At 38.8% G+C, this 126,162-nt stretch overlaps 1 protein-coding gene and 1 pseudogene across 1 annotated transcript; both read left to right on the top strand.

The window, feature by feature from the left end:
- LOC138148513 (uncharacterized) overlaps positions 1-25,702 on the top strand; it is a 26,771-nt pseudogene extending 1,069 nt beyond the window's left edge.
- Positions 25,703-44,446: 18,744 nt separating this feature from the next.
- On the top strand, positions 44,447-125,951 carry ARIH1 (ariadne RBR E3 ubiquitin protein ligase 1). Its single transcript, XM_069071236.1, has 14 exons — positions 44,447-44,842; positions 87,139-87,206; positions 96,718-96,862; positions 102,186-102,278; positions 102,732-102,787; positions 108,430-108,496; positions 110,358-110,464; positions 113,206-113,248; positions 114,459-114,530; positions 116,381-116,511; positions 116,914-116,971; positions 119,196-119,456; positions 121,623-121,735; positions 122,809-125,951. The coding sequence occupies exons 1-14, from the start codon at positions 44,471-44,473 to the stop codon at positions 122,891-122,893; spliced, it is 1,671 nt and encodes a 556-aa protein (XP_068927337.1). The 5' UTR covers positions 44,447-44,470; the 3' UTR covers positions 122,894-125,951.
- Positions 125,952-126,162: the final 211 nt, after the last annotated feature.

The following is a 126,162-nucleotide window of genomic DNA, read 5'->3' as shown; positions in this document are numbered from 1 at the left end:
GTAGGTGGCTTAAAGTGTACAAATAAGGTCAATCCTGCCTCCACCCTTCACTGTCCCTTTATTCCCTGACCTGGACTGCCTACTGCCTTTGCCGGGTTTACTGTTTAGCTTTGGCCTAGTTTCTCCTTCTCTCTTTAACTTCTCAGGCAATATCCAAATCTCCAGGATCTTGGGCCTCATCTCCGTCATCAGCATCAACACCATCATCTGTTTCTACACCTTCTTCACAATTCTATGGAAAAAGCCTATTTGGACCTGGGTGTGGTCAACATCTTCTTCATGTCTGGTAGCAATGCTCCCCAGCAAGGCCATTGTTGGGCAATATGGAAAAGTTAGACAAATGCCATGGTTTATTTTTCTAGCACCCTTCCTGTTCTATACTCTTTTCCCTCCTTTCAGTATCCTCTTTCACGGCCCTGGAGTCTGGAGGACCTGAGTTCAAATCCAGCCTCAGACGCTTAACACTTACTAGCCGTGTGACCTTGGACAAGTCACTAAACCCCAACTGCCTTTCCAAAAAGCAAAATAAGTAAATTTTAGGGGCGGCTAGGTGGCACAGTGAATACAGCACCGACCTTGGAGTCTGGAGGACCAGAATCCTCTTTCAGACAGCTTCTTCCCTGCTCCCACCCAGCTGTCCACAACTCTCCAAAAGCCTGTGTCCTCACTGGAAGGGATAAAGGAGAATCTTGGAGAGGGAATCATCAACCCAAAGGAATGAATTTATCTTTTTTAACATTATTATTATTAAATGAATTTCTAAAGGTTTCAGAACTTCAGTCCTCCTTGACTAGACTAGTAATAGATATGCTACAGGGAGGGAAATTTTCCTGACAACTCTCAAATCAGGATTTGAGTTACTCTGACCATGTGCAGCTTCAGCCTTAGATGTCTCACATCAGGGCTCTGGCCCTTCTTGATCTCCTATCTTGGTCCCCTGGTGGTTCTTCCCAGTGGTACTCAGATAGGGCTGGGCGTGAAAGGAAAGCAGGAGGACAGCTCCTGGGGAAAGAGGAATGTTAAGGTCATTCTGCAATGTCTCTGTCCCTGGTCCCAGGCACCTGCCTCCTCTTCAGCCTTGTTATGTTCGTCATGCACATTTTAATGTGTACACCAGGCATTAGATGGAGATGAAATACCTGTGAACCTCTCAGCTCACTTGGGGGTGGAGCTTCCTCTACCTGCTGGCTGGTGAGTTAGCCCTCTCTGCAGTGTAAAAGAGGGAAGGTCCCCATTCTGGGGAGACACAAAGTTCCAAGCCAGAGATAGGAGAGTATTCAGTCTCCTGTATCCTCCTCTAATACAGATAAAGTTTTGTGATTTGAAAACACTACAAATCACATCTATTCTTATGGCTCTTGTCTTTGAAACAATTCCTATTAAAATTACCTCATCTGGGTCAGGGCTAAAGTTTTAGAGAAAAGTTAATGTCTAGCTCCTTCCTAATTCTTTTGTCTTGCCAGAAAGGAGAAATTATCCTTTAACAACATCTATTCATTCAGTTAATTTTTTTTTTTTGCTATCATTGTTAATAATATCCAACATAAGTACTTCCTATGGGCAAGGCACCTGACACAAAATTAAATTTGATGATCCCTATAATTCCCACCTGTGGGTCAAACATCACCACCTCCTCTGCCAGTAGCAAACTCTAAATTCCCAAACCAATCCCAAACAAAAATTCCTTCTTACAAACGAACATTAGAACTAGGGAGAGAAAAAGGGTAGGAGTCCTATGTACGTAACACTTTATTTACTCTTTTCCCTATTTGGCAACAAGTTCTTCTATTACCTTGTTTAAAAAAAAATGTTTTGCTGATGCATTTTGCTTTTATTCCTACTCACCAACTACTTCCCAATTACTCAGACACACCCTCTCTTCTAGAAAAAAAAGACAGTTAAGTAAAAACCATCCCAAATACTGAAGGAGACTTATATCAAAAGCAAGGTTTCACTTCCCAATAGAAATGATAAAAAATATATCTCAACATCAGTCATCTGGAACCACTTTGGTCATAGCATTTCTCTTGACCTCTATTGTTCTTTATCTTTTAGAATTGTCTTCATTTACATTATTATAGCTCTTATGTATATTAGTCTCCTGAATCTGATATGCATGTTTTTGTACCTGTTAATTTACTGCCAGAAGTAGTAATTTACTGCTGGGTCAGCAGGCAAAAAATGTGATTTCTACCTTCCATCAAATCTGTAGTCTTCTCTATGTGGTTATTACTTCCAAGAATGCAGGTCTTTATCCATTTTTTATCATCCATTCTGCATAACTACAAAAATAACAAATATCGGGGTGGCTAGGTGGTGCAGTGAATAGAGCACTGGCCCTGGAGTCATGAGGACCTGAGTTCAAATCCTGCTTCAGACACTTAACACAAAATTAGCCATGTGACCTTGGGCAAGTCACTTAACCCCAATTGCCCTACCTTCTGCCTCCAAAAAGCAAATAATAATAACAAACATAATGATGATCATAACAATAATAGCTATCATTTATGCAGCATTTTAGGGTTTGCAAATTGCTTTGCAAATAGCAATCTCCTTTTATCCTCACAACATCCTCCTATCCATATACTCCCACAAATTTGTCCACTGAATATTCCAGAAGCATTCTACCAAGAAGCTTACCAACAGACACAAGGACTCTCCATCAATTATTCCTCAATCTTGCCAAGTGATTAGCCCATATTTTTCTTTTCTGTTTTACTGAGAGAAATAATTATTTTTTCAATTATATTAATAACCAATTATTAAATTAGGATTGAGGCTTTTCCTTTCTATTTCCTCATTCAGGGACCAGCCCTTGCAGGTTATTCAGTCAGTCTCTGAGGGACATTGCTGATAGATGAGATTGCCTAAATCCTCCAGGTACCTGCTCCTCAGTCTTAGACAGGACACCTCCCAACTAAATGACTTTATTATTATCTAAAGTATAAACAGAATCCAGTCTAGGTGAGTTTTTGCCCTCAAGGGAATGAGCCCCTGCGCCTGGAATCTTCCATTAGAATTTGGGGTCACCCAGTTTATGCAAGAGAAAACCAACCAGAGTGGTCTGGGTAAAGATGAGTTCCTTTGTCCCAGATTGCTGGAGGCAGCTGAGTCTCATGATCAAACCAAGTTCTCAGCAAGAGAAGCTGAAGACTTTTAGCCCATCTCCTTATTTGAAAGTCCACCTCCCTTTCCCCTGAATTAATTGTTCACCAATCAGGGTTGATTTTCACCTGTCAGGGGCACCTTCTTTCCCAAAGGTATTTAAGCAGTCAGAGATCAGCCTTTGGTTACCCAGAGAGACCACTGACCATCATCAATTAATTGATTATTTGCTAGCCTAGTTAATAAATTGATTATTAATTACCCAGAAACTGTATCTTGGACTTTTCATTCATCTCTTTATCCATATTTTTTAATCAGACATTTCTTTTGATGATATAATTTTAAAGTGGCATTTTAATTATTGCATTTAAACAAAATATTCCAAATATCATGCAGTATTTTCTTTAATAAAATTTCATGTTTAACCAATGCTGAATGCTGTTCCATCTTACAAACCTCACCCCAACTTTGCCTCTTTCCCTAGGGCTCAACTCTTTATTCTACTATGTCAGTTCACAATATCCTACACCTGAACAAAACCTCATTGGTATTCCTCTAACAAGACCAAAAGTGGATTCTGGGACATCGATGGGGCTAGTTATCTCCAGGACAAGGTCACCATTGACCGTCTCATCCATGGGATTGAGGTTAATGAGAGATTCATCATCATGATCATCATCATCATCAGGGTCAGGGTCAAGTTTAGGTTAGTGGAATTTACAAGGGAAGGGTCAACACTATGGAAGATCATCAATAAATAAAGGCAAAGGAATTGTCCCAAGGTAAGAGTTACAGAGGGATGGGCATGGGAGAATCTAGCTCCAATAAACATTATAAAAAAGGGAAAGAAGCCAACCACAAGAGAAGAAAAAAGACAGCTGACTTTGGAGGCCAGATCCTGCTCTTCGTAACTAAGGGTAGGTTACAGAAGATATGTATATCAGAAGAAATTCTAAATTCATCTTAGAATGATTCTGGTAAACTCTCTACACATTACATACTATTTTTATGCGTTACTTGAAAAACAACAATTTATCAATGACAGAGAAAGTTATAAAAAAAATTCATTAAAGAAAAGTTTCCTTTAAAAAATGTCAGTTTAAAGGCCATAAATGATGAGAGTTATGAAGGTTAGGAAGTCTTGAAGGTCTGTGATCACACAGATTCGATGAAATGAGGAAAATGAAGTTTCAGCAAAAAAATCGTTTCCCTGTTGTTCCCCAGTGCCAATCACTGCTCCTAACTCTCTGTGTGACTTTAAGCAAACAGATTAAACATTCTCTTCCTTAGGCTTAGGGTCTGAAAATGGAAATTATTTCATGTCCATCCCTACCTCCCCCAGGAGGATTTATGGATCAATTTAATTCAATAAAACATTACGGGGGATCTGTTTTCTGCAAGGCTAGGTGCACTGAATTATTTTCATCCAATAATCAGTTCAAAGTCTGGTTTCATACTGATGAGAACATGCAGAGAAATGGGAATTTTGATGGAAAGTGAGAATGAATAACTTTAAATGAGTTAGAAGACTCTCAATTACCAAGAGGACAACAATAAGCTATTTGAGATTTGAAGTTCAATTCAACAATTTTTTAAGTGCCTATGATGTGCAAGGAACTGGTCTAGGCACTAAGGAGACACCTTTCTCCCTCCCCCCCAAAAAAAAGCATGTAAAATAAATATTACAAATATTGTCATTCCAGGTTGCAAATGAGGAAAGTGGGACTTGGCTTAAGTGACTTGCCTAAGGTCACACAGCTAGAAGGGACAGAGCTCTGTAATGGTAATGTAATTTGAATTTGAAGATCCCTTTGTGTTGGCAAAGGTAGCAGGTACTTAGCATTTAGTAACTGATCAAGCCTCTGTTGGAGAAACAGAAGGTATGAACTCCTGTCTCCTGTAGCTGATATAATAGGAAGGGGTTGGCTGAAACAGGAAGTAACTAATGCTGTGTATATAAGGAAAGCCCCAGAGAGGCACAGTCAGAATTTCTTGAGACCAGCATCGGTGGCAGAGAAGCTACAGAAGAGAGAATGAAGAACTGAGTCAGAATTTCCTGAGAACTTGTTGTGGTGGAGCTTCTTCTGAACGGGAGCCCAGAGCCCAGAGGCCTGAGCCCTGAGCCTGGATCCAGGAGCCAGGAGCTCAGGTGATGAGGAAGCATGACTGGGATGCTGAGACTTTGCTTGTTTATGGTTTGGTTGAGCCTTGAATTCCCTGGAGAAGAAATGGTGAAGGATCTGACATAGACCAGACCCTGTGAACTTCAGTGTGGAGCAGGACCTACCCAAAAAGCTGGACAAGGAACTGGGAGCTGTCTGCCATTGAACCCAGGTGACAGTCTGGTGAATCCAGGTAGAATCTGGGACCATGGAAGGGGATCCAGGGAATCTGAGAACAGGCCCCAAGTCAAGATGAAAAGACCTCTCCCTGGATACTGAGCAAAGATGAAATTGTAGTTTACTAGTGACCTGGGGTGGAGGATTTGTGTATGATACTTAGTAATTGATTGCTGAATAAGTGACTGATTGAGCTAATCAAGACTTTGCCCCATGAGTGGAAGACTTTGCTGAATAAGTGACTGATTGAGTTAACTTAAGAGTGCCCTATGTGTGAAAGACTTTGCCCCATGAGTGGAAGACTTTGACTATTGTACTTTGAGACTATATCATGATCTTATTATATTGTGATTTTCTGTGATAGTTTGCCCCATGAGTGGAAGACTGACTATTATACTTTGAGAAGTTGTAATACTGTGAATGCTGTACCTTGATTTTATGTGAAAGTTTTGCTTTGATTTGTTATGGAATAGAGTGTTCATTATACTGTGTAATCAGAACTTTAAAAGCTGTTCACAGTAGCATTCTTCTGGAAAGCTTCTGTGCATGGCATTACAAAGTCTCATTTTAACCCAGTTTTGTGCTTCAGGATTGAAAAAGAAAGAGTTGACATCTAATTATAGTGACTAGGCTGGGCCCTCAAGAAAATATGAGAAAATAGGAATTTCTCCCATCTTTGCAAAGGTGGTAGACCATGGGGGTGGAATATTACACACACTGCACTGCTGGAACTCAGTGTGTTTACTTAGCTGTGTGAAGTTGCTTTTGTTTTTCCTCTCCCTCATTACATGGTATGGCCTTCTGGGAAGGGGAAGAGACATGAAAAGATTTGGGAATAACAGTGCTATAAAAACAAAAAAGTATCCATTAAAAGTAAAATTTTATATAAAGCATCTGAAGGAGATAAAAATAAATTTTGCCTATTTTGAACTGTGTTTAGGGTCCTGATATCAGCCTATATGCCACCAATAACCATTCATTTGAGTGACTGCAAAGCTCAGCTTTCCTCAATATGTTCCAATCAGTCTCTCCAAATTAGCCCAATATTTCCTAGTTACACTTGTCCCCTGTTCTTTTGGGAGAAGGAGAAGGAGATGTGGTGTGGCAAAGTGATAAGTATAATGTGAGCCAAAGAACCTGAATTCAAATCTTGGCTCTGATACTCACCTGTATGACCTTGGACAATTCATTCTAGCTCTGTAGAACTTAAGCTTTAGTACCTCTAAAATGAGGACAGCATGCCTGTGATAATTACCTCACAGGATTGCTATAAGAAAAGGATTTTTGCAAATGTTAAAGCACCCCATATATCTGAGAGGGAGGGAGAGAGAGAGAGAGAGAAAGGGAGGGAGGGAGGGAGGGGGAGAGAGAGAGAGAGAGAGAGAGAGAGAGAGAGAGAGAGAGAGAGAGGAGACCATTTTATTGTACTTTGTAGATATTGTGCATTTTTTGTTTGTTTCTTCCCCTTAATTGAAGGTTTGTGGCAACCCCACGTGAAACAAGTCTATAAGCACCTTTTTCTAACAGTTTTCTTTAACATTTTGTCTCTGCATTCCATTTTGTTCATTCTCACAATTTTTCAAAACTTTTCATTATTATTACATCTCTTATGGTGATCTGTAATCAACAACCTTTGATGACCGCTCCACCACCGAGCTGTTCCCCATCTCTCTCCCTCTCCTTGGGCCTCTCTACTCCCAGAGATACAATACTATTGAAATTAGGCCAATTAATAACCCTACAATGATCTCTAAGTGTTCAAGTGAAAGGCAGTTAGATGACAAATTTCAATGTTGTCTTGTTTTAAGAAAGCCACAGCCACCCCAGCCTTCAACACCCACTACCCTGATCGGTCAGCAGCCATTGAGGCAAGACACTTCACCAGGAAAAAAAATTACAATTTACTGAAAGCTCAGATGATGGTTAGCATTTTTTAGCAATAAAGTATTTTTAAATTAAGGTATGTATTTTTTTAGACACAATACAACTACACACTTAACAGACTATAATATAGTGTAAACATAACTTTTTATATGCACTGGAAAACTAAAAAATTCACATGACTAGCTTCATTGCAATATTCAGGAAATACTTCTGCTCATTTGTTCTTTCCATTAAAGATCCATTTCCCCAGGACAGGAGGATACTCAGCAGGGGTACTGGCTTCTCCATCCTTGGTTCATATTCCTCTCCTCAATCTCCCCACCCATCAAGATCTTACTCTTCCTTCCAGGGCCACTTCTTTTATGAAGCTCTTCCTGATGACAACTGTCAGACACGAATCTCTCTTCCAGGATAATGCTTTTAATATCGGTATGATTCTTATGCCACCTGATGCCTTGTATCAAAGTTATTTGTATGCATGTCCCCTCCCCCCTATATTATAAACTCTAGAGAGCAGGGACTGTGTCAAGCAGTTTCTCAAGGACCCTTTAACTTGCTGCAATTTAGTCCGGGGAGGGGGGGGGGGAGAAGAATATGCTGCCACTTTAAAAGGAATGAGAGAGTAAATGAAAATCACATCCAAGTTCTCTTTCCCTTGTAATTTTTCCCTAATCTACTGACTAATATATTGGGTTTTCCTATCTCTGACTAGATTGATCTCTGACTTCCCCTCGGAATTCTTTGACCGTCTTGCTTTTGTTGTCTCTAAAGGTGGTCTCTCTCTTCTGGCCTCTGATTATATGTCCTGCATCATCTTTTGGCTCTAGTGAATTGGTTCCAAAATGAATACCTATTCTGTGGTAGGCATTCTATTCTCACAGTTATCTAGCAGACAAATGGTTTGAATCCTTCCCCAGCTCTTCATATCAGTTCTTGCTCTCAACTGGGTTCCAGTGTAGATGAAGTTTAACTTGTGTGTATGGGAGAGTTGTCAGGATTAATCTAGTTTAAAGTATATTAGCCATCACAAAATGGACAGTTGGCTTTAAAAGCTTCCTATAAAGAAAGCACAGGTTGACGATAATAATACGAATAATTTGCACACAATTGAGAAACAAGAAAATGGGAGAGCTGATACTTCTCTTCACTCATTGACATTCCCGTTATGCAATAAAACTAGCAACTGAGATCTGACAAGTTCTGCTAAAACAATTCAAAATTGTTAAGAGTATTTGAAATAGGAATTTGTACCTACTATTATCAATGATGAACTTTCCCCTAATCTATAGAAAGCCTTGAGATATAAGCTAATGAAAGTATGAATTTCCACACTCTCTTGTCATACCACCTTAGCCTGCAGGGAAAGCAGGCTCACACTTTAAGTGGTTGCTATAAAGCATTCATTCCATAGAGTTTACTTCCAAATGTGTCTTAACCACTGGAGATAACACTTCCTAGCTTCAGGACATGCTAGCTTTTGTCAAGCCAATTGCTTGCTCCTCAGAGTTATACTGGCACACTGGGCTTGGCTGCCAGCAAACTACGATATTCTTGGATCTCTTGCAACTTCAGCAAGAAGGTCCTTCTGACCACCTAAAAACTCACAGGGTTATAGCCTTGTCCATTCCATCTCCAGTACCCTCTTACCAAACACCAGAAAAGAACAGATACCACAAAGAATAGAAGCATAACTAGGGTCATATGCTCATGGGCCATATTGGTAGAGGCCCTAGTTGGAAGACAAGATCTCCTTCTCTATGCAAAGGCTTACAGCATTTTGTCCTTTTCATTCAAAACCAAAGAGATAAAAAGGCTTGTATAATTAATACTTTTTGTGGGCACATCCAGTTCCATCCCAGCAGTCAGTCAAAAGACTTTTCTTCATACCACAGTAAGCAGACAGAAACAGCTACAGAAAACTTGGGAATGTTCTAAATTATAATAAATGAGGTTATACCCTCAATTCCACATCATGAACTTCCAAAGAAGACTCAGTCTCAATGCAGAGGTAATGATTATACCCGGCAAAGCAAATGGTGTGCAAAATTCTGAGGGACTTGGCTCTCATTGGTCAATCCCCCATTACAGAAATTTTATGATTAACTAAAAGAAATTCTCCAAGTTAAATAAAAGCAAAGGTGACCATAGAGAAGGACAGAAAAATTTATGTTAGAAAATATTTCAGGAGTAAGTAATGAGCTGTAAACTTATAGATATGTGAAAACTTAATACTCATGCATTATAAAAATGTTATTCAAGAAAGGACTGGGAACGTGCTGGCCATGTTGTGTCCTAATAATATCCCCCTCAAATGAAACTTGAGTATATTTTAACAGGCAGGTAACAGCTTATTACTAGTGTGGGAACTATTCCTGAATCCTCAGCTTGAGCACCATCAGACCACAGGCTTGTTTGTGCTAAGATCAAAAGTAATAGGGCAGCTAGGTGGCACAGTGAATAAAGCACTGGTCCTGGAGTCAGGAGGACCTGGGTTCAAATCTGACCTCAGTTCAAATCTGACCTCAGACACTTAACACTTACTAGCTGTGTGACCTTGGGCAAGTCATGTAATCCCAAATGCCCTGCCTTTCTCCCTCCAAAAAAAAAGGATCAAAAGTAACACAAAGTTTGAAGAATAAAAATGAGGAAAAAAATGTGGTTTGCAAATTATTGCTTGTCTTTTTGTTTTTTAAGAGGACCAATGACATCACAGGTGATGTCTTGACTCATGGGTAAACTGGAGTTAAGTGAGGCAGAGTTGCACAAAGACATTAGCCCTACTCTCTCTTCCAGAGTGATCAGAGTCCGGTGGCAAGACAAAGTCAAGATGACAAGACTTGGCATCTTTCCTGTCTGACCTAGCTCTAAGCACTCCAGCACCTGCTTCAGCCTCTTTCATGGCTGTTGGAACAAATCATTCTCATTCACCCATTCTACCAGGGGCAGTCTCCATGCTTGGGGTAGACATCCCCCTAAGTCACCATCAGGTTTGAGGACTGTCAGTTACTCTCAACCAGGTTTAGCCCACCTGCCGAGATGGTTTACTGGGGTGTGGCCACTGTACATGCTACAGCTTTGGCAGGCAAGTAAAGCAACGCCAGAATAACCTATTAAACAAGTTACTGATGCCGAAAAATGAGACTGCACTAAACAACCAATAACTATTTACTAAGCAACTACAAATACACCAGGTGCTGGAGGCACAAAGACAGCTCCTGACTTTGATGATAACAGCAATGGGTACCACTCACAGAGCACATTAAAGTTTACTGAGCATCCTTATCCTGGCAACATCCCTGTGAGGTATTTGCTGTTATTATTCTGTTTTACAGATGAGAAAAATGACTCTGAGAGATGTTAAGTGACTCGCTGAGAATCGTACAGTTAATAAGGACCTGAGGAAGGATTCAGTCACATCTTCCTGACTCCAAATCTGACACACCATATACACTGCACCACCCAGCTGCCTCGTGTAAATCAGTACAACTGTCTATCTAGATAGTGTGTGTGTGTGCGCATGCGCGTGTGTGTGTGTGTACATTCATTCACATGTGTGGCGGCTAAGTGGCACAGTGCATAAAGTGCCAGATCTGGGGTCAGGAATACTCATCTTCCTGAGTTCAAATCTGGCCTCAGACACTACTAAATATGTGACCCTGGGCAAGTCACTTAACCCTCTTTGCCTCAATTTCCTCACCTGTAAAATGAGCTGGAAAAGGAAATGGCAAACCACTCCAGTATCTCTGCCAAGAAAACCCCAAATGGGGTCAGGAAGAGTTGGACACCACTGAAATGACTAAACAACAACAAATATACATGTACACACATGTGTATACATGTACATAGATACACATGTGTACATGTTTATATATATAGATATACTATATGTCTATATATATCTAGTACATACAACAGTATGTACATAATGTGACTGGAGGAAAAGATATTGACATTGATTACAATAATTTCATGCAAAAATTTAGTTGGACATAACTAATATGAAATATATTTTGCATGATTTCACATATATAACCTACATCAAATTGCTTACTGTTTCAGGGAGGAGAGAAGATAGGAAGGTAGAGAATTTGGAACTCAAAAAAATTTTTTAAATGAATGTTAAAAGTTGTTTATACAGGGGTGGCTAGGTGGTACAGTGAATAGAACACCAGCCCTGGAGTCAGGAGGACCTGAGTTCGAATGTGGCCTCAGACACTTGACACACTTACTAGCCATGTGACTTTGGGCAAGTCACTTAACCCCAATTGCCCTCCAAAAAGCAAAAAAAAAAAGTAGTTTTTACAAGTAACTAGGAAAAAATAAAATATTCAAAAAAAGTTTAGTTGGAATAGCTCAATCACCATAAATATATAATCATCATAATAAAGTATGAACCAATTAAATTATATATTAAAGACACAAAAAAGAATCTAAAAATGACTTTAGTCAGTCAATAAATATTATTTAATGTCCAAGTGACGCTACATAGCAGCCAAGACCAGTGATGGTTTGACAATGGTCCCTACACATTTTTGATCATGTACCCCATAAGTAAAATCTTTTAAGTACTTACCCACGATATATGTATACTGACTTCCTATAAATTAGGTATATAGAATACTGTACTAATATATTATGTACACAATAAAACATGTAAAATTAGACCCAAAATGGTCAAATAAAGATGAAATAAATACTTTTAAAATAATTGTCTTTATTAAAGGTACAAAAAGATTTCTACTTTCACTAAGAATTGTAGTTGAATATGTTTTATTATTTTTGAAATCTTGATTTAACACTGCAATAGAATCCTATCATGAGTAAAAACAGAATAATGGGATAAAATCACAAAAATGAAATTGATTATAATTAAACAAGAAATGACTCATATTAATATGGGAATTATTCCTGAATCACCTATCTATTTACAAATAAGGTTGCTAAGTTCAACTTATTCTGATTCTTGGCTTTAATGACTGTCAGAGCAAAAGAAAAAAGATAACTCACTAAGACAAACAGAGATCAAAGGGAAAAAAGTACATTTTTTGCTACAATTACTAAGTTATGATACTCATTTTTTTTAGTCCTATCCACCAATCATGCAAAGCTTTTTGCTAAAAATTCTGCTAGTAAATTTCTACCTTCCTTAATGTCAATTGCTCTTGCAAATCAGAAACTGTTTATTTTGTATTTTTAACAAATGGGTTCAAAGCTCACTTAAACCCTTCATGTGAAAGATTAGTAAACAGATTTGAACATTCTTTTTCTAATTTTTTTTTAACTCTGAAGATGAGAGAGTATTTCTAGATAACAGGTATCATTTTCAGGGGGAAAAAGCAATCTTAGTTTTTAGATGTCATTCTAATCAGGTTGGTTTCATACTTTCATTAGCTTATATCTCAAGGCTTTCTATAGATTAGGGGAAAGTTCATCATTGATAATAGTAGGTACAAATTCCTATTTCAAATACTCTTAACAATTTTGAATTGTTTTAGCAGAACTTGTCAGATCTCAGTTGCTAGTTTTATTGCATAACGGGAATGTCAATGAGTGAAGAGAAGTATCAGCTCTCCCATTTTCTTGTTTCTCAATTGTGTGCAAATTATTCGTATTATTATCGTCAACCTGTGCTTTCTTTATAGGAAGCTTTTAAAGCCAACTGTCCATTTTGTGATGGCTAATATACTTTAAACTAGATTATAAAATTCACAAATCATTTAGCAGGGCATGCAAAATGCAGGACTCTGGACATCTTCTGGTCAAGATGAGACCTGAAGAGGATGGCAAGCACCCAGTTCCCATATACCCCCAGAAAAGCACTGAAGTTTACACCAGAGAAAATAATTATCAAAAAAAATCCAATGAGAAATCACAGAAGGAATTTTTCCTGCCCTAGAAATTCACATCAACCAGAAGTCCAAGGGCAGTAGGAAAGGGTACCACCAACAAAGATGCTCCATTGCAGAGTAGTGAGGTCAGAACTGGGAAAGGGTCAAACAGTTTCAAGGCTTTATGTGTGCAGACAGCAAGAGCAGAGAGCTCTTCTTGAAAAAATCCAGGGTGGTCTTAAAGTTCTAGGGAGGAGACCTTCCAAGTTAGTACCTGGAAAACTCATTGAGGGGAGAAAATTTAATTATTATTGAACTCCCTGAAAATCACGATAAAATAAAAGGCCTGCAACACTATATTTCAAGAAGCCACAAATGAAAACCACCTAGATCTTTCAGAAGAAGAAAGGAACAACAAAAAGATAAGTCCCAGGAATGCCAAATTCCAGAGCTCCCACATCAAAGAAAAAATACTGCAAGCATCATATCCACCCACTCCAAAAAGTACAGATCAAGTACCAAGGGGCTACAGTCATGATCACATACTATCAAACAGCTTCTACTATAAATGAAAGGAGATCCTGAAATACAATATTACAAATGCAAAAGAGATAAAGTACAACCAAAAATAACTTTGTAAAGCTGAGTATCCTTCTGTATTGGGGAAATGGATCTTGAATAAACCAGTGGATTTTTAAGCATTAATGATGAAAAGACCATAGCAGCATAGAAATTTTTAAAATATAAGTGGAAAGGAAAGAGGAAAAGGGACAAGAATCTACCCTCTGCCAGACACTGTGCTAAATGTTTTACAAATATCATCTAATTTAATCCTCACAACAATCCTGTGAGATAGGTGCTGTTATTATCCCCAGTATTATTACAGTAGAGGAAACTGAGGCAGACAGAGGCTAAATGACTGCCCAAGGTCACACAGCTGGTAATGTTTGAGGCTGGACTTGAACTCAGGTCTTTCTGAGTATGGCACCTACCTCCCAGTGCTGCTGTGAGGAGAAAATATTTGTTAAAAGTGCTTAACATAGAATCTGGCATATAGTAGGTGCAGTGTAAATGTTTATTCTCTTCCCTTCCTGACTCCAGGGCCAATGTTCTGCCCATCTCACCACCTGGAAATGTAAAGACAAGAACCTAGAAATCTAGAAAGGTAAATTTAATTGAACAACTGGAAACTGTATGATGATACAGTGCTAACAGAAAGGGGAGGAGAAACAAATGTCACTTCAGGACCGTAATATCCTCAAAGGAAAACAGAGGTCTATTCTATGTATTTGAAGAAAGGAAACAGAAGGGAGGGGGAAAAGATATACCAGTATAGAAAGGAGGAAAAAAGGGAGTGGAACTTGGTATTCTTATAACTGGGGTACATAAGAAGTATATACACACATGGAAGAAGGTGTGGGAAGAGTGAGCATCAGATGAACACCACTCATCTGAAACAAAGAAGAGTTGGACACACACACACATACACAGTTTAGTGTGGAAGCATGCCAAACTCACAGGGAAACATACAAGGATGAAAAGGGAGCAGTGTTGAAGAGGGAGGATAATGCCTTAGAAAGAATAATCACAAATAAAACAAATTTCCTGATCAGAAAGGGATATTAAAAGTAAAAAAAAAAAAATAGAATCTAAGGGTGTATCTGTATCAGCAATGCCATATTCACAATGCCTATAGAGATTACAAATATGCTGATATAATTATCCATTACAAAATACGTCATGTTTGCCATATGAGGAAATAAACTAGAAAATTTATTAAGATACCAAAAGACTGAGTCCCAAAACCAGAAAGTGAAAGCCATCAGAGTAGTTATGATATTGGCACAGGTAGATAAAGTAGAAAGCACCCACATTTTCAAGCCTTTAAAACAGAACAGGCTACCTCAGGCAAAGGTCCTCCTCTCCCCACTCACAGCAACCACCCAGCGTCCGGGAAGCGGGCTCCCAGCAGCTCCGGCCCCTGGCAGTCCTCAGCAGGAGTCCTTAGCAGAAAGTCCTTAGCAGTCCTAACTCAAAAAGGGCTTCGCGCTGCCACTGCCTCTGCTGCTGCCGCCGTCACCACCCCTGGATCACAATTGAATCTACCCCAGAGTTACATCAAGTTTAAACACAGCACTTAATACCCAAATGGAGGTCTTTTCTTCATCTTGACACGAGGCAAGTTCTCAGCAATCTTAGTTCCTGGGGAGACAAGGCTTAGCAAGGCCATAAGATACATTGCCAGTCCCTTCATGAATTCATCCTCTGTCTGTAGAACAGTCCTAGAACCCCTGAACACATTAGCAAAGCCCTCTCCCAGGATTTCTGTAAACATACAACAAGAAAATCCTTCTTCAGGGCTTCTGAACCAACAGAAAGGCTCCCAGACCCCTGCAACAACAGCACTGTCCTTCACCAGTGGACAGTATTCACTCTGTCTGCAGGACAGTCTCCAGACCCCTGCAACAACAGCACCGTCCCTTACCAGTGGACAGTATTCACTCTCTGTCTGCAGGACAGTCTCAGGGCTTCTTAGCGAACAGCCAGGTTCCAGGACTTCTTCAACAAAAGGACTGTCTTTCACCAGTGGACAAATCTGGAAAAATAACATCAAAACAGACAGACAAAGTACCAGCAAAACAGCCATGTCTCCTCAGTCCTTGGCAGCTCAGGGGGCAGGTCTCAAAAGTCCAGGGCAATTCAAAGCGGCCACCAGCAATTCTCTTAGTCTCTCTCTCTCCACGAGGTGCTGCTTCCAAAAAGATCTTCCGCCTCTCTCTAGTGTCTCTCCAAATCTACTTCACCAGCTCCTCCCAGGTCAGGACGTTCTTTTCACATCAACAAGCCCATCCCACAGGTGGGATTAACAAACTCTGGGTTTTAACACAATCAATTTGAAAACCAAGCCAATACAGGGGAATCTTTAATTGCCATTACTATCACAGTATCTAAGGCTGCTTCTTAGATGGCTGGGGAATGGCTAAAAAAATCATGGCATATTAATGTAATATAACACTATAAGAAATAATCAAAGAGATTATTTCATAGAATCCAGGGTGATATGAAATGACACAGAGTGAAGGGAGTAGAACCAGAAGAACAATTTATATAAGTTGGAACGTTGTAAAGAAAAAAATTTTGAAAGACTTAAGAACTCTGCAAAATGCACTGACCAACTGTGTCTCCAGAAGATCTACAATGACATATGTTATCCACCTCCTGACAAAGAAGTAACAGAAGTAAGTTGCAAAAAGATGAAAAAGTTTTTAGACATGGCCGCTATGTAAATTCATTTTGTTTGACTATGCATATTTGTTACAAAGGTTTTTTTCTCTCCCTCTTGGTTTTTAATGGAAGAGGTTAGGTATGAGGAAGGAAGATTAGCAATACTGATATTAGAAAAAAAAAAAGAAAACAGAAGTTCAAGGAAAAAACCATAGAATAGTTTTGAAAGTAACTTGCAAATTTTATTATGTGCTTTTTAAAAAAGTAAGCAATAGGGGTGGCCAGGTAGCACAGCGAGTAAGAGCACTGGCTCCAGTGTCAGGATGACCTGGGGATCAAAATCCGGGCTCAGATACTTAGCAGCACCACACCCAGAAATAACTGGCCGTGTAACCTTGAGCAAGTTACTTAAACCCAATTGCTTTAAAAAAATAAAAAAGTAAGCAATATAAATCAAGATTTATGGTTTCATATATATATATATAATCTTTTTGTGTTCTGCCATGTACATGGAAATGCTCCTTTTGTGTGTGTGTGACTTCAGAATTTTTAAAATGAGAAGAAAAAAATGCAACACGTTGAAAGCAAATAAATGAGTCAGCACCTCAATGTTTTGGAACTCCCACTTCCCCCTCCATGTACCTGATAAATCATTCATGATACATAACCACCTGACATATGGATAAAGTAAGGTTTCAGTATGAATTCATGTATTAAAATATAAGTAACATTTAATTCTTTCTTTTTATTTTTTAGATAAAAAGAAATACAAAAATAACTTCTAATATTTTCTTTCTCACACCCTAGTGGATAGTCTTGCATACACCATGTGGTAAGCATACCCAACTTTGGAGACCATTGGTTTAGAATACAAGTTTGTTTATAAAAGTTTACAAAGGATAATGCTGGAACATTATGCATACTATGAGCTCATAAAATAGTGAGAAGCCATGGAAGGGAAAAAACAGACTAACAAAGGCTTGACAAAAAAATTCCAACTAAGCAAAATCATTCTGGAAGGAGGACAATAAATAGAAGAAAGATGAAAAAAATTTGCAAAGATTTTTAAACACATGTACTTTTCACCTCGAAGGACAGAGTAATCACCACAATTAAACATCAGCCTCCCAGATATGCTTCTAAAAGAAACAATAGAACTGAAGAAAACAAAAGTGAAGAAAGGACCATGGACTAGGTCTATGCAGGAGGTGACATAATTTTGAGAGCGTTGAGGGATCAATTCTTGAAGTATCCGAGCAGATACCAAAAGCAAAGAAAAAGGCTCCGATCTCGTTATTAGCCAAGAAAGGTAGCCAAGAGAACATCAATTATTACTCAACCATATGCCTACTTCCATTTATATAAAAAATGTATGAGAATAATCTACATATGCCTCAAGGGCATACTTGATGAGAGCATTCAGAGAACAGGAAAGCTTTCACAAATAGTATTCCACAGTAGACCATATCTTTATCATCATACAATTGACAGAAAAAAATTTAAAATGTTCAATATTCCACTGAGCTTGTTGTTAGTTAACTATAAAAAACACATTTGATTCGGTAGAATAAAATGCCATGCTAAAAGCATTTTTCCAACAAGTTGTCTCCCATAAGTATGTCAAAATGATACAAGATTCCATGAAGAGCAAAACAAGTAATTTCGTTCGACAAATTTGATTATTACTATATAGCGAGACATAAAGCCAAGTGGCTTTTGCTCACTAAAGGTGCTCACCACACTCATGGAGGAACTCCAGCACACGGGAAAATTTTCAAAGTTTTCCTATAGGTGGTGAGGTCTTCTAACTATGACTGCATGTGGATATTCCTCAACTAATTGCTGCAAGACCCAGAACACTGAAGACGTTCCTAAACAAGATATACAGTTGTCCTAAAGAATTTGGCCTAACCAGCTACAAAGGAAGATTCAAGTAAATGTACATGCCCATTGTATAGACAATGATATAACAACAAAAACAACAATACTAAAATTTAGATAAGCACTTTAAGCTTTGCAAAGTGCTCTACAAAAATTATCTGATTTTATCCTCACAACAACCCTGGAAAGCAGGTTCTAGTATTTATAGATAAGGAAACTGACTCAGACAAAGGTTAAGTGACTTACCCACGGTTATGCAGAATCTCAGGCAAGATTTGAACTCAGGTCTTATTGACTCCAGGTTCAAACCCTTATCCACAGTACCATCTAGCTACCTATTGAGCTCATCCATCAGAACATGCGTCTTGGAGAGTCCCCTGCGAATTCGCAATGAGCCAGGACGAGAAATGAGGCAGAAAGATGATAGTAGACTGGAATGACTTGGAGAAATTTCATTACTCTTTTACTGACCCCATGTTTCTCCCTGAAACAGAGGCCTATCTTTATGTGTTATCAAGATCCTTACAGTGTTTCTGTATGTATGTAACTGAAAATTCAACATTTTCTACAGGATTGAAGTTGAGAATCACCCAAAGAGCAGTGGAGAAGATACATGACTGGCATGTGACAAAATGCCCATGATGGAACCTACAGGGTTCCATGGCAATGTAGCCATCAGCACATGGCAGCCCAGGACCAAGGGAAGGAATACAGGAATTGTATTGAAACAATTGTTGCAATATGTTTGCAGGCACCTGGCAAAGGGCTGCTAAGTATCAGAAGACGTCTATGGAGAGAAAGCACACTCCCTGAATGATAGCCATCCTCCTGGAGCTAAGCCTTAGTTATAGCTGTGATAAGGGCTGTTCCTCTATATCAATAAAATGAAAGAGGGCTTAATGGAGCAGCTGTGCTCCTAATAATCTTTTACTTGCTGTGACAGTCATACCATACCCAGATCTGTCATTCTGGGACTCTGAGATCCAGTCAACCCCAGAATCTGAAAGCCTTCTGGTAACAATAATCTGACACAAAGTACTTGCCTTTAAGCTGACTGGTGTAAAGGTGAATCTCTGGTTCAATTACTCTACCCATACAACATAATCTTTGCCTTCTAAGGGCTGACGCTACAAGGCATGAAACCAAAAGCATAATGAAGACTGTCAACATAGAGACCTTCAGGAGATTTGTCCTACAATGGCTCATGGCCACAGAGACAAGACTCTGGGCATTGGCTTTTACTAAATTTTGGTTTTTATATCTTGCAGTGTTTCATGAAGGACAATATGTGCTATTCTACTTACGACATCATCAGAAACCAAAGACTTTTGTGGACAAACTTTTACACTCTTGATACTAAATCTGTCCTGCCGCACCTGGTCCCCCAATCTCTAGGCACTTTCACTCCTTAGCCACCCTACATTCTGCCAGATTACACATCCCAATCCACTATGTGCACCTTTAATGATTCTCTATTTCTTCCAGGATAAAGTCAAATTCTTGTAGTACTTTTATAGCATTTGATGCCCTACTTGAATAATCTGGTGCCAATTTATCTTCCACCACCTTGACTCCAAAAGTCCTACCCAAACTGGTCTACTTGTTGTTTCCCTCCTTGCACCTTTGTCTCTAATAATAAACAACATTTAAATACTTTAAATTCCTTCTCCACTCTTCTCCCCCTTTCAAAATTCTATTTATCCTTCAATGCCCAGCTCAAATCATCTTCCCTAATCACCCAAATTAACACAATCTTCTGGAATTCCTACAGAATTTATCTTCTGAACCATCATATATCATTTGGCACGTGCCACCTTGTATTATAGTCTCCCTAACTAGATCCAATTCTATTAACATTCACTGGTTACCTCCATGTTCAAGACATTTAGTTATAAGTTCCTGGAGAGGAGGACAACATCTTATACTTCTTTGCACCCCATGACAATAAAGACAGTAATGTGTGCAGAGTCAGTGGGCAACAAATGTTTGTCAAGTAAACTGATTAATGGCAGTTAACAAACATCCATGAAATATACTCTATGTCAGGCATCGGGGTAAACAGTAGGAGCTCACATACCAGCGGGGGAGACAATATCCAAACAACTATGAATACACAAAGATACAAACAGGAAATTGGAGGAACTGTCAGAGAGAAGACACTAGCATTGATTGAGGAGAACTGGAAAAGGTCTCTGTAGAAGGTAGGATTTAAGCTGACTCGAAGCCAAGAAGCAGAGATGAGGAGAGAGAATAATGAAATTGGTCAAGCCTCATAGCTAGCAGGAAAAAAAAGGAAGATTAACAATCCTCTCGCTAAAAAGATTTGGAGGGGCGACTAGGTGGTGCAGTGAATAGAGCACCGGCCCTGGAATCAGGAGGACCTGAGTTCAAATCCAGCCTCAGACACTTAATACAAAAACTAGCCGTGTGACCTTGGGCAAGTCACTTAACCCCAACTGCCCTCCAAAAAATAATAATAATAATAAAAAGATTTGGAGACTGTGTGGCTAGAATTTCAGTCCTAACCAAGTCTGATGAGAAGGAATTGCAAACAATGGTTTGCTGAGCTGCAAAAAGTTTTCATTTGATATTGTCTTATTTTCTTTTTAAAGCAATTGGGGTTAAGTAACTTGCTCAAAGTTACACGGCCAGTTATTTCTGGGTGTGGTGCTAAGTATCTGAGCCCAGATTCAATCCCCAGGTTATCCCAACATGGGGGCCGGTGCTCTTACTCGCTGTGCTACCTGGCCATCCTTGATGTTGTCTTATTATATATGACCTAGCCAGTGTTCTAACACAGGAAATCTTAATATTTTTGGTGTCAGAGACCCCTCTGGCAGTGTCCTTAGAATGATGTTTTCAAATGCATAAAATAAAATCTATATGATATTAAAAGAAATCAATTATGATGGGCAGCCAGGTGGCTCAGCAAGTAAGAGCGCCAGGCCCCAGTGTCAGAATGACCTGTGGATCAAATCCGGGCTCAGATACTTAGCACCACACCCAGAAATAACTGGCCGTGTAACCTTGAGCAAGTTACTTAACCCCAATCGCTTTTTTAAAAAAATCAATTATAACGAAAGTTATCAAAATATTTTTTAAAACCAGTTCTTAGACACCATATTGAGAACCTCTTCAGACTCTAAAAAATTTAGCCTGAACATTTATTTGTTGCTTATGAAATGAATGAAAATTTTTTTATGTTTAACCAGACCTGTGATTCTAGTAGGTATAATGAACAAACAGCAAGGAAACTGTACTTATGTGGTTTAGCACCTTATAGTCTTAGAGAATTGTTTTAGGTGCTAACAAATTAAGCAACTTGCCCAGAATGATACAACCAATAGGAGTCTTACATTTTCCTGATTCTGAGCCTGGCTCTGTCTCCTGCAGCATATGCCTCATTCATAAGGAACACAAAATCAGATGGCTGGTGAGGAATCAGCCCTTTTTCTGAATGTCCCATTTCTGGGTCTGGGTTTGTTGTTGTTTTGTTTGTTTGTTTGTTTTGTTTGGTTTTGGTTTTGGTTTTTTACTGTCCTATGTATAAGATCATTTCTAAGGCATAAGTGTCTCATCAGTTCTGTCCAGCCCTGTGCAAGGGTCGGGGTTTAGAGGTGTGGAACTATAGGGAGTCTTATGGAATTACTGCTGGGTTTGGAAAAGCATGACAGAGTCCACATCTATAAGAATGGTATCCCTATAATAATTAACTCACATTTTAATAGCACTTTAATGTTTGTAAAAAGTGCTTTGCATACTCATCTTATTGGATTTTTACAACCCTGTGAAAAAGGTGCTATTATTATTCCCAATTTACAGATGAGGAAATTGAGAGTTCGAGAGGCTAAATTGACAGTACCCAGGGTCACACAGCTAGGAAATGTCTGAGCAGGATTTGAACCCAGATCTTCCTTATTCCAAGTCCAGTGCTCTGTCTACCTATCATGCTGCCTCAAAATCCTAATTTCATGGAACAAAATAATTATATTGAATGAGGCATGCCTGTATACTTAATGTGCTTTGTATAAAAGGGATATAAGGGATAGTGGAGTCTTTGGAATGCTGTTTCTGTCTATACCCTTTAACCCATAATTCTACTACTAGACATATATTCTCCAAGAAGATTACTAACAAAAAGAAAGGCTCCATACAAACCAAAAGAGTTATAGAAGCATTTTTTTTTTATAGTAGCAAAGGACTGGTGGCAGTGGAGAAGCATATGCTCATTGATTTGGGATTGGCTAAACAAGTTGTGGTATAGGAATGTGTTGGAATATTACTGTGCTATAAGAAGTAGCAAATATCACATTTTTTGACATGGCATGAGAATTTGTTTCGTTTGACTATGAATATTTGTTTCAAGTTTGTTTCCTTCTTTTTCAGGGAAGGTGAGTTAGGAGGGAGAAAATATGTCATAATTGGAAAACATAAAATTTCATTTTTAAAAGAATGCAAATATAAATAGAGAAGCATGAGAAGATTTACATGAACTGATGCAAAATGAAATATGCAAAACCAGGAAAATAATATGCATACTGATCTACAATTTAAATGGAAAAATCAAGAACAAAACAACCAAACTCAAATATTGCAAAATTATAAAGACCAGCACTGGCTCCAAAAGAGACTTATGAGGAGACACCTGCTCCCCATCTCTTTGCAGAAGCATGGACTTACTGGTGTGGAATACCATATATATCATCAGATTTTTTTCAATATACTGATTAATTTTGCTGAGTTTTCTCTTCCCTCTTTTTTATTCTTTGTTAAATGGGATTGTTCTCTGGGAAGAAGAAGGACAATTAGGATATGTAGGTGATTTTAAGATTAAAAGATATCAATATAAACTTTTTACAAAAAGAAATAGTTTCTCATTTTAATAATAAAACATCTAGTAAGTGTCTGAAGCTGGGTTTGAACTCAGGTTTTCTTGACTTCAGTCCCCAGCACTCTATGCCCCGTGCTTCCTAGGTACCTCCTTTTTTCAAATATGTGTATACACAAGGATATATATATATGGATATACACATATGTATATAAAACTGCTGTCCTGATTAATGCAAATGATGAGTCCCTTGAAGTGGTCACATGTATTCAGATTCACACTGTTTGAAGTTATAATTATATAAAATGTGGTAACTGGTTCCAGTCCAATGGAATAATGCCGTGTGAATAAAAATAATGTGACCATTTCAGAGAATTCTTTGTTTCACTAACAAGGACCTCGTTGCATATATTCGTTCTTCCTACATTGTTAGCCTTGTTGTCTATCTCTACATATAAATATGGCAGAAAAATTGTAAAAAAAAAATCATTGATTTCTCCTTTCTATGCTGAATGCCTATAAAGATTAGCTTGGTTTGCACATCCAGCCACCATTTACAAAACCTACAGCTACCTGTGACTATTCTTCTGCTTATTTTCTCAAAAACAGATTTGTGATTTTTTCTGAATATTGTAATCTAGGTGGTTCTGGCATATTTTGTTGTTTTTTAGGGCTACTAGTTCAATGCATCACTTGTGGTTTCCATGAGAGACCTTAGAGCATTTCTTCTTCTAACTCTTGTACTAAATAGCAGGTGCTTGGGTTTCCTATTGTCATCCATTATTCATACTTGACCAGTCAGGAAGATTTATGTTGCAATACATATCACTTATGTTGAAGCCTGGCTGGGTTCCAGTCCCAGCCGCTTCTTGTCATTTAACATTGCCTTGAAAGCTAGAGTTATCACTATGGTACTGAAGGTATTCATCCTGGAAATAATCATGGATGCCTAAATTGTGGGTGAGGTGACATAGGTGATAATTCTAGGAAGTATGGATGGGCACACACTAAAATTGATATTATGATGGTGACAACACTCAATATGGTTTGTGGAAATGGGATAAAGTATATGGGCTCTCTTTGCACTCTACCTCCACACTTCTAATACACAGCTTGGTCCAACCAAGGGTCTGATCAATTCTTTAATCTGATAGATTAGCAGCATCTCTTACTTCCCATTTCCTTTACTGAGACTATACTCAATCCCTAAAGAATCACTGATGATATGGATGAAACTAATATAACAGGAAATTGGCCAATGAGAGACACGTCCTGAGAGAATACCCAAGGGAATGAGCTTGCTTCTGGAACTGCATGATAAAGAGGGAGTGGAGGGCTCTTTCCTGATTCAGAGAATGTGAAGGTATTCTGTGACTTTTCTGTCTGCCTACTGCATGGAAAAGTTTTTTTTTTTAATTGGCTGCTAAACTGAAACTGAGTATAATTATGAAGTTGCTAGTTAGTCATTTTCCAGTCGTGTCCAACTCCCTGTGACCCTATTTGGGGCTTTCTTGGTAAAGACACGAGTGGTTTGACGTTTCCTTCTCTGGCTCATTTTACAGATGAGGCAACTGAGGCAAACAGAGAAAAGAGACTTGCCCAGAGTCATTTAGCTAAAGTGTCTGAGGCAAATTTGAACTCAGGAGGATGAGTCTTTCTGACTCCAGGCCCTGCCCTCTGCTGTACTACAGTTACAAAATGTACCACGAAAAAAACCTCTCCCTCTTTCCTAGTAGTAAATGGGAGAAGGGCCTTCCAGCTCTATATTTAGGATCCAGTGTATAGATATAAGCAGATATAAAGTATACAATAATAACTGATTTATATGAATGGGGTAGGCAAAGTACTTTAAATGTATTATCTCTTTTGGCCCTCACAATTATTTCATTTCAAGAAAATGCAGTTCCAGGAAGAAAAATTACATCCCCAGGATCATATAGGTTAGTGTCTGAGGCAGGATTTGAAAATGGGCCTTCCCAGCTCCAAATATAACAAGTCACAGATACTTCTCACTCAAGTTACAGAAAAAAAAAAAAGTGACTCTCAGGAGGGACAGAGAGGACAGATACTAGCATTTGGACAGTGAGTCTGATGGGAAGGGGAATGAGCCAGAGAATTTAGGAAAAGTTGTTCTAATCTTGGACCAAAAAAACAAAAAGAAGAAAACACTTCTCTCCTTTGCAGAGATGAGGGTGTCAAATGGTGTGAAACATTACAAATAATGTCAAGTTTTTTTCAAAGTATTAATCAGTTTTGCTAAATTTTCTCTTATTCTCCTTATCTTTTTTTTTCCTTTAAAAATGTAGTTATAAAGGTTGGCTTTCTGGGAGGGGAGAACAGGAAGGATACTGGAGGAAATCTAGGCAATTAAAAAAAAAGATATCAATAAAATTCCTTTAAAAAAAAAAAAGCCGTTCTCAGCAGCTCCTTTCCTCCTGTTATGGCCCTAGCTCCCTCCTCCAGCCCTAATTGCAAACAGCAGTGCCAGCAGGTGTGGAAAGACAAGCCAAGATGCCAGGGAGGAAGATCAACATGAAGAAAGAGGAAGTAAGAAAGCAGACTTACAGGCTGTCAGCAAGATTGTCAGCTATACCAGCCCCCACCAAAGTTGAACCTGAGCCCAAAATGATGGCAGAGAAGAATAAACCTTCGGACAAAAACGCTGAAACAAAAGAAAAGCCAGGACTAAGCCAGAAGAGATTAAAGATGATTTCCCTGTAGAAAATGGGAAAATGAAAATAAGGAGGCCCCAGCCTCTGATTCAGCAGAAAAGAGAAAAAAACTAAATCTAAATGACTTATATTGAGTATTTTTAACAGTTGTACCTGTTACCTCCTTTCTTGTATGTTTTTAATCAATTCTTTTGTAAATCCAAGCTTTTTAGTAGCTCTAGAAACATGTTTAAAAGGAGGGAATTTCATAGAATTTCTTTAAAAAATATTTAGACAAGTGGAAATGCCTTTTTTAGTAGGTTTTCATGTACTGGTTATTTATTTTTCTGTAGTACCAGAAATTAATGGAATGTTGGTTAAAGGCTGTTTTGTGGCTAGGTTTAACATCCTGTAGACAGCTTTTATATTACATTAAATGAAACAACAAAAATTCCAAGTTAGAGTCATGATCATGAATTTTCAAGATCTTACTATTTTAATTGCCTGTCTTATGTATACATCTTTTCTGTAGAATTGTTTCATAAACAAAACTGCTCCCTGATATCGGATTTCCCATTCAGAATAGTTTAGTATTTGTGAAATTTTGGTAGTATAGTGGTACAATTTTTTTCTAGTAATTTTGTAAATGTACCATAAAAGATTGGAAAACCTCTAGTGTGTATGATTTTTACTAAATAATGAGTAGTACTTTTCTTTATAAAAGACATTCAGGATACTGGTACTGGATGCCCTCTTTTTAGGGACAGTTGCCTCCAAACTCAGAGATGGAAAGACATTAAAATAATGTGTAGTATTTTTTTTAAGATTACAACTAGATGGTTTTTAGGTTTTTTTATGCTAGCATTTTACCAATTTGCAAATGTTCATTGTATCTGTGTAATGATTACCAAACAAGAACTAATAAAATCTGAACTATAGAAGAAAAAATGGAATGGGGGGGGGGGGGGGGAAGGAGGAAGGGACCAGAAAAGCTCTTATGTAGCATCTGAAGTATACTATGAAAGGAAGCTAGGGGGATGTGAAAAGGAAGGATAATCCACACTTGGTCAAAAGCACAGACCTAGGAGATGGAATGATGTCATGTGCCAGGAATAGCTAACAGACCAACTTAGATAGAAGAGAGTAATATAAAGTTTTATATATATATAGTGATAAGAAGAGGAAGTAATGCAAAAGAAGTCTGAAAAGGGATGTGGGAGCCATATTACTGTGTTAAATGCCAGATGGAGGAAGGTTTGTCTTCTTCTGAAGACTTAAGGGAGCCACTGAAGGTGTCTGAATGAGGGAACAAAATGTTGAGTTTATTGTCTTGGCAGTTGAGTGAAGGATGGATTAAAGAAAGGACAGACTGGTCAGAGGGAGAGTGTTTAATTTTAGAAGAATCTAGCAAAGGAGGCATGACAGCTAGCACGGTCGGGGCACAGACTTGAAAGATGAGGCAGATGTAAGATGGACAAGATTGAACAACAGGCTATGGGATGGTGAGGTCCAGGTCAGCCATGTTTAACAAGATCTTTCCCCCTGTATGCCTTGCCCTGCTAACTTTCTGACATTACCACCAACTCTGAGTACCTTCCCCTTGGACTCCTGCTTAATCACAAAGCCATGCCAACTAGGTTAACTTACAGATGCATACTCTCTAACCTCAGCTGTGGCCTCACTGCTGCCCAGCATCTCTTTTATTCATCTCTCGCTGACTCTGACATTCCTCACAGCCGTTGTTCTAAACATTAAGCTCTGAATTCCAACCTCCTCACCTCTGAACAGATGATGTTATTTCCTACATTATCAATCATTTGAGCAACAAACATTTATGGAGACCAACTGTGTGCCAGGCACTGGGGACAGATACAAAGAAAAAAATAAGAGTCCCTGCTCTCAGGGACTTGACATTGGTAAGGAGGGCTCCTTGCCTTCTGAGACAAAAGCACAAGTTCTTTCTAAACTTTGTCATGGACCTCTTTGCCACTCTGGTGAGATCTAGAAACCCTGTAATTATGTTTTTATTTCAATTTCAGTTAGAGTTTGGCTAAAATAAAGATGATTTTTTTTCCATCCAAATTCACAGACCCCCCTGAAATCTATGCATAGGCTCCTTGGGAATCTGTGGAGCCTTGGTTAGGAACCTCTGCCATAGAGGGAAGGATGGGGTTATGGAGAACATTCAAACATTTTGAGTTGAGGAGGGGAAGGGTAGGAGTTCATAGTAACTCTCTGACCTTAATAACTTTTCAATTTGCACCCTTGACCTCATCGACTCTGGGTCCTTGTTCCAACAATCATCCCTTCTCTCTAATGTATGTTCAATCTCTCGCCTCTCAGCTGGATCCTTTACCTCAGTCTAAAAACATCCAGGACACAAAAGCTAAAAAAACAAACAAACAAAAACCCCCTTTCCTTCATCTACTCATCTTTTCTAATGACTCTCCCTTCTTTTTGTCATCTCTGTCTCGTGCTGGTTCTTCATCTTCCTCCTGTCCATTAAAGGAATGTTTCCAAAAGTATTAGCCCCTCACCTCTCTATATATCTTTCCATGAAGATCTCACCAGCTTCCATGGCTTTAATTATTACATCTATGAAATGTCCTCCAAATCTCTCTGTATATACCCAACCTTACCCTGAGGTCTGTAATGTAATGCCAAGGAAAGGCAACTTCCCAAGGTTCAGAATACCAGCATAGGTGCTCTCCATTTTATTCAGTGACAAACCAAGAACAGAGAAGATCAAAACATGATTCAAAATATCAAAAGATCAAAAATATCAAAAAATATCAAAAAGATCAAAAGATCAAAACATCATTCAAAATACAGCATTTACTAAGTGTGATTAAATAATCTCCAAGTACTACCCCACCCCAGGACTTTCCAATCAATCAATTACAAAGTCCCTGTTCTAAATACTACTCCACCCCTAGGCTGTACCTTCATTTAGTCCACCACAAAGCCCCTCTTCTCAAATGGAGATTAGTTTCCAAACATAAGTAAAGTACCTTCATTTGTTCAATCAGAGCACAAAAAGGTCAAAAGTTCCCCACCCCTGGATCACAATTGAATCTACCCCAGATTAAACATCAAGTTTAAGCACAGCACTTAATACCCAAATGGAGGTCTTTTCTTCATCTTGACACAAGGCAAGTTCTCAGCAATTTTAGTTCCTGGGGAGACAAGGCTTAGCAAGGCCACAAGATACATTGCCAGTCTCTTCATTAATTCATCCTCTGTCTGTAGAACAGTCCTAGAACCCCTGAAAACATTAGCAAAACCCTCTCCCAGGATTTCTGTAAACATACAACAAGAAAATCCTTCTTCAGGGCTTCTGAACCAACAGAAAGGTTCCCAGACCCCTGCAACAACAGCACTGTCCTTCACCAGTGGACAGTATTCACTCTGTCTGCAGGACAGTCTCCAGACCCCTGCAACAACAGCACTGTCCTTCACCAGTGCAGTATTCACTGCAGGACAGTGTCAGTAGCTCTGAACCAACAGAAAGGTTCCCAGACCCCTGCAACAACAGCACTGTCCTTCACCAGTGGACAGTATTCACTCTCTGTCTGCAGGACAGTCTCAGGAGCTCTTAGCCAACAGCCAGGTTTCAGGACTTCTTCAACAAAAGGACTGTCTTTCACCAGTGGACAAATCTGGCAAAACAACATCAAAACAGACAGACAAAGTACCAGCAAAACAGCCATGTCTCCTCAGTCCTTGGCAGCTCAGGGGGCAGGTCTCAAAAGTCCAGGGCAATTCAAAGTGGCCCCCAGCAATTCTCTCAGTCTCTCTCTGCCTCCACGAGGTGCTGCTTCCAAAAAGTTCTTCTGCCTCTCTCTTGTCTCTCCAAATCTACGTCACCAGCTCCTCCCAGTTCAGGACTCTCTTTTCACATCAACAAGTCCATCCCACAGGTGGGATTAACAAGCTCTGGATTTTAACACAATCAATTTGAAAACCAAGCCAATAAAGGGGAATCTTTATGTTCCATTACTATCACAAGGTCCTACTCTCATTTCTAACTGCCCCTTGTATATTTTCTTCTGGATCAATTAAAAATCAGCACCCTCGAAACCAAGGCTGGGGAACCTGCAGAGTCACTGATTCAGTCAAAGGGCTGCACTAGAGGACCACATGTGACCTCAAGGCCGAAGGTTTCCCACACCTGAGTCTAAACTGAACTTTCTCTCCTCCCACGAACTTCTCTGTGTCTATTAGCAACAATAATAGCTAGTACCTACTATGTGCCCGGCACTAGTTAATAGCTTTACAATTATCTCATATGACCCTTAAAACAACCCTGTGAAAAAGATGCTATTATTACCCACATTTTACAGTTGAGGAAATTGAAGCAAAGAATAAGTGACTTACCCAAGGTCACACAGCTTATATGTGTCTAAGGTCAGATATCTCCAGGTCCCATGCTCTATCCAATGCTCTACTTAGCTACTCCTCTCCATATCTAATCTGGTGCTAAACCCTGGGATTTTACTTCTACCATATCTTATGCGAACATCTCTTTTCTCCCATTCTCACTGCTAACACCCTAGGTCAGGTCCTCAACACTTCTCATTCACCTCTGCTACTGCAAAAGTCTAAATGACCTTCCTTCTGTCTGTCCCCTTTCCAATACATCCTTTACACTGTAGCTCATGCAGTTTTCTTAATGCACTGCTCCAATCATGCCACCTACTCTTCATGCTATATTTGACAATATTTTCTTTCATATATTTTGCCTTCCAAAAAACTAGACCATACAATTCAGGAATTTAACAAACAATTGTCGCAGACTTACTATGTTCAAGGAACTAAGGAAATATGTGCAAGGTCACTAAGGAAATAAAAGAAAGAATGAAACAATCTCTTGCCCTCAAGATCATTCCTTTGCGGAGGGGGAGGGCAGGAGGAGGGTATACCTGTATACAGGTGAGTATTTACTTAATATAAGTAATTAAATTATTAATAATTTTAAAAATTAATAAATTTAAAAATTATTAATAATTAATAAAAATTAATTAAAAATAAATAATTAATAAAAGTAATTTGAGAAGGGAGAGAATATTTACTAAATGGAAGTAACAAGAGGATTTTCAGTTGACATATATCACCTAAGCAGATTCTTGAAGGACAATGAGGATTCTGGTAAATAAAAAATGACAAAGGCATGAAGGATGGTGTATATAAATTGAAAGGAGATATAACATCTAGTTTAGGATATAGCTAATAGTCTAATTGGGGCAACGAGGTGGCCTGGAATCAGGAAGACTCATCTTCCTCAGATCAAATCTGGACTTAGATACTTACTAGATGGGCTAGTCACTTTACCCTGCTTGCCTCAGTTTCCTCATCTGTAAAATGAGCTAGAGAAGGAAAAAGCAAACCACTCCAGTATCTTTACCAAGAAAACCGAGAATGGGATCACAAAGAATCAAACACAATTGAACAATAGTCTAATTTGACTGGAATGTAAAAGTTGTGAAAGAGAATAATAGGAAATAAGGTCAGAGAAGTAGGTTGAAGTCAGATTATGGAGGTTTTAAATGATAGGCTGGTGAGGCTTTTGTTTTTGTTTTGTTTTGTTTTTGTCCCAGACACAATGAGGAATCCCTGAAATTTTTAAAGATAGGCAATGACATGGTCAGACAGCAGTTATCATCGAAAGAGTATTTTGGCAGCTGGGTGGAAGGTGTGATTAGAGAAGGACTAGATTGGAACCAATTAGGAGGTTATCACAAGAGCTCAGGAGTGAGGTGATGAAGTGTTGAATTAGTGGTGGTTGTGTACTTGGAGAGATGGATGCAAGAGAGATGCTGGAAGGAGAATGAACAAGACACCAACTGATTGGATATGGAAACGAGGGGGTGGTAAGAATTTAAGATGACTCTGAGTTTGAGATACCGATGAGACATCCAGGTGGAGATAACAGCCCTGGTTTGGGCCTAGACTTCAGAAAAGATTGGGCTTAAATATATGGACTAGGAGACATATGCATAGAGATTATAATTGATGAATGAATAATGAACCTATGGGAAAAGATGAAATCACAAAGAGTATAGAGAGAGAGAAATTAAGTGAGCTCAGACTAGAGTTGGGGACATCCACACTAAGCAAAGAAGAGATGGAAGAGGGGGCGGCCAGGTAGCACAGCAAGTAAGAGCACTGGCTCCAGTGTCGGGATGACCTGGAGATCAAATTCCAGGCTCAGATACTCAGCACCACACCCAGAAATAACTGGCCTGTAACCTTGAGCAAGTTGCTTAATCCCGATTGCTTAAAAAAAATAAATAAATAAAAGAAGAGATGGAAGATTCAGCAAAGGGACTGGTCAGTAGGAAGAAAAGCAAAATCACTGAAGCAAAAAAAGTGCTATGTGTCTAGAAGGGGATGGTTACTAATGTCAAAGCTGCAAAAAGGTTGAAGATGAGGACCAAGAAAAAGTCATTCCATTTTTGAAGTTATAATGGAAATTGTGAATGAAGAAATGTCAATAAAGTGGTAAGGTCAACAGAGACTGTAAGGAGCTGCTGAGTGAGGAAACTGGGCACGAAACAACTGTTTTTGTGAATCTGGTGGTTGAAAAGAGAGATATAGGATGAGAGCTTTAGAGGAAGAATGGCAAACCTAAGTGGAGTTTGAAGAACTGGGGAATAATCTGGTAATGATTGTAGGCAGCAGTAAAGAGTCTGATATATAGGGGGAAATCAATGATGAGGAAAAGAGGAAAAAATGACCAAGACGGCCAGCTCCCTTCTCAGAAAAGACAGGAGATGGGATCCTGGCTTTGAGTAGAGGATTTAGCAGGAGCAAAAGCACGAGACTAGAAGAAAGAGGACAGGTAGAGATGTTAAGGGATTTTGAGATATGGAGATGAAGTGTCTCATAACAAATGGCACTGGGTTTTTTTCTCCAACGAAGTAGTAATCAAGTAGAGAGACCAAGGAGTGTGGAAATGTTTGACAGTTTAGAGTAAGAGGTTTGGAAGAGGTCCTTTGGGGAAGCATGATAATCAGAGAATAGGAGGCCTCTTTGGTGGCAGAGGGGGACAAGATGGCATGAGACAACATGAATTTGTAAGGATCCCATTGATAAAATTGCTTGACTTTCTCCAGCACTATTCAGGAGCATGAATGTGGCAAAGGTTCTCCTCCTTCCTCCTTCACTTGGTAACCTTTCTTCTTTTGAGGTTCATGCCCGTCATGTCTACCATCCTATCAAAATCCTGGTAGCTGCTGTACTATCTACAGACTCTAAGTCACCCTCCCTCCTCAGTGGATTGGATACCTGGCTTACAATGTTTTCTCTCCTCCCCACTCCTGCCCTTCTAGCAAGTGAATTCGATATACTTATTCTCTTTTAAATATCCTAACCACTCAGTTCCTTAGCCTGCTCCATGAGCTACTCCTCCACACCACCTCAGCCCCACACAAAGATGGTCATACCCTTGACCTTGCCACTCACAAACGTACCACTGCATTCAAGAATTCTGAAATAATCTTTTGGCTTTTCACCTCTCCCTCTGCCTTCCCTTAAATAACCCTATTGTTATTGCTCACTGTAACCTCCAATCCCTTGACTTCCTCAATCCTCTCCATCACTTGCCTGCATTTGCCACTCTCCTTCCCCCCACCCCCTGTTGGCTTTTTGTTGAACCAATTCAACTCTATACTATCCTATCAAATCCCTAAGCCCCCTTATATCACCAATTACAACCAGTCAAACCTCAGTCTTGGGTCATTCCCACCATTTGTCACCTTCTTGCCTATACAGGTGATACTGAAGGAAGGTGAAGAAAATCAAAGCCAAGCTTTGACTTGGTGTCTCCACTTTCTCTTCTCTCACTCTCTTAACCCCTTACAAGCTGGCTTCTGACCTTATCATTCCACAGAAACTTCTCTTTCCAGATTCACTAATTGCCAAATCCAATGGTTTTTTTCTCAATCCAAATTCTCCTTGATCTCTGTGAAGCCCTTGGCACTATTGGTCACTCCTCAAAACTTTCTTTTCTTTAGGTTTGCAGGATACCATTTCACCTGGTTTTCCTTCTACCTGTCTACTTCTGACTTCTTTGCTGGATCCTCTTCCAGATCACACCCTCTACCTTTAGGTATCCTTCAGGATTCTGTCCTGGGTCCACTTCTCTTCTCCATCTTTTATAATTCACTTGGTGGTCTCATCAGCTCCCATGGATTTAATTATTATCCTACACTGAAGATTCTCAAATCTACCTTTCCTGCCCCAGATTCTCTTCTCATCTCCAACTGCCTGACACCTCAAACTGGAGGTCCAGTAAACTTAGTATGTCCAAAACAATATTTCCCCCAAACCTTCCCTTTCCCCCATCCCCATCAACTTTCCCTATTACTTTAAGGGGCAACACAATCCTCCCAGTACCCCTGGCTTGTAATATAGGAATTATCCTGGATTCCTCACTCTCTCTCCCCCATTTTCAAACTGCTGCCAATACCTATCAATTTCACCTCTTCAACATCTCTTAAATATACCCCCCTCTTCTCTCCTCTGACACTAACATCATTCTAGCATAGCCCCTCATGATTTCACACCTTAATTACTTGGATAGCCTGCTTGGTAGGTCTGCCTGCCTCAAGTCTCTCCTCACTCTAATCTACCCTGCATTCAACCACTTGAAAGTGATTTTCCTAAAGCTCAAATCCAGTCATCCGCCATACTCAATAAACTCTATTGGCTTCTTATTGCCTTCAGGAACAGATACAAAATCCTTCATAACACAGCCCCTTCCTACCCTTCCAGTCTTGTTACACCTTAGTTTCCTACTTATATTCTTATCCAATGACAGTGGCCTCTAGGCTGTTCCATAAACAGGTTATTCCATTTTTTTTTTTTTTTACTCCAGTCATTCTCTCTGGCTATCCTTCTTGCCTGGAATGCTCTCCTCTCTCAACTCCTGACTACCGACCTCCCTGGATTCCTTTAAGTCCAGACTAAAATCCCATGTTCTACAGGAAGCTTTCCCTAACCCCTCTTCATTCTACTGTTTTCCCTCTTTAATTATTCCCTATTTATCCTGTATATAGCTTGCCTTGTATATGTTTGTTCATATGTTGTCCCCCACTATACTGTATGCTCCTTGAGGGACATGTAGGTGATCTCAAGACCTACAATCCCCATTTTATAGTTGAAGAAACTGAGGCAGAGTTCAAGTGGTTTACCCAGGGGTCACAAAGCCAGTAAGCATCTGAGGCAAGATTTGAATGCAGGTTCAAGACATAAATGGCTATACTGAGATTTTTGGCAACTTCTCTGCTGAGAAGGCAGCCATAAACCTAAAATAGCTCAAAGGCATCCTGCTTTGAAGTTGAAAGCTTAATGGAATGTACTTTTTTTTTTTTTAAGCAATCAGGGTTAAGTAACTTGCTCAAGGCTACATGGCCAGTTATTTCTGGGTGTGATGCTGAGTATCTGAGCCCAGATTTGATCCCCAGGTCATCCCAACACTGGAGCCAGTGCTCTTACTCACTGAGCCACCTGGCCACCCCTACACAATTGGGGTTAAGTAACTTGTTCAAGGTTACATGGCCAGGTGTTTCTGGGTGGGTGCTAAGTGTCTGAGCCCGGGATTCTATCTCCAGGTCATCCCAACACTGGAGCCGATGCTCTTACTCGCTGTGCTACCTGGCCACCCCTGGAATGTACTTCTAACAAAAATGTAATGTGATATATAATGGGAAGTGAAGTAGACTGTGAGTTGACAAGAGAAAGAGGGGGCTTGGCACAGGCAGTTTGAAACAATGGATTCTCACCACATCTCCTGCCACTTACAGTGACCTTGAATTCTAACCAGTTAATCTCTCTTGAACTTTGTTTCCTTATCTATTAACTGGATAGACAACTCCTACTACTCCTTCAAAGGGTTTTACAATTGCATTCGAGTCCATTCTTATTACAATTCTTAGACTAGGAAATTGTCTCCAAAGGAGCCTAACTCCCTAGACTTACCATCTGTGTGCCTTTCTTATAGCTCATCATTTCACACCTATAAACTGGATGTGACAAGAGCCATACAATCTGACTAGGCTTCACACTGCTTTATGACTTAAAGGAGAGGTAGGATAAGAAATAACTCAAAAGGCAAGAGTGTCAGGTGTGTGTAATTAATATCCAGATCCTAATTTGAGGCACAGAAGCAAAGGGTATTCCAGAAATTCAAGGGTCCTTATAAAATAATTTAACATAAGGGTAGCTATGTGTTCTTGCTATAAACAATATCAGTGGACATATGATCACATAGAAGTTGAACCTCAATTTCTTACTTTTTAACCGTGTAAAATGCATGGAAAAAAAAATCTATGTAAGCATCTCATGGCCTTAAGTCAAATAGTTTTCTTTGCCAAGGAGAATATTCTTTGAACTGGGAAGAAATGAACAAAAGCTGAAGCGTTTAAACCCATGGATAAGTAAGGATTTAACAATCAAATTGATCTAGCGATCACTGATTAAGTACTTCCTGTGCTGTGCACTAGGGATACTGACAAGTCAATGAAGGAGCACTTAAGTGGCCTTCTATGTGCTGGACATTGGAGATGTAAAGACAGGCAAAACACAGTCCTTGCTCTCAAGAAGCACAGTCTAAAGGGAAATGGTGTGCAAACAACTACATGCCAACAAGATAGATAACTGAGAAGGAAGGTGCGAGTATCAAGGACTGGAAAAGTTTTCTTATGAAAGTTGGGAGTACTTTAAGGAAGTCAGAGGGAAGGAGCAAAAGAGTGAGAGAATTCCAGACAAGGGAAAGACTATGAAAGTGCCTGTAGTGTGAGAAGTGGAGTTGTCTTCTACAAGGAATGCAAGGACAGCGGAGCTAGAATGTAGAGAATATGGGTGGTAAGCGGGGTCTAAATTATAAGAAGGCAGGAGAGGAGCAGGTTTTAGAGGGTTTTGAACCACAAACACAGGATTTTACATGTGATCCTAGAAGGAGCCATTGGAATTTACTGAAAGGGGGTGGAATAGGGGAAGAGTTTGACATGATCGAACCTTTTGACAGCTAAATGGAGGATAAACTTGAATAGGGAAAGACTTGAGATAGAGACTCTTACCAACAGGCTATTGCAATAATTCAGGCAACAGGTGATGGTGGTCTGGAACTGCATGGTGGCAGTGCCAGAGGAGAGGAGACATGTGCAAGAAATGTTATTAAGGCAGAGACAATATAATAGATATGGGGGGAAGAATCATGAGTCACGGAGGATACCTAAGTTGGAAGCCTGGTGGTACTTTCAAAAATAGAAAATTTAGGAAGATAAGAGGGCTTGGGGTAGGGGGAGATGGTTCAGTTTTGGACATGCTGAGTTTAAGATGTCTGGTATATCCAGCTTGAGATAAGGCAACTGAAGATATGAGACTGGAGATCAGGAAAGAAATTACAGCTGTGAAAAAAAATCCCTGCCCTAGAGGAGTTTACACCCTGGCCAGGAAGAGATAAAACACACACATAGACATAGATATGAGGTAATTTCAGAAGAAGGTGCAGCTGGTGAGGGTGGACAAAACTTCATATGGTGCTTGAACCCAGCCTTGTAACAAGTAGATTCTTAGGGGCAGTCAGGGGGAAAGAATAGATTCTAGGCACAGGTCCAGTCAGTGCAAAGATAACCAAGATAGGCATTAGAGTGTCATGTATGACAAAAACTAAGACCATGAGTTTGGCTGGACCATAAACATGCATGAAGGTAAATAATATCACTTATGTAGCCTGTTAAGGTTTACAAAGTGCTTTACACAGTCTCTCATTTGATCCTCATGACAATTCTGGTAGATAGGTGCTATTATTCCTATTTTACAGAGAAGGATACGAAGACAGAAGTGATTGTTGTTGATTATCCTCCAGTCTCAAAGAGGATCAAAACATCAGGAAGGTGGAGAGATATGAATGAAATGATTGTATATAGGTAGACTAAAAAACTAGTTGTACAACCCAAATCAAAGGGTAATCAATCACTAATGGCTAGACTGTAGAGAAACCCTGTCCACTCCCATCTTTGGTCCTACTATTCAGAATTTTTATCTGTGTTGGCTGGATGAGGGCATAGATGGCATGCTTATCAAATTTACAAATAATTCAAAGCTGAGAGGGAAAACTTCCATACCATGTTATAGCAAACAAACTGCAATGTTGGATCTAACATGGTGACACTTAATAAGCATGTCATACTATTACATTGAATTTCAACAATTCATAAGCACAACCAAGGGGAGCTGTAGATAGACCTTGCCACTATAAACATTACCAACAACCTTTTAGATGGCTTCAGAGATGAAAGTGAGGCTGATGACTTTGCAAAGCCCTCACTTACTTCAATCCAATTCACCTGTACATCACGGCATCACCTTCCTGATGTCATGGTCCACTTCAAGAAGTAAGGACAAACAATGATTTTTTAAATTATCAAATCTAATGGCCTTTTCTCAGTCTTTATTTTCTTAACCTCTCTGGAGCCTTTAGCACTGTTGACCATCATCTCCTCTACAGTACTATTCTCTCTTGGTTCATTTGCCTTGACAGTTGCTTCTCATCCCATTGTTGGATCTTCATGCATATCATGTCAATTCAATGTTAACGTCCTACAAGGTTCTGTCCTGGGTCTTCTCCTTCTATGTCATCTCGATTGGTGGTCTCATCAGCTCCCATGAATTCAATTATCATTAGGCAAATGATTCTCTGGTGAGCTATGGTCACTTATCACAATTGCCCTTTGAACAACTTAACTGGATGTCTCACAGGCATTTCAAACTCAAGATGTTGAAAAGAGAATTCATTGTATTCCCCTACCCCCAAACCTTCTCCTCAACTTTCTTATTACCATCAAGGACACCACTATTCTTCTAGTCATCCACCTTTGCTCAAAACTTCTGGGTATCATCCTTGACTCTTCACTTGCACATACCACAAACAATCCAGTTCGTTGTCTATTCATTTCTACTTTGAAAATCTCTCGAACACATCTTCTTCCATTCATACAATGAGTATTCTCCATCAGGTCTCATCATCTTTTATACTATTGAAACTTTTCTAATTGGTCTCCCTCTCCCAATTCCTACCCCTACTCCAGTTCATCTTCTACTCAGCTGCCCAAGTGATTATCAAAGATATGGAGTTGACCCATGTAACTCCCCACTTCCCAACTCAATATATATTTTACTAACTCCCTATTACCTGAGACCAAATATGTTTTCAGATGCATAACACTTGAATTTTGCTTCACTGTACATACGTCTAATAAGTTTTTTCTTGCTTTCTCAATGGGTATGGGAAGGGAAGGCAGGAGGTAGAGAATTTGGAACTGAAATTAAATATTTAAATAGTCTACTGTTTGGCATTTAAATGTCTTCACAACCAACCTGGCCCATTCTTAGCTTTCCAGTTTTCTTCTTCACAGATATAGCTAAAGTGACCCTTTTCTGGTTCCTCACATAACAATATCCTGACTTTTCACTGGTCATCCTCCCTACCTGAAATGCTCTCTCCTTACCCTCCACCATCTGTTAGCTTCCTTCACATCCTATCTTCTGCAAGAGACCCTTCTGGTTCTTCCCTTCCTCCTTCTTTCTCCTCATACTTGTATATACTTATTTACTTTTCTACTTTATTAGAATGTGAATTCCTAGAGGAAAGGATCAGGATTTTTTCTTTTTCCCTTTCTTTGAATTATCACCGTTTAGCACTGAACCTGGCATATAGTAAATGTTTAATAAATGTCTGTTGACTAAAAGAAGAGGGACAAGTATGTTTTAGCAGCCCAAAAAGCTAATGCGATCTCAGACAGTACAGATGATGAAGGGTGGGGGGCAGGGAAGAAGTGATATTCATTGTACTCTTCCCCTGTTACAGTACAATGGAATATTGTGTTCATTCAGGGTGTCATATTTTAGAAAGGTAACGACAGCGCCAAGAACTGAGAGGTCAGCATTGTGAAGGTTCTCAAGATAGACCAGAGATGAGAAGACTTAAGACAACAGCTGTCCTCAAGTATGTGAAAAGCTACTATACATAAAAGGGATTCAATTTTTCTGCTTGACCACACAGTGAAAGGAAATTGGAGAAGCTGATAGCTATAAAGAAAAATTTAACAATTAAGGTTATCCAAAAGTAGGTCTTCAAGCAAAGGCTAGATGATCACTTGTCCATTTTATTATAAACAAAAGTGTTGAACCAGATGATTTCTGAAGTCCTTTAGAACTATGAGGTTCTACAATTCTGGCTGCTCCTGAATTTAACAATGAGAGGTAGCATTTATGAATTCTATAGCCAAGCTTTGGGCTGGCTAATAAACCTTACAGTATTTCTTTTACAGTCTAGAAACTATGTAATTTCTAAAATCGGTAACAGAATTTCCATCTCTCAACAAGAACATCAACTCTTCCTAACTGAATTCTAGAATGTCTTAACTGGTGGTCAAGACAGGGGGCTTGGTTAACAATGGATTGGGAAAAAGCCACAGGGGGTAAAATAAGAACCACTAGCATATGGGCAGATACACAGGTTATCCTCATCACACTGAGTGAGCATTTTATGGGTGGCCCAAATAATAAAGGTTCCTGACTCTGGCTAGCTTCAGATTCAGCCACATTTACAAAAAGGTTTTGATACCTTATGGCAGAGCCTGGTAATAATGTATTCATTATATCATTACAAAACACTGGTTGAAGTCTTTGCATATTATGCCTATAAAAGTGTATTAAGTCTAAATTATATTTAAATAAAGTTGTACTCATCCATTTCTCTCAAATCTGTTCTGGAGACTGGGGTTTTTATTGCAGTGCTCTGGATTTGCTGGAGGATATTATTTCTATTATCTACTCTTAGAAGAATTTTGATGGCATTTTGTTTTCTATTTATCTGAGAAGTACTTCTCATTAGCACTTGCATAGTAAGCTCCCGGCAGGTAAAAGCTGTTTACATTTGTGGCCTCGGAAAAACCAGAAATCCTTGGGTGTTGCCTTTTTTTTTTTTAAAGTGGAATTATGATTTCATTGGCATAGCAAAGTCTTTTGGTAAGGACACTCCCTCTCCTAAAACAGATGAGCACTTGCTCTACAACATAAGAGTCTTAGAGTTGCCACACAGCAACCCAATTTGTGCCAGAAGTAGGACTTGAACCCAAATTTTCCTTACTCTGAGGTTCAGTTGTCTCTCCACTATGCCAAAGCATGTCTCTCTGTAGTTCTTGCTCTGGAAAGTATCAGATCAAATCTTTTAAAAAACCTAATCAGTTTTAAATCATGGTTTAAGAAGAAGGTGGGAAATTCTTTTGAAGGAACCATAGAAGGTACATTGAAACAAGTCTTTCCCAAGACTGCATAGGTCATTAGCAGGGTTCATGGTGAACCACCTAACTACTCCCTTACTCATCTCTCAGATGACACCAACGCCTTACACAAGGAAGCATCAGTAGTTTATTGTCTCTGGCATAGGTTCCTCATTCTGTTGTTTACATGTTATGATTGATATATTCGACAATTACCACAGTTTAGAGATAATAGGCACCACCTTGATATATCACCTGATAAATCAAGTCACTTTAAAAACATATGTGGGTCATCCTTTTCTTTGTGACCAGAGCAGTTGTTAATCTGGTTTACCTGGAATAGCAATAATAACTCAATCTGAATCCAGGATGGAGTTAAAAAATAAGAACCGAAGGAGGGCCCAGATGTTTATCTTTTAATGAGGTCCAAAGCCACTTGTTCATAACTACATACACACTGTAATAGCAGGAAAAGTGTATTATTCTGGTTAAAACATTGTAAGAACAACGTAATTTCCTATCCTAGAAAATAGAGATGATAGTTCAGTGATTTGGGACAAATCTATACAAAATGCTGCCAAAGTGGCCAAACCTCCAAATTTAGTGAGTCTGATCTACTACAGCTTCTCCTTTTGGTCATCATGCTAGCCACATGGTGCTAGGCTCACTTGTTGCACAGTATCAAGATAACACCTGCCGAATCAGACTTGCCAGATTTTTTCAGTCTGGCATCAGACTGCAAATATTAGCAATATACCCACACAAAGAATTAGGTCAACTCTGAGGCTCTAGTTCAGACTTGCCCGGAGGCAAGGAGATGTTCACATAATGATCACAGGATGTTTTCTTCAACATTGGGATGCAGTGAATTACTTAAACTATTATGTGAGTAACTTAAAAAAAAATTATTTCCTCTTACTTCAAGCTTGCTATATCAAGCATGCATAACAGTAAACAAAGATATCAAAACCAGCTGGGCTTCTACCAAAGACAATCAATTTTACCGTGTAGTTTAGGACTGATGCAATCTAAGAAATCCTTTACTGATCTCAGCAATATCAGTATCTAGGAATAACTAAAGCAGGAGTCCTGACAAATTTTACACTTTTAAGCTGGCAAAATTTCATTTCTTTTTTCTCTCCTGAGCTGTCCAAGGTGTAGAAATAATTAGACAAATACTGGAGAAAAAAACATGGGAATGAACTTCCCAGTGCTGCTATTAAAATGGTTCCAGTAGAGTTAAGCTTCATTATCACATTAATGTAGAACTCTAATGGGGGCTAGTAAATCAACAGAGCTCCTTCATTTAATAGTTGAGAAAACTAAAATCCAGAAGGGAAAGGATGACTTGCTTGGGTAACAAAAAATCAGGACTCCAACACAAGTCTTATGATTCCAGAATGGGTATTCTACTCAATATATAGTATGTCCCAAGTTTTAGTGCAATTTTTAAGCACTTAAAATTTTCGGGACACTCTTATTATACTGCCCTACCCCCACTCACGTCATCATCTCCCTGATGTCATGGTCCTCTTCCAGGACTAAGGACAAACACAACCTGTAAGTAGCCCGAGCTGCCTGAACTGGTGACCTCGCCAGTCAGGTAACTCAACCCCACTTCTCCGTCTCCTTCTCCCCAAAGACGTTAAATTTTGATGGCCAAAAGTTGCCTCCTTAATTTAGGATTTATTGGCCAGTCTTCTTTCTTTCCTTAAATCCATTTCTCTCTGGACCTCTCAGACTGGACAACAATCGGTCCCAGCCCAAGCACCACTTCATGGCTATTTTTTAGGCCCTCCAGGCTCTGAGTGAATGGAAATAGCAACTGCTTATCTTCTGGCCAACAAGTCCGAGGATATTCCCCTCCCAGTTTGATTTTTCTCCCTTTTTTTAATGAAAGAGGCCTATGCACTGAACTGGCGTTAGCGCACTCCAAGGGAAAACCTGAAAGGATCTTGGCCTTCAAAGCGCCAGGGTCTCTCCCTGCAACCTGGGGCCCAGATGACTCTGGAGAAAAGAGTGAGGCCGGTGACCTTGCACAACCCCACCTCCCTCCTTCAAATCAAAGCCAGCGCCAGTCATGGACGGTCGCCGTCTCCCAGATATCTCGGCCCTCTTAAGAACGTAGGACAAACCCAACCACCAGCGCAGACGAAGCGTGGGTCCTGGCGTTAGAGCTGAAGGATTTTGCCATGCCCAGCTCGAGGCAGGCCGTATCCCACTGACGCCCTCGCCTGGTATCGCCCCTGCTCCCGCAACTTCCACGGTGGGCATCGGCACTTTCTAGAAGAGTCGGCATCGTGCGGGTTTCCGTTGTCTCAGCAAGCGGGGGCGCCCATCAAGGCTTGAACGTGGAATCCAACTTGTCCCACGAGGTCGTGCGTGAACACGGCAGGCAGCGCCCGGCTCCCACACTAGCAGACCCAAAGCCGCCTTCCTTAGGCTCTTCCCGGTCAGAAGCTTCTTTCGGACAAGGGGGGCGCCGTGAGGCGCCTCGGGGACAGGCTGGGCCCAATCCCCCCGCCCGCGGGCCTCGCCTCCGGGTCCGACGTGGAGGGCGGGCCTGCTGCCGCACTGGCCACACTGTCCCCAGGTCAGTGCAGGCCGGCCGGCCCTGAGAATGCCTGGTCGGAGGAGGCCGCTCAGGCCGCGGGCACTCCCTCCACTTGTAGGAGCCGAGGAGGAGAAGAGAGGAACGGGCGGGGGCGGACCCACAAGACCACGATCCTCGCCCGCCCGCCCCTCACTCCTCCGCCAGCGCGGTGGAACCGCCCGCCGCGCCAACATGGCGGCACTTCGGGGACGCTTCCCGCGCGCGCGCGCGTGCGCTCTCCACAGTCTGGGCTCGGAGAAATTAGACCGGAAGGAAGGTGAAGGGCTGCGGGGGCTCGGGGTTTCCCCGGGAGCCGCGCAGGGGCCACGGGGAAGGCGGTGAGCCGTCGCAGCACGTCTCCGGCCCGGGGAAGAAGGCGGGGCCGTGCGCGACGGGAAGAGGCGGAGCGCGCCTCCGGGGCGGGCCGAGGCGGGGCGGCGTGACGGGACGCGGTGACGTAGGGCGGCGCGGTGACGCACGCCCCTTTGTTGGCTCAGTAGCGGTAGCAGCGGCCGTGGCTGTGGCGCTGGGGGTTGTTTTCTCTCGGAGGCCGGAGCGGAGCCGCGTCTGACCGAGGCGAGCGGGGGCCCCCCTCCCTCCCCTCCCCCTTTCCTCCCCGCAGCCGCTGCCGCCGCCGCCGCCACCACCAGCACCGCCACCACCGCCACCACCACCTACCCCCGGCCACCACCTCCCGCCGCTGCCGATCGGGCCCCCCGCGTCCGGCCGGGGAGGAGCCGCCGCCCGCGCCCGCCGGGGCTGGAGCCGGGGCCGGAGCCGGCCAGGCCCGGGCTCTCCCCCCCACTCCCCGCCCCGCCGCCGCCGCCCGCCCGCCCCCCGCGCGCCATGGACTCAGACGAGGGCTACAACTACGAGTTCGACGAGGACGAGGAGTGCAGCGAGGAGGACAGCGGCGCCGAGGAGGAGGAGGACGACGACGACGAGGAGCCCGACGACGATAACCTGGACCTGGGCGAGGTGGAGCTGGTGGAGCCCGGGCTGGGCGTCGGGGGCGAGCGGGACGGGCTGCTGTGCGGGGAGACGGGCGGCGGGGGCGGCGGCAGCGCCCTGGGGCCCGGCGGGGGCGGCGGCGGGGGCGGCGGCGGGGGCGGCCCCGGGCACGAGCAGGAGGAGGACTACCGCTACGAGGTGCTCACGGCCGAGCAGATCCTGCAGCACATGGTGGAATGTATCCGGGAGGTCAACGAGGTCATCCAGGTGAGGCGGGCGGCGGTGGAGCTGGGGGGACGTGGGACTAGGCCCGGCGGGGCGGGGCGGCACGGCCAGGCCAGGCCCCGGCCACTTGTTGATCCACGCCGGCCCTGCGGTTCTGGGGGGCCCGGGAGGAGAGGGCGGTGCTTGGGCGCCCCGCCATGGCGGAGGCCTCGGGCCGGCCGGGCAGGGAGCGCAGGGCCCGGGCCCCGCTGGCCTCGGTCAGAGGGGAGGGCCGCCCTCAGCCTCCTAACCCGCTCCAAGTTGGCCTTGGCGGCCCCCGGCGCCCCAGGCAGGGTTGCCGGAGGGAGCGGAAGGAAGGCTTCAACTTGCGAGAGCCGGGAGCCAACTTGGAGGCGGGGGCGCCGGGGCTGCCCCGAATGGCGCGGCGTGGCTGGGCCTCCCCGCGGGAGCGGGGCCGCGGCCGGAAAACATCTGTTTACAACCCCGCAGGCTCGGCGTGGGGGAGGGGGCGGGCGGCCGGGCCCGGCTCACCTGCGCGGCCCCGCCGGGAGCGGCCGGGCTCGGGCAGGCGCTGTCCCGCTCCTCCTTCGCTCTGGGCCGGGGTCTGCTTCCGTGCTGCTGGGGGAGGGGGCCGCGGCCACACTTGAGTCCCGCACTCTGTCGCTTTTTAAAAAGAGGAAAATCTGCCTTATTGTTTAAATTGAAACAATGCTCCGATTGTAGCTGGAAACCCAGGGCCAGCTCCCTGCCCCGGGACTTCTTCGTCTGCTCCCTCCTTTCCCGGGCCGGGAGCTTTGTTCAGGCCGGTCAACCACCTTCCTTTGAAGCCTCCTTTCCTGTGGTTCAGATTGTATTTTGAGCTTCAGGAAATGAAGGGAAGTTTCCTTTTGCTTTTGGAAACATTCTTAACACTTGATAAGAGGTTGAGGAAGAGGAGTGTAACTGCAGTCTTGATTTAAATAAGAGTTTTCTTTCTGTTAAAAAAAAATCCCTTAGTGTATAGAAACTAAAGGAAATTTCTGAACATCGATAAGCTTCCTGCTTTGCAAAGTTGCTTGGTAATTTTTTTCCTTGCTGAATGTGCAGTGGTGGAAAACCCAGTAAGATCTTTCCAACTATATTTTCTGTTTTGCATTAAAGTGAAACATCTAATATAATAATGACTAAAAAGTTTGAGAATAGATGAAAACATTCAGTGACCACTTGGTAGTGTCTCTAAATTCATTTTTAAAAGTGTGAATACAGGTTTAACTGGGAGCACATTTTTAAGACTTGTTTTCCTAAATACAGAAACACAAGGTATAACCTATATTTGGAAAGGATGAGACCATACTTTAATTAAGTACCAGAAACCTTTAAACTTTCCAGGCAGCTAACTGGCTGAAATGGAAGCAGCACTGAACTTAGAGTCAGGACTTTGAGTTTCTGATCTTAGCTCCTCTGTTTTGCTACTGGTATGACCCTCAAGTCACTTAATCTTCTTGTGTCTCAGTCTTTGCATATATAAGATGAGAGCAGTTGAGCTAGGTGACCTTTTAGCTCTAAATCCTATGATCCATAATTTCTAAAGAGAAGCTAATATAGAAGTAATTTTTTGAACTGTAACCTTAATTAGCTTTTCTGAATTTGAAAAATACAACTTTTTTTGACTCCTGTGAGTTGGACAGATCCTAGAATTGTTTTTTGTTTTTTAAACTTAATTCTAGTTCATTTGTGTGGGGCTCAGAGGCCTTGGGGGAAACATTTCATTCAGCAGGATTCTGTGTTGCTGAAGATGCAAAGATGTGAAAATGATACTTGTCTCTGCCCTCAAGAAGCTTATAAGTCAGCACAGAGTTAAAAAATTTTCAGCTAGTTTTTTAGCTTTTGTTTAACCTCCCTTTGATCTTTAAAAACAACTTATTTCACATACCTTAAATCCCTACTACATTTCTGATAGATATGAATTACTTTGGCATTTCATAAGATCAGAGTTAAAGAACAACTTAGCATATTCTCCAACACCAAGTATTGAATACCTGTTATGGGTCAGGTACTGTAAGAGACCAGAGGGGGTGAGGCAGATAAAGTGAGACTAGTCCTTTGCTCTCAAGGAACTTGGATTCTTAGTGTGATGGGTCACTGACAGTACAAAAATGTGACTATTGCCATTTAAATCCTCTTTTAGATAGTTTTGGGGACATAAAATGAATTCTAATCCTCAGGATGAATAGGACCCACGTGAGCAGTTGTTGGTGAACCACTGAATGCCATGAAAATTTTCAGGTCCATGTTACCATATTGGTTCAGATTTGAGCAGCACCCCAAAAAATGAAATAGGAATAAAATGTTGTTTCACATTTTACTTGGTGAAATTATAAGACATTCTTAGGTTTTTATATAAACCAGATTGAGGAGTGTCACATAAAAATACAGCCTGTGTTTTTACCAAAAGGGTAAAGTGAATTTAAGGCTTCTTTCGGACATTTCACTAATTTGAACATAAAACTTGACGTAGATGTGTATTTAATTATTACTATTGTCTGACAGTGAAATTATTTGTCCTAAACCTTGTCTTTTATAACTAATAATAGTAGTCTTTCATAACTAACAACAATATCATCTGTATGGCACTTTAAGGTTTGCAAAGCACTTAACTATATTTTATCCTTACTACAACACTGGGAGGTAAAATGCTATTATTGTCCCCATTTTACAGATGAGGAAACTGAGTTTGAGTGACTTGCTCAGGGACACACTGCTAGTAAATGTATCAGAACCAGTACCCTTGTTATATATGATTTTAAATATTTGCTAGTCTAGTGTTTTGCATATAGAAAACTCAGAAAATGAATTTTCAAGTAAAAAAAATTATCCTAAATCAGATTCTATGCTAATTATGTAGTTTGTAAAGCAACCACAGACCAACTACCCTACACACACATACACACAAAACTTGTTAAGTAAAATCTTTTAAGACCCATTCACTGATTTTTTTCAAAATCTGAGGGTAAAAAGTAAGACACCAAAACTAATAGTTAAATTGGTATTTGGCTTTGAACTTTAGTTGCAACTTTTTTTGTGGGGAGGGGAAGGTATTAAATGGCCATTTTTTCTGGGCTACACCCAACAAATTACCACTTAGACATTTAGGTTCAGAAAGCTTTGGTGTAGGGAAGCCATACAGTAGGACTGGCCCAAGACTGGGCTGCAGTTCTTTTGTCTAATTTGTATTCTTGTTCAATGATCAGTTATTTTTATGCCTTTCTTGTCTGGCTGCATCAGAGTTGCCTCTTTTAGTCTTGGACCTTCTAAGAGAAGGTTAGGGACTATCTGACTTGCTTTTTTACAGAAAGATCTTTGAACTTTTTTAAAAACAATACCACTGAGTGCTACTTTAGTGTAATTTAAAGTTTGTACTATGACTTCTGAGAGTCTCTATTTTTAATTAAACTGACATCACAGCTGCTACTCGTCATTCTGTACTCCATAATCTGAATATGAAAGTTAGGGTTGTGGAATTCTCAGTCAGCCAAACTCTTATAGGTACAGTGATCCCCAAATATTGAATGAAACTAAAGGACTATCATTTGCACTGTTTTTAGTGGATTGAAATATTGTTTTAATTAAAAACTATGATTAATGCAAATAGGAATTTAGCAGTAGCGGATTTTTCCTAATTGTAATTAATTTTAAACTGTGTTGGCCATTTCACTATTTGGAGTAGACTGTTTGATTTTGGATAAATTGCTAAACATCATAGATAGTTGCTGAAAACCAATTTACTTGACCCCCACAGGCTATGTATATTGTGATAATCAGATGCAAACCCTTATTTATTAATGTCTACAACTTTTTTTGGAGTTTTTTTGAAAAGCGCATAAATCAGTTACTCTCCTGTATTAAATTTGAATGAAACAATAAGTTGTGGGAAAAAATTATTGTTGGTGAATCTTTTAAAGGATAATAAACTTCCCTTGAAAATAACTAAAATTAAAGTTATTAGAGAAGCTAAACATTTGTAGCAAGTTTGTCCTCTCTAATGTTAATATTAGAAAATGCCAGTTTGTTGAGCATATTAAATTGAATTGAGCCATATGCCAAGTTATAAGTAAATTAAGCTTTAACTTGAAAAAATACATTTTCCCAATTCCATTTGTAATTTCTTAGTAGTTAACTGCTTTCAAGTTCTTATCTCAACTAGTCTTTCCATACTCATAATTTCATTTGTAATATTAAGAATGTTACTTTCCAGAATTATTGTATAAAGTAAAAATAATTGAAAAATAAAAAATTGTAAGACAATCTTCAGACTTAACTCTTAGAGGAATACAGAGCAAGAAGGGAAGGTTTGCTTGGCAGAGATGACTCAACAAAATTAAAATTGAGATTGCATATTATTTTCAGGCAACAAAAAAGATCATGCATGCTATGGAAGGAAATCTGGGAATTTTATGATCCTGTTTTTAGGAGTCATGACCTCTTTTTCCAAGTAGAATTACGTTCATGTGTCTGTAAATCTCCTACCATAGGTTCTAGTAACCATTGCCAAGGATTAAATGCATTAGCCACTACATTATTATATGATCCAATACTTTTATTTGGGGATTAAGTGAACTGGAGCAAAAGTACATGGCCTAACACAAACATCCAACTCCAGGGTATAAAAATAAAAGGTCAAGGACTGACTTTCAAATAATGCTGGTTAAAGTACAAGGGAGCACATAGGTTTATGTAGGAGAAAGACTTGTCCTTGCTGACATGAACAGTAGGTATTCAGCAACACCGTGACAGCGAAATGGCAAACAGCTGCATAAACTTGATTTTTTTGTTTATATTTTGATGTACTGTTAATCATGGGGGGGGGGGGCAAAAGCAGAAGGATAATGAGGATGTAGAGATCACTGGTGGGGGTAGTTGCTGGGACCTCTGGAAGGCTAATACATCTAAGTGTCTTGGCCTTTTAGAAAATTGTTACAACATAAAACATGTAATGTGTACATAGCCTGTTGCTTTATGGTCCAGAGTTTCTTACCTCTATCTAAAAGTTTTACTTCAAAGAAGGAAGGTTAAATAAAGAGCAAAAGAAATGAGTATTTGAGAAGTGTAAGGCCTTCTAACCTCATCAGGCCTTACTTGGGGTGCCTTCCACTTAACAGTTGGGAACCAGTGCAGGTGGGAAAGCACCACTAATGAAGTGAAATTAGGGGGGGAGGAAAGTTGGCTCACCTCATGGGGCTATGGAAACGTGTTATCACCTAGAGTTCTGTGAAGGGATTTAATCAAACAATATTATGCTTGGGTGTTGTGGGAGCTGGCAGTGAAAGTGTGTTTACTTTGTTACATTTTTAAAACCTTAGACATCAGTAAATGGTAAACTGTGACCAAGTTCTAAGTGCTGTGCAATAAATTGAAGTTAGGATCTGAGAAAAAAGGAGGGAAGCACTGGGGTGTGCCATGTCAAAGTAATTGAAAAAGAGTTCACTGAGGAGTTAGTAGACTGTTAGGGATCTGTATTTGAGATAATTGAGGATGGTGAGGGGAATGGGGCTAGGTGCTGAGAGGGGTTCTGCAGGGCTACAAATTGTGGAATAAGGCTTTTGTTTGTTTTAAAGTACCTTGATAATAGTAGAGGGATTTTTTGGGAGGAGGACTAAAGGATGAAGAGTTTAATGACTCATCTCAGATGGCTGTGCTGGCCACCTTAGTTAATCTGTGCTGGTGGAAGGAACTTGGTTTGGATCATTTTCCCTGGCTTATCCACAAATCATTTGTTTTTGCCTTTGGAAAGCAATATATTGTGACTTAAAAGTAAATTTCCATCCTTGGGTTTTGCTGACCAAGATTAAATTTAATTTGCACCTGTATACTCAGTGGGTTTCTCTAGTGATCTGCCCAGCCTTATTGTATTCTTCTGCTTGAATGCTTCCAATTTAGTAACCTGGGGACTTGTTCATTTGTAAAGATGTCTGTCAATCTGTTAGAAAGCCCTTTGTACTATAAGGCCTACCTTATCATCCTACAACAGTGGTTTTTATCCTTTTTTTTTTGCCTTATGGACTATTCCTGTAGTATGTGATACCTAAGAAAACCCTCTTCAGAGTAATGCTTACTTAAATGCATAAAATATGTAGGACAAGAAAGGAAACCAATTATATTGAAATATAGTTATCAGAACTTTTATTTTTTTTTTTTACCAGTTCATGAACTCTTGAGTTAAGAACCCCTGGCTCAGAGCCTCTCTTCATGGATTCTGGGTCTGCCTTCTCTGGAACACTGAGACCCAGGCAGGGTAGGCCCTACATTTGGTACCTGCATCTAAATCTTGATGGTGCAACTTCTGTGAGATTGTGCAAGTCATCTACCTTTTCATGACCTCAGTTTCCTAATCTGTAACATGAAAAGGTTGAATTAAGTCTCTTCTCTAAATGTCTCCTTAAATCTTCTCCCCAGATCTGGGTCTTTACCAGTCACCACACCATCTTGCCTCTCACCCCTCCCATTTGTCAGTGTGCTTTTTAGCTGAAGGGCCCAGGATCATTGACTTGCAAGAGGATACAGTTGGACTCACTGAGGGCAGCTAAAGACTTTATTCTACCAAGGCAGTGGAAAAGACATCCGACGGGATTGTTCTGAGAAAAGTATAAGCCCTGGCACCCTAACTCCAAGGTTCTGTAAAGTGATCAGGTGACAAGTTCTTTGAGCTAGATATATTTGTACAAACCAATCGGTTCATAAGCCATTTAGCTGCCTGGTGAGTGTAGTAATAAACTTGAGAGACAGACTGACTCCCTTAACTTCTCTGAGGCTAATGTGTGAAATGGCATATATACCTAAGAACTGCATATGAGGGTTAATTGTGAGGCTCAAAAGGCAACATTTAAGTTTTTTGAAAATCACTTGAATCAGCGTCAGGTATTATTATTCATGGTTGATCCAGAAGGAATTATTCATTCAAAGATGACAGGGTCATATCTTGGTATAGGACACTTCCGTATTCCAGGTGAGCCGGCCAAGATGCAACTCGTGTAATTGATAAGTCTTCCAGCTATTGGGTAAGCTTTCTTACAGGGGTGGAAGTATGGAGATAGGCTTTCCTAGGACTTTGCTTTGGTTTGTTGCTCAATCTTGAACAAAACAACATACAAGACTTTGTTAGGGCCTATACATGAAGTTTCCAAAGTCTTAGCTTCAGTTTTAAGCTTTATATTACTAAAATAAAAAATGAGCCACTGCCCTACAAAAACATATATTTTTTGTTTCAGCTTTCACCCAGCTTTGTGCCATATGCATACTGTTTTTTCATCTGAGAATTGACAAATTCTTTCAGTTTTTGTCTGTTGGTTTGTTTGAAACAAATTTTGATAGAAATTCTGTTGGGCTACTTTCCCCTAAGTATTAACACACTATCAATAGGTGGTACTTTCCTTGAGGAAAAAGGTACTAAGGTCCCCACAAAGACCTTATATTAAATTTCTATTCTGTTTGGAGCTGAAACTTTGCTCTTTGGTATCATTGATCCAGAGAGAGACCAACAGAGAATAACTTCATGTAGTTTGTTTTCCCAGGTATTGGTTTATAAATCCTGAGGCTTTGGTTCAACAAGCCTGTTGTAAATTAATTTTTTTTTTATCAACAAAATTCTTTGTTTTCTTCCTTCCTTCTCCCTCCCTACCCCACATTGAGAAGGAAGAAAAACAAAGTTCCGGTTAGAAACTTGCATAATGGGGGCAGGGAGGGAATTGTCCCAGTGACCACACCCAACCTGCATGACTTCTTTCCCATCCCTTCCCACAAAGTCTCAGCCTACACTGATCACCTTTCCGGAGGTATTGGATATGATGTTTCTTCTTAAGGCCTCTGGAATTGTATTTGGTTATTGCATTGCTTAGAGGATCCAAGTCTTTTAAAATTGTTTTTCTGGTATTCATATGATTATATATATTATTCTGCTGGTTCTGTTCACTTCACCCAGAATCAGTTCATATAAGTCTTCCTAGGTTTCTCTGAAACAGACATCTTCATCATTTTACAGCACAATATTCTAATTCATTTAACATAATTTGTTCAGCCATTCTCTAACTGATGGACACCCTTTCAAATTCCAGTTTGCCACTGCAAAAAAGTACTCAGCAAACATTAAGTAAACACTTAAATGTGTTAGTGTTTAGACCAGCCACTGTTGGTCACTAAACAGCCTCAGTGAATTTTTCACACAAGTAAATTATGGTCAGGGATTAAGCTTTGTTTCATAAAAATACTGTTCTAATGTATTGATAGAGCTACTGAAAGTCCTGGGTTCTAATCTTCTTGAGTAAACTTTGCCTACCGGTGACTGCCATAAAAAGTATTTGGCTTTTTGGGGGTCATCCTCTTTGACCTGTTTGCTGATTTGGGCATTTTGGCAGCTTAAACTACCTCCACCTCCTCTTTAGTGAATGGCTTCTCTTCCCTTACCCTAAAAGATGCAACAGGCTCAACGGTTTTCCTACCGATTCTATGACCTCTACTTTCCCATATTTCACTGATGCCTTATGTTTTTCTCAGTCTAATATTGGAGGTCCCCCAAATATGTGTCCTTGGTGTTCTTTGTGTACTTTTTCTTTTGATGGGAACTCTTGTAGTTCCCAACAGGACTCTATGAAAATGATTCCTGAGTCCCTGTCTAGTCTTGGCCTCTCTTCTGAGCTCATTTCCAACTCCATATAAAAACATTTCCACCTAAATGACACACTGGGACCTCAAATCTAAAACTAAACATTTTTCTACCCTAAACCTTTATCTCTTCCTGATTTCCACATTTACCTGGTCCAATATCCCAAGAATATGCCAACTCCATCTTTAACATTCTCTTCCTGCCTAGACTATTATTTAGCCTCTTAATAGATCTTCTGGCCTCCAATCAATGCCAGAATAATCTTTTCTCGCATAAAAATACAGTTGTTACTCCTATTAATTTTGTGTGGCTTCTAATGCTCTGCAAGTAAAATAAAATTCCTTTGCCTGGCATTTATTCATAATTCTTATCCACAATCTGGCACTATCTCAACCTAATTTTCTAGCTGTTTCTCAATTACTCCTTATTCTGTTGACTGACCTCAAATCGCCCCCCTGGGCCAACACCCCCCCACCCCCAATACTGTAGGTTCTCTTGCTTCACCTTGAGGCTAATCTCTTTACCTAGTATGCTCTCTTGCCCTTTTATTGTTAAATCCCTAACTGTCCTTTAAAATCCAATCCAAAGGCTAACTAACTCCTTTATGAAACTGCCTTTCTTGATTCTTTTCTCTTCCCTCACTTCAATTCATCCCTCCCCGCTGTGATAACTTCTGCACTTCACCCCTGGCTTAATAAAGGTTTGAGGCACTTTATTTTGTAATACTCACTTAAGTTATCGAGTAATGTATTGGATGAAATCTTATTTATATGCTTAGATTGCAATCACCTATGGTTAATCTAAATACCATCTCTGCACTTAAAGTACCTAGCATTGTGCTTTGTGTTACATGGTAGTCACTTCAACAACAACAACAAAGCTTTTGACTATGGTTGTTATAGATGCATAAAACTATCCCCAAATTTGAACTGGGCTAGGTGTGTCATTAGGCACTAGAGGAATACTGGATTGTGAGGGTGATGAATACTCATCTGTCACTACTGGAAACATAAAACTGTCTTTCATCTTAATGTAGGAAGTTTAACATCTGGTAGCTCTGCCTTTTTCATTCTTTTTTTTTTTTTAAACATGGAATATCTTTTTTTCCCCCCAATGTTTTCTTATAGGCAAAGAATATTTTCAACATCTTAGGTGTTGGAAAGGATGTGAGATTTTAGTGAAACCTTTTCCTAATACAGCATTGCTAACATGCCCTTTTAGAAGAGCCACTGACAATAGAACTTGCCATTCCATTTGGGGACAGCTATAATTGTTCTTTGTAGCATTAAAGACAGACTCTGCCTCCCTTTAAAAGTCTGTTCAATTTGTTGTTCTGTTTTCTGGCCCACAGATATCAAACTCACAGTCTGCAAAATTCGAAGTGTGGCCTGAACCAGATTAAAATGTAATTGGGTAATGTTTAACAAAAATGCCATATAATATGTTCATTTGTATTTTTCGAAATCCGTGTGCAGCCTGTAGTGTTGCTTCCTGTTTACCCACGTTTCATTCTATCTTCATCATACATTTTATCCCCAGTTCCTTGGAACTTCAAAGGACATCCATTCCAGTCCATGAACAAAACCTTGTTACCTTACAGCACAGTAGTTATATTAGTGAACTAGCTTTTATTAAGTAAGGACTGTGTGCCAGTCAGTTTTTAGCATGAAAATGAAAACAGAACTGCCCTCAGGGAACTGCTTTATGCTGGAAGGGGGGAGGGGGTACCACCAGTTTTTCTATTGACTTTCTTTTGACAGCCTTAATTCTTTGTAATGTATGTGTTCCTGCCTTCTCCGGTGTCCTTTGGGTAATTCTCAATTTCAGTTTTTTGGGTATTGTTGGTCCAGGACTGACTTTCCCCCAAAAAAATTGACATCTGTTTCAGAGAGGAGCTCTTGGGGTCCTCAAGAGAACTATGTAGTTTCTCAAAGGCAGTCTTGCCCACTCTTCTCCAGTTTAACTCTTGACCCAGCTCTGCCCATTTGTAGTTTCTGTCCAAGACACATAGAAATGAAATAAGTTCTCTTGTATGCCATGATCTGGACAATAGGCTTTCTTCATCAACTTGGGCTTTCTTATGTAGATGAGCCAAGTTCTTTAGAGTGATTATAAAGTTCATTTAGGAGATTCTGCAGTGGTTTGGGACTTGAATGTTGTCCACAAACATGAACATCTGGAAAACTTTGGGGGGAATGAAACCTTGCTCTTCAACTGGGACTCTGCATTGGACCTCTGTGACAGAGGCTAACATATTTGGCAAGCATGTATCTTTGTTTTATGCTTGTCTCATTAATAATCATCAGGGGAATCACAGAACAACATTGTCTGTTTGAGAAATCTTGTAAAGATACCTTGTTGGAGATGAGCCTCTTGGAAATCGAGATATTTTGTTCTAGCAAATCAAATGCTTGTTATAGTTAGACAATAAAGTATAGTAGTTTCTTTTATTCTACATCTTTTGGTCAATTGTGTGATTATTAAGATGCGGTTTGTGGCATGTTGATAGCAAAAGCTTCCCTGTTCCCTTCACATTTTTTTTATAGCTTGAAAGTAGACATGGATTGGATAATTATAGATGTTTTTAGTCATCTTTTAACACACAGAGAAGATAAAGATACATATATGTATATAGTGGTCTGAGATATTTTTAATATCTACACCCAGGTACATTGAGAATAATTGATAACAGTAACATTAAAATTGTCCCTCCAGGGTTACGGGAGAGTAGCATTATGATAGTGCGTTGATGATGGAACTTGTGAATCAGCACAACCCTTTTGGAAAGTAATTTGCAGGTATACAAATAAAATAAGCAAAAATGTCCATATGCTTTGGTCCAGAGATTCCACTACTGCCTTATACGCCAGGGAGATCACTGATAGAAAATCCAGCTATACCACCAAAATATTTGGTGTCTCTTTTTATGACACCAAAGAATTGGAAACAAAGTGGATGCCCACCTAGAAACTGGTGGTACCTGAATGTGATGTAGTATTACTGTGCTGTAAGGCTTGACTAATACTATTAATACAGAGAAGCAGCCAAGATTTACATGATCTGATGCAAAGTGAAATAAACAACTGAGAAAAAAAACATACATGACTATAGCATAAATAGAATAACTACAAAACAATTGAGTGAATTTTGTGAATGTTATAGTGCATTGGTTGGTTTTACTGATTTTTTTTTTTTTTTTTTTTTTAAGCAATCAGGGTTCAATACCTTGGTCAAGGTTACACGGCCAGTTATTTCTGGGTGTGGTGCTAAGTATCTGAGCCCAGTTTTGATTCCCAGGTCATCCTGACACTGGAGCCAGTGCTCTTACTCGCTGTGCTACCTGGCCACCCGGATTTTTCTTTTCTTTAAATAAATTATTTGTTATTATGGGATGGATCTCTGGGAGGGGATAGGAAGAGGAATACTGACCGAAATTCTGGTAGTTTTTAAAATGCAAAAGATAACAAAGTTTTATTTTAAGAAGATTGTACTCTCCAACATGGGCCTTTTCTGTGTGGTTTCATTCAGCGTTTTTCCCTTTTTTCTTCACCACTGTTGCTACATCTTAAGAACAGAGATTCCATTTTTTTGAAATTTTAGTATAATTAATTTCCTTTGAGAGGATATGTGTTTTGTGCATTTAGAGAATATTCTGAGAAAGAGATCCATGTTTCACCAGATGGCTAAAGATGGGGGTCTAGTATCACACACAGAAATTGAGATACCCTGCTCTAGAAGCACATCCCCAGGGCACTGTTAAAATCCAGGTGTGACTACACCCAAAAAGCTAGTCATGCTGCAACACTAGGACTAGGACAGAAATCGAAGAAGAGGAAAAGGGTCCATATGTGCAGGAAAGTAATTACAGCAGCTGATGGCAAAGAATTGGGGGAAAAGGTACGCTTTTTAATTAGGAAATGACTGAGGACAGAGCCAAGATGGCGGAGTGAAAGCAGGAACTTGTCCAAGCTCTCGCTCCAACCACCTCCAATACCTGTAAAATATTACTCTAAACAAATTTTAGAGCTACAGAACCCACAGAGTGACAGAGAGAAATCTCCTGCTGAAGGCAGCCTGGCAGGCCAACAGGAAGGGTCTATAGCACCACACTGTGAGCTGAGTATAGTCCTGCAGGAGCCATTCACATTCAGGCCCAGACCCAGGGCAGCCCCCACCTGGCCCAGACCAGCCTGAGCACACTTAAGGAGAGTGAATCACTGGCAGCTGTGGTGGTTTCCAACCCATAAACGCCAAAGAGAAAATAAAAGGTCAGTGGGGAACTCTCTTAGAACTGGGTGACTGAAGAGCGTGGTCAGACCCCTGCTCCTGGGTGCAAGACGTGGCAGAGGTGCAGCTGCTGCACCTGGAGCTGCTGGCCTGCAGATCCAAGTGACCATTCAGAGGGTATTGCTCTTGCTTTGATCTGTTTGGATCTGGATCACAGTCTTGGGTGGTGGTCCTGGGGTATGTGACCAGTGTTCCAGAGCTTGTGGTGGCTGTAGAGAGGGTGCCCTCCTCAGACCTTTTGACAACCTTTGTGAAAACCCCAGTGATTTGGGACACAGCTCTCTCTACTCTGGAAGCAGAGTTCTACCGTGGCAAGGAGCTCAAAGTCAAGTAATTGGCTGGCAAGATGAGCAAGCAGAGGAAGCACAATCAGACCATAGAATCCTTTTTGGGGGCACAAAAAGGATCAAAACATGGAACCAGAAGAAGTCAAAAATGTCAAAATTCGTGCATCAAAAGCTTCCAACAAAGATAAGAACTGGTTGCAGGCCATAGAGGAGCTCAAGAAGGATTTTGAAAATCAATTAAGAGAAGTGGGGGGAAAATGGGAAGAGAAATGAGAATTATGCAAGAAAAGCAAGTCAACAGCTAAAGGAGACCCCAAAAAATACTGAAGAAAATAACACCTTAAAAAGTAGACTAACTCAAATGGCAAAAGAGGCCCAAAAAGCCAATGATCATGGAGAAAAATGCCTTAAAAAGTTGAATTTGCCAGATGGAAAAGGAATTTCAAAAACTCACTGAAGAGAATAATTCCTTCAAAATTAGATTGGAGTAAATGCAAGCTAATGACTTTATGAGGAATCAAGATATTATAAAACATCCAAAAAAATGAAAAAATAAAGGCAATGTGAAATCTCATGGAAAAACCACTGACCTGGAAAATAGATCCAGGAGAGATAATTTAAAAATTATTGGACTACCTGACAGCTGTGATCAAAAAAAGACTAGAAATCATTCTTCAAGAAATTTTCATGGGAAACTGCCCTGATTTTCTAGAACCAGAGGGCAAAATAGAAATTGAAAGAATTCACTGATCACCTCTTGAAAAAAATCCCAAAAAGAAATGACTGAACAAGAAATAGTAAATTAATGTGATGCAATACTATTGTTCTCTAAGAGATGATGAAGGGTATGAATTCAGAGAAACCTGGGAAGACATGTATGAACTGGTTCAAAGTGAACTGAACTGAACCAGAAGACCACTTTATATAGTAACAGCAATAGAACATCAGAAGATTTGATAACTGATCAACATGACCAAGCACAGTTCCAGTGCTGTCCACCTCAAAATACAGAGCCAGTGGACTTAGAGTACGGATAGAATGTTTTCTTTTCCTTTCTTGCCTTCTCAATGAGAGGAAGGGAGAGAATTTGAAACTAAAAAATGAATAAAGGACAAAAACCTTTAGAAATTGCATGTAGTGGCTTCATTAACTTAGAGAGTTAGAAAATTTATTATAAAAATTCCTGTAGATCTTTTCTAGTCTCTATTACTACTAGTTTCATCTTTAAATGATTTTGGATAACTTTTCGAGGCAGTAGTGACAGTTTTCCAGATTGGTCTTTCCCATGACTGCCTTATCTCTCCACTTATAAAATAGGACACGTATTTCCAGATTAAGGTCATTTTTAGACTCATTTTCATTGCTTGGCAAATGATTTACATCATTCAAGTCCTTTCCCTCTCTTTGCTATTTTTCATCAATAATTTATTCAAATGGTTTTAGAGTTAAAATTGTGTGCCTTACCTTTTTCTTCATTTTTATTCTTCTAGCTTTGTATTCCTTTTGATTTTTTTGTCTCTACACAACTGATTGAAAAAATCTATTGATTTTTATTTCTGCTAAAATATCAGTTTCATTCTTTGATGATCCTTAGTTCTCTACCATTTTAAGGCTTTCAAATAATCATGAAACTTGTGTAATTCTCACATTAAAAAAAAGACCTTTTCTCATTTCTTGCTATTGAATTGTGTGTGTGTGTGTGTGTGTTTAAATTGCTATGCTCCCCCTTTGCCCAATTCTTCATTTCATGCTGTTTATGAGGAGGGTCCCAATAGATACTATCTGGTTAAGTGCCAAGGAAATTTTAAAAGTCCTTGCTGTCAAGCTTATTATAATATTCTAGTAAAAGGTAAAAGACATTTTTAATAAGGGTTACCAAGTAATTAGTTCAAGGGGTGGGGCAACTCAATATTCTGGCTAGAAAATCAAAGAATGTTTCATATTGTAGAAGTTGACATTTGATCTGGTCCTTGAACAAAATATATAGGTTGCCAATAGATAAATACTGGGAAAGGAAAGTTATCCCAGTTTTTGGGGAGATTCAGGCAATTTGAGTATCCAGTTTAATCTGCCTTGTGAACTATGGGAAAAGGGAGAAATATGGTGCCAAATTCTAAAGGGATTTCAGTGTAAAATTAATAATTATTACAGAACTAGAAAGTGTGTGGGGGGGGAGTAAATCTAGATCTCATCTGACTCCATGTCCAAAACATTTTTGACCACATCATGTCACTTGGGGAATTTATTAGGTAGTAGGGAGCAGGTCAAGATTTTGAGGGGACAAAGGAATTTAAAACAGTGAATGAGAAGGTTTCATCATTCTGCTACATACTGGGGTTACAAATGCAAAATATGAATCTATGTTGCAGATGAATTGGAAGAAAAGTTAATAGAAAAGAAATAATGGTTTTCAGGATAATGGAAAGCATATTCTTGTACCATCTTGTTGCATTTTGTGACCTGTAATATAAAAGTCCTATGCTGGGAGGAATTATTTCTGAATTTCTTTGACTTTGGCAAGTAGCTGTCAGTCCTTGTCTATATTTCATCTGCATGTATTGATTGACAGGCTTTAGTAACTGCTTGTCCAGGTCAGAAGAAGGCAAGATGTTGAGCAATGTATGTTGCTTGGTTAATTTTTTAGTTTGAGTTTTCATCTAACCTCTCTGATTAATGGCATCTAGAAGCATTGTTATTTACAGTTTGAGTTCTCTGTCCCAATAGGATTTCAGAGGGGCCTTACAGCTTCATTTGTGTATTTTTTCTTTTTGGAGGGCAATTGGGGTTAAGTGACTTGCCCAAGGGCACACGGCTAGTTTTGTGTTATGTTTCTAAGGCTGGATTTGAACTCAGGTCCTCTTGAATCCAGGACCAGTACTCTATTCTCTGTGCCACCTAACCACCCCTCCATTATATATTTTTGTATCACTACTTTGTAACATTCCATGATGCTTTTTGTTACATGTTGACAACCACTACAGGAATTTGTCCAGATTCTTGTGAAATCTTTTCTAATTTACTGATTCTTCTGAAGGGCATAAAGTATTGTTTGCCATTTAGATGACTCCAAAAATTAAAAATAAAAAAGTTTTATACCACCTAGATGGAAGGGGAAAAAAAGGCAAGGAAATCATCTGTCCTGTACTTTCATGTGCTACAAAAGAAATCAAACTGTTTTATGAAACAGCTTTCCAAGAATAGTATTCTTAATTAGTTGTCTTTATCTAATCAAGACAAAACTTAGAATTTTTAAGAATGAATTTGGTATTCCTGATTTTACATAAAAGCTCTGTGTGTGTATGTGAGAGAGAGAGACAGACAGACTGTAGTAGAGACTTAAGGGGGGGAAACAAAATGAATCTGAGAAATAAAAATATACAGTATCAGGAACAGATGTTGGGGAGGGAGTAGTAAACTAGCCTCTTGACACATTAAGTGAGACAGTAACATGTACCTGTTTGGCCTTTTTCATGGTGGGAGCTATGACGGTGAAAATCCACTTTCTAGTGGCAGCGTTTGAGAATCATTGAGAAAAACTTTGTGTTCATCTAGAAAGAAGAATATCTACCACTGGACACATGCCTGGCCTTCATAGCTGATAGAAGCTATGGTAATTAAAGGAATCCTCAGGTAGTTTTTTCCTGTTACTGAAGTATTCAAATCTGAGTGAAACTAAGAATAGCTAGGTGACTGGAAACACAGTGTACTTGGCCATTACCTGCAGATCTCCTCTGAAAAGTTGTTATTTTCTTCATCTGAAAAGAATCAATTCTGCTTCAAATTCAGTTCAATCTAATAATCTAGGCCACTGGATTATTCAGTGCATTATTCTTCTAGAAAAACTACTGAAACATGAATAGAAATTGATACACCTGCCAGAAGAATAAAGGACAGAAATCTTTTCTGTGTGTTAAGAATCTTAATATAGCAGATTCTCAAGTCACATTGTAGTTATGATCATTTGGATAGGATTTAGTTCTTATTTTACTTTATAAATCTATGCTTCATATGTAATATAAAATAGCAATATTAAAAGAAATTCGAGGAGGAATGCTTAAGATTTTGTTTTCAAACACCTTCAGTATTGTAGAATCCATTTATAGTAAACTCTATTATCCACCATGCTGTGTTATTAACTGGAACTTTCTATTAACCAGCCCAATGATTGATGGCACTGCAAGATCCTGAAGTGCCTTCTGAATCATCAGAGAAAAATGAAGTTATCTTCCATATAGCTTTAGTGTAAGTATTTTATTGCATACTTTTTGAACATTGGCGATCCATATATGCTGTAGAGGCTAAATGTTAAACAGAAAATTTGATTGAAACAAATACTTTGCTAACCATGCTGGATAAGAGTTTACTGTACATATAAACTGGTGTGCAAATTACAAGATATAATATAGGACATTGTTTGCAAAGATACATAAGGAAGTAAAATTTAAGATATGACCAATTAGTTGTAGAGCCATGGACTGTGGAAAGACATCTACGTTTTCTAGGCATAGAATGAATACCAGGGAATGATACAGCAGCACATTCGTTAGGGGTTAGAAATTTGTGGAGTAATTTTGGACCTTAAAAGCCAGCCAGAAAGGATTCCTCATCACTGGATACTGATGGGATAATGGTGGAACACTGGTTCTGAGGACCCTGTGGCATGAGATGTGAAATACCTAAGCAGGAAGCTAGAATTGTGTTAAGCCATTCCAGGCTGTATTCTGGATTAAGCATAGATCTACCTCCCTTCCTGCATTTGTGTATAGTTCATTATACTAAAATAGACTTTTCAGAGAGCAGCTGAATTAAACATACTATATGTACCATAATGCAAATCAGGAGTTTGGGGATAGAATGCATGCAGTCTTTTTTTCTTTGGAAAAACCCTTAAAACAACCCATTGAGTGTATTTGAAGTGACCAGAAGTTAATGTGAGCCGCTTTTTGAAAGGTTAGTCTAGGTGCTAATTTTACAACTTTTTTTTGCAACATAATTCTTACCTGAGTAAAATTCATCTCTTAGAAAAAGTAGCTTTCACTCTGTTAGAAATATACAAGACATTCCCAGATAGAACTACAGAGGTTTTATTCATTGATTTTTATTGAGAAATAACATCAAGTAAAATGTTTTAACCTTAGACATGTTCTCCAGAGTTGTACTATGATATTCTGGGAAATAAATGTTCTTATATTCTAAACCAAAGAATTTCCTTGAAGGCAAGGTCTTCAGCTCCTCACAGACAGCACATGAACTTGGAATACATATTCCAAAACCTCCTTTGTTACTGCAACTATTGGGACAAACTGGTCTTGCTAACCACTTTGCATACACAAATAAAATAGACGAAAAAACATTACCCACAAATGTCATACATTCTGGTAGGAAGTTATTTAGTTTCATCACTACTAATCCTGTATTGAGCTGAATTAAACATTGAAATTTGCGTTAGGTTTTCAATGAATCCAGAATTGCAAAAATCTACCTTTAATAACATTTCTTTCCGTGTTGTCATATGGTTGCAAATTATGGAACATCACTATCTCGGTGTTGAAATTAAAACCTCAGCAGAGCAACTTATAGATGGTCTATGGACATAGACTGTAAAATATGTTACCAATAATCTGCATTCAAAAAGTACTTAAAAACATCAGGTCTATATTTTACTGAAAAGTGAGCCATATAGTGAAAACTGTAAAACAGTAGTAAATGGACAACTTGATTCAGTACATATATTGATGTTTCACTGGGCCTCTTCTCCAGCACATTGAGTAGATACTCTGGTGGATTTATAGAAGAAGTTGGCAAAAATAACAAGATCATGCCTTCACCAGTGGATGAAGTAGTTCAAAGCACTATTAAATTGACATGAAATTTGAATTAAGTAAATATGCTTCCATATGAATCTAGCCTCACCTAATCCCCTCACCCGCTATTATATGCTACTTCCCTTTTTGTCTGGGTAACCTGGTCCTAGCTTAGCTCAAAAGCTGAGATAAGCTGTATAAGATATGACTGGTGCTATGAGTTTTGCTTAGAGATTAATTTTAGTCATCATAAAGGTTGTGAAAGTCCCAAGAAGATCCCATGAGGCTTTGTGTTATGGGGAGCAAATTTCTATGGAGGCAGAACAGCATTCCATTATTAGAACTTGGGTTTTTATATCAAATTCTACTTCCAGTCCCCCTCATTCATTTCCCAAGTTTTCCATCTTTTCCTTCCTTTCCATTCACAATTCCTCAGTCTTATTAAGATGCTCACTATTTCTTGCCCAGATTATTTAATTTGCTTCCTAACCTATATCCTAATACTCTTCTTTCCTTAGATCTACTACTTACTGTCAGATTAAGCTTCTTTAGTACAGCTCTTAGCTTCTGCTAAAATTCATTAGTGACTCCCCAGTTCTGAACTTAGCCTGACATACGAACCCCGCAGTACTCTGGCACAGCCTGCCTTTCAGCTTTATCTCCGTTATATGTACCTGTAGACTGCTCATGTTTTGGCTCAGCCACATTTTAGGAAATATAGTAGACTCGGTCTGAGGCTCTAAAGATAAAAGATCATTAGACTTTTTATATTTTTTTTATTCTGAACGTATATAAAAAATGAACATTTCCAAATATACAGAACACAAAAAGGATTGTCTAAGAACCATGAATATCCATTTCATGCCTTTTTTTAAGTGATAAGTTTCTAGTTTCCTTTTTTTTTTTTTCTTTTTTTTGTGTGTGTTTATGTTTTTTTTGGTTGGTGTGTTTGTTTTTGTTTGTGTGTGTGTATGTGTGTGAGTGTGTGTGTGTGTGTGTGTGTGTGTGTGTGTGTGTGTGTGTGTGTGTTTTAAGTGTCTAAGGCCGGAACCGAACTCAGGTCCTCCCAGCGCCACCTGGCCGCCCCTCTAGTTTACTTTCAAAACTTTGCTGTTTGTTTTATGCTTCTTTCTGGACTTAAGTGTATTTTTTAAAAATGTTTCGAATCCTCTCTTGAGATTCATCACTATTGGTATCCTCCCCTTCCCCCAATTTTCTTTTTTAAATAAAGGTGGGAAAGCACTTAGAACAAGTTTAGTCAAAATAAATCCACACTGTAGCCATGTCCAAAAATGTACATAATGTCTCTCAGGAGGTGGGCAACATGTTTCATCATAGATCATATGACAAACACGCTTGTGGGGATCACAGGACTTCCTAGAGAGGGTCAGGGAGTTAGCCCAGGATGAACTTCACTTTTCCTGCTTCCCTGGGAGCCCTTAGGAAGATCCACATACATACCCCTTAAACCCCAAACCCTTTCTCACTGAAAGAGTTCAGAAATAGAGTATGCAGAGGAAGGTGTTTATTACACTTCCTGCAAGGAGGGGAGTATGGTGCTCACTAGGGACACACCCACACCAATGTAGAACCAGGAGTGAGGTTATACATTTCAGTCCTTCCTGGTAGATTTAGGGTTAGTCAAATTCCTCAAGTTCCTCACTTTATTTCCATACATTCCTTCTACATTTGCAAATTACATAGTTGAGGTAGTGTGGATACTTGAGACCTGACTGGGCCTGACCTCTTTTAAGATCTGAGGTATGTGTCACACCCCCACCTTTCTAGCTTCCTCTGGCCATGGATTTTAGTAAAATAAGATAAGCAAGTTTCCCCACAGATATTGATTATCTTCCAGTAACTTTTGTGGGAGCAAAATAAGACACCATTATATACCCTTTTACAATTATCTGGACTTAGAGTTGAGCCAGTATTGCTTTGGTTATACTTCTTAAGTGTTTGAGGAGTTTTTCTTCACAGTATTGTCCTTGTATAAATTCTTCTCCAAGATCTTGCTTACATCTGTATTGCTTCTTCCCAGGATTCTTTGAAATTCTTTCATCATTTCTTTTGGTGGAGTATATTCATGTACTGCAATTTGTTCATCCATTCCCAATTGATGAGCACATGAGTTCTTTGCTTTCCCTACTCTCTGTCCCACACTTTTCTCACTTTAATTCCCATTTCAGAATCAGGAAACTTCTTTATTATTTATTTCTATTATTTTCTTCCTCGTATTATCCTCCCTAGAAACTGTGCCCCGTTTTCTGATCCCTGCTCATTTTTCTGTAAATTCTTTTATCTAGCTCAATCAAATAATTACTGGAATCCTTCCCCCAGCCCCTCTTAATTCTAGTGCCTTCCCTTCTGTTTATTATTTTCTATTTTGTATATGGCTTACTTCGTATGTATTTGCTTGAATGTTGTCTTCACAGGGACTGTGTAAGGTCCTTGAGGGCAGGGACTGATTGTCTTTTGCCTCTTTATATTCTCTGAACTAAGTAGAATGCCTGGCACATAGTAGGTGCTTAAAAAGTATGATTTGATTTGAATAGGAGTAAACTTCATCTGGTGGGGTGGTTCCCTGTATTCCTTTATCCATTTGGTGTGGTTTTTTTTTTTCTTACACTCCAGTTAGGGAATGAGTAAGGTCCACTTTCTTCATCTCTTCTACAGTAGTATACAGTAATATTTCTCTTTTTCTCTTCCTTCTTGAAACCCTTAGGACAAATCAGTCTACCTCCAGGTCCACTGTTTTTCTTATTTCATTTCCTCAATACCCTTTGAAGACCTTAAGGTTCTAAAAGAGCACTTATTTATTCTCCTCTTAGAATATTAGCCTTGCATCATCATACAGACCCTTCTAATTTTTTAATCAAATAAATTGACCTAGCTAGGTTTCTTTGAATTCTTCTGTTTATACTTCAGAGTCCCTAGTCTTTTCATCAGAAATTCTTGGAAATCTTTTTTACATTAAAGATCCATTTGTTTCCTCCTATATGATGATACTTGTACTGAGTAAGCTGTTACATGCTTATAAAATCCCCTACTGTCTTTTTGTCTGTTGGAATACTGTATTCTAAGGTGTCTGCTCATATTTATTGTAGAATCTGGGTTTCCTATTATCTACCTGACTTAATTCCTTGATATTTTAACTGCTTCTTCCTGTATACGTATCTTTTCTTTTGACATGGGAGCTTCAGAATTTTATCTCTGACATTCTTGTTTGCTCTTTGGGTTTCTTCTAGGCAGTAACTGGTAGATTTCTACTTTCACTGTGTGTCCAGGTTCTAAGATCTGGGCAGTTTTCATTTGTGATTAAATTGTCTAGTTGACAATTATCCTTCCTTGACCTATTTTCTAAGTAAGTTACTTTATATGTCAGGTGTCTTGCATTTTCTTTTTTTTCTTTTTTTTTTTTGTTTTTGCTGTATTTTGATTTTGTTCTATAATTTCTTGCTTTTTCGTGGAGTTTATTTTTGTTTGGTCTGTTATAATTTTCAGGAAATCTATTGAACAAGGTTTGCCAATTTCTATTCTAAGTTATTTATTCTTCCAGTTCCTTCAGAGAATTTATTTCATTTCTCTCTTACTTCATCTCTTATAGGTATTCGTGTAGTCCTGTAGAAAATGCATTTTCTTTCTTTGAAGCCCTGCTGTGTAGTACCCCTTCTGGATACTTAAGGTTCAGAGTGCCAGGGACCTCTGTGGTATCTGAGGACAGAGTGCTAAGGAATTCTGGCTGACTCTGCAGTTCTGGAGAGGGGAATCACTTACTGTAGTGTTCTTATTGAATTTCTTGATCAATATTCACTCTGGTTAGATTTGTAGATTTTTGCTCAAGTAGACTTTTGGGAACTGGGTTGACTATCACTATTCAGGCTGCCAACCATCTTGGCCATTCTGGGGGGAGACATCAGGATATTTGATGTTCAGTGAGTTTCTTCTTTCTTAAGGAAAGCTGTACAAAGTAGTATGCCGAAGATCAGAGATTGAGTCCTGACAAATCTTAATGCACTAGCCTCAGTTTTTCTGTTTATAAAATACTTCCCTTTAATGTTGTCATTGTGGGAATCATGAAATAATGAATGTTAAAAGACAAAGTGGCATATAGGGATTATTAATCTTGTTAGTCCTGTCTGACTCTCACCTACCTTATTATAGATTCATCTTCCCCCTTCCCTCCCAGCTGAGATCCATAACTTGTGCTGAGAAAATAGAGGCCATTTGTCATGAGCTTCCCTTCTGCCTCTTTTCATCACAAAACCACTTGACACCCCTCCTTTATTCCAGTCTCTAATAATAAGGTTCCCCTTCGCCTTGGCCAGTCCTTCTGTGTATACCCTTGATTCCTTCTGCCACCGCAAATTACTTCCTCAGTTTATTCCGTGTGCCCCCTTCCCCACCACCACCCTTATTTTATTCTCTTATATATTGGTTTCTTCCAGAGTTGCCTTCACACATGCCTTCAATTCTCTGAAAATCTTCACTCTTTTTTTGGAAGGGGGAGGGCAGGGCACTTGGGGTTAAGTGACTTGCCCAAGGTCACACCGCTAGTAAGTGTTAAGTGTTTGAGGTCAAATTTGAGCTCAGGTCTTCCTGAATCCAGCGCCAGTGCTCTATTTACTGCTCCACCTAGCTGCTCCAAGTCTCCGAAATTCTTTTAAAAAAAAAAATACACCTTTACTAGACCCTGACATCCTCTCAAACAATCTTCCTATATTTTTCCTCCCTTTCTAAGCCAAAGTTCTAGAAAAAGTTTTATGCTATTACTGCTTCCATTTCCTTTCTTCTGCCTTACTTCCTTAAAATCTGGCTTCTAGCTTTGCCACTCAACTGAAACTGTGTTTAAAGCCCAGTGGTTTGAGTTCTGAACCTGGATTCAAATTCATAAACCATCAGTTAACATGTGTAACCTAGGGGGAAATCCACTTCCTCATGGCAAGGTCCAGAGGCATTGGAGAACCCTAGATGGACCTCTCTGAGTTTAAAGTCTTTGATCCTTATTGTAGCTAATATTTTTAACACCACCACCCCCCCAAATGTTCATGTTTTAGGTACCTAATTATTGAGCTGTAATCATTCATACTTCTTTTAATATGTGGAGTAGTAGGAAGAGGAATGACTGGATATATTAATACATGTATATATTACAATAATATATTTGTATTCTTGACATATTTTAATTCTCCAGACTGCCTTCTCTCCACGTAAGCTAGATAGCACCAAGCTGCTCCTGCAACTTTTCTGAGCACTGATATCTAGCTCGTTTTATTCCAGTACTGCCTTCTTTTTACTTTCTCAGAGATGTCATGCACATGGCTTATATGTCCCAAATACAGTCATAGAAGAAACAATGGTACAGTGGATAGAGTATGAGACCTGGACTTAGGAAAACCTGAGCTAAAATCCTCTCTCAGATACTTAGTAGTGGTGTGACCTTGGGCAAGTAACTTTACTTCATTTGCATTCGTTTCCTCAACTGTAATATGGGGATAATAATAGCACCTACCTCCCAGGCTGTTTTGAGGATCAAATAAGATAATAATTGTAAAAACCATTTAGTACAGTAGGTCCTAGCATACAAGAGGGTTTATATAAATATTCCCTTCCCCCTCTCCCACTGTCCTTTTCTCTTTTTAATGTTTTTTTTGGGGGGGTCTCATTTGCATAAACATCTTTAACCTTTTTTTCCTTCTCCTAACTCTTGACTAGTTCATTGCCATAGAAAAAATCTACATATTCTTGTTGTAAGTCCAAAAAAAAGTGATACAAATCATGATTGATGCAGGTAAAAAATGGTTTTAGGAATATTCTGGTGAAATGGAAAGACAGCCTCTAAAGCCTTTGATTGATTGTGTTACCTTTAGCCTCCTGCACAGATGCCTCTATAATCTACCTCATTTTCCACTCATTGAATTCTTTCATAAGTGCAGCCCTTAGGAGAACAAAATAGACATTTCATATTTATTAAGAGGGATAATAGGGGGCGGCTAGGTGGTGCAGTGAATAGAGCGTCAGGAGGACCTGAGTTCAAATCCGGCCTCAGACACTTAACGCAAAAACTAGCCGTGTGACTCTGGGCAAGGCAAGTCACTTAACCCCAATTGCCCTCCCCCAAAAAAATAAAAATTAAAAAAGAGAGAGAGGGATAATAGTGGAGAGTTTGTTGGTCATATAATCAAAAAAGCCTGGGTTTGAGTTCCTATTCCTGCTACTTCACTACACCTTGTATTCATAGCCACATCACTTAACTATTGAGGGGTCTCTGTCTATAGGGTTTTTAAGAGAAAAATTATTAGTTTGGCCTGTTGATTTCCCTCCCTGCTCTCTGATTGTTAGGGTTCCAGGAAATTTTCTACTGTTCTAACATTGATTTCAGTTACATTGTGGGTCAGATGTACTACCTTGGGAACTTAATCACACTTCTAGCCACAATTAATGACATTTTTTTTTTCCTCTGGGAAACTGTTCTGAATTCCAAACAACTTAATGTGACACTTTTGGAACATAACCTATTTATGAGGGAAATTATTACAGTAAACCTAATTTCTTTGGGTAGGTTTCATTGACTATCATTCTTAATGCATTTTTAGTGGCAGAACTCTTGATACTTTTTATCATGAACTAGAAAATAAAAACATGTCTGTATACAAAGAAGGCTAGAAAACGAATTTTATGTGAAACTTAGGTTTATGGCATTATTTATATATATATACATGTATATTTAATATAGTAGCACCAACATTGCCCTACTTGTCTTACACCCCCTTCTGAACTTCCTCTCTTTCTTCTCTGTGTTTTTAAAAACATGTTGACATTCATCTCTTCTCTCTCTTCCTCTCCCTATTCTGCTTCTTCTCTCATCACTGTCTCTTTGTGGTATGGGTATACTCTCAAAGGAAATGCAGAGTTTACTGTGGCTTTTTGCTCACAGTTAAGAGGCTGTTCTCCATAGGGACCATTTCACAGTTCTGTTAACATGCTTTAGTGTGCCTGTCCTCCTTTTACCCTTCCAATAATTGTCATTTTCTGTTTTTGACATCTGCCTATTGTTGCTAACTTTTAAATATGAAGTCTTGCTTTAGATGATTTATCTTAAGTAATGTAGTAAGAACTGGAGGTTAAATAGTATCAAAAATAATAAACATTTTGATTGCAGATATCAGTTTTAAAATTAAGAAAACTGAGATTAAATAAGCTATGAAATGTGAGGCTTTATTTAATGAGAGAAACAAATGCTCAGTATTGAAAGGCAAATTCTTCTACTTTAAGGAAATAATGCAGAGTGTAACTTATGCCCTTTCACAAAACATTTCTGAGAACAAAAGAATGCTGACTTAGTATTTTTCTTCTAAATATTCATGAATCCTAAATGTTATCACCTAGATCAAGCAGTAGAATGTTTTTTTTAGGTTACTTTGCCAGTAATTAGATAATTATTTTATTCATTTTGTTGTGTACTATGTAGAGATTTAAAATAAATGTAGTTTATCAGGGCAGATGATATACTATGAAATGGGTGCAGATACTTTTCTCATAAGATTTCTCATTGCTTTTATTTAAATGAAACAGATATGTAAAGCACTTTGTAAACTACATGTGTTATTAATTTCAGACAGTGAAAAAAAGGCAGTTTAATTTCTAGGACCCCAGTGGGAGCTGGGGCTGACATGAAGCAGATTTCTAAAGTTTGTTTTTAGCTTAGTTTTTAGTTTACTCATCAGAGAGTTCCTAATTATATCAGTATAATCACAGGTCTAGTCTCGGTCCTTTTAGGAGGTCATATTACATGAACTATCAAAGTTAGTTGTTTTTATTGGTGTGTTGAGTTTTTCTTTAGAGCCACCAAACTTAGCTCCTTAATTTATATATTTCAGGGGAAGGATGTATAAAAGGCTGTTTCTCACACTTCAGATGTCCTGGGTGTAACCCAGAATTTCATCAGGCATCCTCTACCTGATGATGTTTTCCAGTGAAACACAATGTTAGATGAAATGTGGTTATGCAGAGCAGTTCCATAAGAGTGGTGTTAATTCTGTGAATGGACTGTTGAGTAAATGCTCCAATGGTGCTTCCTAGCCTTACACTCAGATTTGGATAGATGGCAAATCTTGCCCTTTCTACCTGAGCAGCACCTCAATCTTAGAAGTTATCTCCTCATCTTGGAGTATTGGGGTAGGGGTCCTGCTGAGCTAGATCAGACATGTGAGGTCTTTTCTAACTAGAAGGGCATTAAAATCAAGGGAAAGATTTTCCAAGGTTTAGAACGTAGCTGACAAATATAGACAGCAGCCTATAGAATCTGACCTAATTTTTAATATCACTTGTCTGTGCTTTATTAATTTATTTCTGTTCATTTCATCTTCACTTTTTTGTCGTTATTATGCACATTCTATAAAAGACTTCTTCAACTAGTACCTAATTACTAAGAGATTATTAAAGTTCCTAAGTAGATTTCCTAGTATCATGTGAAGTATAGTTATTACCAGGGGATGGCAGTAGAATGTTTCCATCTGCACCTTAGGATCATTCTGCTGTCTAGTGTGTTGGTGTTCTGTTTTTGTTTTTTTAGAGACTAAAGAGCTTGCTGAATTCTGATCGAGAACTTTACATTGGATATGTGTGTTTTTCCACTGGCAATATTAAACTAGTACTGTAGATTCAGAAATGCTTAACCTGCTGATGTGACAGTTGAATAGTTGGGTGCTGCTTAATGGGAGGTCTTATTCACACATTTGGTTGTCAGTTAACTTGTTCTGATCCAGATCCATTTCGTCAAAACATATTCTCTTAAGTGATAGAAGAACTTAAATTCATCAAGTCCAAAGGGCTAAATTCCATATTGGTTAGTGGGAGAAAAGTTGGATAGGCTTTCTGGGGGAAAAAATAGCTGTCATTAAACTTACTGCTTTTGAAATGTCTTTTTTTTTTCCCCAAGAGATCCTAAAAAGATTGTAATATTGCATTTTTCCAAATCAAGTATATTCCATATTGAACATAGGAGTATATACAGTTTTGTGTACTGTTTTATAGAAGACATGAGATGTATTAGGCTTTTTCCATCCCTTGTAATGAGCAAGGTTTTTAAGTTAAAAGCTAGATGATAAATTGCAGCTTCATTGTGCAGTGGACAGAGCATTGGGCCTAGAGTCAGAAGACTCATTTTCCTGAGTTCAGATATGACCTTGGACACTTATTAGCTGTGTGACCCTAGGCAAGTCACTTTAGCCTGTTTGCCTCAGTTTCCTCATCTATAAAATGAACTAGAGAAGGAAATGGCAAACACTCCAGTATCTTTGGCAAGAAAACCTAATGGGGTCCTAGGAGAGTTGGACAAGCCTCACACAGCTGAACAACAAAAGATGATCACTCCCTTGTTAGGAATCATGCAGAGGAAGGTGTTATTTGACCAGGGCTTCTGTGTCAGAGGAGTGTTCACACGTTTCCATGACTGACTGTGTGCTGAATTTAGCCCTAGTTTGTAGGAACCTGTGATGCGTTTGAGGGTCAGCCTTTTTTTGTCAAGTGTGGCATATTAGACATATTATTTCCCCTTCTTTTCATGACACTTCAGTGTGTGAGTGGGCTAGAAGGAAGGTTTCCTGGCCTTCTCTCCTGGCCAGAGGTGTTCTTCCTATAGTAGCACTTGAGGCAAGTCTGTTTTTCAGTCAGTATGCTGTTGTTCATCTTCATTGTGTCCCTTCTCAGTGCCCATAGCACCACTTGCATTGTTTTTGTCTGATGGCAGTATAAGTATTTGCCCTCGGTTTGTTTTTTTTTTAAGGATTCACATCTATAAGAAGATAAAGTATTTCATAAAGATGGAACAGAAACCTATTTTTGAATGTTAACTAGTTCTTTCCCTAAACTACCGTTTAGGCAACTTGAGGGAAGTGGATTTTTCTAATTCCCTTTAAACATAATCTCCTTTGCTTACCAGAGGCAACTGGTGATTTTACTTAGAGGGTAGAAATTCTGTGAAACTTTATTTTAAGCAAAATTTTGAGATCATACTGAAAAGAAGGTTATAGTCATTTAAAAAATTGAAAGGTAATGGAGCCACACTATAGCCTGAGCAGGTGCTTATTTAGGACAGAGGTGTTAATTGGCATACATACTAATACCATGACATTCTTATTTCCCTACTTTGTGTTTTGGGGGGGGGGGGTGAAATGACTGCTTAAATGTGAGAATGCTTATGAAGAAAAGCTTCTGTTCTGAATAATAAACATAGTTCACACTGATAGAGCACTTGAATGAAGGTTTACAAATGCTTTAGGTACAAAACCTCATCTAGCCAAAATACTTAGGAGTTTTCATGCTAACGTAGAAAATCTATGCATGTAACAATTTTCTTTTTAACATTAAAAATGTTTCAAATAAGGAATATAAAAGTAGTTTCATCCTATTTAAAAGACAGCTGAATCGATAAAGCAAGACAACCTGTGTCCAAAGACTGAATAATCTGCATGTATTTTTGGTCAAGTGTAGAGGGAGCTTTTGAGCCACGCAGTACAGATGGGTAGACCCCATCTGGACCCTTCCCCCATTAATACACCTTAATTTTATTTTTATCAAGTCTGTCAATCTGACCTCTGCCGCTGTGGCCCATTGATCTGTCCATCTGTCTGTTACAGTGCTTATTGGGTACTTCCAGAAGTGTGAATTCAGTGATGCAAAGGACAGGCGGGCTGCAGCAGCAAAGGTAGGACAGAATCATTCCCAAGACAAGTCATTCTTAAGGACCATCTTTATTTGATTGGCAGTAGGACACAATTATTCAGATATGGAATGTCCTGTAAATCTTTGGGGAAAGCCTTCTACCTCACCCCACCCCCCACCACTTTTAAAGCAAGACTACATAGGAAAAGCACAGTTTGCTTACCAGACACATACTTAGAATTTCAGTGGAAAAATAATTTAGCATTTCATTAAAAAAAAAAACCACTGATTTAAAAGGCTGTGTTGGCTAGATAAACCTTTAGGATATTTCCCTGATAACCATAGGAACCAGGCTAAATCTAAAATTGAAATTTCATGAAAAGGGCCTCCTTAAGTTGGGGAGGAGAAAGGAGATGAAGAAATTTACAATTTACATTTTCCTATTGCAGAAACAGTTAAGAAAATGTAGTACATTGAAATAATAAAAATATCTGGACCTTAGAGTATATGCTGTACTAGGAGTGAGCATTTTGAATCCTGGAAGCCCTCTGCTCAAACAAGTTTTCAGGGTTTCTAAGGATCTAGCTCTCATATTTTACAGACAAGGAAATGAAAGACCTAAAAAATGAGAGGTGTCCGCCAAGTGGGGACAGTAAGTAGTAGCCCAGGCACAGTCAGACCAAACCCTCTGGTTCAGGGTTTCTACACTTTTTCCAGAGGTGCATATATGAGATAAGGGGACAAATAGATCACAAAACAATGATGGGGTTGTATGTTGCTGTTGTACTTCGTTTCTGCAACTTTTTCTGGATTTAGAAAATTTAGCTTTTTAGTTACTTTTATTTTTTTGCCTATCACCTTAACCTTGCATCTCCTTAAGCCCAAATCTATACTATTCCATTGCATTATAGATGAAAGATGAGATTAGACAGTTGTAATGTTGTTTTCCACTTTATCCAAGGCTTTTTACCTCTCTTTTCCACTTTGCCTTTCCCTGGCTGTCCCTGAGAAGCCCAACCTTTCCATTCTACTTCCAGACCTTTTCCCTTCCCTGTAATGAATAATTAGAAACTACTTTCCACCCTGCCAGGCTCTCTACCTACCCCTTCCCATAATTACGTCCTCCAGGCTTTACTGACTGAAAGTTCCTAAATAGACGTTTCCCAAAGTTTTTGTATTGAACTCAAGCGCATTTTGACCACCTGAATGATTTGTTACTTTGTAGATTTTATATTACTGAGTTGTTCTTAATGTTTTACATATTATCTGCTTTAATGTATTAAATTCTAAACTTACAGAAGAGATTAGATTTCTCTAACTTAGTGTATTTTGCCTTAACACCAGGGTGTTAATAAAGATCTTTTCCCATCAAGGTGCAGGCCTAAAGTAAGGAGCATTACAATGTCATCAGCTAAAATTTCAGCATAAAGAGTCCATGGGCCTTTTTATAGTTTATTATTTGTTATTCAGCATCTTACTCCTGGTTCTATTAGAAGACTCAAATGTATTTCAAGAAGACATCTGAAAGAATTAACTTTGGAACATTGAAATGTTTTAAATGAATGTTATTGCCTTCAAACCAGACTTCATAAAGCTTAGTTAGTCTTTGGTGCTAAAACAGAGGTGTGCCTCATTTTCAGGCAGATTGGATGAGGGAGGCCTGAATGCTGATCTTGCCTTGGCTACAGTCTTAGCAGTGCAGGTCTTTGGAAAGGCACAACCCATATGATCAGCCAAAATTACCTTTATGTTTTCAGAGATCTAAGAATTGTTTGTTATCACAAGCAGCTCATGCGTTTTTAGGTCCATTTTCTCATTTGATCCTATTAACCCTTGTCTAAGAAATAACAGCAGCCATCTCCATTTTGTGAGTGGGTGAACTGAGTCTCAGAGAGCCATATTTGTCCAAAGTTACAGACTTGTGCAGATCTCACAACTTCTCACTATACTATAAAATGATTCTGTACATTGGAAGATTTTTTAAAAATAATTTTTTATTTTAGACTCAAAGGCCAGAACATAAATACAGAATAGAGAAAAGAAACAAAAACACATCATAAGCTTAAATATTGGAACTTAATATAAAGTAAGGGGGAAAAGGCATGTCATGTGCATAGAGCATATGAGGATTCAAAATATGTAAGAAATTTTCTTTTCAAGAAAGCCTGTATGATAAATAATACACTTTGTATTGCTAGCTGTTCATTTTTTCTTTGCTTCCTTGTAAGTTGTCTTTTGTTCTCTTTTTACTTTGTTCTTTTTTTTCTCCCTTTCCCCAGAAGCCTACAGTTAAATTTGGTTATGTTTCTCTATAATTATAGATATATACATATACATGTACGTGTACATATACATACTTTCCCAAACAGATTCTATTCCTCATCTTTGTTTTTATGTTTGTGCATATCTCATTTCCTATCTTTCCTGCCTCCTCTACTTTGCTTCTACCTGATACCTTGCCCTCCTGTTACTTGCCTACCCACTTCCAAGGATCTCTCCCTTATCCTCCCATTCCCATAAATCTTAAAGACCTTTCTATGCCCACCTTTTACCTATTCCCTCACCCTCCCCTCTAAAGATCTCTCCCTTGTCCTCTCCTCCCCACATTGGAAGATTTTTAAAATCATTGTGCAGGAAGATTTTTCTTTTGAAATTATTTTTGGTACTAATAACACACTTCCCAATTTAAGCGTGTGTTTCAGACTGGAAAGCACATGTGATATATTTTGAAGCACTGACTTATTTTGAGATTGATTTTATAGCAGGCTACATTCAGAAAAAAATGACAAGTATTTTCTTATTGATGGATGGAGTATGGGGGGTTGTTAGTTTACAGATAATTGAGGTTAAGTGATTTGCTCAGGGTCACACAGCTACTAAGTATTAAGTGCCTGAGGCCCGATTTCAACTCAGGTCCTCCTGACTCCGGGGACAGTGCTCTATCCTCTGTGCCACCCAACTATTCCAGTAAGCTCCTTCCTTCTCCCCACCCCTCACCCCAAAAAAGAATATGACCATACCACCAAATTTACACCTTTTCTATACTTTTTTTTCCTAAATGAGAAATAAAATACTGACATTTGTAGCTATATTAGCAAATTGAGTTGAATTTAGAGATGACATTAACATTTTCATAATCCTCTGAAATCAGTTGCAAAATGTTTTCTCCCCAATATCTTTTTTGATCCTCTTTTACCCCAACAGAGCTAAAACTTTCTTTACAAACCTCCACTTCTAAAGGACTAGTCCTAAAGAACTAGGCTTGGGCTTTCTTATTCATCCTGTGGAACTTTTAAATACAAGTTGACTGGTGAAATCTGTTCATTAGTTTCTTTAGACAAACCCTTTTCATCAGAATTGATTCTCTTTGTATCTTCAGAATTTCCATATTATCAGCTTCCTTTTCTTCCTGCACTGACTTCCTTTCAAGGATTCTAGGTTGTGGCATTCTCACAATCCTTCCTCTGACTTTATAGGCCTTATGTGTAGGCAGGTATTATACATTCATATGTATGTACATGCATGCATGCATGCATGCATACAATACACACACCACACCTCTGTGTATGTGGTGTCTGTGTATAAAGTCTATCACTGTTTCCCAAGGATAAAGATTTTCTTTAGACTAAGAAGGGACCTAAAAGATAATTATCTTTATTTTACAGAAGAGGTTTTGAGACCAGGCACTCTTTACACTTTATAACATGAGACTCTTCTTTATCCTTTCTTTGAATCTATTTTTATTCAAGATAAATAGTTAATATGGAAGATAATATGATAGAATTGCTTCTTAGAGGTAAATTTATCAAGATTGATATTCTAACCCATAAGGTTCCTCAGATCTCAAAACAGTGGCTCTGCTTTGACTACTGCAGTCTCTTGGGGAAGTGCTTACCCGTTTTTTCCATTATTAGGAACCCCCTTTTTAAGCTCAGATTTTTTTTGCACATGATGGTAGTTATACTACTAGTATATGGATGATAAAATGTAAGTTCATTTAAGAGCTTTACTGAATTCATAATAGCTTGTCATGTACATTCGTAATCACCATGTTTTTCTATACACTGAAAATTAATAACGTGTGAGTCACTTTTCAGTATACAGATGATATTGTTTACTTATTTATGGAACCACAGCCTTTTTATTAACATTAACTGTGGACCTGAAGGTCTGTAACCCACAGGTTGGAAACCAACTCTTCAAGTCACTGATTTAAAAAGAAAAAAAATATATTCCCAAAACTATTCAACATTCTATGCTTCCAATCATTTCATTTTGCTGGTTCCCATTCCTTTTCACCCTTAGATCCCTATAACTTTGGATGTTTCTTGTCCCCTGAGTATACCAGCTCCCATAGCAATTTTAATTCATTTCTATAGCATTCACTACATCATCTATGCCTATGGATATGGAACAACTATGGAGGGCAGTTGGGGTTAAGTAATTTGCCCAAGGTTACATGGCTAGTTTTTTGTGTGTGTGTGTGTGTGTGGGTGTTAAGTGTTTGAGGCCGCAATGGAACTTGGGTCCTCCTGACTCCAGCGCTTTACTCACTGTGCCACCTAGCTGCCCCCATGCCATTGACTCTTTTTTTTTTTTTAAAGCAATTGGGGTTAAGTAACTTGCTCAAGGTTACACGGCCAGTTATTATTTCTGGGTGTGGTGCTGAGCATCTGAGCCCGGATTTGATCCAGGTCATCCCGACACTGGAGCCGGTGCTCTTACTCGCTGAACCACCTGGCCGCCCCTAAGCAATTGGGGTTAAGTAACTTGCTCAAGGTTACACGGCCAGGTGTTTCTGGGTGGGTGCTAAGTGTCTGAGCCCGGGATTCGATCTCCAGGTGTTCTCAACACTGGAGCCGGTGCTCTTACTCGCTGTGCTACCTGGCCGCCCCTCATGCCATTGACTCTTAAATCACTTTTTGTAGCTATAGACCTGAGTTCCAATATTGTATCTCTCACTGTTTGTTTCTCTAGCATCTCAAAATCAACATGGTAGAAACTGACCTCGTTGGTCATTTGATCTCTGCTGAAACATTTCCCCAGGCTGGAAACTTGGATGTCATATCTTGGTTATTCTTGCTTTTCACTCCTCATAGCAAATAACTTAACAAGTACTAGTGATTTCATTTCATCAATATTTCTTGCATCTTTCTCATTTCTATCTCTACCATCCTATAGTTTAGAAACTTCATTAATCTCCCTGCTTCCATCTCTCTCCAAATCATCCTTTTTACCAGTGTCAAATACTTTGTGTGTATGTGTGTCTGTCTGTCTGTAACGTGCAATTGTATGTATAGCATAATGTTTATTCATTTATTTATTTTGGATGCACAGATATGATAACAGTATCATGTCGTTTTCTATTGTCTAATCAATACAAGACCCTCCACTCTCTGGCTTGATTACTGAAATCAGTTCAAGTCCAGAAGAAAATGTATCAATGCCTGGCACTATAATAAATTCCAAGGATATACATACAAACAAAAAGACAGTCCCTGCCTGCACGAAACAATACATAGTCTAATAATAGTATCCTAACCAAACCCACTTGAAGGAAAGGCAGGCAGTTGCTCAACATACATATCCAACTCTCTGGATCCAAATCCTCATCACCTTTTACCAATAGCTTCCTAATTATTCTTCCAGACTCAAGTGTCTGTCTTTTCAAGCCATCATCCTAACAGCTGCTAGAGTGATATTCCTTCATTTAAGCACAGGTCTGAATGCAACACTTCAGTATTTAGTAAATACCAGTTAACTCCTTCAACGTTGTTAAACTCCCTTTTCCTGCTTTACTATACATTACTCTGCAAAATGGCTGGCTTGCTTTTTATTGAATAACACTCCCTCTTCCATTCTGGAATTTTCTCACTCAAAACCTCTGCTTGTCAGAATTTCCAGTTTGTTTTTTGAACGTGTGTGTGTGTGTGTGTGTGTGTGTGTGTAACGTTTTTTTTTATCACTGTAATTTTCCTCAATATCCTTCTCAAGAGAGTCACCCCAAATAACATAATTTTTAAGAAGAAAAAATCATAACTGATTAATGCATTTTAAAAGCCTGAAAATATGTTCCTGACCAATATTTGTGAACTTCTCACCTCTGCCAACAGATCAGGTGGCAGTGTCTTCTCATATCTTGTCTTTTGAGCCATACTAGGTCTTTGTAATTTTACAACACACTTTTAATTCTGCTTTAATGGTTCTTTCCACATGTAATGCTGTAGTCATTGTGTATATGCCATTTTCTTGGCTCTTACTACTCCACTCTACATCATTCTTCCTATACATTGTATTTCATAATTTTTTTGTAGCACAGTAATATTTCTTTATATCACATACATACATAGGTGCTCATTGTCTTCAGCCAATAGAATATTAGCTCTTTGAGGGCCAAGTCTTCTCCGTTTTTTGCTTCTGTTTTTTTCTCCACCTCTCATTGCTTCTCAAAGTAGGTTTGATTTTTGATGAGAACTTCAGGTAGAAGTTGCAAAGAGGCAGATTTAGACTTGAGAAGTTTGGAAAAATTTCCTTATAATTGGAGTTATTCAGAAGTGGAGCTGAGTCCCTGCATTTGGAGTCTGTAGGCAAAGACTGGCAGGTAACAATTTGTCACATGTTGTGGAGGGAGGGAATTCTTATTCAGTAGACAAACCTACCCTTAATGTTCTATTATCTTTTCACATCCTGACATTAATGACTATAGTGCTGGACTTAGAATGACCTGGGTTCCACTACTGTGTATAACACCATGACCATGGACGAGTCACTCAACATCTGGGAGCCTGAATTTCCTTACTTATAACACAGAAATGATAATGCCATTTTAGCTAATGCTGGTCGATTTGCAGGTCAATTAGCTTTCAGGTAGCCTGGATTATATAGTCAATATTCAGTTGTTACTCTGACTTAAAATGTTCCTAATGTTAATTTGGAAGTCATTCTGCCCGTTTCCCTGTTTATTGTCAAGCAAAGACTCCCATGGCCAAACTGTTAACTTAGTAAAAACTGATTCAGATGTGCTTGTAAATTGTACCTTTCATTTCCATAGAAAAAAACACACTAAGAAAGAGGAACCATATAAGTATGCTTGTTGTCATTTATCAAGTCAGAAAAATATTCAACAAATTCCCCTTTCGGTAGTCTACCTGATGTAATAAAACCAGGATGTATTTCTCCCCCTTCCTCCCCTAGCCCAAATAATGTGTTCTTGGTACCCTCCACTCTTTTTTAAAAATTTATTTGCTTGTAGTTTTTGCAACATCCAGTTCCATAATCCCTTGAGTTCTAAATTTTCTCCCCCCCCAATAACTGCATACAATCTCATAATAGGTTCTACAAATACCTTCACATTAAACATTAGTCAAGTTGTAAAGAAGAATTATAGCCAATGGAATGAAGAAAGAGAAAGAAGGAACAAAACAAAAGAGAGAGAGAGCAAGTAGTTTGCTTAAATCTGCATTCAGAGTCTGTAGTTCTTTGTCTGGATGTGGATGGATATCCCTTTCCATCATGAGTCTTTTGGAGTTATCTGAGTCCAGTCTATCATAGTCGTCACAGATAGGATGTGTCTATAATTGTGTAAAAAGTTCTCCTGGTTCTGTTCTCTTCTCTCAGCATCAGTTTATATAAGTCTCTCCAGATTATTATGAAGTCTGCCTGCTGCTCATTTCTTATAGCACAATAGTATTCCATTACATTCATATACCACAACTTGTTTAGCCATTCCCCAGTTGATGGGCATCCTCTTGATTTCCATTTCTTTGCCACCACAAAAAGAGCTGCTATAAATATTTTTGTACATATGGGTCCTTCTCCCACTTGTATCATCTTTAATTGAGATACAGCCCTAGAAGTAGTATTGCTGGGTCTAAGGGTATGTACATTTTTATAGCCCTTTGGGCATAGTTCCAAATTGTTCTCTTGAATGGTTGGATCAGTTCACAATTCCACCAGCAATGCATTAATGTTCCAATTTTTCCACATCTATCATTTTCCTGTTTTGTCATCTTAGCCAGTCTGACTGGTGAAGGTACCCTCCACTCTTAAGGATTTTGGGAAATGTTTCCAAATGGTTAAAAACAGGAACAATTGTTTTGAAGTGTTAGCACTTCACTACCCATCCATAAAGCATATTCAATTGGAACATAGATTAGAAGAGCTTTAAGATAGGGCCTTAAACAAGCATACCATATCGAGTTAACTAGATTTCAAGAACTAATTTGAGAGAAAGTAATTTCTGACTTTTCAGGTATCAAATATGCTTACAAATTCATTTCAGATCCAATTTTATCTGTTTACTTTGTCATGTGATAACAGCTATCACTAGATTTTTTTTTAATATTTGTCCAAAATAAGTTTGTTTGCTGGTAATTATTTAGTAAATGAAACAATGTTACTGAGTCCATGGACTTTATCTGTGTTACCTGACTGCCCTGGGGGAGGGGGGGTAGAGGAAGGGGTTAGCTTATTTTCCCAAATGCAAGAGGCCTCCTGGTTTCATTTGGTCTATTAGTAACAGTAACAGTGTGAAAGGTCTGTATACTCAGGTTCTTAATCTTTTTCCAAATTGAGAATTGTTCTTTTAATGTCAGCTGTGGAAGACAAGGACAAGGCATTCAAGAAGTGTATATGATTAGAAAGATACAATGATATGTGTGTTTCGCTCTCTATGTAGCACATAACACTACACAAGTATCTACTGCAGGTATTCAGGAAAGGTAAATGAATGTGCTTTAAAAAAAAAAAAAAAAGACATCTTTTCCTTTCCTGGATTAGCATAGAAACTGTTGAGTAATTTAACTGTACCTCATCTGTGAGCCCTACGTGACTGATTCTTGAAATAGGAAGGTTTAGAGAGAAGGTCAAGGCAAGGATGTGAGCAGAGTTGCTGAAAGCAAAGGCTTGTGGGAGATTTAAATTGCTTGTTGAAAGTTCTAGAAATACTCTGAAAGAGGATAAGCTGCTGTCCTCGGGGTATCCCCTTCTGACACATTGAAGTTTGTAATTTTGCAAGAGTTTCACTTCAGTGACCACAACACTAAACTGCTTCACTCCTGTGTAGTATAGTAAAAAGATAAGTGAATTTGAAATCAGAGCAAGGATTCAAGTATCTCTGTGTAACTTTGGGCAAATTCGTCTAACCTCTGGGCCTCAGATTCCTAATCTATAAAGTGAGAAGTTGTAGTATTTCTATTTCCACACCTCCTCCCGCAAAAACAAACAAAAAAAAAACCCTTAAAAGAATTAGAACAGTTGCCTAAGAAAATATTCCATAAGATTCTTGTTATAACTATAAATATGTAGAGGAGAGGGTGTGGAGAATGGAAATACAGGCATTTCATATTTATTGTAGGCTCATAAAAGCTTCTGGTTTAGAGTCAGGCAACATTTCATAATTAACTCTTGATAGTGGCCATTAAAATTGCTTGGTTTTTTTTGTTTTGTTTTTTTAAAAGAGAATGCTATGCTAAGAGACTTGGGAACAGATTAGTAAGTCTGTAAGAGCAAGTGAATAATTAGCAAGGGAAAAAGCTCACCTTAGGGAAAAAATGACAGTATAAACCTTCATTCCTCCTTTCTCGATTTTGTTTGGTGGTGAGAGAACTTGGCTGTCCAGGGTTCTGAGAGAAATGGGGAGAATTAACTAGTAGTAATAATAAAAACTAGTATTGATATAACACTTTTCTTACAATATCACTGTGGAAATGAAATAATAGAAGTATTTCTATTTTTCAGGTAAGGAAACTGAGGCACAAAGTGTTCCTAGAGTTCTGTCTACTACACCATGCTGGCTCTCATCTTTGTAATGCCCTCCCTGTCAGTTTCACAAGTAATGGATATGAAAAGTGATATGGATAGATCCCAAAGGAAAGCCCCTTAGTAAAAACTTTTCTTTGGGAAATTGTTCATATCTAGAATATTAAAATGCTGGTACTATGAGCCATCTTCAGGAACATGGAAAGAAAGGTCTATTGAGCTCATCTTTGTAGTATTATTTATGGAATTATGTTTACCATTAGGGTAGAGATCCCTGGTTGTCTATAGCAAACCACCCAACTATATGGGGAAGACTGTTAGCATAATTGCCAAACCCAAACGGCCTTTCATTCTCCTTAACCTTTCCTAACTTGACACTGCTTATGCCTTCCCAGTCTTCACCTTGCCTTTAGACACCCCATAATCTTATGTGTTTCCTATCTCTCTTGACTATCCCTTCTTTCTCCTTTCTGGCTCTTCATCCTCTTCCTGACCCCTTAATAATGGTATCCCTCCAAGGACATGTCTTTGAACTTTTTCCTCTTCTTTTGGTTTCAATTAACACACACCATTTGGATAATGGTCAAATTTTTGCCTCTTATTTCTCTTCTGAAGTCTTACTTGGCTATCAGTTGGACAGTTCCAACATTTTCCACATCATATGGGTATGCCTTACCTAACAGCCCTTTAAAATTGAACTTTTTCAAAATTGAGCTCATCTCTCCCTAAATAAAATAAAATGTTTTTTCCTTTCATGAAGCTTTACAGGACTACAGAATTTAAAAAAAATTCTTTTGAGTATGGAATGAGAGATCAGACTCTGTTCCCATGTTCATAATAACCTTCCTCCTGGCTTTCTGTTGCTTCTAAAGTAAAATAACTCCTCTCTTTAGCATTTAAAGCTCTTCAGCCTGACTCTAACCTATCTCTCCAGCTGCACTGGATTTTACTCTCTCGAGCCACCAAAGTATACAACCAGACTGGCCCTCTCCCTCTGGATACTCCCATTTCCTTTCACCTGGCCTTGTACTGGATATAGAACATACCTGGAATGCACTCCCTTCTTGCTTCCACCTCAGTTCAGTCTCTTTTTAAAGATGCAGCTCAAGCACCATCATCTTGATAAGCCTTGCCTATTCTTGCACTCTTCCTTCCTTCCCAAATACTGTAGCTCTCTTCTCTCTGCTATTGTTGGTGCCCCAGAAGTCTTCGCTACTGTTTTAAACTCTGTGACTTGAAACTGCATGCACTAAGGTTTGGCATCTCACATTTGTGTTCGTTCATTTTATGTCTATATTTGTATATAGTTTACATTTATATATGCTTTTGATATCTCCTTAAAATGTAGGCTTCCTTGCATAGTGGTTATTTCATTCATTGTACTTGTATCTCCAGTGCCTGGCAATAATGCCTGACATATAATTGGCACTTAATAAATGCTTTATTGATTTCTCCACATTTTCTTTATATTTTCACTGCCATGACCCTAGAACAACCCTTAATTTTCACTCACTTGAGTGGTTTTCAGCTTTTTCCTTTCTGATTGTTCTTTCAATCCATTGTTTTACCCCATAGTCATGGTAGTGAGTCACTAATGCATGCATCTGATACTCCCTTTGCACTGTCTGCCCAGTCAAGTCCAAAACCCTTTGCCTGCCCTAAGGGTCAGCCTGCACCTTTCCATTCTCGTGTCACATTTTTCTGTTCCAGGTTACTTGTTGCTCTATCCAAACTGAATTTTTAACCACATTTTGCTTCTGTTCTCTTCCGTCTTTCACTGCTAGATGCTTACTTTTAGAATACTTCACTTTGCTCACTGCCCTTTTCTCCTTTTAGCTTGTTAAATTCTTCCTGTCCTTTAAAACCCAGTTCAGTTGTTGCTTTCCCAAAGAATGTCTTTATATCTAATAATTCTGGTTTTGTGAATAACAAATTCATCAAAATTTTGCAAGATAAGCAGATTTATATTGCTTTCACCAAGGGAACAGATAGATGGGTTGCTAAAACTTTTGAGATTATTTCATGGTTGAAAATGGTCTCTTCTTTGTCCCTGTCACTCTTTGCTTATATCATACTTCTTTTTGCCTACATGTTTTATCTGCCCCTTAGGAGAAGGTAGCATCCTTGAGTACTGGGGACAGCCATTTTTATCTTTTGTAAACACTGCTGCTTCTTCCCCATATAAAAAGGTACTTAATAAGTGTTTGTTGCTGTTGTCTTAATACTTTGCTTGTAGCAATAATATATCAGTGTGATTTTACAAGTAAAAGGATCACCTTGAACTTTTTTTTGTTACAGATGTTTCTGAAATAAATTCAGTTGTTTTAACTTGACTTTGATTCACCATAAAAAAAATACAGTGCATTCAAATGCAACTTTTATTAGAACTAAAATTGATGGTGTATGTACATGGAAAATGTTAAACATTCTGATAGAAATGAATAAAAATTTGACTTAACAAGCATTTATTAAGTGCCTTATTAATCTGTTTCAGCTTGTTTTAATTCTACTTGACTTGTAGTAAGAATTTTCCAAGTTGTCAATATCTTCTAGAATCCACTTCAGTCTTTTTTGTATAATAATGCAGCGTTATTTTTTTTCCCTGCTTGATCTTACAATTAAGAGTTTAGGTCCTTGAAAGTAGGGAGTCTTATCTAAATTTTGTATCTCTCGATATCTAGAAAGGAGACAGGTGCACATTTCAGGAAAAGAAAGGGGAAGATGTACTGTTAGGATATTTTTCTCCAGTACTTGATTCATTCATTCAGCAAGCATTTTTTACGTACCTCCTATTTGCCGAGTACTGTGCTAGTCACAAGGGATACAAAGACATTCAGCAAAGAGTTCACTGAATGTCATTGAAATGGTATTACTCTAATGTGACTTCTTTCCCTCCTTTAGAATCCAGCAACTATCACAAGAATACTCCTTAGCCATTTCAATTGGGATAAAGAGAAGCTGATGGAAAGGTAAGATACCACATTGACAGCTTTGTGACTACAAATAAGGGGAAGAGAATATAGGGAAGATCCAAAACCAGATGCTTAAACTGTTGCATGGTGACCCCTATCACTTCTTTAAAAATTGGGAACCATTGGAGAGGCAGAAGCTCAGAGTCCAAGGGGACCTTAAAATCCTTCGACTAGAACCCTTATCAGACTGGTAATCTACAGCATCCTCAATAAGTGGTCATCCTTTCTCTTTTTGAAGACCCCCTCATGATGAGGAACCATTTTCTCCATTCTCCCCCTCAATTTAAATCACTTATTTTTGATAGACTTGTTCTAAATTTGAAAATTTTTTTGCCCGTAAGGTTCAATCTACTTTACTAACCCCTCATTATTTTCTCTGGAGAAAAGTCAGGGCTGTTCTGCATGGGTTTAACCCACCAAATTGTGCTAATGGCTGCATGTAAAAGATTTGGCTGGAATTCTTTCCTCTCCAAAGTGTTTGAAATAAAGAGGCACCCTTGCTTAGCTCCCAAAGGGAAATGAGAATTGCTCTTCATGCTCCTCTGACTAGGAAGAGCTAGTTCAAGCTGTTTTGCTATGAAAAATTGGGTTAGGTGCTTTAAAAAATAATTTTGTTTTTAACTCAAGAGCTGTCTTACCTGCCTTGAAAAACAGGCCCCCTGTGGTGAAAAAAACCTTTTTTGCTGTTGTAACACACTAGAATCTACTTGTCTTTGTGCAGGTGATCTATCCATAACTGAGAACCATAGTTACTGTAAAAAAGAAAATTCTTTGTGCCCACAGGGCCATCATTTTAAAACCAACAGATGTTTTGGGGGAAGTCTCCCATGACTTTGCAGTGGATTCCAGTAGTTTGCAGGTGGTGATGAGATATTGTTCATAGGCTCAGGAAGTGTCAAAAAAGGAATCTTGGTCAGTTCTTTTTTATTTAAGCATTTCTTTTGAGTTTGTTAACTTGTAAAGCACTACCCACCCCCCTTGTTACTGTAGCTATTCTTAGCAGCTAGTTTGCCATAGTAGAAACTTAACGTGACAGCAACAATTGCTACTGATGCTTAAGGGAATACCAATAAAGCATGGTCTGGCTTTTATTCAGTGAGTCTTCTCAAAGTTCTTCACTTAGGACATGATGATCCCATTTCGTCTGAGTTCTTATATCGTGCATGACCAGATTTATAAATGTTGCTTCAGATGACACTTGTCTATCCCTTGTTCTCTGGTTTTGTCAGTTGATAAGCTCCTACGTGTACTGCACGTCTCTTAATTATTCAGAGGGAAATAGGAACACGGTATATTTTTTAAGGAAAAAAAATCTTTAGGAAATAATGAGAGACTTAATCATGACTATATAGAATTTGTAAAATAAATTTTATAAAATGGATGAGTTTGAGGTGTTTTTTTTGTTTTGTTTTGTTTTTTTCAATTAAATCTTTTGGTATAATTTACACGGACAAGTTCAGTTTTTGATTGTTGTTCTTTTTAAGCAGTGGCTTACATGACTTAGGAACATTTTGATTCCATGAGACTAAATACATTGTGCCCTGTCCAATCTATTTCAGAATAGATCCTTAATTTTGGATACTGATTGGAAGGAAATGCAGACAACTAAGACAACTTTGAAAGTTGCATGTTGAGCTTATTTTGTATTCTCCAAAGGAAAACAAATTGTACATATGTGATTTGTGATTTTATGTAGAGTATTCTTTCTATTCCACTTTGTAATTAGAATTGTTCGTTTTATTCCATTTTTTTTTCCTAATTGTAGGACTGGGGCATAGCATTGGATATGGGACCTTCAGCAAAAGTACTGATAGTGTAGAGAAAGGCTATAGAACACTGCTGTAGATTTCTTTGTAGGGCAGTGGGATTAGGTACTAGAGAATGTGTTGGGGAGGGGTGTGTGTGATAGATACAAACTCTTAGAAAAGGTGGGTTTCCAACATGTGGAAAAGAGCATATTGTGTGGCCTGTTAGAGGAAGCTTGTGTTGACTCATTCAGCTTGCAGTTCGCCAAACTTCCCAGAGATTTTTCAACAAAACTGCTGTTATCTAGCTATTCACCCTCACCCCTCTTACTGGTTTGCATTTGGGACATTGATTTTTTTTTTTTCCCAACCATCGTGTTATATTTAACATTTTTCTGCATTAAATTTTATCTTGTTTGATTCAGTATGTTTTGTATCCTGGCAAGATCTTTTTAAATCCAGGCTCTAATGCAATGTGCTAGCTATCTCCTCCACATCCTACCATGTATAAATTTCATGAGCATTTTACAAATCTATGCCATTACCCATGTCACTAATAAAAATGTTTAGTACAGGGGACTGATCACTTCCAAGTTGATACCAAAACATTGAATTACCACACTTGGGTTTGACTGTGGGAACTAGTTCTTGGATCCATCTGATTGCACTTTGTTCTTGCACACATCTTTCTATCTTTCCCACATTAGCTCTAGAAGCTTTGTCACTTGCTTTGCTAAAATCTCAGTGAGCTATAAATGCATTCCCTCTGATCTACCAGTTTACTAATCCCATCTTATCTGAAATGACCTGTGGATGAATCCCTGCAGGCTCTGGGATATTTACAGTCATCTCTTCAGTAATATGCTGTAATTTTATCAGTAATTGAAAAATGGTCAGTTTAGAAATCCAACTCTCATTCTTGATTAAAAAAAATAATGTCACTTCTCATCAATATTTTTATGCTTCTGATCCATGTATTTGTTTTAGCGAGAGTTTTTTTAAGTCCCACATTTGTAAAAGATAAATTTTGGGGAACTATAGGATTCCAAGAATTCCAAAGAATTGTGGAGTCCTGCTTGAGGACAAAATTGAAGTATATTTTTGTGTGCATAGCATTTTTAGGCAATTTTAGGTTTAATGACAATTACCCTTCAATAATTTTAGTGCTGTATAGGGAGTAAGTGCTCCCAATGTTCAAAACCCTCTACAAAATACTTTCCTTAAAAAATTTATCATTTGTTAAGAGAAAGGAGGGATGTGCCCTTTAACTTTGGTAATATAGTATTAATACTGACCAATTGTTCTTGGCCATAGTTTTGTTGCCTCTCATTGTTGACTTTGTCATTGTAATTAGCTTTTGTATTTGCTTTTTCCGTATCATTTCATAAAAATGTCACCATTTTCTCTGAATTCTTCATTATGATGCTTCAGCCATCCTCTAATTGTTGAGCACATTTTTGTCTGTTATTTCTATTATCAAAAATAATGTCGCTGTGTGTGTATAAAATAGGGGAAGGGGATGTGTTGCCATGAGTAATCTCTCTCTAGACCAGACAGTACAATTTAGTAATTTTTCTTACAATTCCAAATTGTTTTCCAGAACAGTGGAACCAGTTCACAGCTCTACTAATAATGCATTTGTGTGTCTGGTTTTCCTATAGCACACCTCCTCCTATGAGTTTTCACGTTTTTTATATATTTGCTAATTTGATGGGTATTAGGTAAAATCATCAAGTTGTTTTATTTGTATTCCTCTGAGCCTTGGTGAATTTGAACAGTTTTTAATAGGATTGCTGATAGTTCATGTCCTTAGACCACTTGTCTATCAATAAGGGACAATTAACCCTACAGATTTGATGGCAGGTTTTTAAGAGATGTTTTAAGAGGTATATATCTCATCTCTTCTAGCTTAATCAGTTATCTGTTGTTCTGTCCACACCAAGCATAGTAGTTCTTTATTCTTAGAATTTGTGGACATCTGTACTTCATTGTTCCTGATCTTCTTACAGGATAGATAGTACTCTTTCTTGTCTTTGCGTCTTTCAACTGTGGATGTCTGTATCTAGTAGTAGGTGCTTAGGTTTTGAATATTAGAAAACATTTAGTCTAACTTCTTCAGTTTACAAATTAGGAAATGGATCTTATGGGTAACTAACTTGTGCAAGCAACATAGCTGGTGAATTGCAGAGCTTAGTGGGCCTCTGGGTCTACTCTGCAAATAAAATCAGATTTTATTTAGGTGGTCAGCAACTTGAACTTTTTTTTGGTGTGAAAGTAATGTTATTCTAGTTATTCATACTTAAATTTTACAACCTTTTTTTTTTTTTTAATGGATATTAGTTAACTATCTAAAAGAAACTTCTGGTGGTGTTCCAGGAGCTCCATAGGCTCAGATTCACTTGGGGAGTCATTTGCATTCTTTTCAAAATGTTGTTGGTACCTTTTGTTTTTATACCATAATTATTTCTCATTATGACCCCTCCTCCAGTTGAATTCTAAAGCAAAACCAACCAACTTGTCGAGACTTGCAGCATTATGTGTTAGTGTTCAGAAAGATTTGACCTAAGTAAAAAATTAAATTTGTCATTACAACTTCTTACCTGGCTTTACAATTTAATATTCAGTTATGTCCTGCTGCAATCATTTGCTTTCTACAATTAGACCTGGAATTAAAAGATTTTGACATGTTTCAATTTTTCATCATGAAAACACACTTATTATTAACACATTGACTCTTAAATATACCTTTGAACATCCTACTTTTTACAAGTCCAACCTTGTTTATAGCCCTGGGATTTTCAGTAATCCTTAGATACATTGAGTTCCCAGACCTTTGAAGCATGTTTACTTCCATCTCTTGGATAAATTTATTATTGTTTTTGTTTTTGAGACTGTGTCTATGCCAAAAAGAGACCAAAGGAAAGAATGTGTACAAAAATATGGTAGTTTTTCGTGACCCGAATAGAAGGGAGGAGACGTCAAGTGTGGGGAATGGCTGAACTGATTTTGATGTAGGAATGTAATAGAGTATTTTATTCAATAAGAAATGGTGGGTGTTTTCCCTGTAAATTTGTAATGAACACTGGGGCAGAGTGAAGTATAAGCAGAGGTGCAGAAATTGTTTATATGGTAACACCAACATTGTAAAGACAACTTTGAGAGACTTTAAGAACTCAGATCAATACATTAACTCCCATGGACCAATGATAAAGCATGTTATCTCCTAACAAAAGGGATAATTGACTCAAGGTGTCCAGTTTAGATGTTGCAAATTTTAAAATTTATTTTTCACGACTGTGCTTTTTGTTACAAAATGATGTTTTTCTTTATGCTGGAGGGAGAGGGGGAGCCAAGGATAGTCCTGCCCAGAAAGAGTGTTGTTGAAGTGATTTTTTTTTTTAATGCACAGAAGAGAGCAGAAAGTTCAGAAAGGAAAAATACAGGCAATTCAGAGGCAACTTTGAAAGTAACATATTGAATTTATTATATACTTTTAAAAACACTTTGTTTATAACATTCACAGTTTCGCTATAGTCTCCTTTCTCATCTACTTTGGACATGGAATGTTTTGTTTTTCCCAGCTTACTTTGTAATGTGCTGTTTTTTCTTTCTCCCCAAAACTGCGCTTCATATTTCCCAGGTATTCTTATAGTGTAGGAAATCTTTCTCTTCTCTGTAACTCTTTTTCCTAGTTGAAATTATCAGGATCTGAGTCTTGTGTATACGAATTTGGGTTCTAGTGGTTTATTAAGCCACCTATTTTGCTTGTTTCCCTTAAGTACCTTATGTTAATTTTTTATGTAGATTTACCCTCTCAAAATTTAAAATAATCTTTTTTAAAACACTCTAGGAGACTCTCATCACCCTGGACATTGATGAGGAAGAAGAGGAGGAATTTTATCACCAATAACCAAACTGAATTAATTTTTTTTTTAAGTAGGAAAACTGCAAAAGCAGTTTTAACATTGCTCATTTGGAAGGTATTTTGAAATCCATTGAAAGCTATTTATTCAGGTCCTTTTTATCTTGGTATAGATTTTTTTTATTTGATATTTTCTGCTTTTCATACTACTAACCTTTATGGATTTTTGTCCACCTACTTTTCCTATAGAGCTCTCCTTTGGTTGATGGTTTTTTTTGGGGGGGGGGGTTGATTTTTTTTTTTAACCCTGAGATCGAGCTGCCTTTTAATGCATAGATTGCTGATCTTCAGTAATTTACATCATAACTTAGAACTTAGGCTTCTCTCTGTTATGTTCTTTTGCTCCTAAGTTGACAAAAGGGAGTTTTTAGTGATTATTTCAGTTATAAATGATCTCACTGGTGTTTATTTTCAGTTCTATGAATGCTTAGTGTACCTACTTTAATTTTGTCATTTTGTCTAGTCCTTTTGGGATAGTTTGATTTTTGTAATTGCAGTTGATTAATAGAAACCTCTTATGGTGGGGGGGGGCATTTCTTCTCGTTAGTCCTTTTTTTTTTTTTTTTTCTTAAGCAGTCAGGGTTAAGTAACTTGCGCAAGGTTACACGGCCAGGTGTTTCTGGGTGTGTGCTAAGTGTCTGAGCCCGGGATTCGATCTCCAGGTCGTACTGACACTGGAGCCGGTGCTCTTACTCGCTGTGCTACCTGGCTGCCCCTAGTCCAAGAACTTTTGATACTTGTTTGATTCTAAGTAATACATATCCCATTTGTGTGCTTCTAATTCTTTACTGTTGTTGAGAGGAGTTGCTGTTACAAACTTTTTCTGAGACCTGCTGAACATTGTTAAATCTTTCATAAAAAGCATTCGCTTTCTAACCTGAAACATTGAAGAGTGAAACAATCAAGATGATTCATATCAGCATTTGGGCTCTTCCTTGGGAAGGTTCTTTCGGACCTTTTTATTCCTAGGTTTATATGTAAATGGAATCTTTATTGTCATTACAAACTTTTTCTTGCAATAATAGTTCCCATTAACTGGTGACCAAAGTCCTCCTTGTCTCTAGTCACCAGTGCCCTCAAAGTCAACCCTTCCAGCTGCTTTTTAAAGTGCCTCCTGGGTGGTAGGTGTTGCAAAAAAAGCCACCTGTCTGAAACAACTGGATCTAGTTACAAAGCAAAATCGACCTTTTTGGGGAAGAAAAGCTGTAACTTGTTATCTGAGAAGAGTCTACAGTGACTGCTTTGGTTTGAGTTTGGTATTTTATTTTTATGGCAGCTAGGTGGTACAGTGAATACTGTGCTGTGCTTATAGTCAGGAAAACTCATTTTCCTGTATTCACAACTGGCCTGCAGCACCTGTTAGCTGTGACCCTGACCAAGTCACTTAACCTTGTTTACCTTAGTTCTTCTTCTATAAAATATCTAGAGAAGGAAATGGTAAGCTACTCCAGTAACTTTGCCAAGGGAACCCCAAATGGGATCATGAAGAGGCAGGCATGACTGAAATGGCCAGACAACATTCGATTTTTCCATTGCTGTTCAGAAATATCTCTAACATTGTATTGATCAAGTTTTACTATGAAATAATTCTATTTACCATTCAGTTTTTAAGAAAGCATTTTACTTCTACATTTGTTTTTAAGGTAACTTAGTATGCTTTTTAATACCAGTCATTTCCAAATCATTTTCCTTCCCACCTTTGAGCTTCTCTCTGTGTAGCAACAAAAAGCTGATGAGTAAAATCAACCACAAGGCAGCAGTCTTGTCTTAACAGCATTCTACACAAATAGTCTGCCCCTCACTTCTCCAATAAAAAGAGAGGAGGGTACAGTTCTTCATCCCTTCTTCCTGGTGCAAGATTGGTCAGTAAGATTATAAGGCATTTGGCTTCTTCATGGCATTTCTCACTCATCCACGGTGTTGACACTGGTTTTAGGTGGGTATCTCAATTTTCTCTGGACCAAAGTGTCCCTGGCTGAGTATTACCTGCCCTGCAAAATTTTAAGCTCCTTGAGTGCGAGGGACTGTATTTGTATTCACATTGCTTGGTAAGTTGCAGCTTAGAGACAGTTTTGTATAGATGATATTACCACTATAATATAGTATTTGGAAGGTTAAAGTGATCTCCACAGCCATGTCAAAAATGTCTTAACAGCTAAGTCATTTCAAAATGTTTTCTTTCCAATCCTGCCCATTGTTATAGTTAAATTATTAAAAATTAGAAAATAAGCTTTAGTTTATGATCAAAAATAATTTACTAACAGCAGTCCCTGTTGATTGTGACTTAAAGAATAGCCTCTGCTTTTAGGCCTTTTTAGTTTTTTTAGAGTAAAGTGGAAGAAGATGAGAAATTAAAATTTTGGCCCCAAGAAAGGCCATTTGAAGAAATAGAATAGGCAGATATATGTGACGGTTGTAACTTTTGGTGTGGAGAGGCCTTGCTTTTTATTCATTTAAATCTGATTAAACATTTTACTCTAAAAATGAATATTCTTGATCCTTTCATTATAACATCCTTAGGCAATACAACAATCATAGAGACAGGGGGCTGTAAAGGACCTTAAAAGTCCTCCAGGCCAGCCCCATTTTACAGACAGGCACCTGAGGCCAAGAAGGGCTATATGACTTGCTGAGGATCACAGATGACACTTAAACCAGGGTCCTCTTGTCTCCAGATTTGAAGCCCTTTTGAAACTCATTTGTTATTTCAGTATATACAAGTTAGGGCTAAGGAAGATTCCTACAATATAGTGGTTGGGAGACATCAGACTCTGCTGTAGCTTGCCTTCCTTCTCCTCTATACTGTCCAGCATGATTCTTCTATGTCCCTCTACTCCTTACATGTCCAGGCCTTTCTACAGATTGTTCATAAGAGATTTATCTAACCCTTTAGAGACCTTCATCTTTGTTTTTTTTTTTTTTTAACATCTTGGGGAAGAGGGAGTAGTAGTGCCATACTTGGAGCTCTCCATCTATTTTTACTCAGTCTCAACTTTTAACCTATGTACTTTTCCCTTTAGATGTCTGTCTTGATAATGTTATTCACTTTATGCAAGTTGTCTTTGTTTATGTACAGTTTGTGTACTGCACATAAACTTTCCAGAATCATGGACACAGATCTAATGGTTAATATTCATAAAGCACTTAGCATAGTGTACAGCACATAGTAGGCCCTTTTTAAATGCTTATCCTCTTCCCAGGTGCCTATACAATTTGTAGTCAACAATTTCCAGAATTTTTGCTGAAGATAGAATCTTTTTAAAATTAAAGTTTTTTTCCCAAATATAATTTATGTATGAATAAGTGAATAACTTCAAATATGCTTTTAAGAAAATCATTGATTATTCACTATAAAAAATCTGGACAACATTATTCATGAGTATCATTGAAATAAATGTGAACCACTTTACACAAGTATGTCTAAAATTGCTGAATTTCACTTTTTTGGAATCACATCTGTAGGATATGATTTGATTTTTAATTTAATGATTTGGGCCAGCCTATTAAGAGAATATCATAATTGAAATAATTTAACATATTTGTGGTTTGTCAGTACAGTTGTCTAAAGGCAACTATGATAGGTGTCCTTTATTGTTCTTATAGGTTTATTTTAATAAAATCTTAGTGACTTATCACTTCCAAAGACTGGTGTTCCAAAAAGCTTGTATATTGTGTTCCAGATTGGCTTGTCAACCCATTATTCTGTTCGTTCACTACTAGTGTGATGTTTTGGGTCTGTTTTAATTTTTACACATTCTTCCCTGGTTGTGATGTCAGCTTTGAGGAAGTTCTCAATGGGTGATTTTGCCAGGCTCTCATCCCTTCTGTTTAAATAATGCAGGTACTTTGATGGAAACCTGGAGAAGCTCTTTGCTGAGTGTCATGTAATTAATCCAAGTAAAAAGTCTCGAACACGCCAGATGAATACACGGTCATCAGCCCAGGATATGCCTTGTCAGATCTGCTACTTGAACTACCCTAACTCAGTAAGTATTTGTTTAGTCGTGTGGGAGCCCTGACCCCCCGGGAGCTTGTGCAGCACTGTATCTGAGAAGAGTGGCAGACCATAAAGCAAAGCTCAGATTGGCTTGGCTTGACCGTCACTGAGCAAACTTCTTACAAGCTGCTGCTCCTATGTCTAGCAGGAGAAACTTCCTGACAGGCAGAGCACATGATTCCTTTCCCATTAACTAAAATAGCCTGAATTACTTATTCTTAAATACACACAAATTCCCTTTAATACCAAGCTGTTAAGGAGATTGCTGGGATTCACCACCTGAAAAGGTTTTTTCCTAATTATAGAAATCATTCTAATGTAAAACCACGTGTTAACAACTAAAACAGTCCTTAAAGAGAGAAGAATGCTAAGTATTATATGCCCAGGGAGAAAAAGGCTCAAGAATATTGGTGTTACTTTAATACAATAATGATCTTTCTTACATCTTCTGATAAGTAAGTGGAGGTCCAAAATCTTAGAACTTCTATGACTTAGAAGTTCCTTTGATGTAAATATGGGTGTGGTGGAAAGAGCCCTCTCTAGCCTCTGCGATTTCCTACCTGGTCCTGGGACAGTCACGTAATTTCTCTGTGCCTCAGTTTTCCACCTGTAAAATGAGAAGATTAGACTAGGTACCTTCTGATTATTCTTCTAGCTCTAGAACTGTGGTCTTACTTGGATCATAATGAATTACTGTTCCAAAATAAAGTTAGCTTTAGATTAACAGATGAATTTATCATTTCAGTCCTTTATCCCCATGTTTACTTTGTTGTCTCTTATCACACACCACCCCCCCCCCCAGAAACAACAATAACACGATTCTCTTTTGTTGGGGTTTCTTAGTCATGTTAAATGTTCTTTATAAAAATAATTTTCATTGTCTTATTTTATTCATGTTTCCTATAGTAGCCGTGAAATTGAATCACAGTAGAGTATTACTCTCTTCATAAGAATAATAGATTTAGAGGTGGAAAGGACCTTTGAGGTCATTTAGTCCAACCTCAACAGGGAAAAACATTTATCACTAAACTCTAATTAGAGGTAACAGTGAGAAAAGAAATTATGTGTTCTCTTGACTATAAGTGTATTTTTCTGAAATTTTTTTGTGTGTGTTTTGTTTTGGAGGGGGGAAGGCAAAGCAGTTGGGCAATAAATTGCCCAAGGTCACACATTTAGTTAAGTGTCAAGTGTCTGAGTCCACATTTGAACTCAGGTCCTCCTAACTCTAGGGCCAGTGTTCTTTCACTGTGTCACCTAGCTGTCCCCTGAAATGTTTTAGGAGTTTATCTTGTTAAGTCCCATTTGCAATTAGAAAATGATGCTGAAAAAGAATCTGGTTGGGTCACAAAATACAAATAAAATAATTTCTTTAAGTGAGCCTGCAGAAGTGAGCTCAGACTAGATTTGCTGAGCTAACCAGTAACAGACTAAGGACAAACTTATCCAAAAAACAGGGCATCTTTTTTACCAGCAATAATTTATTTTTTAAAATCACTTATAAGTTTTAGAGTGTTTGTGAATCTGTCATTGGCTAGTGTTTACATTACTAAAAGCATGAATCCTTAAAATGCTGAAATGTGCGGAAAACCTCTGCCTACATTATCATACATGTAAAATTCCTTTTATTTTGCATATTAACTATAAAGTTGGTTTGACAAAGTTAGTCACATGTAGTCTTTAAATAAGAAATTTTCTTGACTTAATGTCCTGATTGTTTTGTGGAGCACAGTTTGGTCTTATTTATACTACTTCCATATTTTATAAAAGTTCTGTAGTTAAGATAAATACTTAAAATGTAAAAATTGGCATTATCAAGGTAAGGAATGAGTAAACCCAGGTATTTTAAAACTTTAAAGCCACTCAAAACCATGCCCTTTAAAAATCACATCAGCTTTAGAAGTCTTGGAACCCATCATGCTATACTGAACCAGACAGAATTCTTTATACTGTGGACTCGAGGGAGTTTATTAGAGTTAGTAGATTTAAAAACCTTACTTTCCCCCCTCAGTTTGTCTTGGGAAAAAAAAAAATTTCAGCATATGTCTGTGTATTATTTCTGTTTTCCAACATATTTTATGGCCTGTATATTGCGAAATTCTTAACATGTTATATAAGTTTGGACTCTTAAATATTCCTCCTAGTATGATAACTGAAAATAAAAACAGGAGCCTGCCTGGTTTAACCCTTTCTCATCTACAATGGGACCCAGAAGTAATGTTTTAGTCAATTCCACGAGTTCATTGAAATATTAATTCTAAAAGAATGCATCTTGAACACACACTGCTTTGTCCCGGTATAGCCCTTTTTTAGTTAGTGGCATTACCTATACAAATTCTTGATCAGTTTGTTTTTTTTAATTTATACCATAGTGTCCTTTAAAAAATTATTAAGGCATCTATAATAAGACTTAGCAATTGATAGCCTTCTACTGTGAACTTGAAACTTTTTTAAACTGGCTAATACCCTTTTTGTGAAGCCTTCAATACTTGCCAATTGCCAAGTAACCTTTTAACTGGAGAAGGCATATTATTATTATATGTCTCATCTACCTTAAGTTGCTAAATTCTAGCAGTCTTTTTGTTGTTGGGGTTTTTTTTTTTCAAGTCTCTTAGCTAGGCAAGGATATCCATATTACAGAAACCCCATAAAACTGAATATGATTCTACAGCCAGGAGAAAGAATTGCTTTACTTGGCAGATGTCGCTTCATTTTTTAGAAACAAAATTACTTCATACTAAAACCATCCTGTAGGCCTTCTCCCCCCTCAAATGTAGAGAGAATGACCCCATTTAATTATTGTTGTTTCCATCCAGGAGTCTTAGGTAAGGGGTTGTATATGGAACCTTTTTAAGATTTTGATGTTTTTTCTTAACTGCCCCTTTCTGCTTATATTCCTTTGTGAGAGCTTGTGTGCTTCCCTATTTCGGATTTGCCTATCCTTGCTTAGTCTGCCCTGTCTATAGTACAGATAGAGCCTAGTTGGTGACAGAAATGATAAAGAGGATCTAGTGACATGATCAAAGGTGTTAGGGAAGCCGGCAAGCTAAGATATTAAACCTGAGATCAGACCATACAAGCCCTAAGTGTAAAGGTGTTGGAGGCAAGGAAGAACAAAGGGAAAGGCCAGGCTTCAGAGGAAGGTGCAGAAAGGACCAGACATGAGGGAGGCCCAGCCCTATCCCAGCACAGAGATAATGCACTCGCTGCCAAGTCATAGGCAGTTACTTAAGTGCTTCCCATGTGCCAGGCTCTGTGCTAAGCATCTGCCGGTGACATCACAGGGGGGAACTGTAGTGCAGCCAGGCAGAGCTTCACTCTCTTCTCCAGAGTGCAGTTTGTTGTGTTTGTCACCAGAAGCAACAGTATAAGGGATTGCAGTATGGCGTAATGAAAAGAGAGCCAGGTCTCAAGTCAGGGAGACCTGGGTTTAAGTCTCACCACCCTGGACAGTACCCCACGCAGCCCTCAAAAATGATAAATTGCAGAGAAGGTACCTGTCAGCCTTGGAGAATCCTCAATGGGAGACTCCCTGTACCAGTGAAGTCCTAGATCTTGTGCTCTCTCACAAAAAGAAAAAAACACATTTTCAATGTTGATAATCTATGAAAAAAAAATTTTTTTAATGAGAGACATTTCTGTTATGAGAGTATTTAGTTCATGGAGGAACCTTGTATAATCACAACTTTATGAATTCTTGCCCTCTGTTCTGTTTACTAGTATAATCTTAGGTAAAAAACTCTTAACCTTTTAAGCTTCGTTTTGCTTGAATAAAGTAGAATTGGGATACCATACCTCACAATGAGATTGATTTGGGGATCAAATGAAATATATGAGGATAATATAGGATCATTGTTAGTACTATGAAACATAGCTATATACATATATATATTAAAGATCATTGGTGAAAGGAGAAGTATTCTCTTGTCCCCATGACAGTTCTTAAAGTAACCCACAAAAATTAAATCATGAACAATTTTTCATTGGTAATTTGGAGATAGAAGCCCCTCTGTATCACTGGGAGTAGTCAGGACCAAATGCTTTGATGTACATTGATATGCAACTATATGTACATACAAATCTATAAATTTTGGGGCAACTAGGTGGCACAACGAATAGAGCACTGTCCCTGGAGTCAGGAGGACCTGAGTTCAAATTTGGCCTCAGACACATAACACTTAGTAGCTGTGTAACCTTGGGCAAGTCACTTAACCCCAATTGCCCTGCCTTCCCCCCCTCCAAAAAGCAAAAAACAAAACAAAATCCCAAATCTATATAATTTTTTTCAGTCTTCTTTACTTTCCACCCCCTACATTATTGTATGATACACAATGATTTTTCCAGATATCTTTATTCTGGGGGTGGGAAGGTGTTGTTGGGTTTTTTGGGTTTTGTTTTTTGATTTGTTTTTGGTGTTTCCTCATATATATTATTTGTCATCGTAAGAAGTCAATCCAACATCAATACCAGCACTCATTTCAGTGAATCCTTTTTTTGTTTCTGAATGTCAGAAGATGATAAAGCTTTCCCTGGAACAGATGAAAGCAAAAGAAACAAAATAATCCCAAATATCATCCATACCATGCTGTTTCCCTCACAGGCTGGTTATAAGGAACAACACAGTTTGAAAACCTTGATGCACTTACTTAAATGTGAGCATTATTGTGGAGATATAATCCTCAGTTATGGAAGAAAAATAAATCAAGATCTTCTAGTTTTGTCTCTAAATAAACATTAAGAAAGATCAGCAATTTAGATTGTCATTTTACCTGTATGGGATAATACTCAACAGGCAAACCTTTCCTTGTTTTTTAGAAGATTATATCATTAACCAGATTTTCATTTTGACATTAACCCAAAATTGGAACTTTAACTACAACGCGTTTTTGAAGTAGTTTTAATTATTGCTCTTTCTTTCATTGTTCTTCTTTACCATACTATTTGATAACTTAAGGCCAGGTATTTAAGTAGGCACCAAATGAGGGTGACACTAATCTTTGTTTAATTTAGCATCTATCTTTGACTTAAAGGATTTTTGTTATTTGGAGATAAGAATTTTTGGGTTTTGCCTTTTGTTCAGTTTATGTGTATACACACACACACACACACACACACACTTGTGTGACAGAATTTGTTTGCCTGTCTAGAGTCTCCCCTCCTCACTAGAAGGTTGTGGACTTGGCCTTTGTATTCTGCTTTGGACAGTACAGGCCCTATAAGGAACATGTAATACAATTTAATATTATCTCAAGTTATATTCTGTGGTGATTTCTAATAAGTCATTTGCTAAAACCCAGTCTTTATTTTTGCTGCAGTATTTCACTGGCCTTGAATGTGGACATAAGTTCTGTATGCAGTGCTGGAGCGAATATTTAACTACCAAAATAATGGAGGAAGGCATGGGACAGGTAAAGAAAAGCTGGTTTATATCTTGAAACTTAAGAGTTAAATAACTTTTGGGTTTTCCCAGGACATGATTCCTGATTATTATAAACAAACTCCCTAAAGAAGTGGTTTTAAAATATGCTAATAAATAACCTGAGAGGGCTTTTTTCTTTGACATCGTTTTTTGTACAGCCTTCTGGTTTCCGTGTGATCCTCACAATTGGGGTGTATTCAGCATATTGGCCTTTTATCTCTTCTTCCCCATTGAGCACCCCCATAAAGTAGGAGAAAGAAATTAAATTTTGTGCCTGCTACTGGTATTAATATTCTGCTTAGTGCTTGGGTGTGCCAGATAATAAAAAGAAGTGAGCAGAAATATTGAACCTTTCTGTTTGTACTCTCCATTATCTTTTAGAAGGATCCAGAGCGTGTAGATAGGAAGATGAATTTTGAATGTATGATTCACTCTTTTTCAGACTATCTCATGTCCTGCTCATGGTTGTGATATCTTAGTGGACGACAGCACAGTTATGTAAGTAATTAAGGTGGATGCCTGTGTGTTTTCTTCTTTGTTCAGACACCAGACTAAATTGGCTTTCTCAGAGCATTGTGTAGTCGCTGAATTTTAAATGTAAAAATATTAATACTTTCTTAATTCCTTTCTAGTGGTGTGGGCCAAAGACATTGCGTTTACTACTTGAAGCACTTCTTGTAGTAAAATGCCCAGTCAGTATTCAGGCAAACTATGGAATGTGATAAGCACCTTTTTATTACTTCCCCATGCTAATGGAGAGAGGGGACACATTGGGTATGTGGATTTCACAAATATCATTTTAGCTATTAGTTTCAATTCTTTTTTTCCCCAAACTTATAAACCAGTAAACGATTAACAAAAGTTTACTCTAAGGTTTCCCACTTTCCTTGTTTCCCATTATTTATCAACACATAGGACATCTGTAAGCCATGTGTAAGGAGGATTCATATCAGTCAATAGGCCTTGTGAATGGTCATCTGTTTTCTGAATATAAATTCTTAATGATTGTGGACTAACTTCCTGTGCCGGCAAAACATTACATTTTTGCATGGCTGTAGTTAGGAAATTCTTTTGTTCAATTGAGCTATAATCTGCTCCTTTGAAACTTCCACTTATTAATCCTAGTTCATAAAATAATAGATGTAGAACTGGAAGGGACCTCAGGCTAAGTCCAGGCCTCTCTACCAAATCACCAAACTCAAGGTACCTGACTTGACCCCTGTCACATAGGGATTAATGAGAAGAGCTGGGATTTGAAGCCAAGTCCTTTGGGTCTTTTCTCCTTTACCATGATGGAGGGCCATTCAGCACAAGCCTTAGTTTCTTTCATACCAGACAGCCCTTTAGGTACTTAAATTCAGTTCATCATACATTAAGCATCTACTGAATACAAAATAATTTCCAGGCACTAGGGATAAAAAGATGAAAAATAGGCATCCCTGCCTTCCCCCCAGAGAGCTTACTGGTTCTTACCTGATTCACCTTTTTCCCTTTACAGAGCCCTACAGCATTTTAAAGTAATCTGCCCCTTATTAGGAAGTAGCAGCCTCAAGATGCGCACATGGATCGTATAGGCCCCAAGTCCGTTATATAATCTTTCTGGTTTGCAAGTTGCCTCCTAAAATAATTTGGTCCTTTTCGTGTCCCCCACAGAAACATCTTCTCCAGACTTTACAGGACCCAGTTCCATTTTGTACATCTTTTAAGTATTCTTCACCAATCATTGTCTTCGCTTACATTTCTCCTAAGGCTAGAGTGCATTGCAGCAGCATTCGTCCTTCCAGAATCTGAAAAGCTACATATACCCAAACAGGATAGATAGCATTCAATTCTTGTTCTAGAAAATGTGAACTTTGTTGCCAATCACAAAAACTTCAAATGTCTTGCTTACCAGAATGAAAATATGAAATTCATTCAAGGACCTTATTGACTCTAAAAAGCCTTCATTTGGATCATAATAAGTGTTCAGAGCTTTGGAAGTATCATCTATCTCAACCTTCCTCATTTTACATTTAAGGAAACAAACAGAATGATGAAGTGATTTGCTTTTAGGGTAACATAACATTGATAGAAAAGCCTGACTAGAACCCGGGTCAGTTGTCACAATACCTAAATTGACCTGAATAATGAGCCTTGGTTTATTAAGTTAGATACAGACAGATATATATATATTTAAATTGATACAGTTGCTGAAGTTATGTAAATTTTTAATATCAAATTATTTTGAGTGCTCCAAGAGAACTTTTTTATTTAAAGAAATCAAGCTTTTAAGCAAATACATTAGTATTCTTATTATTGTAAAACTTCAAAATTATGTACAATTTTATATTTTTTCCCAACTTTTTTTAATATACAAAGCACAGACTTCTTCCTGTATCTTTGTTTTGTAAGGTCACATATTTTTGACAAATGTTAAAAATCAGGAAGAACACTTTGGGATTTTTGAAGGAAAATTGAGAAATAGAAAGCTTTCTTCTTTCCCTTTTACCATCTCTGGACATGGCACATTTGGGAAAAATTATATTTGAAAGAGAATATCTTTTGTTTTTGTTGCTGTTGCTTATGTATGCCTTGATTTTTAGTTCATGAAGAGGGGAACTTTAGTAATTGTCTAAAGATAAGTGGCTCAGTTTTGCCTTTTGCTTCTTTTTTTTTCTCTTGATGCTGACCTGGTTATTAGCTGCCTACCAATTAATGAGTGGGAAGGGAAGTACAGTGAGGCAACTACTTTGAATTTTTGTGTTGGGAAAAAATGGGGAAGAATTTTGAAATTAAAGGCTGCAATTAGATTTGGAGATAAGGATTTTGTTTGTAAATCCAGATATTTATTTATATAAACAGCTATAAATATCTCCCATGCTTATATAATAGGACACTGGTAGATTCAGAGTTGTAACTTGGTAAGGACATTGTGCCTTAGTTCTGAAGAGCAGGCTCACCGTTGGTCAGGATTTCCAAGAACCCTCTTGATATAGTCATCTTCTATTGCAGGTGAATTAGATTGTTGTATGAATGATGGGGTGAAGAAGAGGTCTTTTTTTTTCTTTCTTTTCTTTTTTTGTTTGAAGGAGAATTAGAAACTGTATTTGTAAAATCTTTCAAGGCTTTCCAGTGAGGATTGAGGTAGTCTGTCTCTGTTCTCCCTGGGCCTGTAACCTACATAGAGAGTGAGTGTTCTGAATAAATGAGCTCAGCATGCTGAATCCTCAATTGCCGCAGCTGTCATGAAACCCCTGCATCATCTCTGATACCATGGTCCCCCACAAATCTATTTACCTAATTGTCCTTGCTACCCTTTTTTTTTTCCCCAGATAATGGAGATATATAAACTGTTTCATCCTGATACAGTGGAAGAGTTAGGATCTATGTGGGTTTGGTCCAAGTGAAGAGGGATAGGGGAGGGTGAAAGAAAAACATCTATGCCTGTATCTCATTATATGAAAGTCATTTTCCATTCCAGCCACTGATTATTGACTTATTGATTTGATTCTTTAATAGTGACAGGATCTACTGGACAGTATTTTCTTGTTAAGTTGCTTCTTAAGTGTCCTCTTATAACTAAACAACATTGATTCAGGGTTCCAAAAATGGACTCAACTCTGCTTCCCTAGAGATTAGTTTTGTCAGTTCCATACATGTGGTTTTGATCGAACTTCCAGAGTGCATAGAAGATGTTTGGTCATTTTGTCACATAGTGAAATAAACAACTGTCTGTCCCAAATGCAATTCTGTACAAAAACACAGTTAATGATATTTCACCTTAGAAATGAAGCACAAAAGTATTGGTTTCCAAGAAATACTCTCCTGTGTCTGAAAGATTTTCAGGAGACAAGCTAAAAGATGTATTGAATGTATGAACTAGACTAGTGCTAAATTGAGGTGCAAAACTACATCAAGATGTCCTGTTAGTAGGGTGTTAATGGTAGCACATAGACTGTGGTGTAGGGAAACCTTGCTGATACTCATCAACTTATATACCCTTTCAAAGCATAGATTCAGCAAGTAATACAACTTTACTATTCTCTGTACCCCACTTATTTCAGCAGAGTATGGTTGATTGGATCATGTGAACAAAGATTTACCTATGTCTCAGATTAGTTATAGCAAGTGTAGGTTAGGGAATGGATCATTATGAACTTGAAGGTTTTATCCTGAGTGTATCTGAAGCACTGGGGAAATGCAGAGATTATTGGGGGTCTGTGCTCTATCTTCTGGAGCAAGCTATACTGACAGGGAACATAGCCCGCAGCCTCACACAGGAAGGTGACTAAATGCTGCTGTTACTAACTGGGTATTTCCGGAAAGGCTTTGTGAAGGATGTGGCATTTGAACTTTTAGGATTCCAGCAGGTAGAGACTTGTGATATCCCAAGTAATAACATAAAACCTGGGAAGAAAGCACAGGACTTCTACACAGGGATACCAAGTAGATTGTGCTAGACAAGAAGGTCTGTAGTGGATCCCTGTCTGTGAGGAATTTGTGGAGCAGTAACTCCCTCTACCAACACAGGTCCACAGCTGCTCTGTGACTTAGTAGATTTCCAGGGAGTCAGTAAAGGGACAGAGACTTAAATTATTTGCCCAGGATCCTACAAGTCAGTGTCAGAGAATAGATTTAAAGTCCCGTCTCTTCCTGACTTCAAGCCCAGTCCTCTATTTGTTCTACGACACTTTCTCTGCATTTTGAAATATATTCAGTAGTAAATAGACTGAGAGATTGGAGTCAGCATTGTGAATGGCATGATGATCTGGTGTGTGGTGTGATAACAGCATTAGTTGGGGTAACATATTAAGATATTGGAAAGAAGAGCCAGGAAGGCAAGTTAATGGGAATAGAGACATAAAACTAGATGCAAAGGGAAGAGAAGTAAAGAAAGATGAGTGTTGTAGGAAAAGATGACTGTTTTTAGCTATTTCACTTGAATGATGGGGCATATAAGCTAAATGGTGAAGATGTAAGTAGGTTTTGAGGACGTAGAGCCTTGATTGTAGTCTTCCTGGAGTAGTGCAGACTTGACTTTTTATAGGGCATTGTAAACAAAGCAATTATAGGAATATAATCCAAAATGACTAAAACAGTCTTTTGGATGACTTGGGAAAATTAGCTTTGACAGAGTCAGGACTATCTCTTCTTTAAAAGGAGGTGAGCAAGGATGGGTAAAGAAAGTGACAAATACTGAGGGTGTTGTCAAACAGGCATTGAGCAGTCTGCCTCATGTCCCATCATCTGCTGTGAATAGACTAAAGGCCATGGAGTTATTTGGAGATTTGAGGGAACAAAACAAGAAATGTAATATATGAAAACTTATAGAGAATGAGTCAAGTTAATTGATGTTTTAAAATACTGAGAAGGGTTGGACTAGTTCTGTTTTAGATCCAGTCTTAGCATGAGGTTAGGATTTTGTTACTGAGAGGTTCCCTTCTAATTTGGATAAAACCTGCTTGTTTAATTTCAGGAAAATAAATTTCTCAACAAAATGAATTTCTTTGTGTTTCTTTATGAACAAAAAAAGCTGTATTGCATGTTTCCCCTTTGTCCATTTTCCTTTTCCCCATTTGCCAGATGACTTAGAATCAAATTTGCAATGCAGTTGTGTGTAATTAGCTTACCTCTAGTACTTGTTAGCCTCTGTTTCTTGTTTCTTTTATATTCCCCTTTCAGTTGTGTTTATCCTTAAATATTCCATTTTGTATAACTTATAATTTGTGTCATCATTTTGTGGATAACATAAAAATCCTTTGAAAAAAAACTCCCAAATAATTATCCTGTTGTAAAATCTTTATAAGAAGAAAGATAAAGCCATGAAATGAGCAGAACAAATTGTTTATACATTTTGAATTCCAGATAACTAAGCCTGATTGCAGCTCTGGATGTGAGCATCAATTTAAAGTTTATAGTAGATCCTGCCAAAGTTATATTTAAATTCTTGATTTCATAGAAATGATATTGATAAACTCCTTTGGTTGGTGCAATTAGGTTGGGTCATGGCAAGCATGCTAATGTCATTATTTATAGCCAGTCTCCCCACTTGTCATAAGCAGAGATTAGCAATTATGAAATAATATTTTATAATTGTTAATGTAATATGTTCTAGGCAAATCTCCCAGTAAACTGTTTTTGCTTCTTTTCTTTCCTGATAGGCGTCTGATCACAGATTCAAAAGTTAAATTAAAGTACCAGCATTTAATAACTAATAGTTTTGTAGAGGTGAGTGGCTTTCTCCTGAAAATTCATTGTTGTTGTTTTAATGTTTGGGTTTTTTTTTCCTTACTATTATTACCATCAGCAAGAAATCTCTCTTAGAGCAATTGGATTGTAGATTTGTTTTGGAAGCAATAATTATATTTAAATAGCTCTTTTGAAAAACTGGAAACCAGTCTATTATCAAATGGGTGTGTCTCGTGAGAATTTGGTTATTGACCATCAATTTTTAAAGTTGTTGCATCGTTTTACCACGAATAAGAAAGAATTAACTCAGCATTTTCTTAATAAGTCAAATAAGCATTATGCCCTTTTTATGTAAAATAGCACATTTTCGTCTATACAAAATCACAAATCAGTGGAGATGAATAATTAGATGCAAATCAGCATTCAAAATTATCTCCATGTCTTTTAAAAAATTTATTTATTTTCAAAAACATTTTTTCTACTGTCCCTTCACCCAGTTGAACAACTCTTTAAAAAATGAAAAATCACTTTCCTAACAAATTTCCACTGTTCATGAAAAAATGTATGTCTCATTCTTCATTTTAAGTCCCTCACCCCTTTGGCAGGAGAAGGGGTATCATGTTTCATCTTGAGTCCTCTGCATTTGTTACTACATTTTTTATTGGTATTCTAAAGTCTTTCAGATTTTTTCCTATTATGTTGTCATTGAATAAATTGTTTCAGTTCTCACTTCATGCCATATAAATTCATAGAAATTTTCTTAGTTTCTTCTGAAATATCTTATATTATTTCTCACATTACACCATTTATTTAGCCAGTTGCCAATAGTTAATTTCCAGTTTTTGATTACTACAAACAAAAAGTGCTGCTATAATGTTTTTGTACATGAAGACGCTTTTTCTTTTGTCTCTTTGGGGGACAGACCTACTACTGTTATATATCTGGGTAAGAAGTTATAGACGGTTTAGTACCTTCTGGTACATGCTCCAAATGTTTTTGAGAATGGTTGGTGCACAGTTCACTCTAACAGTGCACAAGTGTGCCCAGGTTTTCTTAATTTTTGCTAAGGGAAATTTCACCCCACAGGTTTGACATTTCCCATTTTCCTGAACTGTCATCTTTGCCAGTTGGATGAGTATGAGGTGTTGCTCTGAGTTGCTTTTAACTTTGTAATTCCCTAATTAGTATGTATAACATTTTTTTATATGACTGAAGAGAACTTGGATTTCTTTCCTTGAGAACTGCCTGTTGACATTGTTTGATTATTTATTTAGATAATTTATTAGAGAATTTCTCAATAAATTAGTTATTCTCCCTATAAAAGTTTTTTATTTTGAGTTCTTAAAGCTATTTTAGAACTTAAGTCTTTCTGAGCAGATGTCCTTTTGACTACTGTGTGATCACTCATAATCTTCCCTGAACATAAGTTTCATTTTCCATTAAAGAAATCTCATTTGAAAATAGTTGTAAATGGATTTATGCTCAGTGATAAGTGCTTATAGGTAGTGCAAAGATAGAGTCATTTAACAATTTACAAACTAAGCCAAGAGCCAATGGAGGCCATACACTGTTGATCATTTCATGAAGTGATTTTCTGTCAGAGCACTTCCTTTGTAAGAGTTGTTGACTCTGTCCACAATGTCTCTAACCAACTATAAAATAAATAGTATTTTGAAGTAAATGTGCCCTGCTCTAGAATAGGCAAAGAAAACCACTAAGGCACCAAAAATTGTCAGCATGATTTTATGAAAAAAGTGAAGCTCATTGCACACACTACCCCAAAGCCAAAATAAGTCAACATGTTCTTTAAAATATACATACATAAGAGCTTGTCTTTGGGGCTGTATTTGTTCTCCTTTCTTACTTTCCCACTCTTTTTTACTTCTTTTTTTTCCCCCAGTGCAATCGACTGTTAAAGTGGTGTCCTGCCCCAGACTGTCACCATGTTGTTAAAGTCCAGTATCCTGATGCTAAACCTGTTCGCTGCAAATGTGGGCGCCAGTTTTGGTGAGGAGTTGAAAGAGTAGCTTTTCTTAAATTATTAGCTCTTAGAGGTAACTCTGTGATCTTGATTGTAGGTTCACATGCTTTTTTTCAATATGTACTCACCAAGCAAGAATTGTTGAAAAAGCTTCATGTTGAATTTGAAATGTTTTTCCTATTTATATGTTTTGGGAGTACACATTCCCGTGCATAAAATAAATGTTAGCATTGTTTTTGTGTAGTACGTGATACTCCAAATAGAACTGAACTTGGGAAGAGCATAAATGTGCAGATGACGAGGCAAAGGTCCAAAGGGGTATCTCAAGGAAAACATAACCCCTTCTGGCCCCCTGGACTGACCTCGGTGCTGTCAGTTTGCATAGGTCTTTCTAATTTTAAGCACTCTCATGTAATAATTCAAATTTTTATAGTGCTAAGGTAGGTTATAAAAGTATTATCCCCGTTTTATAGCACATACATGGGCTGTAAGGCCATGGCTTGCTTACATATATGATCACATATACCTCTCCTGGCTCAATGACCAACACTCTTGTCTCCTACAAGTTGTTTCCCATTTTACCATTGAGTCAACTGGAACCTGGATTGCTTTAGGAAGTTGTCCAAAGTCACATGTCTGGCTATTAACTAGCAAAGCCTTGAACCCAGGTTTAGTGTATCGGTCATATCATGTGGTATATCTGATACCTGTAGTCTTCCAATCTCTCTGCAAGGAAGGGGGTGGAAGTACATTCTTCTCCTTCACTGAAGTCAAGCCTGGTCATCAAAATTTTACAACATTGAGCTTTCTGTTTTCCATTTACATTGTTGTATTGGTTGTGTTATTCTTCATTTCTTACAGACTAGTAATATTTCATTCCATTCACATTCCACAGTTAATTTCTTTGTTCTCTCATCAGTGCGTACCTACTTAATTTTTCTAGTGCTTTGCATCCATAGTAAAATACCATTGTGAATATTTTGCTTAATATTGAGCCTAGTCTCTCTTCTGACTTCAGATCCCGTGTCACCTCCCCCCCCCCCCCAGTTGCCTGTTGGATAGTTCAACTAGAAGTCTCAGACATCTCAAACTCAGCATATCCAAAATAAACTCAAAATAGGCTCATTATCTCTCTCTCACAGCCCTCCCTTCTGAATTTCAGCCATCTTTCTTTCCAGTCACCTGGGTGTCACCTTTAGTGACCTCTCTGACCACACGTAATCTTATACCCGTCTTCCTGTATTCCCTCCAGTACTGAAATTTCCCATCTTTTGTACTCTTTGCCAATTTGCTGACAATGAGGGATTGCCGTGGTATTTGATTTATATTTCTCTTACTATAGCCGATACCAGATTGTTGAAAACTAAAATACATGTTTCTCTTAACTGATTTGAAGAAATCTTTTCTTTTGATTGTTTCACAAATATTCCTTTGAAAACTGTTTATATCATTTGATCAGTTGTATAGTGAACTAGGAGTTGAGAAGGCCTGAGTTTTAATCTTACCTCAGATACTTGCTGATTGTGTGGCGCTGGGCCCTTGAGGAACTTGCCCTTGCAGGGCCTCAGTTTTATCACTTCACTCTTGGCTCTTGTGTTGATGTGTCTGTGTCATTTCAGATGTTTCCCTTCTTTTCTGCATTGATTTTATTCATTCAAAAATTGTTTTTCAGTATCTTGTAATCAAGATTATCTTTCTCTGGTAAACTAGTAGTTGTAAAAGGTACCTGTTGTCATTCTTCATTCTCTTGTAATGTCTTTATTATGTGAACTTTTGTATGTTCAGGTCAAGTATCCCTTATTAACTTACTGTATCATTTGTGCATTCTCTTCCCTCCCCTTCTCACCATATTGTTCTTCACTCCCTGCCTACCCCTTCCCATTTCCATCCCCTGTCCTCCCCCAAAACTAAAAGAGCAGTTTTTTAAGAACCCCCCAGAAGATCCTCTCTTGTTGGATTACCCTCTGACCACATACAATCAATATCACATTTTGTAGGAAGTGAATTTCCATGGAGAAGGTGAAACTGAGCCAGGGCCTTAGAGGTCAGCAAACTTTAAATGGGGAATTTGACCTTCTAGGTCCTTGGGTATGGCCTTTTGACTGTGTTCTAGTTTTACAGAACAAATCCTTTTATTAAGGGGATTTGTTCTCACTTTAAGATAGAAGGCCACAGGTTCCCCAGCCCTGGTTTAAAGTACTTGCCTTTAGGCCTATGGAGGTGTTGTATTCAGATATGGGCAGAGCTGTGTGCTCCAGGGGCAGTTACTGGTTTGTTTGGTTTTTAAGACAGAAGCTTCTAGTAAATGAATTTTTATTGATGATTCCAGCATGGAAAGCAAGTAGATAAGATAATTGGAAGTTAATTTTAGAATAGTAAAATGGGCCCTTAAGTTTGTAGTCTGTTACATCACTGAACATGCAACAGTAACTATCGATGCTTACAGGGCTTCTCAGCCTAAATTAGAGAGAGCTTCATAGAGAGCAATAGCTAATGTCACTTGAATTTTCCTTTACTACCAGCAACCAAAATAAGCAAATTCCACAATTACCTGAAAAAGTGATGGTTTTAACTAATCTGGGCTTAGCCCCATAGACTGAAAGTACACAGATTCCAGATGGACTCTGAATGTCTGACCACGCTTGTGGTGATGGAAAACTCTAGCAAATACAATAGAGAATATAACTGTCAAAATGAGATCAGGTTTTATTTTATTCACTTTTAAGGATGTGACATCTATATCTCTGTCTCTTTCTGTCACTTGTAGCTTTAACTGTGGAGAAAATTGGCACGATCCTGTTAAATGCAAGGTGAGTTTGCCTGGTACATTTATTTTTAAAATTTTTGAATGACTCCAAGCTGATTGCCAGCTTTGCCAGTGTGTTTATCATTCTGCCAGGAGACTTCATTACTGCCATCATCCATTCACATAGAACAGGTCTCTTTTACTATGTTAAGAGGACAGTATTTGAAACATACATCAGGGAGGAATACTGCTGGTTTAGAAGATTAAAATAAAATAGTAGCCTAACTTTCCAAACTATAGGTTTGAAATAAATCAGAATTATTATATAAAATAACACTTCTGCACCCCTAGTTAGAAATTGTCAAATCTTTTCATGTTTGTTACCTACTAGTCCTTAAGGAATTGGTTTCTTCAGTCATGAATTGATCTGTACATACTCATTATTACTTCTAGGCCCCTTGGGCTGAAATCAGAGTGGTAGTGGTTTTGATTTGCAAGTAATAGTAGATTTGGAAGGTAGCCTTCTGTATACCATGACAAGAATAGAAATCCAATTGTTATTTAATTATTAATCATCAAGGAAATGTACACCTAGGAAGAAATAGTTGTAAGAGATTTTCCTTGTTAAATTAGCCACAAGTTAAGCTGCAAGAACTGGGGGGGGGGGGGGGGGGGGGGGGGGAGGGGAGGTGCAGGAAAAGCCTTTAGTAGTAGGTTTCCAGTCAGAAGACTTAGGATTCATTGGTGATATGCAGATGTATTTGTATCCTTTTTAACAAAGGATCAAGACGAAAGGAGGGGAGGGGGTGTTACATATATAGAAAGAGTCAATTTTCTAAGTTGTCAGTGCTATCCCAAACTTGGGTATTATGCACAATAAAACCAAAACTCTTCCCAAAAGATTTTAATTTGCTACTTTTTATATATTAAAGTATTTCATACCTAATATTTTGAGCTCAGTTACGGAATTTATAAAATAGAACATTTTCAATGTTTTTGGATATCTCAAGTTAGCCAATACTCTAGAAAATGCTTAGTATAATGCTTGCTAAACGCAAACTCAGAATTCTCTGATGAGATTTAGGGTTCTGGTTTTTTTCCCTTCTGTATTCATCTTTTCAAAACCTACCTTGCCCTACCCACGTCAATTGTACATGCTGGCAGATTTGTGTAAGATAAAAGATTCATGAAAATAAAGAAAGACCTTTAAAAGTCGACGGTATTTTTCCCCAAAAACCTTTCATTGTACACTAATAGTTGTTGTTTCCAAACAGTGGTTAAAGAAGTGGATTAAAAAGTGTGATGATGACAGTGAAACCTCCAATTGGATTGCAGCCAACACAAAGGTTTGTATTCTGCCTGGCTTAGCTCTTGAGAATGGGCAGCTTTAGTTCTCCCCTTTTCTGTACTTTGTAGCACCTGTATAGAGGACTTTGGGGCATTTGTTTATGTCTGAGTGTAGTGCCAATGCATTATTTACAGTGCCCATGATCACGATAAAGACCATAAGTATTGCATGACATTAGATTGCAAGATATAGCAGATTCTCCAGGTAGAGGACAAAACTGAAATGTTTATTTAGACTCCAGAAAACCGAATTCCTAAACCAGTAAGCCAATTCCATCATAGTACCAAAGATATTCAGAAGCCATAATAACGCTGAGAGCCACAGCATCCTTCAGACTTCCCACAAACCAATACAAGATCAATATTTACTCACAAACCTCTCTCTCTCCGCCACCATCTGGCTAGCTCTGACCAGCTTCCTGTGGGCTCTGCTTCCCTTCATCAAAACTCCTACCACAAGCTCCATGTGACTACATTCAACCTATTAGGGTGCATACTTTCAAAGCAAGGGGAGGTCTTCAAACTCCCTCCAGGTCTGTTAAGGGGCAGGCAAGATCTTCAAATTCCCATTCTTGTTACACTGAGCAAAAGTTGGAAACTTCCATTGAAAGTGAATGATTTAACAGTATTAATCTGATTTGGTCGATGACTCCATAGAAAGTGTAGGTAGTTTTCTCATGTATAGTTTATACTGAATTTTTTGTTAGATTCAGGTTGTTTCTTCAACGAGGGGTTTAACATCATTTCCACTGTATGAATGTGTGAAATAGCAATGCCTTCCCTACTGCAGCTTGGTTGTCTTGTGTTGATTTGCAAGTCTGCCTTGAAGAGGTGCCCTGAGTTTGCCTGGTTGGGATTTCTTTTTGGCTTTTGGAAAAGACTAAAGGTCAGAGTAGGCCATTAAAGGTCAGAGCAGCTGGTAAGAAAGATGTATGGAGATGAACTGAGGAAAGCGAACCTTGGCAACGTGGCTAGATCATTTATTTTGTGTTCATCGTGATTTAAGAATTGAGGCATCAGTGTGGTCCTCTTTTACTCCTCAGCATGTAGAGGTTTGTGTTTTTTATATAGTTAGCGTGGTTTTAATATTCCATGATTTAGTTTGTGCATCTGGAAAAATCCCAAGAGGTTTAAAATAAGCTATGTACATAGTTTTTGTGGAAGTTTGTACTTTATTGTTTACTAAAGACGGGCATTGATTTGGTCATCATGATGGAGCCCCTCAGCTCTTTTAGATGAAATAAGCATTGTAAGTGGGCTGCATGAAAAGCTTGTGCTCTTTTCTTGGTAGCGCTTCCCAGACAAGTTATCTAGGGTCACCATCTAACCATGGGAGCATCAGACAACTTGACTGAAATACTGAATAAGAAAAGTTTTCTTTGTGAATGTGTATCAGGCAACTCCTACGTGACCACATCAGTTTGAGAAGGGTGCTCCAGTCTTTATAGGGTAAAGGATGTTTTCTCAGTAGGAGTGCCCTAGTCACAGGCCTCAAAAACACACATATACATACGCACGGGCGCACACACAGGGCTGGGATGAAACTTGCCTCTGACATGATAATGCTAAACTGTCTTTTCAGACCACAAATTTGTAAACAATGGGGATCCTGGATAATTTGCCCAAGCACTCTTCCTTTAGTGCATGATTGCTAGTTTATATCATGCTTTGTATGCTCTGGTCTATTGTGTATTCTATGTGAGACTTAGGACCACAACCTTCCTATCATTGCTTTTATAATTAACTATTATTTTTAAAATCCTTTTCATACATGTCAATTTCAGGTGTTGCTTTTCTGTCTTAGTAAGAGTGAAAATGCTGAATTAAACTTGGTGGGGTTTCTTCACAGGAGTGCCCTAAATGCCATGTAACCATTGAAAAGGATGGAGGTTGCAATCACATGGTCTGTCGCAACCAAAACTGTAAAGCAGAGTTTTGCTGGGTGTGTCTTGGCCCCTGGGAACCACATGGATCTGCCTGGTAAGTTATAGGAACAAAATGAATTGGAAATACTACTTTTCAAAAGAGAGAAGGACATGAAAATGACAAGTACCAATCAAGTGAGTAAGAGCGCCAGCCCCAGAGTCCGGAGACCCAGGATCAGTTCCGGCCTCATATACTTAACACCCACACAAAATAACTGGCTGTGTAACCTTGAGCAAGTTACTTAACCCCAGTTTCTTTTAAAAAAGTGGGGGGGGGGGGGTTTGCTTGCTAGTCCAGTGCTGCCACTGACCTACTTTGGGAATTTTATATCAGTTTTCTAATTTTAAAATAAGGATTACAGATTAGATGATCGATTAATTCTAGTTCTAAGGCTTTTCATTAGTATTTATTTTTGTTTGATGAGTGGCTTTGTTAGACCTTTATTCTTCTTTTTAGGTACAATTGCAACCGTTACAATGAGGATGATGCCAAGGCAGCAAGAGATGCACAGGAGGTAAGTATGTATCCCTGAAGTTAAGGTTCAAATGGGAGAATCCATTTATATGTACTCATTAGGGAACCATTTGCCCCAGAGTATAAGAATTATAAACTCTTGGAAAATTACCCCTACTAGCTGATGGCTTTCTCTGTTATATAAAGTAATATAAAGCAAGAATGCTTAATATATGAAGGAGGAATCTGGTGAGAATCAGTGCTTTCATTTCATGTCACCTATGACTTGTAAATCATCTGATTCTCTTCTACATCACTTGTCTAGTTTCCTTGTGTCTTGACATTATGTAGATTAGAGCTTGATGCTGGTCACAGGATGCTTTATTTACATAGTGAAACTTTGCTTTTCTTACAGCTTTCCATATTGGTTCATCATTGTTAGAGCCTGTTTAGATTCACATTTAATGAGAAATGTGGAACACTTCTCTAGTTAAACATGAAGCTTTTTCTCACCAGACTCTTAAGAGTTCAGGAATTATTTGAAATTTTTTTTTTCAGATTAGAAATGCCCTTGCCCTGCTCATTTATAACACTTGAAGCATTGAGCAACTTCCATGCATCTAGCTGAGATCTAAGGGTTCCGGGACCTGCTAGCAAGGTGTTTCAGAGTACCCTCAAATCAACTGAAAGAAGGGTCCTAACTAGACATCTGCTTTTTGTTCAGATATATTTCTGCATTTTTCACTTTTCATTTATCTTTTTCTGGTGGGGTGGAATAGTCAATACTTAAATCACCTGATATTATTTAATCCTGTGTTTCCATAACTGAAAAATTGAATTTGAATAGACACTTAGTCTAGTTGTTCACTGTGAATTGCTAAAAATGAATACAGGAAAAATATATGATCCTAGATCAGTTGCATATTTCCTAATATCAAAATATCTATAATTAAGCTATTACAAATTTTTTTGGCTTTTTTTATTTTTTAAGAATTTTCACATAGAGGTGTATATGCCTTTGGAACTCCATCAAGGAGTTTATTTTTGTGTTATCAAGGCAGTGGCATACGGCTAGCTTGAACTCTGCTCTCTTGGTGATGGGCCTTTGAGCATTATCCCTCTTTCATAGGCAGGGAAATGGAGGCCGGGTGAGATTGATGAAACTTATCTGCTACCCTTGTCACTTAGGAGGGACTCACCCTAAAGTACAAGTGTTCTTACCCTGGGTGGGCATGCTGCTACAATTGAACTTGATTATTAATGGGGCACAGTTTGCTTTATGGTGATCATCCAAATTTAGGAGAGACAGCCTCTTCCTTCCCATCTCTAGTTTTCTGTTCTTTCCATATATAAAAATGAGGGGCTAGGAAGACTATTTTTCCCCATTCTCTAGTTCAGGGATGGGTAATGCAACTTAGTGTGTATCAGCATGGAAAATAGAATAAAGCCCATGTAACCCAAGGCTATGCAGTTGACTGGCTTTGGGTTGTGCTTCTTGGGATAGAGTCCTATGGTGACTGTTGTTGCTTCTTGTATATTAAGGGCCTTCTCCATCTTAAGTATTTCTCCTCTAGGCATTAGAAACACACAAGAAACAGATAATAGTTCCTGATCAGTTTGCCTTCTACCACAGGGGGTATCTGGATTTATTCATTTTAAAGGCAGCAGTGTTTGCTGTGGGCTTGGGCTAAAGTGTCTGTAATTTGTAGGTGCTCCAGATAGAGAAGAAAGAATTCATGCACAACTGTCAGGGTCTCTCAGCGGTTAGGTGCTCCTTAGCGCAGTCACAGGGTCATGACACATGCCTGCCTTTTCACACTCACGTTCAGTACTTTAAGGGAGGAACTTCCTCTTGGGAGGTTTGGGTTTGCTCAGTGAGACAGATTTACTCTTCATTTGACAGCCATCCCACCTCCCAAAAAACAGCTTTCCATATATGAATTAGGAAGAAGGATTATAGGTGAAACCACAATCTAGTCTGTGGACCTGCATTGGTTTTTAGTGTTTTTCACGCCTATCCTGCTTGATAGCATTTCAGATCATAAGTAAATTTATCTCCAGGCTAGAAGTTAACATTCTGTAGGAGCACCTTCATGGAGTTTCACAAACAGTGAGTAGGAATTGGTTCTCTTCCCCCACGGGTGCGGTTTCTGGCCGCCTTCAGGGCTCGGCCAGCCGCCTGTCTGACTGTCTTGGTACATTACCTCCCTGTGGCCCCCTTGCAGAGACCAGAAGGCACCTAGTAAGGGCCTCTGTGCTTAGCCGCGCTCTCTCTGCCTTCCCAGCGGTCCCGGGCAGCCTTGCAGAGGTACCTGTTCTACTGCAATCGCTATATGAACCACATGCAGAGTCTTCGCTTCGAGCACAAGCTCTATGCTCAGGTGAAGCAGAAGATGGAAGAGATGCAGCAGCACAACATGTCCTGGATCGAGGTGCAGTTTCTGAAGAAAGCCGTGGATGTGCTGTGTCAGTGCCGCGCCACCCTGATGTACACCTACGTCTTCGCCTTCTACCTCAAAAAGAACAACCAGTCCATCATCTTTGAGGTAGGCCATGCCCCTGCCCCAGAGTCAGTCACCATCTCCGGTGGGTATTCCTGTCCTCCACCAAGAAAGAAGCCTCTGGCTCTCGTGTGGTTCTAAATGCCTACAGTGAAATCCAGGGACAACTAGGTGGTGTGTGAGTCAGGAGGACCTGAGTTCAAATCCATCCTCAGACACTTGACCCTTACTAGCTGTGTGACCTTGGTGGGCAAGTCACTAAACCCCCTATTGCCTTACCCCCCCCCTCCAAAAAATGAAATCCAGAGATTACCAAAAAAAAAAAATAGAGTGAAATAATTACCAAGATTTTTTTTTAAGTCCACCCATCTCAGGTTCAGGGGGCAGATGAAAACAAGGACAGGGACAGACTTCTCTGGTTTACCAGTGAAGGATTTATATTTCATCAGATCAGACACCAGTGTTCTCAGGTGCATAAAGAAAAGGTATCCTGAAACTTGATGGAGAGCCTTTCTTAAGCAGGGCAGCAAGAGCTCCTTAGAGTTCCATGGACAGCATATAAATTAAGCCCATTTTGATAAATTTCATCCTTGGATGCCTTTAATCAGATTCATCCTCTAGGGCTGGTCACACTTGAAACAGACCTCGTATATGACCCCTGTCTCAAGACCTTCACCTTGTTTTTACTAAATGCAGGTGATATCTGTGCCGGCTGTACTGTGTTTGTCAGTCGTTATAACCTTGACTCAGCTTTTTTACCCTGGTTTTACCTTAAGTTTCACACCAAGTGTTTTCCAGAAATGAGTTGACATGATCTCTTGGATTGTAAGTCCCTTGAGGGTAACAGCTGTTATTCCTCATCTCTTTGTCCCCCACACCTGTCCAAGTTCATTGGCATATTTGGGGCTGGTGGGAGTCTTGTTTCTGTGATCACGTAGGTGGGGGCAGCTTCACTATAACGTAGCCTCTTAGTTGCCTGGGACAGTGATAAGTTACGTGATTTGCCTAAGTCACATGCTGCAATGTGTCAGAGGCAGGATTTGAACCCAGGTTTTCTGACTCCAGTCTAAAACCACAGAGCCCTGGTGCCCCTCATTTTTGCACAAAGTAACCGAAACTATTTAAATATTCTTGAATTGAATTATCATAAGATATTAGATATAAAGCTAGAAGGAACCTCAGAGACCATTTAGTCTAACTAACCCCTGTGACATAATTAGAAACTCAGACCCTTGGACATCAAGGGACTTGCCATTGTCTCACAAGCAGTAAATGTGAAAAGTCACTTTGACTTCAGCGCCAGTTTTCTTTTGACTGTACCTTGCCTCTTCCCATTTTTGATTCAGAAAGAGAAACATTTGCTGTCACTCCAAAATTTTAAATTTGTTCTCGTTTTTTAAAGAAGAAAGCATTTCTTTGGGTTTGTGATTGTGCATGTATTATACTAGTCCATAAATACCTTGTTTTATTTAACATCAGTAGTTTGGTTTAATACCAAATAGAAGATAACAGTTTCTGTCTTTTGTATGTGTGGTTCTAAGACACATATTTAGAGATTCCATGGAAAGTGTAAAAGCAGTGTTGGAAGAAGTGAAAGACCGCTTGGTTGTAGTAGAGGCCTGAGAGTTTGTCATTTATAAGTGAACCAGATGAGAGATATTTAATGACTGACTTACAGGCTTGACACTTTCTCAGGCTCAGAAAAAGTTAAAACACAATATAGTTCTTACCTATGAAAGCATCTTCATTCCCCTCTTTGACACTGATTTCTGTCTTCTCCCCCAACAGCTTGATTCAGGATTTTTTCTTCCTAACAAAGAAAGTGCAGCCTCAGAAGACCTACTCATAACTTACCCTGAGTTTTTGATCAGTGCATACAGTACTAGTGAATTCTGATGTAATCTCAGTTGTGTCTGAATCTGATGAGAAGAAAATGCACAGACTTTAAGAAACCATGAGATTTAAGGACAGAAAACGCATTTGATTTCCTAGAGCAGTCCCATCAAGCAACGCTCCACTGAGGCCCCCAGGCATCCTTGTGGCTACATCTTGACTTAGATTTACATGTAATGAGTTCTGCCCTAGAGACTGGGGAGCTCTCAGGTGACAGGAAGTGAGGAAGAGGAGCAGTTAAGAGAGAAGTCTGAAGAAGGCTAGGGACATCATAGTTATTTAAAGTGGAAAAACTGAGGCCTTTTGTTGTTCTTGCAGAATAACCAGGCAGATCTGGAGAACGCCACCGAGGTGCTGTCAGGGTACCTGGAGCGAGATATATCCCAAGATTCATTGCAGGACATAAAGCAGAAAGTGCAAGACAAGTACAGGTGAGGTGTGGCAAGCCGGCCCGATGCTCGGTCAGCGCCCACAGCTCTTCTGGCAGCGTGGTCAGAGGCTGAAGGCGGTGCTGCCTCCGAGGCAGAGATTGGGAATTCAGTTGTTCACTCCTCCTCCCAACCCTCAAGTCGTGCTGGCTCGCTCATGTTTTGGGGTGGGGGGTGGCGGTTAGGAAAGGAGCGAGATATAGACAGACAGGCAATGCTACAGATCACAGGAAAGTACAGACAATCACAGCAGACTGTGTAAGAAAGAGGGAACAGTAGAAAGGGGAGTGATTGTAGTGCATCCCAGGGTTTCAGGTGGGATGACTAGACATATGGTACTATTTGGAAGAGTGGGGATAAGGTATGTTTGGAACAGGTTGATGATCTCAGTCTGATCTCACTGGGCAGTTAGAAATGTGGGGCTAGGGCTAGAGATGAGAGGATCATAGAGCTTTGGGTGTCTTTCTATCAACTTGGGAAAGATGATAATTGTGAATGAAATTGAGAATATGTATGAGGTGGGGGAGACAACTGTTCTGGAGTTTTACATCTTGAGAGATTTGGAAGAAGAGACAAGAGGAACCATTCAGTCTGGCAGCAAAGGGTGTCAGGGTGCATGAGGACTAAGAATACACACAAGATTTGGCAGTTTAAAAAGCCCTTTTATACAGGCAAAGGATGTTCTCTATCAAGGTGGCATTGAAAGAAAGATCACAGAGGTTTGAGTTGTCATTGGGAATGATGGGGCTGTTGATTAATGGGGTAAAAGAGTGAGGGCAGGGAGGGCAGTGAAGGTTTTGTCTTTTAAAGGAATGAAAAAGACCAGGGCAAAGGCTGAACCTAATGGTGCCTGCTGGACGCAGTGTGATGTAGAGAACACGATCCTGGACAAGTGGGACTGTTGTCAGGATATACTCCTTCCTGGAGCAAGACTTTATGGAAGGCTGTCTTAGATAATGATGCCGAAAACAGCACGGGGGAAATTACACTTGTGTGCCGTTCCTCTTCTCTCCAAAGCATATTAAAAATGCAGGCGTTCTCATTGGCCTCTTGTCTCTTCCCTCCTTTCCCCACAGATACTGTGAGAGTCGACGAAGGGTTTTATTACAGCATGTGCATGAAGGCTATGAGAAAGACCTGTGGGAGTACATCGAGGACTGAGAAGGGCCCTGCATACAATGGACTCTGAAAACTTGACCATCTCGAGTGCTCATGCAATTAAAACAAAAACACAAAAAAGGAGGCACTAAGCCTGTTCTGACACCGCTGGTCTGTAGTACCGGAATTCTGTTTTGTTAACGGAAAGTTTAAGTAAATTATATTGTAATAAAAAAAGGTAGATAAACCATTGTACAACAGTATTCTAGGCCGCCAACAAGTGTGACAGATGCACTAAAAGCCCTCCAACTTTGACTTGTAACGTAGCTTCATCCTCCCCACTGGCTCCTCTCTTCTCTTTCTTTTCTCTCCCTGTGTGTAGTACAGTTCACCCTAAAACACAGTTTCTTGACACTGCTTTTCATGTCCAGACCAGCCACTTTGTTGTACTTTGGTGAGGGATCTCTTCTCCTCCCCGCTGCCCCTGCCACTTCCCCGGCTCACCTCTTCTCTTCCTCCTCTCCCCTGAGTGCCCAGATGTCCAATGCTGACCCAGCTCTGTGGGGGGGAGGGGGGGGAGCAAGCAGCAGGGAAGGAACTTTGTACATGACTTTTAAACCCAGAGGACAACACAGTATTTTTCAAAATTGTATATAGCGCATATGCATGGACAAAGCAAGCGTGGCACGTGTTTGCATAATGTTTAATTACAAAAATATTTATTCTTTAAAATTCTTCAAGATTATGTCTATTTGCTGTGCATTTTCTTTCAGTTTGCTTCCTTTTCCAGGGTGGGGGGCCGGCGTGTTGGTCTCTCCACTCCTTCCTGGCTATACTTAAAGCTGTTTGGTTCCCCTCTGCCACTGCTGTGGCTTCTCCTGTCTGCAGCCTGGCCTGTCTCGGGTGTGCCATTGCTGGCAGTGGGCGCCACACCTGGAATACTGGCTCCCCATACAGAACAGTGAGGTGGTCAGTGGGCAGCGCAGTGGGGCCACATGGAGTGAGGGCTCTGAGCAGGGTTCTGATGGGCGGCAGCTTTGTCTCTGGCTCTCACGCCCCTCCTGCCAGTCCAGCCCTGTGCACTCTGTGCCCGGAGCTGAAAGCTTCATCGATTGGCTGAGGGTCCACCCACAGGAATCGCTTCAGCATCGTCTCAACTTCCGTTTTTTAATGCTGCTTCAGAGCCTTTTAAAATGTTAGCTGTGGCTCTCTTCACCTTTCTCTAGAGACCCTCTTACCTACCCTCTCCCTCATAATATCAAACAGAATGTTCTTTGCCTTGAAGACTTTTTAAACCCCAAGCCAAAAAAAAAAAATTCCACCACCATTCAGTTCATGAGAAACTGTGGATTTGAAAGGAAAGGTGGTAAGACTGTCCACACGTGTTGCTGTGGATTCCCTTGGAAGGTAGCGGCCCTGGCGAGCAGAGCCCTGGCTAGGGTGTCACCTTAGCCTGGGAGCCAGCAGGGACTGGGTGGAGACCAGGGGGTCTGCAGCGTCTGTGCTGGTTCTCTACAGTACACACATACCTCTTAAGAGTTCCAGGGGTGATAGCTGTCACTAGGCTGGCTTCTCTAAACTTGTCACCAGTTGGAATGAAAAATGAGCAGTGGTCCTGGTGGGCAAGATCAGTTTCAGCTGTAAAGATCTCTTGTTCTCTCCCTGTAATTGTTGTGGACCCAAGGAGTGATTCATTCCCTGTAACCTCCATGAGGCAACTTTGCCCTGAGGGACAAAGTTCTCTTCCCTGTTAACCTCCACAGGTTTTTACAATGTCTACAGCTCATTTTAGGAGAATTTATGTAAGTGCTCTTTATCCACCAGCTAAAGTCAGAGAGCATTGCTAGTGTGAGGTCCCTCTCTATTACTGCATTCTCCTACTTCCTGAAGTAAGCCATCTTACCAGAGAGCATTCCTGTACCCTCAGCCATCCCTCTCCTGCTAACCTGGTTTCAGATCTGAACTCTCTCAAGAGTTCTTTTGGCTTTGGAGTCTAATCAACCCTAGGATGCACTTAGGGTTATCATGGAGGAACTTTTTGTTTAAATCTTCAATAAAGGTTCTTTTCCTGAGGTCTTTCCGGGTGCGGCCAGTGTTGCTTCATAGATATATGTGGATCATTTTTTAAATGCTGGAGTTGTGTTTTTTCCCCTTCCCGTTTCAGTTAATTCTGCAGTTTTTAGGTTGGAGCTTTTAAAATTTTCCCCTAATATCCATTTCTTTGCAACAAGTAACCAAAAACAGTATGTGCTTTGTAATAGCCCCCAACAATGAGAGAGAATTGCTTTTGAGATATGCATTCTGGTATCGTGTTGGAGGCTAAGAATGTTGCATGTGGGTGAATTCAGGAGTTAGTCTGAGTCAGGTGGTTTATTTTGGTCCCTGATTCTTAACAACTGTCACCATATTTGACACAATTATCTGTATTTAATGACTTTCTTGTTGGCTTTAGTGCCTATAGCTGCTTCCCTGTTTCACCAGCTTACAGGCCTTTGTTAGTAGTGGGCTCAGTTCACATCCAGCCAGGTGCACCAGGGTCAATTTTCTTTTTCTTTTTTTTTTTTTAAATGCGTGTTTCAATTGAGCAGTGCACTGAGCAATAGATGAGATTTCAGTGAAATCCCAAACAGGAGCTCAGGATATAAAGCAAAATGTTCAGTGGCAGACTCCCAATTCTGTGTAAATTTTTACAACCCAGGTTGTGTGTATGTGTATACATACATGCATATTGTATATATGTGTATACGCAGATCCAAGACTGGCTTTTGATTTTCAAAACGGTTGAATCTGTAGTGTTAAATGTAGTTCAACCACTATTAGGAACGGAAATTAATACAAAGAGAACATATGGGACTTCATTCCCACTTGATGTAACTGAGGTCCTTCTAACTAAAAAAAAAAAAATACCGTTATAGAGCACTTGGGGGTGGGGGGATGGTAAGACAATCAGATTGGTGGATTGATTAAATGCTCCTAACCCTGTAATTTTGTGCATAGAGCACCTTGTGCTGTGGAAATTAATGTTCTTAGATTTTCATTGTAACTGGACTGTTCAGGTTGCCCAGAGGGAAAGAACATTCCTAATTCTAATAAAATAAACTTTTATTTTGTTATTCCATTAGTTACTTATGTTTTGTTTTAATAGTAAAATATTGGTGGCCCAGAGGGGCCTCTCATATTGTGTGCCTTAGTCACTGTTCTGACTTTGTAAGAAGTCAAGAGTTAGGTCTATTCTCGGAATTGAACTGTGAATGAAATAGGCCTGCCTCCCACCATCCTTTACAAAGAATCCTGATTTCAAAGCCTTAAGAGAAATTGGTAGAACTTTCCCT

This window comes from Petaurus breviceps, unplaced genomic scaffold, assembly GCF_028583685.1.
Source record: "Petaurus breviceps papuanus isolate PSGF00001 unplaced genomic scaffold, PetGlider_PUasm1.0 90825, whole genome shotgun sequence".
Taxonomy (NCBI): Eukaryota; Metazoa; Chordata; class Mammalia; order Diprotodontia; family Petauridae; genus Petaurus; species Petaurus breviceps.
Note: the sequence above shows the minus strand (reverse complement) of the source record. Positions and strands in the feature narration are given on the sequence as shown.

Coding starts and splice junctions, on each gene's coding strand:
- ARIH1 (XM_069071236.1), top strand. CDS start 44,471: ATGGACTCAGACGAGGGCTACAACTACGAGTTCGACGAGGACGAGGAG. Junction 102,788..108,429: donor GTGGACGACAGCACAGTTAT/GTAAGTAATTAA, acceptor CTTTCCTGATAG/GCGTCTGATCACAGATTCAA. Junction 121,736..122,808: donor AAAGTGCAAGACAAGTACAG/GTGAGGTGTGGC, acceptor CTTTCCCCACAG/ATACTGTGAGAGTCGACGAA.